At 40.3% G+C, this 142500-nt stretch overlaps 2 protein-coding genes and 1 long non-coding RNA gene across 4 annotated transcripts in view; 2 read left to right on the forward strand and 1 right to left on the reverse strand.

Annotated features, from left to right (window-relative positions):
• Positions 1-41572, forward strand: part of plppr1 (phospholipid phosphatase related 1) — a 62630-nt gene extending 21058 nt beyond the window's left edge. Inside the window, exons 3-8 of one of the 2 annotated variants that reach the window (XM_078271349.1) lie at positions 18915-19103; positions 27597-27729; positions 32991-33241; positions 34259-34435; positions 39464-39595; positions 39914-41572. In XM_078271349.1, coding sequence (XP_078127475.1) covers positions 18915-19103; positions 27597-27729; positions 32991-33241; positions 34259-34435; positions 39464-39595; positions 39914-39919 — 888 coding nt within the window. In that variant the 3' untranslated portion in view covers positions 39920-41572. The remainder of the gene's footprint in view (positions 1-18914; positions 19104-27596; positions 27730-32990; positions 33242-34258; positions 34436-39463; positions 39596-39913) is intronic. The other variant, XM_078271348.1, reaches the window with a different exon arrangement.
• A 3591-nt stretch (positions 41573-45163) lies between these two features.
• On the reverse strand, positions 45164-96479 carry grin3a (glutamate receptor, ionotropic, N-methyl-D-aspartate 3A). Its single transcript, XM_078271730.1, has 10 exons — positions 95712-96479; positions 85721-86457; positions 70347-71016; positions 68953-69336; positions 68273-68418; positions 63657-63772; positions 60608-60759; positions 55874-56035; positions 55417-55487; positions 45164-45731 (listed from the first exon to the last, which is right to left on the reverse strand). Exons 1-10 carry the CDS (start codon positions 96477-96479, stop codon positions 45164-45166), a joined length of 3774 nt encoding a protein of 1257 aa, XP_078127856.1.
• A 40040-nt stretch (positions 96480-136519) lies between these two features.
• Positions 136520-137657, forward strand: LOC144531002 (uncharacterized). The gene is made up of 3 exons (XR_013503180.1): positions 136520-136610; positions 137187-137391; positions 137533-137657. It is a non-coding gene; the product is annotated as an uncharacterized LOC144531002 (long non-coding RNA).
• The last annotated feature ends 4843 nt before the right edge of the window (positions 137658-142500 follow it).

The raw sequence follows: 142500 nt of genomic DNA on the forward strand, positions 1-142500 counted from the left end.
GAAGCAAATCAGCAATCAGCTGTTATTGGTTATTGATGAATCTCTACCAGGGTTTGGCTGTCTGAGGAGAAAATGTAAACCCCAGTAATAGCTGTTCTGTTACTTAATTAACAGGGACGGCTGTGGCTCAGTGGTAGTGGGCAAGACACTGAACCCCGAGTTGCCCCCGATGCTGCGCCATCGGAGTGTAAATGTGTGTGAGTGTTTATCTGATGAGCAGGTGGCACCTTGTACGGCAGCGTCGGCCACAGCGTATGAATGTGTGTGAATGGTGAATGGTTCCTGTACTATGTAAAAGCGCTTTGAGTAGCCGCTAAGACTAGAAAAGCGCTGTATAAAAACAGTCCATTTACATTTACATTTAATCACGTTAGTGAGTATCACTGCAGATGAAGAGGGAAATGTTCACGTGTTGTTTACAATGCTTTATAGGGTTAGGAAATGTCTCCTTTTAAATAAACATGAGTACAGTTTTACCCTTGCATCACGACTTGAATCTGTTGTTGAATCTGATGTAAACTGCAAACTGATCTGTTGTTAAAGGGACACCCCACTGATTTTACACATTAAATTGAGTTTAATTGTCACAAAGAGTATGTATAATGTATAGTGCCTTTTGTGTCTCTGTTGGGACCTCTTGAAAGTCTGAACAATAATCCGGATTATATCATCAGGGTTATTTTAGCTCAGCTTGGAAAGGCGACATATTTTAAGCAAAAAGCCAGTGTTACAAACTGGGGGCATGGAGTTTGAAAGATGTGAGTTCTTGCCAGACAGGTAGGGTCTATCGAAAGATGCATTGTGGGAAATGTAGGTGTTTTTAGGGGCTCAACCCATACTTAAGATTAAAAGTCAAGATATCTCTACCTCTGCTGCTTCAATTGTTATCGTTTTGTAAATCTATCTCTTACAAGTCTGCCAACCTTATGGAAGTGTAATGTTGCAGGAGTGCTGCTTTAATATGGTTGAAATCAAGATTGATAACAGTGTTTTTTTCTTCCCGGTATTGCCATTTATATCCCAATATGGATATACTTGCATGGAATGATGGAACTTTGTTCCATTATGCTTTACATCAGACAAAACTCTTAAAATACAACTACTTTAATTACTCATTTAAATGATTTATTACCACCAACGTAGATTGAAATGAATCATTTGTATAGCAATTCCATAAAGATTTGCAAAATATGATACAACTGAAAGTTCATAAATGAGGATATAGCACTGTCACCTAGCCCTGAGATGTTAAAGTTCAAAATTACTTGACAACAATTTTGATTTTATTACAAAATCTATCTTCAGGATCTATATAAGACACACATCCAAGCACAAGACAGAGTGAACGTCTCAATATCACCTTCTCAATATCCCAAAAATGTATCACACCATGTACAGTATATGTTCTCCATGTTGCAGCAGCAGAGTGCTCCTGAGAGAGACACTGTAATAGCCCACTGAGTAGCAAGCTTTCTTTAATTTTCACGACTCTGTTTTCACTTATTCCCCCTCGTCTTCACAGACAACTCCCAAAGGCATCCTATCCACCTCCCCGTGTCGCTCTGCCCGTCCCTGTTTTCTCTGTCTCTCCGTCTTTGATGTCTCTGTCACATCCTCGCAGCCTCATTTCCCTCTCGCCCCTCCTTTCTCCACCCAACCTGCTTCCTCCCTCAATCTCTCCCCTCATCTCTTCCTATCTCTCACATTTTTTATCCTTCTCTGTATCACTCCATCTTGGTGCCCCTCACTCTCTCCCTCCTCCTCCTTTGTTTCTTTTTCTTCTCCTCTCTTTTTTTCCGCGCTCTTTATCTCACTCCCCATGCCTGTCACGAAACCGAGCAAGGCAGAGGGACAGTGTCGTCACATGACTGAAACAAAGCGTCCTGATTGGAGCAGCTCCAGAGCCAGAGGCAGTGTAACAGAGAGGATGCATATTTATGGTGATTTGTTTACGTAACTTGTTGCTTTTGCGTTACTTAACCTCAAGAGGATCATTTGTTGATGCTGTTTGCCATTACTGTGGGAGCAACTGCGAACGACAAAACCAATTTGCCCAATTGAACCCCCCCTGGGGATCAATTAGGTGTTTCCGCTTCTGATTGTGATCTGAGATGAAAGAGGATTAAAAAAAAAAAATTAAGAATAGGATGAGAGGATTTAGATGGAGTGCAATGGGAAGATAGGACACAAGGGAGGAGAAGGAAAGACGAGATGCAGAGGATGAAGAAAGTATAATAGTGGAAAGGAAGTGAAAGGTTGCAAAAATTATGAGAAATTAATTAAAGGCAGAGCTGTGGAGGTGAGCAGTGAAGAATGAGGTTAGAATTATGTATATAACACACAGAGCCCTAGGCCTTCATTTATCCAATAGGACCAGTTAGACTTCTCAGGTTTTGTGTACAAAAATGAAAACCTTATTGAGGTTTTAAAAACAGAAACGGTATCATGCTGTAAGGAAATGAACCCGTCTTGACTATTCCCACTGTCAACGTTGGAGATGATTTCTTTCTTTTATCTTGCTCAATATCCTTCACCAGTGTGATGTAATAATGCTCTGGGCTGTCATTATTTCAAAAGCACAAAAAAAGAAATCCCCCGCAGGGAGCAGTTGTTTTTGATGTTGCTCTGTCTCTCTTTTGGCTGCACTGACGCAACATCATTTTTTAATTTGGGTGATTCTAAAAAGGGGCTTTTATCATGTTAAATTTAGTTTTATAAGCCTAATTAAACCTGATGGTTTTGATTAAGTTTTGGACAGGAAACATGCCTGCAATCTGCAAACCTGCAGTTGGATATTTTGACCTAAGGATGCTGAGGAGAAGACATGTAGATATTAATTTATGTATGGTGCAGCAAAGTCTTGTAATTGGGAGGATTATTAATCTGTGACCCACACTCATAAAAAAATGTGTATTGTTGTTGTGTCGGGACACACAGGATATCATTTAAATCAAATTTGTAAGCATCTCTGATTTGAATAATTGAATCATTGTTTTTTTTGTTTTTTACTGTTCATACTGTAAAAATCCAGCTGATGTGTTATATATGTTACTTCTTTTTTTAGCATGCTGAGGAAAAACTTTTTGTAAAGATTGACAGACAGATAGACATATCCCAAATGGCACAATATGCTGTACTTAGTAGGGGTCAGGGAAAAAATCAATACAGCTTAGTATCGCGATATTTTCTGTGGCAATATTGTATCGATACACAGACGACAAGAATAAATCTATTATTATATATGTGTTGGTCAGTTTGTCTGCTTGACAATCCCATTTTGCAGCAATAAAATTGAAGTGAGATGAACAAACAGAGAAGTTTATCTTTATAGATAAAACAGATGTTGACAAAATTTCCTTTTGGGGACATTATTTGGAAAGTTGGAAAAAAAGGTAATACATTGCAATATGTCGCAGAATATTGCAGTATGTTTAAAATCGAAATAATATCGGATCGTGATATAAGTATCGTGGTGATATGGTACCCCACCCCTTCTACTTAGCATATTAATAATCCTGGATCAAGAGATGAACGTCTTTGTTACAGCTGGGATTTTGTATATAAAGCTATTTAACACAGTCATTTGTAATGTTCTTTCAGTAAAGACTGTAAAAGACACGTTTTATGTCTTAATTTTGGGCCCGGACTCAAATTTAACAACAGACGTTTCCTCATTAAATCCTAAGCTTTTGAATACATGTCAGAAAAAAACAGAAACAAGTAGCTGTCTTCTGTCACTGAAAGTGTAGCATCAAAGTCTAAATCCGGGGAAGCCAGACTAAGATGTCCATTTCTTTCTGTCTTTTTTTCCAGTCTACTAATGCAACATGACAGTGAAATGAAAATCTAGGACTTGGTGTTAGATTTATGTAACGTTTTGCGGTTGTTTTCAGGGTGTGAGGGAGAAGATAGGCGGTGGGACTGACAGTAAAATGATTTTGTAGGGAAGGAGACGATAAGGGAAGAAATTTGGAGCGTTGAAGGGGAGGGATGTATAAAAATGTAATTAAAGAAATTGGCTATGTTGAAGGTAAATACAAACATATAAAAAAGTAATATTGCAAAGTAGTTTTGCTAGGAAAGCAAACGTACAGTAACTCAGTCTTGTGACTTATAACTGACCCTTTACATTATCAAGGTAAAGGGAGACTATGCAGTTTTTGCTAGACACTGGCCACTGTGGTAAAGGCTAAAACATAGTTTAACAGGACCACAAGTAGAATCATTTAGTCAACAGTTTGATTTAGTAATGTTAGTTATACAGCAATGTAGTTACGGTTTGCAAACATTAGCTAATATTAGCCCCCGGGCTACACGTTATTATGGAACCCACGCAATTTCTAGGCAAGACTTGCCCTTCAATAGCATTCACACGCTACTATTGGCCAGGCGTCCATGCTTACGCAAGGTAACATAACCCGATTTGTTATGGTCCTATCCTCTGGCCAATCGGCTATCCTAACCGTAACCACTCGAGGTCAGTGCCTAACCCCAACCAATCGAGCTGCTTTGTAGGGCGGGACTTGCCTAGAAGTTATGTGGGATCCGTAATAACGCCCAGGTTAATGGTCATACCAACAAAGTCATGCTAGTAGCAGCCAACCAGTTGAGTGTACCAACTTATTTCTTCTTTCAAAAGTTACATTGTCATGGTTTGAACCTAAATTAATTGATAGTAATGGAAACTTTAGGGCAGCACAGCAAGCTCATTCATTTGATCCAGGTTTAATTTGAAAATATTGATTATAACAGTTTTAATGTTGAGAAAGAGTCAGAGATCTGACTTTGACAGAGGCCTATAAGTAATTCATTTATAAATGGAGGCAGAAGGAAATTCTTGGCCTCTGAAGTAATATACTTACTACACCAAAGGCACTGAGAAATGTAGCATGTTAAAACTCAACAGAGGTCGATGTCTGCACTAAAATGCCCTGCCAGGTTCTTGGGTGAAAGAGGTGAATTTTACCCTCCAAGGGTGAAGGATAATGGTATGCTGCAGTAATGCATGCATGCGCATTTATGACTTTACAGTCTTATCAGCCTGCCCTTCACACAGCTAATGCAGTGTGACTCCAGATAGGATAGGGAGTGAATATAGTAGAGCCACACGTTATGTTTTACAGAGAAAAAAAACAACTCATTAAATAGTCACAGAATTAGCTACAGGCCTCCAGGGATTACACTGCACCACCATTGTGATTTATGTATTACTTAAATAAAAGTGTATGCACCACAGAGATAAGTCACAACATAACTCTATGTAACAACTATATAGTTACAGATGCTCCTCGGGTAGGTGTAAATCATAAAATGTCATGGAATTATACTCACTGCATGCCATTTTTCAACACAGTAATTCAGTAAAGACCTAATTTATTGATATATTTCAATATGATGCCAAGTGGCTCATGCCAGCCAGAAAGCTATTGCACACAGCAACCATGACATGGATTGGCCACTTGCCTTAGTTATGATTTAATGTCAAAACTAGTTTGGTTATGCCCCAAGTAGTCGTGGTGCAATCAATTTAAGTAGCAAACTATCTAGTAGTTACTAAGCCTTTAGTGTCAACAACCCAGTGCAGATATTTTACTTCAGTAAAAGTAGCAATGTGGAAATACTCTGTTAAGAGTAAGTCCTGCATTCAAAAAAGTATAAAAGAATCCCATAGGCTACTATAAGTATTAGCATCATCATTTATTAGTTGATTTTATTTTGTATTAATAATCTGAATCAAAACAACCAGTAGCAGCTATCAAAACACATGTAGTGTAGTTAAAGTGTAGTGTAGATAAAGACAAGAAGATAAGAGTGGGAACAGGCAGAAGAAGCTGAAATTGCTTGTTTTTCATGGCCTGGCCAGAAACAACCTGAAATCGCTGTATAAATAATAAGCCTGTCTTGGTATGTCTTTCCACTGTTCTAACAATCACCAGTCTGGTTTGAAATAAACCTTTAATTCACCCATTTACATGTGAAAATATGCTGGCTCTATACATGCTAAAAGTATTGTTTATTTAAATTTGTTTACACTCAAAATGTAAATGTGCCAGAGTTAGCAATAAATCTAATTTTCATCTCTAGTCCCTTGGCAGGTCAACACATCATCATATTACATTAATAAAAAAGAATACAAGAAAGATAGACAGCAAATTAAGAAAGAAGAGAAAAAGAGAGAGAGACAAAAAAATTTAAAATAAAATACAAAGAATAAGTACAAGTAGGGCTGGGCGATATGGAGAAAATGAAATATCACAGTATTTTTGACCAAATACGTCGATATCGATACCGCAACGATATTGTAGTGTTGACTATTGGTGCTTTCACAAAATATTTACACAATGAGATTTTTTATAAATAATCATCAGTAATGTGGATGTAATGACTAAGTGGGTAAAGGCAAATAATAGAACAGTTACAACAGTCTGGTAAGTTCAGAAAATTACATCACTTTACTGTAATGTAGCCTTTAAAACAAGGAAAAGACAACACTTATGCCATATTACGAAATCCAAAATCTAAGACAATATCAAGTCTCATATCCCGATATCGATATATAATATCGATATATTGCCCAGCTCTAAGTACAATACAAATAATGATAGTACCTAGGATGAGGTAAAGCAGCTATTGATGCTTGCTTGATTGTTTTTAATCCACCTCTTGAGTGTGATTTTAAATAATAAATAGCTGGTTCTTTCTCTGAGTTCAATAGGAAGGCAGTTCCAATAATTTGAGGCCCGTAGTGAGAAGACTGTTTGCCCAAAGTTACTACGTCTATACTATACAACACAGTACAGTATAGTAACTATACTTGACCAATTTAAAAGAGTTTTGTTCACATTAGTCACTTAGACACCAGTTTAAAAAAAACAAATCACCCGTTAACTTTTCAGGCTTTTGCTGAACCCAGGCTGGGGAACGAATACAAATGTGGTTGCTGTTGTGATTAAGCTTGAGGCAAAGCTTTGGCCTTTCATTTCTTTCAAATGCAAATACGGGGAAGGTCAAAGTAAATGAAATCACAGTAATAATGGTAGAGTACAAGTGTACTCCAGTGTACACCCCTCTTATTAATCTGTCCAAGCCCTTTTCAGATATCAGGTATTTCCTTGCTAACCTGACATTGTTAGCTATGTGATCCCACAAGGTATTACATGGCATTTTTGCATGGGCAGGAATTTACATATTTTCAGAAGAGACCTATGAATAATGTTTTAGCCAATTACGCTGCTGCAACGTGGTTTTGGAACAACATGAAATCATGAAATTATCAGATTTCTGTCTGTTTCTGTCATTTGGATGCTGTTTGCCAGAAAGCTGCTTTAAAAAGAACACTAAAAACTTCTGTTCATATGATGGGGCGGCTGTGGCTCAGGTGCAGTCCCATGTCGAAGTGTCCTTGGGCAAGACACTGAACCCTGAATTGCTCCCGATGCTGCGTCATCGGTGTGTTAATGTGTGTGAATGTTTATCTGATGAGCAGGTGGCTCCTTGTACGGCAGCCTCGGCCACAGTGTATGAATGTGTGTGGATGGTGAATGGTTCCTGTACTGTGTAAAAGCACTTTGAGTAGACTAGAAAAGTGCTATATAAATACTGTCCATTTACATACAGTCCATGTGAGTGTCTCCACTTTGCTTTTTTAAAATTAGTTTGGAGTATGGTGTGCAGCCAAGTATGATGGTTCCTCATACCAGAAGTTGTTGATGGATGTGAACTGTGTAAACATGTTCTCCACGGCAGGTACCTTTTGTAATGACAGGAGAAAGCAAAAAATATCGCTAACTAGGTTAGTGTTATTCAAAAAGTTGGTATAGAAACCGATAACACACATACACCACACACACACACACACACACACACACACACACACACACACACACACACACAGGCGCAGGCGTAGGGACACACACCTGGACATGGCATGGCATGGCCATCTGTCACAATCTGCCAACAGTTCACTCCTCTCCTCTGTAACGCAGTCACTGTGTTACCTTCACCGTCTGAACCCCATGGCCATATTGTCAAGTCTGGTTAACCTTAACCCTCCATATTTGACAGTGGACAAAATTCTTTTGCATTATGGAAACAACGGTTAGCTCTGGTTAGCTGATTTGATTGGACAGGATCTTGTCAAGATTCAGTCTAACAACTCTAGCATTTTTTACTTGTATTGTAATGTCCGACTCTGGAAAGCCATGAGGTGTTTACTGCTGCTGCAAAATTCATGTATTTGTATATACAGGTCAGCGTATAATGTAGCACATGACTAGTACTGCTATACTAGCTTAAATGTGGTGGCTTTTTATCCAAGCTTAAGGCTCGGAAACTAAGGCAACAACCATTTACTTTGAAAAGTTTCTTTTTCTTAGCCCAGAAAACCAACAACTATCAAACAAAAAGCACCCTGGCTTATTTGTTTTAACAATGAAATGCATGTAAACTAATAAATATTAGTTTCCTCATTACCATTATTCGTTTGACAGCCCTAATATATATATATATATATATATATATATTAGGGCTGTCAAACGATAACTTTTTTTTAATCGCGATTAATCGCTGAAGTTCTATAGTTAATCGCGATTAATCGCATGTTTTATCACATGATTAAAATTCTATTATTTTGCATTTCAGAACAGTTTTTAAGTACATATTAACAATCGAAAGTAATTTTTACCAGTGTATCTTGATTGGGAATCAAATGAATGTTACTTTATGAACTTGATTTTAAGATTAGTAATAATTTATTTACTGTAAACAAAAGAAAAATGTGTGAATCTGTCATTATTGCACAATTCCTCCAAGTACCTAACTAAAAAACTAAAAATCCCTATCCTTACTAGAGTCAATATAGTGTTTAGTAACTCCTAAATAATGTTGATTACTCACTGACGTCCAGTGATCACCGGTTAATGAGCATCTCATTTCTGCACAAGTCCGTGTTAACACAGCCCATCTCCACTCTTACCCGGTGACAGAGAAACAGGCTGGATAGTCCGGTACACTGTTGTTTCCACAACAACAAAAACACAGCAGTCCCTGAACTCACGTTGGGAGTTTCGTTGAAGTTGGATGTAGTCCAGTTTTGTATGAGAGGCCGTATAGGAAATAATTCATACATCTGTCTTACACACACTATCATAATCTTGCATATACACCACTATACTCATACACACACACTATTATAATCCTTTTACGTGTATGTATGAGAGGGTATAGTCGTGTATATGAGAGAGTATAGTAGTGTGTGTGTGAGAGTATAGCATTGTATGTGAGAGTATAGTAGTATATGTGAGAGAGTATAGTAGTATATGTGAGAGAGTGTAGTAGTGTATGTGACGGAATAGTAGTGTATGTGAGAGAGAAAGTATAGTTGTGTGTGAGTGATTGTATAGTTGTGTGTGAAAGAGTATAGAAGTGTGTGTGTGTGTGTGTGTGTGTGTGTGTGTGTGTGAGTATAGTTGAAAAGAAAGTTGGTTTGATCAATCAGGAAGACAGTTTTAAGGCTTGCTGCTTTGAAAGTACAGCTAGCACCAACTCAGAGGAACAAGGGACAATTAAATCAAGCAGCAGAAACCTTAAGGACAAAAACAACCTTGTTGGATGAAAAAATGTATTCTTATCTTATTTAGTTTGTTTTTTAAGGTCAGTTTTTGTTTGTGGAAGTAAATGGTAATGAGGAAAACATTGCTATCTTTTTCACTGATACACTGTTCAGAGAATTGTGAGGGAAACTGACAGTTTGGGACACGACAGTGTCATTTTGGAAAGATTAATTTCTGAGCTCAATGGTTATACTCGGACAATCTCTTTCTTGCTCTGGATTAACCAGCAGTTTGAAGAGGATGACAATCAGGGAAGCTTTGGTGTAGGCCTGAAGATCTTTGTCCGAACCCGACGGGACCTTAATTTCTATCATTTTACATGGGCTCGCGCTCCGAGTTGTGCGCGACAGTGCAGAGGCAATGCAGAACATTTTAGTTGGGAGTGACAACGCTGAAATGAATGAAGACACATTTTGAGACTTAAAACAATGTTGTTGTTCCAGAAAATGACTTTATTTTCAATGAAACAGTTATGAACAGAATTCTAGAAACTGTAGACCCACTAGCCGATGACCGTAACCATGGCATTCAATTATTTTTGGGCCTGGTGAACTCTATCAGTGAGCAAGTTCATTAGTGTCAAGGAAATTAATAAAGGTTAATAAAAGGCCAGTGACAATTTATGCTTCACAATGTTGAACAATAAAATCAAATAACAAAATGGTTTCCTTTTTAGTCAAATGATTATTCCATTTCCAATTGTTTAAACAAGATATTAATAATGTATTAGGAAATGGTGAGTTGTTGACAACGATGCCTCATCAATTTAGTCAAGTTCAACAGGCAACAGATTTTAATAATAGTAATAATAGTATGTTCAGGAGTTCTCGGATGTCATTCCTGACCAAATCCCTGAGTGTTTTTTAATGCAAAATCCATAGTTTCCTTGAAATCCTGGACTGGCAACCAAAGGCAGTTAATGCATGTGTTTGCGGTGGGTAAATGACAGCCTTGTCTGAGGGGCAGCTCATGGAGAAAATCCACTGAAGGTCGTGGGGAGAAGCCCAGGGGTGGAATTGCATTTACTCCCTGTCGCAAAGGCTAGGATACCCCCAAGTTGCAAGGGTCCCTCTTGCTCTGAAAAAGAAATACACCAAAGAACACCAAAAAATAAATGAAACCTAGCATGTAGAAAACTTTTAAAAAAGAGGGAAAGACAAAGACAGACAGAAGGGCATATGAAAAGATTTTTATTCCATAACTAGCAATAATACTTACCCTCAACATCCAGCAGGTAGTCCCTCCAAAATGCAACCATACATTCCTCTGCCCTTCTTTTGTTGCTGCCCACTGCTGACAGTCGAATTTCAAAGAGCTGTTCTAGTACATCAGCTGTGAGTGGGGACGGCTCGTGACAAAACAGCGGTCTGAAAGCATCTGGGTGCATTCCTATTGCATCAAGAACACCAAGGGTCTTCATCCCCTCCCGGAATCTGTAAAAATGTATCATGAGAAGATACAAATATCTGTTTTCAAATTGGATAAATTATCACACAGCACATGAAAGAGATGACTTACAAGACAGTTCAGTATTTTTGATTATGCAAAAAGGCCTTGTCATTGACAACTATCTAAAACGTGATGTTCTTTAAGTTATTTTATATGATACATGCAAGCCTTTATTCAGAGTGTTTGTAAGGTTGTACACTGGCTTTTAAAAAATATGTTGAAATTTTTAAGTATTCTTAACCCTTGTAAGGTGTTTGGGTCTGTGGGACCCGTTTTCAATGTTTGCTAAAAGAAAAATTATGCTATTTATTATTTCTTCTAACTCAAACTCACTGGCCTTGGCTCATTTTCTGTGAAGAACATAAAAAATAACTTATTTTCAATGACTGCAAACGGTACACCCCCCCTACACATAACTATTACATATGAGGTGTTCGGGTCTACTGGACCAGAGTGTAATTATTACAGTGTAATAATTGTAGGTGCTATGAAACTTAACTGTGTCCTCCCCCTAATTGGGCCTGCTGCGTGTGTGTTTGTGTGTGTGTGTCTGCATCTCTGTGTGTGTCTGTTTGTCTGTATGTGTGCGTGTCTGAGTGTAGGTGCTATGAAACTATGTTGTCTTTCTGCACCTGCTATTCCCACACAAAGTAACAAAATTGTTACATTTCAAGTACTTTTACCTGTTCTGATAAAGTTCTAAGAAATAAGTAAGGGATAATCACCGAGAGGCAGGGCAATAAACAATTGGATATGCCCGGCTTGTGGACGGCTTACTGCCCGAGATGAAGTCCACAAGAATGGTAGTTATAGTTCCCATTGCTGAGTTGCAATCATCTGACTGGGTGACGATGTTTAGCCTGTGTGTGTCTTTGAGTACCATGCAAAACGCTATATAAATAAAATTAATTATTATTATTATTAATAATATTAAAAAGTGCAATCCACATGTTTACATATGTTTATTACAGTGAATAATAATCTAAATACTGCTAAGTGTGGTAAAACCACATATTTGTTTTTTATATTTCTGCAATCTGCACTTTAGTTTGTGTGATTAGTTTCTGACTTTCATATGAATGTTTACACCAGGCTTGGTCAGTGCTCAATATACTACTGTGATTGAAGTAGTTAAATTAAGATTAATTCATATAAATTCACGCATCACCTAATTTCATCATCACATACAGGCCTGGCCTCCAGGAAAGAACAGTTTGTTTAATATATCTAATCTTGTGTTGTTCATACAATGATTTATTACAGATTATCTGGCCAATGCTGGGTGTCTAAGGACTTTAAAACGCATAGAAGACTAAAGATCTCTTGGTGGAGGATATTATCATGTTTCAGGTGGTTCATCGAGTCAGTGGAGCACTTCAAAAGGTTTGTGTAACTCCATTTTTTAGCAAACATAATTAATCCTTCTAAGGTGTTCATATTTTTGTTACACAGCCGATGTTCCTGGGTCTGGTGGACCCACCACATTATTAGGCTTTTAAATCAATACAGCCATAACAATTTATGTAAAAATACTTAACAGAGGTTTACTTTAGCTCAATTACCAATGATATATACATCAGCGGTAACCTTCCACAAGCCGGGCATATCAAACAGTTTATTGCCCTGCCTTGAGGTGATTATTCCGGTTATTCTACTTCTTGCTTGCCAACATAATAAAATAATTCAAATACTTTAATAATTATGCTTTTTCTTATTCATATTGCATGCTTATTAAATGTATACTCAGTTTGAGTTCATCTCCCTCAAAAAGTAATCCCCTTTAGAACTACGGTGAATAACGTTAGCTCAGCTGTAACTAATTAGTTTCTATAGCAACCACAGTCCGGGTCAGTTGTCACTGTCAGTCTATCCTTCTGGTGGCTCTTCCACTCGGTGAAAACCTCGATAGCAAAGGCAGTTGCATGATCAAGCATTTTTAAACGAAGTAGAATAAGCACCAATAATGATCAAAAATCTTGTTTCTATTTTTTTTTATACCTTTTTTATAATTGAATTTCCTTGTTTACTCACAAAAAACAAATATGATCATATGATCTCACAGGAGTAAATGGCAAATATGAACCATAAATTATGTATATATCATTGGTAATTGAGCTAAAGTAAACCTCTGTTAAGTATTTTTACATAAATTGTTATGGCTGTATTGATTTAAAAGCCTAATAATGTGGTGGGTCCACCAGACCCGGGAACATCGGCTGTGTAACAAAAATATGAACACCTTAGAAGGGTTAATTATGTTTGCTAAAAAATTGAGTTACACAAACCTTTGAAGTGCTCCACTGACTCGATGAACCACCTGAAACATGATAATATCCTCCACCAAGAGATCTTTGTCTTCTATGCGTTTCAAAGTCCTTAGACACCCAGCATTGGCCAGATAATCTGTAAACATTCATATGAAAGTCAGAAACTAATCACACAAACTAAAGTGCAGATTGCAGAAATATAAAAAACATATATGTGGCTTTACCACACTTAGTAGTATTTAGATTATTATTCACTGTAATAAACATATGTAAACATGTGGATTGCACTTTTTAATATTAATAATAATAATACATTTTATTTATATAGCGTTTTGCATGGTACTCAAAGACACACACAGATAGGCTAAACATCGTCACCCAGTCAGATGATTGCAACTCAGCTAGCTAGCCAGCCGATGCTAGAGCTTTCTCATTTAACGCTATCTTTGCTGTAACAGCCTACTCTGATGTCTCCTTACCCAAAGATAGGCAAAATCCAATAAATGCAGAACTACACTGTAATAAGCTGCGCATTGAATAGCAAATTACAATGTGTTTGAAATTGAATAACAGGAGCACAGCAATGGGAACTATAACTACCATTCTTGTGGACTTCGTCTCGGGCGGTAAGCCGTCCACAAGCCGGGCATATCAAACTGTCTATTGCCCTGCCTCTCGTTGACTATCCCTTACATATGCTTCCATAACTGCTAGCTTTTTCTCCTAGTCAAAGTCAAATGTATTTGTACAGTAAAATATCATATACTGTGGTTAATAAAAGGGCTTGACAGATACTGTGTCGTCTCCCTCATGTAACAGCAGATTTAATTCTGAAACCTGATTTCTGAAATTATTTCACACAGCTTGCTCAAACTTGCTTGATCATATTAACTAGCACTAGTGGAGATATTGCAGAGTTTTCAATGGAAAATGTCTAGCCCGTGTTGTATGTGGGTAGCAACTAGCTAGCGGTGCTAAAGTCACGACCATGCTAACCCAACATGAATTAGGATGACATTTTTTAATCAACTTATCTCTTCCTGGATTTCGACGACGATCCACCGAAATGCTGTCTCGTCTGGTAACAGGGGCCTCCGTGTTCCATTGAGCTAGCTAGAAGTAGGAGCGCTAGCGCTGGAGCCAGGTCTGACTGGATTTGCAGTTCCACACCTGAATAATCTCTGCATCTCCGAATCAGAGCTCTGTTGGACTTGATTTAATTGTTGAGATTAGACCCACAGCTTCAGTTAGCCTCTCTCTGTTCATTACAGCGCCACTTCAGCCAAACTATTATAATGACAGTGCAGGATTTTGACCATCAAATACCGCTTCTTCTTTGTCAACCAATCAGGAGCTGACTAATTAAACTCCCTTCCGTTTCAATCAAACTCTCTCACACACACTACTATTCTCTCTCACACACACACACACACACACACACACACACACACACACACACACACACACACTACTATTCTCTCTCACATACACTACTATTCTCTCTCACATACACTACTATATTCTCTCGCATAAACAACTATACATTCTCACATATTCAACTATATACTCTCTCACACACTACTATTCTCTCTCACATACACTACTATACTCTCTCACATACACTACTATACTCTCTCACATACACTACTATACTCTCACATACACTACTATATTCTCTCATACATACATGTAAAAGGATTATAGTGTGTGTGTATAAGTATAGTGCTGTATATGCAAGATTATGATAGTGTGTGTAAAACAGAAGTATGAATTACTTCCTATACGGCCTCTCATATTTTTGTCTAATGAGCGGACACTTGAAAGCAGGATTGATGGAACAGGTGGCCGGCTAGCGTTAACTTTCCACCTAGCTAGGTTATACTCCAGCCCCCATTCGCATTTCACCGCTGCTGGTCAAACTAACCTGTATGGCGGGCCACAGCAACCTCTTATTTCCGAACATTCATCTCTCCCCCGCCCCCCGAGGGCCGGTGGTCTAGCAAGCTAGGTGGTAGGTGGTAGCTCAAGCTTAACGTGCTTCAGTGATATTTTAATTCAGCTTTACACAATGTGTATATGGCTTTCGACTTGTCTACGAGCCGTCTGGGAATTTTGGAAAATAAAAAGCGCCATTCAGGATTTCATTGCTGCTGTCTTTCTCTATCATGCCTGCAGCCTGCAGCAGCAGGATGTGTTACACGGAAGTGGCAGCTTGATGATAAGTAACGGTGCTGCAAAGGGTCAAAATAGTAGCCTGTTAGGCACGATGCAAAGCCGAGTAAAGTGTAAAATAAATTAATAAATGCCGGCATGCGATTAATGCGATTAAAAAAATTTTATCGCATCGCGTCGGCCCTTAATCGCATCGCGATTAACGCGTTAACTCAGACTGATGAGTCAAAATTTTAAATATTTGGCTGTAGCATAAGGCAGGTTGTTCGCCGAAGGTCTGTAGAACGGTACAATAATGAGTGTCTGCAGGCAACAGTGAAGCATGGTGGAGGTTCCTTGCAAGTTTGGGGCTGCATTTCTGCAAATGGAGTTGGAGATTTGGTCAGGACTAATGGTGTCCTCAGTGCTGAGAAATACAGGCAGATACTTATCCATCAGGGAGGCGTATGATTGGCCCCAAATTTATTCTGCAGCAGGACAACGACCACAAACATACAGACAAGGTCATTAAGAACTATCTTCAGTGTAAAGAAGAACAAGAAGTCCTGGAAGTGATGGCATGGCCCCCACAGAGCCCTGATCTCAGCATCACCGAGTCTGTCTGGGATAACATGAAGAGACAGAAGGATTTGAGGAAGCCTACATCCACAGAAGATCTGTGGTTAGTTCTCCAAGATGGTTGGAACAACCTACCTGCCGAGTTCCTTCAAAAACTTTGTGCAAGTGTACCTAAAAGAATTGATGCTGTCTTGAAGGCAAAGGGTGGTCACACCAAATATTGATTTGGTTTTGATTCCTCTTCTGTTCATTCACTGCAGATATATATATATATATATTAGGGCTGTCAAAATAACTAAAATCAATTAATCTGAGAAAAAATAATACGTTAAAAAAATTAACGCAGATTAATCCATTCCATATTGACGTTTGCATACAGACGAAAATCTGGTGCCACTGATATGTCTGCTCTTCTCTCTGCTGCTCTGAAACAGACGTTACAGGAAACACAAACACCGCTGCACGTGACGCTAGTTAACACTATACTCGACAGCAGCTAACGTTAGCCTACCGCTAGCTAGTAGCTGGATTAAACACGATTACAATGCTGACAGCTAACGCTAAACGGTGTAAAGTTTGACTGTGTTTTACTGTAGAGGATTCAACACCGGTATGTAACAATCTGTAGCTGCCGTCGGAGAAACAACACAGCCGGTGCGTTCAATGAAACTGGTAAACTACAGCCTCGTGGTGCATTTGAAGTTATTGTAAATGTCCTTTTCCTATCTGGTTGTTGTTTTTGTCGTTCAACAGCAATTTACTAGCGAAATAAGTTATTGTTATACATTATTATTAAATCATTTAATTTTGACCATATGGCCTTAGCAATAAACAATGTCACCAACTGTTGTTTAGTACCCTTTTTTTTTACTTTTCTTTTTTTACTTTCTTAAAAAGTATCGGTTCAGGCACCATTAATTATGTATGCGATTAATTTCGATTAATTAATCACAGAGTATGTAATTAATTAGATTACATTTTTTAATCGATTGACAGCCCTAATATATATATATATATATATATATATATATATATATATATATATATATATATATATATATATATATATATTTGTGTAATGACTGTTTCGAAATGTCAACAACTTCTCAATTTAAAATTTGTCAAAAGATTTGATTTACTTGATACATAGACAACTGAAGACTGTAGTGTAAATGTGTATCTGGTACACAGAAAACTGTCTTGTCCTCATGTTAACATGCAGCTTGTCATTACTAACATACTACTGTCATGCAGTTTTATACGAATGTCACTAATTTGTTGCCCTGGTTGAATTCTGAACAACCTTATGAATCAGCTTTAAAAGGTTGTAATGTTTTTTTTTTTTTCTGATGTGTAATATGACAAAATATCAACAGTGGTCTCTGAAATGTAGTGAGTGAAAGTGGACAACTCACAGTGCACTTCCTTTATGGGGCCCAGAAATTAGTTATTTTTATAAGCTTGTTTTACATCTTTCGTTATTGTTAATGAATGTTAAAAGAAAGAGATCTTGCCTAATGGCCAGTTGTGATGTCTTTTCTAGTTTGCTGATAATGTTTAATAATTAAAATTGTCCCCGCAAGTTATGGAATATAGTTCTTGTATTATAGACCACACAACCTAAGATTTGTGCTGTCTTCCTTTTGAAGCAACAATGCTTCTGCGGTAGCATGGGGACACCTGGCGGTGGGGAGAAGTATTACAAATGGCTGGCTTAACCACATTTTATGAATTAGGAACCATTCATAACACTACTATCACTTCCACATGATGTTTTAACAAGTCAGTAATATAGAAAAGTAACGCACACCAAGGGCTACCGTGAGGTGCTGTTCACTGAAGCAGAAAAAGTATTGCACACTCTGTGTGTAATGCTTAATGTCAAAGGATAGTCAGACATGATTGCTTGTAATGTGATTACCAGTCTATGTGTAATAATCTGATACTTTATTGATTCCTATGGGATCAATAAAGCATCTTATTATTATGTTCTTTCTTCTAACATTACATTGTGATCATAGGGAGCTGAGTAGCTCTAACTACTCCAATGTTACCTCTACGTGACTAATGTCTACATTTACTTGCAGTACCTTTGCCAATCCTACTGCTTCCACTCATGGTAATGTTATAGGGCGTCTCCTCTATCTGGCAGCTTTAAAATATAGTCAAACACCTCATCACTTTTCTTTGATATAAAAACCCAGCATAGGCTAGATTGGCGGCAGTAAGGACGCATTAGTGGCTGAATGACACAATTGCAGCTGATTTTCAAAAACCGCATTAAAAAGCCTTGCCGTGCAATGTCTTACATTTTGTCTTCTAGTGTTTGTTCGTCATCACTGACTAAGGATACCATAAATAAAAAAACTAAACAAAAAATTGCCTGCAGCCGATTCTGGAAAGAGAGGGAAAAGAGGCCAGAGACAAAAGATGATGTTAGAGGGATAAAAGGATGAGGGGGTGAGGGAGGAGAGGAGGTGGGAAGTGACGCTGGTGCTGGTGGTGGGGGGCTTGTATGGGATGAGTTAGCATGACAGAGAGAGAGAGAGAGAGAGAGAGAGAGAGAGAAAAAAAGAGATGGTTTTAGAGGATTTATGCAGTTTTGTATTTAAACATGTTAGACGTCACAGCTGAGAGAGGAGGGGAGTGATGTTCAGGGATTAGCCACAAAACAACTCATTTAAGGAAATTGACTTTTTAAACACTGGAAACTGAGTCAAGGAGGCTAGCCTTCAGTGCACTGGATGTACAACTGACAAATCCCCCTTTTCCCCTTCTCGTTTTTCTTCTTCTTCTCCTCTTTTTCAACTTTCTCTACTCTCTTGCTCTATCTCGCTCCAACATGTTTTTCTTCCAGCTCGTCATCATGTCCGGCACCGTGTTGTTGTCCTACTACATGGAGTGCACGGACCTGTTCAGCGTGCACGTGCAGGGTTTCTTCTGTAATGACGCCGAGCTGATGAAGCCGTACCCCGGCGCAGAGGAGTCCAGCTTCATCCCCCCCCTAGTCCTGTACTGCGTGGTGGCTGCTGCTCCCACCGCTATAGTGAGTAAAACCCATTTTTTTTGTGTATTTCGCCACAGTGTTTAAAAACCACATGCTGGACTGTAAACGGCAATCATCAGCTGTGGATTATCCAGGCTTTAACGCTCTGAAAGCGCAACCATTTGTTCACTGCTAACAGCTTTATTTACATTTTAATAAACTAGAACCACCAAAAATGTTATTCTGAAATTGATAATAATACTATATTATAATGTTTATTTAACATTATGCTGCTAACTTAGCCTAACATGACCAACTTTTGTGACAGTGTTTGAAATGTACACAAATTACTTTGGTGCTGAATTATATATGTTTTATGTAGATAAAAAGGCCATGTATGCAGTATAGAAACGCAGCTGTGCATCTTATCTCTCTCCTCGGTAAATTCCACTTTCTCTGTCGAAATATGGGAGAAAATGTCAAAGCACACTGTCTGACTGAAGACCGTTTCCATATCTGTTTATGGGTCAGCTGAGAAGTTAGGTCCCGATTTCACAGACTGAACTTTTGGCTCCCTGTTTTGAACTTCATACAGTATCTCTTAGACTTGTTATTCGCTAGTTTCGCATCACAAAACATCATGCTGAATGCACCAGTGAAGTGTAAAGTCATGCTGTACAAGGAGCAGTGAATGTGGGCTGCATAAGAAATGTTTTCTTGGACTATGATGTGATTTCTTAAACAGTATGGCCATGCAGATTGTCAGTCATCCAGGCCACAGGGTATCTCCCAGTGCTAGAAGGCAAGTGGGATTTGTGTTGTGTCACCATTCATTCACCATTCCTTCAGTTCTGCTGAATGAAAGAGACACCCTTGCATCAGTGAGACGTCTACAGCATCAAGAGGAAATGCCTTTGACTCAGTGTCTCTAAGTTTAATGTAGCCAATGCCAGTCTGTCCTTTCACATCTGTTGTTTAGTATGTACATCAGTATGGATTAGAGACATTTGGACATAACGTTGCAGGACAACAACGGGTGAAGGTAATGACATGAATGGGCCTTTTTCACAGCAGGTATTTGTACCTGGCAGAGCAGGAGAAGCACAGGTGTGATTAATTATGTTAACGATGGCTCTGTGTCTTACACACAGAGGAGTGCAGCCCTCGTTAGTGGATTAATCACATCTGTGAAACTGCAAGCACACATTAAAATATCCGTGTGAAAAGGGTCTAAATGGTGCGTTCATGCCACCTGGGAATATCAGGGACCGCCCCCGTGATTACGTTGTTTTTCCGTCTGCCAGCGTTCACATGGTAGGGATGCGTGTTCTTCTTCTTCTGTTATATTGGCGTTTGGCATAACAACTTGTTGCATGACTGCCACCAACGGTTGGCCGTAGCCTAGAGCATCAGGTGTGTGACAACATGGAGGCCACAATAACAAAAGATTTGCTGCTGTTTTCTTATGCGAGCATACAAACAGCACATTGACAGGTGTTTGTTTGTGTTATCTGCAGGACAATGAACGGGAAAGGACACGGATAAGGTGTTGTTTTTTTATACATAGTCCTATTCATGAATAATTTGAAACATGTTATGTCTGTGTCTATGTTTCTTGGCAGAGGCGTTTTTCTTTATTGTCATTGAAATATTTTCAGTGAACCAAAGTCGCCTACATCAAACGTCAGTTGTCAACAACGCGTCACCAATTGAGAAACTCTGTTAGCAAAATCAAGCCCCAGTTTCCCACCTCTGATTCCCACAGGAAGGGACGTGAATGATGATGTTTTCACTGGGAACACCCACACACGTGTTTTTAGTTATTCTGGCTGATTAGACCTCTTCTCAGGTTGAAGGTGAGCTGAAGATTGGATGGGAATTTATTACGTCACATGTTTTATTTACCGATAAGAGTGATAAAGGTGTCATTTGTCCTGCCCTTTCAGGTGCCCTTAAACAGAGAAAACATGATGATGTGCCCTCTAGTGCACCCTTTCAATGACAAAAAACGTGATGAAGTGCCCTCTATTGTGCACATAAATGGAGAAAACATGATGATGTGCAACAAAGCTAACAGGAGGCTCAGGAAGATGTCAATCAATCAGTCCATACACACTCACACAGTCCTAGGAAGAGGTCTAATCAGCCAGAATAACCACAAACACCTGTGTGGGTGTTCAGGGTCTTTAATTTCCAAAAATATAATACTTGCGTAAGCTGTTAATTTGTAAAGCTGAGTGAAAGTTATAAATTAATTTTCAAGGGCGAGGGCTACATGTGCACTGCAGATTCAAACGCTTCATACAGGAGTAGCAGCATATAGCCACTAGATGTCACTTTAGGTCCATGCTTGTTAAACCCTTACCCGGCACCAGACCTGGCACCATACTGTATGTCTCTGGGCCCCTGGGTCAGTTCATTATTACACCTGTGTCAAATATTTTCTGAACACCTCCTGAAGAGGTGTCTGTTTAATATTATAATTCATTTCTTCACGTTTGAATCGTGCCATATGCGAAGACGAGTCAATCCCAGAATACAGATACAGTCAGTCTGTTTGAAGTGGCTGATGCTTCATGGGAGGGATCATGCAGTGCATAAATATGAACTTGTGCAGTAGTTGCAAAGGAGTCTTTAAAATAATCAATTCCATGTATCAGCTTTGGCTTTGACGTTAGTGTCATCTGGGGTTAAAAAAATAAAATAGCCTACTGTATTTTAAAGCTGTAAGTTGTTATCTGAACATACAGTAAAGGTGATTGGATGTTGAATAAAGGGTTCAAGCAGAAAATCTGTAAATTATCAGATTGCACCATGTTTGTTCTCATTGTCAGATGTGCAAGTATGCGGCAGTTGTATAATAATAGTTAGCATTTTAAGCTGGTGAACGTCGGCTGTAGTTATTTTATTCCTATTTACCTGTGTTATCCAAACCACTATAGTTCACCAACATTTAAAGACTACAGTGCCAACAGACTGTAGTTATAGTAATAGTGTATGGTGGTGAGTCCATTGGGCATTTTAACTAAAACAGCAAGATTTGTTTTGTGATCTGTGTGAGCCACTAATCAGCTAAATGCGTCTTTTCCCCCCCCCCCCCCCCCTTGTCTTTTCTTATTGTGCATTCTGTTACATTCAGTAATGTATGTTATATTCATTTTTAAATCAGTTTGTTGTATGTTAAGTATACGGAGTTGCAGCATTTAATAAATGGATTCTTAGCATTTCATAATGATATGATTTCATGACGCGCTAAAAACTGTTAAGAATATTAAAGATTGTCACGATGGAATATTAAACAGGTGAAAGTGGTCAAATGTGTCAATTACAGCCACTTGCATCACTCACCATTCTGTAGTATAATTAGCGTAGGCCTACCCTCCCTATGCATTACTATTATTTGTTACTGTATGTATACTTTACACGAGGGGGGGTGGGGGTTATGTTGTAGCAGACTTCTTTATGACCCCCTAAACCACCCACTGGACTATATCTTACTATCTTAATGTCATTATGGAATTTGATGTGTGAAACATGTCATTCCCTTTCTTGGTCAAGCGAGTAATGTTCTATTGAATACTCCACAGCAAACCTAAAATTTTGTTTAAATCTGTAGAGTGCCATAATAAGTCTTTTAGGAGTGTTCTGTATGTGTCCCACTTGTATATCGTCTTTACAAACAGACATCTTTCTTTTATTATTACAATTTCGAGAGGCACTTAATCAGGGATGATCGTAAAATATGTCTGTTTTTTTGGACACAATATATTGGACCCATATACAACATACTGTTCTGCTTCCTCTTTGTGTCTCCCTGCTTATTGTGTTTATTATCTGGGACGCTTTCGCTCTTTGCTGTCAGGCTCTAAACATTGAGTGCGGAATGCTAGTCTGAGTAAAGCCTGAATTAGTGTCACTTTTACTGAACAAGTAAAACACATCCTGTAGCTCGTAGGCCCTCCATGAAGCTAATTGGTGTGCGGACACATCAGCAGTACACACACACACACACACACACACACACTAAAATAAATTGGTTTCAAATCTGGAAGACTGCTCTGATTGGCCACCAGGAAATGTGACAGACAGTATTATTCACAGCTGATTTGGTGAGTGTGTCTGTGTGTGGTTTTGACAGACTCTTCTGCATAGATTACTTCACGAAAAGAAAAGAAAGCAAAAAAAGAAAACATACTGGAAAGTATAACCAACAACTTCAGCGTATGTCTTGGTACACCATTTTTCTTTATACAGTGTATCAATAGTGTCACGTTCTCTTGTCTCTTACACAATTAAATTGTTTGTGCGCCTTAAAACTCATTAAATCCTAATAAGGTGAATCCTTTCTTCCTTTATCCTGCTTGTCCCTGACCACACACCCCTCCTCAGTGAGTGCTGTGTCAGCTGTTCAACTTTTGTTTAGTACTGCTGGTCATTTCCCTTTCTTCTTTCTCTCTCTCATTGGATTATATGTGGCCTTATCTCTTTATCCATGTGTATGCTATCCCAAACTTTTTAATTGTGCCCTTTGAGAGTGCTGTGTCAGGTGCTAAAGTTGTGCTTCACACTGTATATCGCTCCGTCGCCACATGCGTCATAAACCAGAGAAGCAACCAATCACAATTATAATGACACGGCTGGGATGTTGGCCAATTAGCAAAGAGCCAGTAATTTATTCAGAATGTTCCACATGGCCGGAACAATGGGTGGCTGTAGAGGTTAGATGGTTTGTTTTAATGCAACGGTCGATCCTTCACCCTCAACATTAGGAAAGCATGATGTTGTTCTTGTCTGTCAAGTGTGGAAGGCTAGGGCTGCAACTAACGATTATTGTCATTGTCGATTATTTTCTCGATTAATCGATTAGTTGTTTGGTCTATAAAATGTCAGAAAATGGTGAAAAATCAGTGTTTGTTTGCTAAAGAACAAGATGAAGTCCTAAAATATCTTGTTTTGTCCACAAACCAAAGATATTCAGTTTACTGTCGCAGAGGAGAAAAAAACAAAAATATTCACATTTAAGAAGTTGGACTCAGAGAACCTTTACCTTTTCTTTACTATTTTTTTGCAAACTGGTTAATCGATTATCAAAATAGTGAGCAATTCATTTAATAGTTGACATATAATCGATTAATCTTTGCAGCTCTAGATCAAACAGAAGCAGATGGCTTCTGAGCGGTAACCACCATGACTGACTGCAGACGTTTCCCAACACACCCCAACACAAACTCCTTCTAAAGGTGGAGAGATATCAGAGAAGGACTTGTTGAAGTTGAAGAACTCAAATGCATTATTTCCATACCAATGTAGGTCCTTGATGGTTTATTCCACTCACATTTATGCACGTCTTGGTAGCAATACTGAAATAATTGGCTCATTAAGAAGTCATTAAATAAGCATTAATTGATCTTTTTTTCTCCACTTCGGGGAAGCATTACAAGCTGTAAACACAACCACTTCACATGTTTTCACCTTATATATTGAATGTGTTAATGTGAATGTGAGCAAACAGTCTCCTATTTACACGTCAAGCAGACATGGAGCAACACTGTTTTGGTCTCCATTGACTCCTGAGGGAAAGATCTGGCTCTTTAGCTGCTAAATGTTCCACTATGTTCAGCGGCTAGTCGCTAACTTTTTCTGTCAACAGTTTGATGCTGTGTTGGATGCTGGAAACGACACTGATGAGAGCAGTTAGAGTGAACCAAATCTCTAAGATTTTCATTTAAATAAATGTCTGTTAAGTCACTATTTATCGCAGAGTGATGTAACACAATGGGGATTGAGCCTATAGGCTGTTTTATGCTTCTTCGTCGACTCCACGCCGTAGCTACGGCGTCGCTCCTACGGCGTCGTGACCCTTTTGGAGTTCTGCGTCGGGGTTGCTTTGCATCGCGGTGCATTTCACCGCCATAACACTAGGGGGTGATAAGTCTGAGGTTATTTACGAGGTGTCTGCCAGCCAGTTGATGTTATGTTAGCAAGCAAACTTTAGCACAACTGCCCACAAAGTACTGCTTGCTGGCGAAGTGCTAATTTCAAAACGTTACTGACATATAGACACTTTACAAACGGATAACCCCGTCATTGTAACCAAAATATGTCTGAGTTTATTTGCAAAGCTTATGTCAGTGAACTAGCATGTTACTACTCCCCACAGTAGGCTGCTTGAAACACCGACTATCAACACACAGGACGAGTTGACCAATCACAGTCCTTGCGGTCTGCGTCGCGTCGACGCAAAGTTACACATTTTTGGAGGTGCACGTCGAGCTACGGCGGAGGGCTCGGATGGGGGTTCGCGACGACGCAGAGGGGTCTGCGGGGGTATGCTGTCGATTTGACGCAGAAGCATAAATCAGCCATATGACTGACCGATAAAAGTCCTTTCATTTGTAGTATTGCGAACTCGGTGTCTATGGCGACATTCCCGGGATGATAATTCCTTGTTGGGTTCATCGCTACACCTTCCACATAACACACAGTCCTTTGATCCATTAGTTACTCTATATAAAATTAAGGAGAGGTGTTTTTTTATTGATTGTTTTGGTCCTTTTGAGGGGATGTTTAGCCAGCTTTGTATTGTATTACATATTTCCAAAAAAAACCTTACTTAAATTAAATTACTAAGATTAGTTTTTTGTCAAATTTGAAAAGATTATCACACATAATTAACAGCTTGTAAACTGTAACAATTAAGTTTTCTGCTGCCTCAGGCTAAGTGCTTAACTATTTTTCAAAAAGCTCTACTTTTGGCATCAGTATGATGGAACAAACTGCACCATGAGTCATTTATGGTTTTCCACAGGGGACAGTTGTCACATCTAATATGTGAGTGAATAGCGTGAAACACATACAAAAAAGGTAGTCCTAAATACTGTGGGCAGTCACTGTCTGTCATTTTTATGTTACAGGTACTGAATTTTATGGACTTTCAAGGGTATTGCGAACCTGAGCTCCCATAAATCTGTTACACTATTGGGTAGGTCAGTGTTATTAAGACAGCAGATGAACCAGAAGTCTGTTCTTTTCTGTTTCATGTCAGGCAAATGACTCCTAAGAATTAGATTAGCATGTTCTTTTGTGTGTCTGTTGTTTTAACCTTTTCATTTTCTGCTCAGACACCACACAGTTTCAGCTGGATGCCAAGTTGTACCTCAGTTGTCTGACATTACATTTGGAGATAGTTGTTTCCAGTCCATTCAGTTCAGTTTTCATGACATTTGTATAAAGGAGAGTGTGGGTTACATGAGTTGAAATAAGACGATCAGTCAGCGGAAACTAACCTTTTCAGTGCGGAGACAAAAACTGAGGCAAAAAGGAAAAGTTTCAGGGAATTACTTATCAGCATTTCAAGGAACTGAATGGAAAAGAACAGATTTTAATAAAGTAACTGACTCACTGGAGATAAAGATACATCTGAGCTCCCTTCATGGCAAAACTGACCTATAGCATAGCTGTCTGTTTGAATATGCAAAGCAGTTTGTTGACTTTGATTATGTAATATACACAATGCTTGAATAGGCCCATACATCATTTTGTTTTCATTTAGATAATGACAACCCAAGATCTATGTCCTGTAGTTAATTATGTTAGTTAACTGTTCCACTTAAACTGGCCCTCCTTTTTGGCCCTGCAAAAATGCATTTTGATTTGTCACAACTACTGCTCAGCCGTGACTACATGACACAAGTTGCCTGCCTTTTAAAGTTACAGTCTGTTTGAACGCAAAGTCATATTTTGGTTATATAGCCTTTGAAGACAGATGTTTCTGGGTCAGAAGATGGCGTCTTCTGTCATGATGCATTGATGAGTTTAATTTGGTATTTGCAATGCTTTATGTCAGTGGGAAAAAAGTGTTTGAAAGATTAACTCCTTCATGCTGAAAAATCCAGACATGACTGAATCCAGGGCATAGATTTAAAACACGCATACCCTTTTATATGACTGCTGTCAGTACCTTTTTCTTCTTTGTTTTTTTTGTAGTTTTCCCAACATCACAAAATCAGCAGCTCTCGCTGCTGATGAATAGATTAGAATTACATTCACAAGAACATGTTGATGATAAAAGAAGCATTCATGAGGGATGGAAAAACAAGAGTTTTGTTACCTGTCCTGGGGCTCAAAACAAACTCTTTTATGAACACAAACACAACACACACACCAGACCAAAACCAAATATGTACACACATAAGCACTTGCTGTATGCACACACTCCCGCTCATAAACACACACATATTTTTTTTAACAGCCTGTATCACCCAAGGCAGCGGGCAATGAGTTTCATTTTGTGTGTCCAGAAGCAAGTTTTCCATTAGACCTGATGTAATGTCCACACTATAATGGACCTGAAGAAATACTGCATTAAGACACAGTGGTTTATGTACACAGGCTAGACAGGGGCAAAATGTTCCTCTGCCCTGTAATGGCATGGCTAACGATGATTTCTTTTCTTCCTTGTCTGTGTATGTGTTTCTTTCTCTTCTTCTTTCTTTCTCTTCCTATATCTGTGTCGCTCTCTGGCATTTTCGGTGTATTTGTGTGCGTGTGTAGATCTTTATCGGCGAGGTGTCCATGTACGTGATGAAATCAACGAGGGAAGCTCTCCTGGCCCAGGAGAAAACCATTGTGACAGGAGACTGTTGTTACCTCAACCCACTTATCCGCCGCGTCATACGCTTCATAGGTAAGGACTTTTTCGTGCCAAATAAGTCAAACTGCCCGACGCTCCTTCATGTGGATGGCACCAGGTAGTAGCTGACAACTCAAGACACGCATTACATCGCGCTCACACACACACACACATCAAAAATGTTCTGTGTGTCCTTTCACATGGGCGCAAAACCAAGACTTTTATTTTCAATTTTATCGTAGCACATTTCTTACATGGCAAGTGTTGTGGAATTTCCAGAAACACCATGTTGTGGTAAGATGAGACAAAAGGAAAACTTGGACGACATCAAGTTCTAGGTCACAGGTCAGGGGACGAGAATATTCGGCCGGACTCTAATAAGCAAACCTGTCCATGAATGAACATTTGTGTGTGTCTCTACAGACTAAGGGAGTCTAGGCAGCTGCATGCTAAGGGAATGTTTGGTTCCAGGACTGTCTCCTTTTGGAGGTCGGTGGAAACAGGATAAAGGGGCCTGACACACTTTAGCATACATCCCAGAGACAGATAGACTCAACTAAGTTTTAGGATAGCATCTTTTGCTTTGGGGCCATCGATATCTGGGCATAACAAACTTGACAGCTTGAGCGAGAGATATATACATCTGGCGGAGACACAGGAACCTCAGACTTGGGGACGGCACGACACGATAACACATTGTGGGTAAACTATACTGTCTGCCTTAATTTCTCCTCCTTAAAGTTCAATACATGTTTCTCTATGAGTCATCAAAGTCTCCCAAAACCAGTGATGGATCTAGAAAATGTTACATAGGGTGGCAAAGGGGTAGCGAGAGATCTTGGCAGGGTGGCAGGGGAAGACGGTACCATTTATATGGAAGGAGAACATAAACATACTATATGGTCCAGGGGTAACTGCAGGCCTCTTCCTCCCTGTCATCTTCATCTGTCTCGTCGTGATCACTCTCTGCCTCTGTCCCTCTCTCTGAATCTGCAGCCTCCTCTTCATCCCCCACAGTCAATTCTTCCTTTCCCTCTTCTCCTTCACTTATTTCTGCATCTCCTTCTGTGGTCTTCTCCTGCTCTGACATTAAGGCGCTGCTTTTGACTGTCTTCTGTTCAGTTTCAAAACTCTGGTTATCCTTGTATTACATTACACTGTAGGGCCCTGTAGCTAATAAGTAGCCTAACAAACAAAATCAGAAGATATTTATTACACTTATGCACACAACAGTTATGTTTAGACTAGCCTTCTAAATCCCATTGTATTTGTGGTTTTCCCAGTTTGACAGTAAAGGATGTCACCTGGTTTAATTTGTGCAGCCTTATTGCCGTGATATGTGAGAGGAAGTGGATTTTAACTAATCACATACAAATGATCGGCCTCAGCAAGCACTGTGTAGTGTGTTGTAACATAACGTCACCAAAATGGCGACCCTCTGTAAACGTTATGAATTCAAACATGCCAGTTTGTAATAATTTGTATTATGCTGTTCTTGTCTTTACTAAAATGTAAACTAATCAAAGGGCAGAATGCTCTTACAATTCACGAGGGAGCGATTTGACTTTTGGCTAACGTAACAGACGTGCATTTTCTGCTGCTGACTCGCCCTTTAGCATACATTACATTTATTACAAATGTAACTTTAAGTTAAACGTGTGTTTAGACTTCACCTGGGGAAAGTGACTTCACCTTCAGGGGCTCAGGGGGGGGGGGGGCAGCTCAGTCGCTCCAGTCTTTGCTGGACCTGCTGGATGCAGGGCCACCGCACCGCAGCAGACTCGCTGTGTGCGAGCCAGACTGTGTGAACGCCGCTCTGCACGTTTGATGCAGGGACGTAGCTAAGCATTTGAGGGGCAGGAGGCTAAGATTACATCTACAATTTTTATTTATTATTAATTAATATAAATAAATTGTTTGTTTCAATGTCTTAAGAAGCTTGTGGACATAGTGGCAGTTTGTTTTTACAAGCACAGTTTTTTGAACACCAAAGTTAGGGGGGGCAGCTGGGGGAGGAGGGCAAGGCCCTACAGTGGGGGGGTCAGCTGCCCCCCCCCCCCTTGCCCCCTGTAGACCCACCCCTGCCCGAAACCTTCATGTATCTTGAAGTCAAGTTGCTCCTGAACATTTCTATAACAGCAGGTTTGTATCTTATGGTATACATGGACTATTCCGGGTAAAACCCAAAAAACTGTTGTTGAATAATGTTTGGATGTGCTGGTAAAATAGTTTTAAAAAGCAGTCTGAAGGATCATTTTCCTGATTTGAATCATTTCACTCAGTTCAGTACAAAGATTCACACTCACTGACTGTGTAGTTTGTTTTGTTTTGTATTTTATAGCTAAGTGGTCACATTATTATTTAAATGCACATCCCTATGCACTCCAGTGATCACATCAGCATTCATAGTGCAGTGACATTAAGGCGCTGCTTTTGACTGTCTTCTGTTCAGTTTCATTTAGTAGAACACTATATAAACACTGCTTATAAGGTTAATAGCTCAGTAAAAAATGCAGCTGCAGCATCAGGATTGTTTCTGTGGCTTTCACAGTCTTTCAGTAAGCTTTTTTACCAGGAAGCAATGGCTGCTGTATATCATGACTAAGCTGACAGTTGAATGTGGGTGCTGTCAGTCACCTGTGAGGGGAGCTCCAATGCAAAAAGCTACCAATTCGAACAGTAACCCTGATGATTCAGAGCTTGAGGATTCTGGTATTTAGGATTAGCTTGTTCATGTTCGGAACACCTCTGGCACCATGTAGAAAGGACAAATGTATCCTACTAAGGACAAAAGAGGGTGAGCCTCCAACAGGGAATGCAAGCAAAATACCAACAAATAGGGTCATCAAGACATCAGCAACCTGTGAATAACATGATATATGATAGGATCATCCATTTCTCTGTTGTGTCAGAGACAGGTCAATGCACAGTGGAGGATGAAATGAGAAGATGAGGTTTCCAAGGATGGCAGCAGCTTCCTCTAGCCAAACATGCAAACCTGAGGTCGGCCATATTAATTCAGTTTTACATCAGCAGATTTTCATACTCCGTGTTTTGTTACTAGAAAATAAAGTACATAACGCACATGCCTGTAGCACACACCTGACACTAGAAATAGTGACCTTATGGTATCTTTGGAGCTAATATGTTTTATTTGCTGCTGCTCTGAGGAGTTGATGCTGGGAATTAGGGCAGTGGTGTAGCGTTAAATGATGATGCATGTCAAGATGATGTGTGTGTGTGTGTGTGTGTGTGCCCTTGAGTGTATTCAGTAGGCAATAGACTTGGCTTAAATGATCAATGGGCTGCAGTTAGCCAACAGTTGCAAACACCTCAGCATTGTTCGAGTGTGAATACAATGACATTATATGTTACGTTATAGGGAAATAAATACTTAATAAGCATGCACATGTATATCAATGAAAAGATATTAAGCTGTTCTGTATTCCTTCTGAGTTTACACTTTAACATCCATGCATCCATCTATCCATAATCTGTAACCGCTAATCATCAGAGGGTCGTGGGTGGCTGGAGCCAATCCCAACTGACATTGGGCAAGAGGTGGAGGTACACCAATTATTGACACTTTTGACGTTAAAAAACCCCCAAAAACAAACGTTTTTTTGTCCCTTATTTCAACGCTTTTTAAATTCATGGTCAATAAACCTAATTTTGAGTTAAAACAAAGCAGAAATTATGAATTATTTTGACTAATAGTTAAGATCAGAGGATGTTGAGTGGATCACAGACTGGTATGCCAAAGTATAGTCAGGATACTGTTTTGAAACCATTTAATAGTTTTTTTCAAATGCTATAAAATTCAATAAAACACCCAAAATGCAATGAAAGTAATCATTAATTTTTTACCTGTGAAGAACATTGTATGGGTTCCATACAACGTACATCCATGCATCCATGTTATTTTTGGGAAATTTGGTTGAAATAAACCCATATTTCTAATATAAAAACTTTTGAAAACAGGTCAAATGTGACCCGAGGACAACACAAGGGTTGATCTTAGGTAGGTAAACTTGCTGGTTGAGTCATTTTTTTTTCTTCTTTTTCTCCAGTTTAAATACAGCAAACTGACCTGACTGAACGGATTTCAGTAATTCTTCATTGAGGGCAGCCAATTGGGATCAAGTCCAGCTGTGATGCATTTACTGCAGCCTCTCTGAAACTGCATTAGCCACTGAAACAAAATTGAATTTAAACATCTTGTGTAAATCCTACATAGGCAAGGCAATATATAAAGTATTGTCTTTCTTACAGTAGGGCTGCTTTGCTTTCGCCGCTATTAAAGGTAAGGTTTGCAACCTCTCATACCTGTGTCACGCCTCATAAAGGGCTTACAAGACATCTAGCTACGACCTTTGAGTATATTTCTTTTACAGCCACTTTGCCACAAAGCTTTAGTAGAACTGGGCAAACTGACAGACTCTCTGCTATCTGTTCCAGTAAATGAGGTCGTCTGCTGGACTTTCCTGGCGTAATCAGAACTGTATTGTTCATTTTTTAAATAATATCCCTTCAACTTATAAAACACTCATCAGAAATTCATTAGGCAATTCGAATGATTTATATTTCCGTCTGCTCCCGAACAATCTCTCAAATTTGTAGGATCACTGAGGCTTTTAGTTTCCCGCTCTCTTGCTCCCTCCCTCCCGTCTCCTCTCCTCTCATCCTAATCCCCCCCTCTCTATTTCCCTCAATGATGCCCTTCACACAATTCAGCCCTCTGCAGCCCCCCCCTGGATGAGAATACAAAGCAGAGTAATTTCATGGCTAAGCAGGCCAGATAATCAGTAGTCATATTTCACAGCAAAAGAAATGCAGACGCAGACATTGGTCAGGGTTGGTGGGCTGAAAGTGTCACTGCAATCATTCATATGAGATGCTATTTTTTTCCCAGTGTGTTTATGTTTCTTTTCTCTGCCAGTGGTCCATTCTTCTTTACTTCACTATTAACTTAATTGTATTCCAATGTTTCTGTAACGTAAAATAAGACATAACAAAAATCAATACAATTTGCATGCAAACTTCCACAGTAGAATTCCTTTCAGCGAATAATGTTAACATTAGATTTTCTGGAGTTTAGCTCTGCCTAATGACAGTTGGGTGCTTAAGTGCCAGCGCTGGGAGCCAAATAGTCACAGGCCAATTTAACCCCGGATACAAGGTGATTACACCATGACGTAAGGGCGGAAGTGTGTGTTAAGCTCTTAAGGCTTTGGGTTATGTGTTTATGTGTTAATGTTGCTCTGCTGTGGGTTTTTATGTGCTATAAATTCTCATTGTGTGTCTGTGTGCCCCAGGTGTGTTTGCATTCGGTCTTTTCGCCACAGACATCTTCGTCAACGCGGGCCAGGTGGTGACGGGAGGGCTCTCGCCCTACTTCCTGTCTGTCTGCAAGCCCAACTACACCGGCACGGAGTGCCGTTTTAATCACCAGTTTATCGTCAACGGCAACATCTGTACCGGGAACCCTGTTGTTGTGGAGAACGCACGCCGGTCATTCCCATCCAAGGACGCTTCGCTGAGTGTTTACTCTGCTGTTTACCTGACGGTATACAAACTATTTTCTTAAGCACAAGCCATATGTTTTTTTTACTTTCTGTTTGCATTTGTTGTTCTGGGACATTTTCTGATTTTATTCAACACAATGTGAGCACAGTTGATTACAAATCAATGTCAAGTGTACATGTACTCATTTGGGACTGAACTTGGTGAGAACTAATTTTGGAATAATGAAGAAAACACCCAAACAATCACAGATGAATGGATCTTTTTAGCCTGGACTGATTAAAGAACACTAGAATTGTAATTTTTAAAAAAGGCTTTGAAAAGGTTTGGATTATTTGCTGTAAAAATGTGCTACATAACACATCCATATTTGATAGAGGAATTGGCATGAGGGACTTCATTTTTCTTGAAAGTGTGTAGAGGAATGTCTCACAAAAGCGGAGGCTCATGCATTTTTAGAAAATTGGCTGGAGGAACACATGAAGAATGGCTTTTTTGAAAAGCTGCGGTTTGATATCGGAGTGACGGAGGGGCTCAGCTGCTGAAAAGGGAAAGGAGAGTGAGCATAGGTGCAGATGTTATCAGCAGGAGCAAGAGGAATACAAGGACAAGTTGTTGATGAAAAGAGGATTTGATATGCACAGCTCCACGGTCTGATGTGGGAGGGGGTAAAAGTTTGAGAAGTGAGAACAATATCTGAAGGAAGAATGTGTGTTTTAAAATGCTGACAGTCTTCCCACAACTTTCCCTCACAGTAAGAGGTTCCCCTATTATGTTAATCTTTTATGCCTTGTGAAAAAAACTATTTCACTCATATGATGTAAGTTTTTGACATCTTTCTTTAACCATTTTGTTGTGCAATGGAGGCTTTGTGCTCTCATGAAATGGTACAATATTTGTGGGAACACCTCTAGTTGCTCTGCATGAGATTGCTTCTGTTCTTGTCTACTGAAAGAGAGGAACAGGGCTCTTTTTAAACCTTTAGGACACAGTAAAGAAAATATATATAGTTTTTCATGTTCGAAGTCTAATTTTATTTGCCCTCTGTCCTCCTTTCTAGATGTACATCACCAGCACCATCAAGACCAAGTCCAGTCGCCTGGCCAAGCCTGTGCTCTGTCTGGGCACACTCTGTTCGGCCTTCCTCACCGGCCTTAACCGAGTCTCAGAGTACCGAAACCACTGTTCGGACGTAGTGGCCGGATTTTTACTGGGATCAGCCGTCGCTCTGTTTCTGGTGAGGACGATGGAAGAGTGAAATGCTTGGGGAAGTGTCGGAGTGGTGATTAGAAAAGAAGAAGAGTGAAGAGATGATGATTATTCTGAGGTGGATTCTGGTCATGACTTATTTTCAAATTACAGTATAGTAATAGTCTTTTTTTTTTTTAGCTGCATTTTGGAACTGACTCAAACCAGTAATTAAATGATAAATTTAGGCTGCAGCCATTACCAAAGCCCATAACATGGTTTTGATGCCATTTTGGAAAATGATGTCCTAAAATGTTTATACACAGCAGATTTGTTAATATTCATTTGTATTGATCTTCAGTGACATCAATACACGTCTGTAGAGGCCACATGGTGTATGTGAAAGTTAGCTCTGCAGCAATGCAGTCACGCACTGTCTTCCTAAACACTAATTTGGTAAAGAATCAGTTTGTCAAGAGGTGATAGAGGGAGAGGATGTGAAACGGGATGAAGCATGGTTTATACTGAGCTTGAAGGAGGTTCAGATGCAGGTGAGTTAGGATAAAGGGGGAAAGGCAAGGATGCACTGGTTTAATGGTGGAAAGAGGAGAAGAGAAGAAAGGAGAGAAAATACTGAGGTGGCACCTGGATTTCTACTGAGATCAGCAGTCGCTCGGGTTTTGAAAGAGCTCCGTGAGGAAGGGAAGGGGAAGGCAGAAGGGTGAGAAGAAAGTTGAGGGAAACTAGTTTTAAACTAGTTTTAAATGGGGGTTGTTGTTCAGAGATGATGGATGGAACCAGTTAAAGGAACCAGATTTGATTAAGTTCTGGTGTTGTACTCTTGGCAAGGTAAAGGAATATTGTTATGTTAAAGAGATCTTGATGTGCATCATTGAAACAAATGTCATGACAAGGTATACATTGGGCAGACTGGACAAAACAAAAACAAAGGACAATGTACCTGTCCTTCGGTCTTTAATGTAAAACCAGGTCAGACTCCTGTTAAGTGTTGTCAAACAGCCTGGCCTCCCCTGAAAATTTAAATCCTTCAGTCAGCATTGAATTGTACGCTGTACAAGTGTTTAAATGCAGGGTAGTGATTACAAGTTGTTTTGGGGCTTGAAGCGGAAAAGCCCATTGAGGAGAACTGAAGGTGAAGTGAAACCCCCACAAATATAAAAAAGATGAATTTAACAGTCTCAAAGGCTTCATTACATGTTAATTGCTGCTGGGCCCGAGACTTTAAAGCAGGACGTGGTGTGTAAGAGAGGGGAGGGAGGAGGAGGAATGGAGGGAAGACTGAGGATGTATTCATAGGGAAACTCTTTAGATGTTCTGAGGCTGATGGGAATGTCATATGTTCTGCATGTATTTCGTCATAAACCAAAATATTGGTTAAACAAAATGTTGACCTGATGATGCACTAGACAGAAAGTAAAGGCACCACCAATGTTATTACAGTTCAATCTGAGGGGAACATGAATTAGATGGTAGTCCTGTTCGCTCATAACCACAAATCAGCCTTATGGTGGCATCAGACCCAGTGCTTGTTGGGATATTTCAGTGTGGACCAAAATGGTGGGCTGAGCGATTGAGAGACAGACATTGCCATTTATAGAGCCATGGCTAAACATTTTAATTTTAGTTTTGCTATGTGACAAAGTAGAAATATTTAACTTTTTATTTTTTTGCTGTAGATAATGAGTTGCAATAAATATGGAAAAAAGTGCCTGTACACCACTGCACCTTAAACTGATTGTACGCCTGGCCTGAGTATTACATGTTTGTCAAGACATAGTACTTTAGGCGTGAAAAATGATGTTAGGAATGGATGAGAGTTGGATTATAATTTACAGACAGCTCTTGTGAGGAGCGATTGAAATACTTGGGTTTTTTTCAAAGGGTGAGCATAACCAGGGCAAATTAAACCCAGAGAAGATGATGTTAATGTACGGATTACAGAGTTTTCTGGGCAAATTGTTAATTTTTAATGGGGGGGGTGGGACCCAGTTTGTTATGTTTGTTATGTTTACCCATATTGCAAACCACCCCATGAACAACTCTTTTTGTTCTGTATTTTTTTTTAAATTTAGTCCAAAGAGGTCAAAGCTCCAGCAACACTTATATTACTAGTAGGAACAGCATTATGGTAAACCGCATATCAGCTTGTGGTCTTCATCAGGGTCATCCCCCCTTAAATCGTCTACTGGTAGCCACCATACCTGCTCTTGTCTTTGTTGTTGTGTTGTGGACTTGCAAGGAAGCTAAAAGCCAGTGATGTGTTTTGGTCAACCTGCCACCTAAACTTCGTTATATCGTTGTCTGACCCCTCAATGTAATGAGAATAAAGCCACTTTGAACTTTAAAGCAGCTTGTCCTTGGACCATGAGGAGTAGGAACCACAGCAGCCCACTCTTTAGGGTATTAGCTTTCAATGATTGAGCTATAAAAATTGACATACATTGAGTTGGTGAACTCCAGGGAAAGACCGACACAAGAAAGTCAATCACCTCAGCAGCCTTTGAACCTACTCATTTCCAGCTTATCAGCAAACTGGGGGGGGGGGGGCTTCCTTTCCCCTACACATTGACCTATTGGTCCTGGTGAAGCCTATCAAGGTCTTGTCATCTGAAAAGTGAGGCCATTTGATGGACTGCTATCTGGAGTGAAATTAATTGGTACAAAGAGAGTAGAAACCAGGTATAACTCAAATCCCCGTGCTATCCGTGCTGACAGCAAGGAGATCTGAATGGACTCATCAAACAGCAACTGCCTTTGGTGTTACAAGAGGTTTGTCCTCTGCCAGCTGATTGAGGGATCAGTGTTAAGCACTTGGCAGTGGAGTTCCAGGATGATGTTGGAGACAGAGGTGTCCACTTGATCCAAGACAAAGTAGAGGCACATGCTGACCACCTGCCAGGTCTGATAGAAGCAAAGCCCTTTGGAATTTAAAATGTCTTACAAACTACACCTAACATTCAAGGCTTCTAAGGTATGTAGAATATCTATATGAAAGCAATATTTGACATATTTTTACAATATTGTTACAACACGCAGATGTGAGAACCAAAAACATAAGTTGTGTGTCAGTCAATCTGGACCAAGATTTCTTGGGACAAAAATTAGAGCCTTTGGCAAGAGAATATGCAAGTTTTATTCAAAATCTCAAATGAGATTTTTCAACATTTTCATGGCAAAAAGATTTCACTATGCTCACCTGAGACAATATATGGCAGCTTGGCTGAGCCTGTCTTAGCATGGATGAAAGGCACAAAAATGGAAAGAAAGCAGCCTTCCTCGGTCTTTCAGTTGAGTGAAAACAAGAAAGTGGAAACCATACTGAAATGAATTTGAAACAAGGAGGATAGTTGTAGATACAAAGATGTTTTTATCCAAGGTGAAGTGCTTGGTTTGGGAGTACTAGAGAAGCACTGTCCATGAACTTCCACAAACACGGAAACCTTAAGCATCCTCCAGCATTAAATCGCCTTGCTTCATTTTTCTTCTATGCCACTGCCTAAGGGCATGTTTGGCCTAAGGGCCTGTGGGGGGGGGGGGGACTCCCCTTAACCAGTCCATGCAGGAGTACAGAAATATGGCAACCTTGGTTGTGTCTCTATTGTTAAAAGACCCTAACAAAAAAATGTCTAAGAATTTTATTAACAGACATGTAAATGAAGAAACAAGGCGTCGGTTAACTGTGCTGGGCGTGATGCCACGCCACAAAGATGAACCCGCCGGAGCAGCTCCGTTCACTGCATTAAACTATGGCTGCATTTTGTAGACTCATACAATGTTTGATTGAGCTTTTACAACCCTTGTAAACTTTATATTAAAGTGATAACTGTTGCAAAGTTAAAAAAAATATGATCACATCTCCAAAAAACTTATGGGTGCTCTTACATCTAATTGGAGTCTTATATCGCAGTGGCACATGGGCCGGCAATCTGATTTAAGGTACAACTAATCTCATTTTAATATGGACATTAAGTGATGTCTTTTAACGATGGTAGGACTCTGATGCTCCATTATACTACTTATAATACTACTTTGTCTGATTAGGAAGTTAAAATGTGTCTTCAGGGACTAGATGCTTATACACACCCTTGTATTTAGGAGGTGGTGAGATTATTGGACAGCCTGCAGTGCACTGCGAGTGTTGATATTATTTGGTGTATGGAATCTCTGTCAAGGCATACATTTTAACCATGCTAGTGGCACGGCTCTAGGGTTCACACTGTCAGTCTGTCGGTCCACCGCTTCCCTCTGGACTAGAACATCTCAGCAACTATTAGATTAATTGGCAAGACTGTTTCATTCTTGGTTCCCAGACGATGAAGCCTATAAGGACTTTAGTGATCTCCTGACTTTTCCACTCATGCCACGTCAAGTTGAGTTTTGTGGGTTTGAGTGAACTGTTGAATGGATTACACTGAAATTATTTGGTACAGTCTTTTGATTTGGTCGGTGGTCTTTCAACTTTTCATTTTACCATCAGGTAAAAAGTTTTCCCCAATTCTTTGCTTTGCCCAATTCTTTCTTTTACCTTCAAGACTAATGACATTCCCATCAGCCTCAGCTTTCCTTTTTTAGTGCCAATTACCAAATGATAGCACGCTAACAAGCTTAACTAAAACAACAAGGTACGCATTATAACTACATCGGTAGGCTATGTTAGCATTGTCATTGTTAGCATGTTGATATTGGCATTTAGCTGAAAGCACTGCTGTGCCAAAGTAGACTCTTGTTATAACATTACAATGATTTATAAATGTGTATTTGGACAGGTTTTTTTTATTAAGTTTAGGAAATAATATTTTTTGAGTTTAAATGAACAACTTTAATAAACTCATGGGTTTATTAAACTTAATTTCAAATGATCTAATGTATAAACCTTACGTGGACCCAGCCTGGTTTGATGAAAAAAGTCATAATACCAGTCACAACATCAGAATGTCACTGCTGAAGCTAACTTCTCCGTTCTAAGAATGAATCCTTGATGTTTCAGTTCTATGTCGGCCTGTATCATTATTAATCTACCTTGCTATTAATGTTGAACTGTCCTCACACCTTACAGGGTATATGTGTTGTGAACAACTTCAAAGGCGTCCACAGTGCAGCAGCCAAACAGAAAACGGAAGACTACCGTGGTCTGCCTCTGATGACTTTCCCCCGTGTAGAGAGCCCTCTGGAGACCCTCAGTGCACAGGTACCTAAAAACACTTAACCTGGATTCCCAAAATCCTAATCTCTGTGATGCACATTCTCTTTCCAAATGAATTGACAGAGCTCCCTTGAGACCGTGAGCTTAATACAAAAATCAACCTTTAGAATTAAGTCTACTGTAATTTGCTGTTCCTGTAATGTGTTGTAATTTACGCTCATGTCCTGCTTCAATTAGTAATATCCTATATTTCCCAGAATTCCCATTAATCAACTAACGACAGAGTTTACAGTCACGTATTTGGTTGACCATGTGTTCTTTCTTTCTTTCTTTCTTTCTTTCTTTCTTTCTTTCTACACAAAGCAATGACACATGTTCAGAAGAACATATAGGCATGATATTTTGCACTACACCCCTGTCCTCCTTCCCAAACGCACAGAACCACACACAAAACCTCACACAGAGCACTCCTGATACTCTCTGACAATTATTTCCTCTACCTCTTCATTTCCACCCCTTTTCTCTCTCCTGTCTCCTTTTCTGTTACTCTTTTTTTTTATCTCTTTCAATCCTTATACCTCTTCCTCCATCCCTCCCTCCTCCCACGTTCATTTTCAGAACCACTCTGCATCGATGACGGAGGTCACATGACTAAGGGGGCAGCACCGGGTCACGTTTGCGTCTCCACAGCACTTCCAGACACAATGACGAGGACGCATGCCACGTGGCTCCGAATGCTTAACAAAAAACACTGCTGATATATCTGTTTAATTCACCTGAGGGACAAAATACACCATGTTTCTAATGGTTCTCATCTAGTTGGGCTATGCTCAATTCAACCTGCACACCTATCGCATCAGCGGCAAAAATATCACAAGGCAAACTTAAGCACAGATTGTTTTTCCAGATACTGGAAAACCATTTGAAACATAGGGCATTTTTCTCTCCAAGGTGCGCTGGTTTGTAGTTAGACGACGGTGTTTTGTACATTTTGTATGAGCGTGAGCTGTAGCCTATCCTGACAGTGTTAAACCTGCGCACTTCCTGTCAGCTGACTCACTGTTTTACATTACATCCTCCGTCGGGTGACTTGCCTTGTCGATCACCACATCTATTCCCCGTCAGTCTGAAAAATCTGCTATGGAAAAAATATTGATGTTGTTGTTCTGTGATGTTTGTCATTTGTACAGAAAAAAAGACTTCCTTCTTTTTATTATCTCTCTCTGTGCATTAATTGACCGTGTCAGGTCATATTTTGTAAAGATTTTTGTCAATCTGTATGACTATTATGATCCATTTGGACCTGTTTGCCTGCTGTGTAAACCTGGATATGTTTTGGTATCAGTATAGGTGTTTTGGGGAACAAACTCTCTCCCCTTTGGAGGAAACGACAAGGAAGAGTCAGTGAAGTCCTCCGAGTTAGAAAATGGGGTTTGGCACTTGCAGTGTCATGTTATCAGTCACAATGAAAAAGAAATAGATTGATTGGAATTCTCACTATGAGTTTGTGTGTTTTACCCCTGTTTCCTGATTCACTGTGATGTTAATAATAGGAATTCCTTTACAGAGATGTCCAGTGGGGCTAGCCTGGTATGGTATGGCTGCACAATTAAAAACTGAAATGCCAATGGAAGACATCCTTATGAAATACATGGAAAAAAGACGGAAAAAAAAGACAGAAATGCTCTTTGGTATGAAAGTGAGTGACTTACTGAAGGCTTGGCTAGCCCTTTGAATGGAAACCAGGCTAATGACTCCTGCTTCACATTTCCTCCTTGAGGCACCCCTCCCCCTCCCCGACCCACCAGTGTGATGCGATGTTGTGACTTCATTTCCCATTGGAAGATACGCCCAGCATGAAGAGAGAAGTCAAGATGTTTTATAGATATTCATGATTTCAATTATACTCATTATCATTGTGATTATAAACGTCTTTTACTTTAAGAACACAAAAAAAGCATTTAATTTGAAATGCTACATTTATTTTTTTTTTCTCTTTGTTTGTCCACAAATTAAATAGTCAGTGGCAAAAATGAGTTCTTCTGTCTTTTTCATTACATGTCAGAATGCTGAAATGAGATGGTACCTTTCTTTTTCTTATCATAACAAATTATGGCTAAAGACAAGGAGGATAACAGGTTTGAAATATAGAAACAATAGCCCTTTTCCTCTCCTATTTCAATTATTTTCAACAGAAATACAAAAGAACTGAGGCGGAGAGCAGAAATCCATCTTGACAGTCAGTCAGCCTTACCAAGTTACCTTGCTGGAAGAAGTGGGAAACCTGTCTGTCCTTGTGTTTGTTTGAATATTTAGAAATTTGTTTTCTTAACTTTCTTTTTGTGGTGCCTCGCACACAGCCCTCCAGTAATTATTTTGCTGAATACAAATCCCACTTCCTTTGCTGCTCACTTAAATCATGGCTCATGTACAGCCTAAAGGTATGGTCACATTATACATTATCACATTTGCCCCGCATTTAGCCCTGGAAAAAGATGTGACGTCATGCCGTAATAAATAAATATTAAGCAGAGTAAACACAAATTTAAAAAGTCTGTGAGCCGCTTGTAGTCTAGTAGTGTAATAGTGTGTTAAGAGAACCAGGGGTGTCGGACTGGGGGTGGAAAAGGGGACTGAGTACCCAGGGCCCTCACGTGAGGATGGCCCAAAAATATGCTAGAATGAATAGCTGTGGATACAGGGCACACACTACAAAACTGTGTTCTCCATTGACTAGCACTGTTCTTTCTGTGTTTCTATTGGCTGATCGTGTACATCCACACTGTCAAAGTTACACAAAGGAGGAAGTGAAATGTGACCCTACCTTTAAACATTTGACTGGTATGTGTAAACATGTAAGGGTGCAGTGGACAGTACACGGTCGAGAGAAAGATGCTTCCTAGGAGGCTCAATTCACATGAACAAAAATGTAGATGTTCATCAAATAGGTACTCAATTATGAGTTTATGATAATTGAAAGTTTCTGGGAGGACTAGAACTCCTTCAGGGTTGTTGAACAAAAAACACAGCTGACATTTATTTCATGATCTGACAAATGCTAATGTGTGCATATTGAAATGAGAAGCCTGGTGCCTCATAGTGTTGCCTCCGAGAACAAGTAAGACGGAAAACCTGATTTGGTATTTAGCAAATCTATGTTTCAAAAAGTTAATATGAATGACACATCCTGTGAGGCAGGCCTTTTATCTTCACACCACACTGTCTAACCACACAGGCTACCCAGAGAAGTGATTGAAATGAGCAAAGATATGCTAAAACACGGCTATTTTTTTTTTTCTTTTTCTGTTGATTCATCCTGTTACGACCGCAGCAACTTCAGTGCTGTTTATGTCACCGCTAAGCAAGGCATACACACACAGACACAAAGAACGCTGACGGCTCAGCCAGTGCACTCTTTTGCACTGTCAGGTATTCATTTCAGCTCTGACAGCCTGCGCTTACCCTGCAGACACACTGGCTAAATAGATAGGGACTGTTTGCGTGTGTGTGTGTGTGTGTGTGTGTGTGTGTGTGTGTGTGTGTGTGGGGGGGCAGTATTTGACCATGCTGCGTGTTTATAAAATGTCATCCTTGGCTGTTCTGAGTATGCCTTCCTGCCCAAATTCCTGTCCCCTAGCAATATAAGTGAAGAATAGTGCAACAACCAAATATCGTTTCGAGGCGGGAAGCAAAGCTCTGAGTGGGTTGGTTATGTATATAGCTGCAGGGTGTTTTTTTTTTAAACCATAATGGAATCTATTTAGATGGGAGGAAATGAGTAACTGCAGGTGGGTTTCAATGGCCAACTTGAAAAAAAGATAATATATATTCCAGCAAATAAATCCTCAATGTCTGATTGGTGTGCCCTGGAAGCCAGCCATTGTTCTGTACCTCTGGTTCCATTGACTCATCAAGAGCTAGAAAGTACCTCAGTGACAACACTGAAGAAAATTATGTAATAGTCTGTTGAAATCATCAAGACTCTAGTCTGCATTTGAGGTTTTTAGAAAACAGAGGAGTTGCTTCATACCTTCCAACGTTATGGAGGTGTAATACTTAAAAACTGGACTCAGATGTATCTATGCACAAGGCTAAAAGTCTCTTAGTGTCCTACATTCTGCTTTCTAATACATACTGGGAATTGTATATTTACGTGTAAGGTAGTTAGAAATGAAAAATATTTCAAATAAAGTAAGAAGAGATGTAAGTTTTTAATAACAGAACACATCCAAACGCAAAGAGAAGATGCAAGATAACAGAGGGACTTTCAGTGTGTTCAGTTGTGAGTGATCATCATATTCAAATAAAGATGTCAGAGTTTGACTAGTGGTCTATGGTCATGTTTACATTTACTATTCAAAAATGGGCTTGTACCAAAAACTAACTGGCAGTTCTGTGTTCGTTGTGTCAAGAGATTGCAAGAGCACCGAGGCTGGGTAAAAAGGTCCTGTTTTTGGGTCCCTGACTGAAGGCTGAAGTCTCTTGGATTTATTATCATTTAATGTACTACTTCTTCACATCCCATGTTTATAACCCCTAAGCCATTATGAAGACGTAAAACATCCGAGACCATAAGTCAATCTCTGACAAGTTAAACAATGTTTGTAGGTGCAGCAGAAACTAGAAGTGCATTGGTGAAGTGCAGGACAACATTATACATTGATCTCTAAAATTAGATTTAGTTCTATGATCCACCACAAGGTGCCAACCAGATGTTTGTGATAAATATAGGTGTCTTGCTGAAGCCTTATATCTTTTTTTTTTTGTTCTTTAATCGTAACAACTGCCCTACCCACCATCAAAAAGGGGCACAAGAAAGAAGAAAACGAATGACCTAAGCCACATCAAATGCATTGTCAAAGGCCAGAAACATTAGGCCATCAATGGTAAAATCCACCAATTACCAGCAGTTTTATTTCTTTTCTTTCCTCCTCAAACATACAAGGTTTCAGAACAAGGCCATACAGACTTAACTGGATGGGTTCACCTTCAGGTCATTTACACTCTCAATGAGTCTCAATATAAGACTCAGGTGAATTAGCCCATTAAGCTTAAATACCATTCTTTATATCAATGATCAGGCTTATCATTACAGCAAGTAAATCTGTACCCTTGAAGAGACGAGGCTTAGAGGGAAGGGATGAGAGGGACAGGAGGAAGCAGTAGAGGGAAGCAGGAATGGAAGTAAAAGGAAAAAAAAAATGAAAAAAAAATGAAGGGATCAGTGAGGTGAAGAAAATGGGGTAAGGGAGGTTACGAAGAGGAAGGTTTGCACAGCTCTTCAGTGACTGCAACAAGCTAGTGAAAACAGATTTGGTTCAGGGTCCCTGGTTCACCTTTGTCCAATGCCTCTTGTATAAGTCATTTTCACGTTCCAGAAGTCAGGAAATGTTCTACTAGAGGTACACAGCAGGATCTGATCCCTAGAGAGCGTATCAGTCCATCGTTCATAGGAACTCCTGAGCCTATTGGAGGATTCAGCTTCCAGAAATCTGTGAAGGTTCCAACTCTAAAACTCAGACAAGGATCCCTTTCCAGAACCTATACAGAAGGATTTGGAAACTAGTCCCATGTCTAACCAGGTTTCTCTGGGCAGAACAAGGGAGAAAAGCTTCAGAACTCCGGGAGCGTGTTTGTGTGTTGGTTAGTCTGCTGGTGAGACTGGCTATACTGAGCCAACTGGTTAGACCGATGCGTAGTGGGCTGACTGGGTGCAGTGTGGTTTGCTTGCTGGTTTTCTGATTGGTACTGTTCTAGCTCTCGCTTCCTCCTCATGGCTGACTGCAGCTGCTGCTTGATTAAGAGGATTTGACCCTCCAGTTCTGACAGCTCCTGAGCCAGCGGGCTCCGACCCCCACCCAGGCCGGGGCCGAAGTCGCCCACACCCAAACGTGTTATGCCCTGCCCGGAGCCCCCCTGCCCTGCCCCCAGTCCTTGGCCCAACCCCCGCCCTAACAGGTCGGAGCGACCGTTAGAGTTGGTCACTATGGGCAGGTGTTTCGCCAGTAGAGGAAGAGAATGGGGATGTGGCTGGGGAGATGGGGGTGGTGGAGAAGGAAGATCCTGGGAAGATGGGCATTCCAGGTCATTCTGCATCTCTTGTGGAAGGACCCTACGTCTGTTGCAGTGAGAGGACTCTGCAGGATTCCAACATGCTGACTGGTTGTTTCCCTCATTGCACCTTGAGATAAGACAGATACAAAGAGAAATATGAAGTTGCAATTCCGTTTTTTTTCCTCAGCCTATGTGGGAGATTGTGGCTCATCTGACTGCATGTTTGAAGACTGAATGCTACATTAAATCAGTGGCGCAGAGGGTATCTCTCTCCGCCCGACTATTGCAGCTGTGTGCAGACACACAGATGATGCTTCCGCTCTTAATTGTGGCTGCACATACACTATAATAATATGCATATTGTATGACAATGTGCAATTAAGGGAGAACCAGACTTTGATCAAGAACATTAAGTGAAGACAGATTTACCTTCACTGCTGTATGGGAAAGTTCCAGACATTATTGTTAAGAGGCTCATGTTGAGATTCTTGGAGGAATACAACAACAGTGTGAATGCTTGCCAAGACACAGTAGTATTCTTGTACTAAAGCAAGCCTGTTTCATGTGTGTCCCTGAGTGTATTGTTCTGCTATTTATTATGTAATATGTCATATTTTTTAGCTACCTTGGCTCAAGTGCTGGCAATATCGGTGTGTCAGTCAGTCGGTTGGTCCACCATTTTGTTCCGGACTGAAATATCTCAACAACTATTAGACGGAGTGCCATGGAATGTTTTACATACCTTTATGGACGTCTCATCATGAATTGTATTAACTTTGGTGATCGCTTAACTTTCCCTCTTTAGGTCAGATTGTAATTTGTGTATTACTTTGGCTTATGACCAAATACCTGCAAAAACGGATGACATTCCCGTTAGCCTGAGCTGTATTTAGTGCTAATTAGCTTATCATAGCTATCATGCTAATATGCTCACAACATTCTTCCAATGACAACTATGAGCCTGTTAGCACGTCGACATGAGCATTAACTCAAAGCATTGCTGTGTCTAAGTATAGCCTCACAAAGCTGCCATCCTGGCTGTAGATTTAGTCTAGTTTTAATCCAAATCCCATGCATTTTTCTGTCAAAGTAGTCTGAGCATTAATTTTCCACCTGGGAGTGTTATGGTCGGCCCATTATTTGATTGGTCCCTATAATGACATGGTGCAGCACATCTTTATTTAAAGTCCTTATGGTGTGACTAGCTGACTAGCTGGCCTAATGGTCACACCTAACTATTTGGTCAGAACACTGCCATTATAGTTGTGCTACAAAAGTACATCCAATAAACATTGTGCAGCTCTTGATGAGGACTGTCTACAGGCAGAGCTGCCAATAATAAACTGCATGATGCCTGGTTCCAGTCTTAACAACGTCATAATCATGTCATATATAATGCAAGTAGGCATTAATGAATGCCCCCTCCAAAACATGCAGGTATTCATGACAAAAAGAAGATATTGACTGTCAAGGCTTACTGGTAGAAATCAAATTCATGTCCAATTAATTTCCTCCGGAACCTGCACTGACCCCGCCAACTTCTGCCATCCAACCTGGAGGTGTACCCTCGTCTTCAAGCTAATGAGTACCAGTAGCAGTACCGTGGGTTGGAGGTGTCAGCTCGACACAACATCACTAATGTCATGTTTAATCACGGCTTAAACATATGTCACCTGACAAATCATTTCTCTTCGGGCAGCATTTGTCCTGCCTTCTCTTCAACCCATTCATCCTGCAAAATCATGTTTTAATTACGAAAGAAAATATATATACAAAAAATATAATCCCAAAGCTATTTCATTGGAACTTTAAAGCTACACAAACTTAAAAAACAGCCGGCTGTGGTTGTCCTTGGCCACATATCAATTCCTTTGATTGCGCTGACCAATAAAACTCATGCAACATCAAGTTACTTTGGACTATTGCCTTTGGACTACAGCTTCGCCCTTATTTTTTATTTTTATTTTTTTACACAGCATCAGCACTTGATAGCGAGAAGAATGTTGCATCTGCAATACATGATTGGATATTACACAAGGCTGGTTTCATGTTGGGTTTAAAGAAAATACCAGTGAGTGTCCTTGCTTTTATGCTTCCCCAAACCATGGGGATGTTTTGGTGGCGGCAGACCTAGCTTCTGTCCAGATAATTTATTCCAAATATGTGGTCATGAAATATTGTTGTGGAAATATTTATCTTAAAACATAATCAACTTTATGGCATTTCATTTTTTATTAAAAAAACAACACTCTGAGTTCTTATTCAAACAAATCAAACAATAAAATATTTTTACATTTTAGGGAAAAATTATATTCATAAGAATGGTAGAGTAGTAAACAGATTACTATTGGATTTCAATGGTAGAGTTATGATACAATATCATTTCAAAGAAACTTTTTACAAACATAACCGTTCAGCATTATTTAAAGCCCCTGAGATCACTCTGTGCTCTCTATCACAAATGAAAACACAATCCAGAATGACAACTCTAGTCTATATCCACGAACTTCCACTTCCGGGATTGCTCCGTTGCTGCCGGAAATTCCACCGTATGTCCTTCTTTTCGGCCGAATGTCCATTACCTTACGCTTTCTTTGTTTTGGAATTTTAAACTCCAGTGGGTTTTTGAGGACTATGGTTAACTGCTCTTCAGATCTCTGCAGGGTAAATCCAGACAGCTAGCTGGACTATCTGTCCAATCTGAGTTTTCTGTTAAACTAAAACAACCTTTGGATGTACACGTTCCACCAAAACAAGTTCCTTCCCAAGGCAATTTTGCAGAGGCACCGTTGCTTCATCCGGCACTTAGTGCCGCCCATGACGATTTTGATCGGTTTAAAGAAATGCCAATACACCACAGCATGTTTCTCTCCCATTCTGGAATGCTGTGTGGACTAGCCAGACCCTCCTCCGCAGTGCTGTGGAGGAAGGTCTGTCAAAACGAGACTATGTCACCTCTAATGTTCTCTGCAGTCATTTGATAGTTCTGACCTGCCAGAGAAAATAAATTCATTTGGTTTCCTCCCTCAAAAGGAAACGTTTGAAATCCCTTAGACCAGATCTGCAAGCCGAGAAATAATCATGATTTCATTTAAGAAATAGAGAGAATATAGATCCCCGCTCATATGAATTGAAGCCTAACTGAAGAACTCTCTGAACCAAATGTGTTTTCACCGGTGATGAAAGAAAGTGACAAGAAGAATCTAATGAGATACTCCTGACAACAAAAGAGACCTTCTGCTGAAGGATGGGGCATCAGAATATAAGAATATGAAAAGCATCTTATCTTCAAATGATACGTGCACCTTTTGACAAGAAGGTGCCTGTGCCTACGTCACGGCTGCAGTGAAAGACAGAATATTTTGTATTGTGGTCATTATCAGATCTCTTAAGCCTTAAGTTTTAATTAAGATAATCCCCCCAATTTCAGCATGTATTAGAAGCATTAGGTATTGGTGTTAGTGTGCTAGACTTTAGAGTGTAGATGTTCTTTCACTAATTATCATAGCTGCAGCCTGATGACCTCAGCCAGGTCCCTGGTAGGTGTTCCAGCATCTAGATTGAAAACAATTGCTGGCTGAGCTTTTGTCCCATTATATTAGAAATGTGGAAATGTTGGGCTTTAAAATCACTGCCTGAAATCTCAGACTTGTTTTTATGCTTTTCTTAATTATTATTATTATTTATTTTTTTTTTACATTGTTTGCTTTGCGTGCATGGGTTTTCCTTTTATTTATGAATTATCTTTTGTTTCTTTTATTCAAAAGCTCTTTGTGGCTGCTCTGAAAAATGTGACGCAAATATAGAAGATTCTTATCATTAGCAGAGCCTCTAGTTAGCATAATTTAGAAACCCTATTCATTTGTTGTTCTTCCATCCAGCCTCTAATTTGTTTTTCTTAGCATTTAGGAGTCCATGTGTCACATATGAGAGAGAAGCTCTTTCAAATTCCTTGCTATGAATGGAAATGATGATTAAGACAGAGCACACATTTCAGCGGTTAATATATAAACACCAACTCATTGTTTGCCGGGTAGAGATTCCCACAAGAAATAATGACATCAGGGTCAGAAAGAGAAGCGTTGACGAAGGGTATTTAGCAGATGAAATACAAATCATTATCTTGCACCATCTGCAATGGTTAATTTCCAAGATGGCAAAAGAAGAAGTAAACATATAAGGTTGTATCATTGTTGTGGTCCCTTTAAGTGACATCAGAGGACGTCTCCATTTTTAAGTCTAAAAACAAATGGAGCTCTTTGTTTTACATTCTGTATATGAAGAGGCCAGGAGCCTATAAACACAGCTGAAAGTCAGCCTATTTTTCTTTATCATTTACCGAGAGATTATTTCGTTTTTTTCAACTGCTGAGGGTAACCCTGTTCCTTTTCTTCAGAGACCAGATCCCTCCTTCTCCACACCATTTACAGTTTTTAGATTCCTTAACATAATTTCTAGCGGTATCTGGTCCCTCCTACTTCCAGTTTGCAGATAAATATAGATTTTTTTTCTCCATAAGCAGTGGTTTTACACGTCCTTTGCAAACTGCTGTAAAGTAGTTCCAGATTTGTTAGACACACGACAAATACTCACAACTTCCAGATACTTTTCTATCTCATGTCAACCAATGCATCTTAAGAAGACATCTCATGTTGCCCTGCAGCAGTTCTCTACGCCGCATTCTTAGGCTACATTTGCATTGCTACATTTTGGTTTAAAAATGAATAGCTTTTGCTACGATTACACCACTCATTCACACTGCCCCTAAACCGGACACATTTGAAAACACTTCTGACCCCGTTTTGGTTTGGAATCTGCGGGGTTGTGTTGCTGTCTCAACGGCAGCAAACAGAGACCATTGGCAACACCAACCAACTGATGCCAACTTTCACCGCCTGATTGGGTCTTATCGGTCATGCCGTCTCGTTTTCTGAGACCAAGCTCCTAACGTTTCCATGGCAACTACCAGTGACGGGCGGAGTTTACATGCTGCCTCCCGTTTATGCCCAGTATACAAGAATGTTCATGAGATATGAAGTTTGGGGTATGTTAGTTCGAATGGAGATTAGTTCTTCTACTGGAGCTAAAAACACTTGTGTGCAAAGAGTTCACTTTTAACTCAAAACTCAGCTTAAAAAAACTAAACGTAGCAATGTAAATGTACAGTAGCCTTAGAGTGAAATTAGAACAGAATATATTCAATTCAAACAACTTTATTTATCCCTAAAGGCCAAGTCAATTAACCACTGATCAGTATTTACATATTGTAATTTGGGTATTGTTTTATCATCAGACTATTTTCATGATCATATTATCTATTTTTACTGTAATTGAGATTGTTCTTTTTATTTCTTTTTATTTGTGCTGTAACAGAGTGTCCTCGGAAAAGTGAGCTTGCTCTCAATGGCCTCCCTGAACAAATAAAAGGTTATCATTTTCCAACCCATCTGTCAGTACAGATGTCTGTCAGCTTGTAGCACAGTGAAAAAGGCTGTCCTTCAACAAGCACGGGTGCACCAGAAATACATTCACCCTGCTAAATTGTCCTAGAGCAAGATATTGAATCCTGCAGGCTTTACAGTTTGGAATGACCTCTTGGCCACCCTGTGGAGGGTGTCAACGTTAAGGTCTTCTAGACTATAGGCGCTGATTCCATGGGTGCTTCAGAGTCAGAGTGCAACCTATTTTTTTCTGTGTGATGTGTGGTTCTCATCCAAAATAGACAGTTCAAATGAGCTGTTGATTGTCATATTGACATCAGTCTTGCATTGCCAGACCTGTGCTTGCAGTGGTGCACTATAGCAGCTGTGTACCAGAGCCACAGTGGTCTCGGATTGAGTTGGATTGTTAACAAAATATTATCGGTGGCATTTATTACTTTCCCTGTGTTTTAATGGTGTGCATTTGTAGTTAAACTTTTGATCTCCAATCCCTGTAAATATTTTGTGTGTAGGTCGTCACTGTTAAATTCCTATGAGACTGAAATACGTGCTTTTGACTACTTTTTCCAAATCTGCATAGCCAGTCATGTAGACTATGGTTATTGCAGTAGGTTTAGCTTGTGCGTGAGGCATTTGATTGTTTTGAGCCTCCACCAGCAGAAACATACATGACTGTTACTATACAGTAGATAGATGATGTTAGTGATTACACTTCTTTTAAACTGTGGTGTTGATGTGCAATACAACAATCACACAGCAGGACAGACACAGGGAAGCACAAACCCTGCCCAATTATCTCGACACAGCAGCGCTGCTCTGGTTGCCTGGAAATTGAACTCTTGAGGGTGAATGTATGTGCCCTCAGAAGTGAGGAATCAAAAGCACAATACAAACTGTTTCCTAGACAACACTGACTATATTACCTTGAGAATGACACACAGCTGGAATGGTGTACAAAACACAGAACAAATAAAAAAAAAATATAACATATATATACACGTGGAATCAAGGGCAATCAGGAAACTTAGGCCTACTAAACAAAACGGGAAATAGTAAAACAGCTAAATTGCTTTAAAATGGAAGGAAATATAATGTGAAAATGCTAACTTTAATAGTTATAACAAGTAATGTAAGTACAAACAGTGGGAGCAATGGTCCTAACTCAAATAATTTCTCTATCAAAAAGAGTATAGCAGCTGAATTGTAACTGATATTACTGATCTGCTAGAAGTGACAATTTATCGTGTTTTAGTGTCGGTTAAAGGTCTTTTCTAGAGCAACATGACCTTTCCACAGCGTTTGATACAAAATCAAAAAAATGTAATTGGACATTGTAGAGTGTTTCATGGTATTACAGACACTGCTTCTAATTCTCTCAGACACGTCTCTGATGCCTTTGGGCTTTTCTACACGCTTGTGAGTGCAGTTAGGAAATTAAATACTTCATCCTAAGTAGTCCTTTTAAGCCAATTCATTTTTTACCCATATGGTCCATTTGGTAACGCCTCCTTTTATGCTGATGAAACGCAGGTGTATATACAGCGCTTTTCTGTAAGATGTACTGTAATGGTATATCTTGGTGTATTTTCTTGTAACTGACCCCAAGCTGGAAGATTTTACAGCACAAAATCTCATACACATGAATGGGGCTCATCCTATTTCAGCACAGTGCTTGCAAAACAGACATTTCTGACAACATGAGGGTTTGGCGGGACACTGACAATATGACGGTAATAACTTCTGACTCTTAGACAACGTGCAGGCACGATGTAGAAGAGCTTGATTGAATGAGCCTAATTATGCAGCAGTAGGCAATCTATCCTCATTACCACAGGCATCCCTCACATTGCCTTGGCTCCATAATTATTACGTGTATTTAATCCCCACTTTGAGTGCTCCACCTGAGTGTCCCCTCAGTGCGTGGTGCTAAGTAAGCATAGGTGTGAGGTAGAATAGACAGCAGAATCAAAAAGAGAAATTTGCTGAGTAAAAGCCTGAGGAATGTTTTTTGTCCCCTCAAAAAGAGTAATACATTACATATTTTGCTTGCCTTAATATTGCAGATATGCTTATCTGATGGCAAAGCTCCAAAGTGAAATGGCAATTTGAGCAGTGGACAAATGTGAATAATAGGGGCTATACTATGACACACACTGTATAGTGGTGTTAAAATAACGGTCCAGATTAGTTACATAAAGCACCTATGCTATATTTGAAAAGACACTGAAATTAACCAAAAAGAAGCTTTCATGATTTACCAGATCTCTCCCTTTCTCACCCACTGAGCCAAACAATACTCGTGTGACGTCATCATGAGATTATTTCCTCAATTTCCCTTACTGATAATTAGCTTCCAACAGACAAAAATGGGTCCCTTAACTGCCATTTGGATGTTAATTGATGTCACTTATTCGCAGCCTGATCATTTGGCCAATGGGCTGTTTGGAAAATTGCCCTCTTGAAATACTTTTTCGGTGTGACCGAAGGTTACGGCACATGTGCTCATACGTGATATGGGGACTGCCAATTTCTCCGACGCTCCATTGTTCCGACCTCTCAAGAATTCCCTTTGGTCCTACAACCCACTAGTCTGACGTCCCTTTGGTGGCGAAATTACGAAACCCACTATGGTCACGCCAAGACCCACCCTACGAAGCAGCTCGATTGGTTGGGGTTAGGCCTTTGACCTCAAGTGGTTAAGGTTAGGATAGCCAATTGGGCTGTAGGACCAAAGGGAATTTTTCGGGTTATTGAGAGGTCGGAACAGTGGAGCGTCGGAGAAATGACATGGCACCATGTGATATAGTGATACCCTAGTCTGGCTATCACCAGACAAAGCTTAATCTTTTAAGATTGAACATTAGTCTGGGGAGTCTACTCTGTATTTTCTACTGCACAAGAGGCGTGATCAACGGGCATAGTTCAAATGACTCTGTACGCAATTGGATAGTCCTTCAACCAATCAGACCAATCCGGGTGACGTACTTTGCAGAGCGAGGCAGAGTGAAAGCTGGTTGGTAGTAAAAAAAAAAGAAAGGCGGTCGGTAGTAAGGCAAACACATCCTTCTTTTGTAGGAATTGTTCCAGGGCAAGTTTCTGTTCCGTTTTCAGAGAAAACTTGCCTTTGAAATCTTTTAAAACAGCAGCGACATCAACGGGTTGCTGTGCTTTGGTGGTCACCATGTTGAAGTGTCTCATTGGTTGATGTATAGCAGTGGGAATCAAACCCAGGTCTCCCACACCAAAGGAATGTGTCATATCCACTGCGCCATCACCACCCACATGTAAATGTAAATGAATGTAAACAAAAAGCTGCTTTGCCGTTGCTTCTCTATCGTCATCGTGTTAAACCCGCCAATAGCGTGCCAGGTGGATAAGCCAGTTTGTGATTGTTTCCCGCAAATGTGTAATGGAAGCAGGATAGATAAATGTACAGGTTTCCAGCCTGAGCTGCAGGGCGAAATCAAATCGCCGGCAGATCGTGATACCCCGGAATCAGCATGGCAGTTTCCTTGAATCTAAATAACTTTATTTGTTTGCGTGCTATCTGTAATGTAGTTATGTTATGGTATTTTAAGATTTGAAGTGGTGGTAAAATCAATTGCATTTCTTACAGGGTGCAGTGGTTTGATACCACTCTGTGAGGAGTAAAAATACACAATAAAACAAGCATGTTAAATACATTTTTCCCATTCACCTTTATAATGAGCATCGTCAATTTGAGTATTAAAAACCTGAGTAGAAATGCTGAAAATTCATAAAGAAAATTAATCAAGAAAACACATTTTTACGCTTGGCTGAGGAGGACAAGGGTTAGGGTTAGAAATAGGGGGTTAGTATCAATATGAGAGTTGTGATAGACTTTAGTACTGAACACAGGCATTTCAGTTTTTACTTCAGTGGTTAGGGTTAGGGTAATGATGCTAATTATTCAGTCAGACTATTATTACTTATTGGGCCCTCTTCTTCTGCAGTGGTTTAATGGCACTTGTTTGGAGAGTTAGCGCCACTGACTGTGAACAAACAGTGGTAACCAATGGTAATGGATGGAAACATAAGCTACTTACATTTTGGAGCTGCAGTAGGTCAGTGGCAAGCCTGTTACTGATGTGTCTGTACGTAACAAGTTTTAATGAGCCTGAATCCCAAGTAACAACAAAATGTGCTAAATGGGTCATAAATTATTACAACACTACTGGGCTCAGTTCATATTAAGTTCAATCCTTTAGAGATGGGATTTCTCTCAAATCAATCTCATAAAAAAACATTACATTAAGCATGAATATATTTCAGCCATGTACTTGTCTGCTGGATTTATTCGATTGAAGTGAAATTGAATTGAGCCCAGCCTTCAATGACTCAGGACAGTACCTCTTCTCGGGCTTGGTAACAGTCGGCAGTTTGTCATCAGTGAAGACTGAGTTGAGGGCCCGGTGTAATCTCTGGAAAACAAGCACCACATTAGCTATCACATGCTGAAACGATTCCGTCTGTTTCCCTGTGATAATACTGTTTTATTTAGAACATATATTTGTGTGTTTTGCATGTGTGTCCATAGGAAATAGAGAGAGCGAGAGAACTATAAGAACCAAATATATCACTAAGTACAAATTCACTGCACTCGTAAGTAGGCTAAACTTTGCTAAAGTAAAAGTACATAACATATACTTGCAATGGAGTATTTTTACATTCTGTTAAGGCTACATTCACTTACTCTAACAACATAATCAGTATACCTCTTCCAGTGATTGTAATGTGGTTGTTTGCCAACTTGTGATGAAAAGGGCACTTCACTGTGTTGTACATGTGTGTATCTGTGTGTCAGTACCTGGCTTGTGTGCAGCCAGTATTTGAAGCGCGGCTCCTTGACCCTCGGGATCACCAGCTTGTACACAATGTGTTCTGCTATTGTGGTCAGTAGAGATAAGGCCACGCCCACACAGAGCATCACAAACAGACCGGAGAAATGCTTTATCCCCATCTGCAGCGTCTGGGGGGGGACACAGGGTTAGAGAGTGAGAAAGAAGGAGACACAGAGAAGAAGAGATCTGGGATGCATATCCATCTCTTCTGACAGAGAAGGAGGAGTTGTCTGAAAAAAATCTATCCGGGAAGTACAATGATAAAAAGTCCCTCAGGTTGTGCTGCATGGTTGTAAAACAGTCAGACAACAAGACAAGCCCTTGTTTGTGTTTAATTATTGATCAAACCCTTTACCTTGAAAATCCCATGCTCTGTTTACAGTATGTGTATTATGCAAGCCACACCATACAATATATACAGGAGGTACAGGTTTAAGCTCAAAGGATGCTGTGGACTAGCCAGACCTTCCTCCGCAGCGTTGTGGAGGAAGGTCTGGCAAAGCAAGACTATTTTTAATGTAACGGGTGCAGTTTTAAACACGTAATTAACCTTGTGAAACGGAACTAGTTACGTTTAGGCAACAAAAATAGTTCAGGGATTGGCTTAGAATGAGTAACGTTAAACTACCCAAATGATGACTCAACATGATATGATTGCGTCATGGACTAAGGTCGGTAAAAGTCGGTTAATTTCAAAAAGTGACAGTTGACTTATGGTTTCACACAGGACACAAACCTTTGTCTCCTGAGTAAATGTCCTGCGTTTGATTGACCCATTCACCAGCCCAAACTGCGTCCCTACACGGAATTTGGCGCTCTTATACTAGTCTGAAAATGTTATTTTACCGTATGTTATTATTTTTCTTATGTTACATTATTAGCAATCTACTGTCTTGTGTACTTGTGTTTTATGTTTGTATTGTTATAAGACAATTAATTGAAACAATACTAGACGTTTTTAGTAGTAGGTGTGGCAGTAGATTTTGGTTGGTGTATGCAAAATTAACATTTTAACCAGATAACACTGATAGTGTGATTGTATAATTCTTTTCCGTTATTTCCCATGGAATGTGTGAACCCGTTGATGTACTGTATTCACCACAGTCAAACATTCCTATCCTGTCTCTATTACATGTTTGGCTGACCTCCCAGGAGTCATCTGCATTCTTTTCAAAATTCCATTAAAAACAGCCCGCATAGACAAAACGCTACATTGACAAATGTAATGTGCCATGTATATTGTTCCCCCCATTACTTGACTTTATAAAACCACAATCACTGCAGATGCAGTTCTAAAAGCTTTCTGCAAAAAAAAACAATGAGTGCGAGGAGACATTGCTCATGCAGGTTTGCTTTAAACTCTATTTTCACTCCTATCAGAAGTAAACAACACCATGAAGCAGTGGAAAAGTGAGATTAGTCTCCAAACTGAATAAGACACAATTATAAATTCAATAAAGTAAAAACAGCACTTTCTGTGTCCAGTACTGAATTCAGCATTGTCTTTCAAAGAAAAAAGATAGACTTTTCCAGAGAATTGGACATCTGAAATAAGTTATAACCTTCCTTTAGTTACTTCCCCTTGAAAAATACAGTTTCATTATTTACTATTTTCAGATTGTCTCATGCTGGGATATATCACACATTTCCTCCCTCACATCTTAATTGTCACTCATTGTATTCTAAATGTGTCACTATGGACAAACCTCTCCGAAATGTATCACGAGTCGGCAAGTGCGGCCATCTCCTATTGTGAGACACTTTTCCGAATTAAGCGCCCCAGGCAGTTACTGCAGATATACATTCTCATATGAATATCTTTATTGCTGAGTGTGGAACAGCTTGTGATACAGCAGCAGCTGCAATGATTGCATTATAAAGTCATGCAGGTAAAAAAAATAAAATAAAAATACATGATGGATTAAATTCGTTATTGCAGAGTATTGTGACTTGGCGAGCTAGCTGTAATGAAATTTTGGAGAATGGGAGCTGATGATTCCTGGGAATTCAAGAAATATAGACTGTTCTCACATCTCACTGCTGGGGAAGACATTTTCAACTTTGTGGGAATTAATTGGGATAGGAAAAGATAAAATGTAAGTGGTATTATCCTTTAACAGCAAGACAAGCTCACTGAGGATAAATTACATGAATCTAATCTAATACTTTGCTCCAGTAAAAAGAAGTGTAAGTTATTGTGCATCAACCCACTCCAACATTCCTCACAGCTGAGGGCGTTACTTGGATCAGCACATTTAAGCACGTAGTCTACCAAAGTTTTGGCAACACACACACACACACACACTTCCTGTCTCTTTTCACTGCACGCTACAATATAGAAAAATCATTTTTCAAAGCGATATTATAATCCAAAACTCCACTTCTATTTTAAATGTTTTTTTTATTACTTTCTTTGGTTCACTACACTCATTGATTAGTTGCATAAATTTGCTGCAAAAATCTATGAATAACGTCAATAAAGCACATAACACACTCATAATCTTCGTCCCTTTGATGGCAATTTATTTCTCGGTAATGCTAAGTTTGGCCCTCTTAATGTTAGGTAATTGAATAATATGTCATTTATTGGTTTTGATTTTATTACTTCAAATGGGATCAACTTCTTTGGGGTGACAGAGAGCTGGACGGATGCCAGAGAGTTTGGCTGACATCGCTGAATGCGTCAGATTTTTCATCTTTTCAGAATCCCAGGCTTGCTGCTGCCGGTGGTGATGTAGCAGTCATTCATCGGAATAAAAGATTGCAAAAAAAAACAACAAAAAATGCTGATCAGGACTTTACTGAGCCAGCCTGGTCAGTAATTCATATTGCTTATATCACATCAATTTCCCTCTGAGTATTGTCCAGTGTTCTATTTGACAGCACATTGTAACTGTGCAAGAACATGCTACTCAGAGTTTAGGTTGATTCAATGTAATCATACATACTTTATATCACTTATTGTACAACATTATCTTTAACATGAGAACTAGAAGTGTTTACATTATCATCACGCTGTGATTTCTGCACAGCGCCTGACTGATATATAAAATGAAACAACACACAAGTGAAGCAAAATATTGGTCAAGCAGCTTTCTCTGCTGTCACTGATGGCAGGTGGAGGCATGATGCTGCAAAATGAAAAGCACCTGGAGCAATTTAAATGTCTGCAACAGTAGATAGCATCTGTGACACGTCCAGCTGTTACACGGTGGAAAATGGTTCTCTTCGGCGACACTGAATCTGTTGCACTGCAGTGTGCTACTTCTGCTACTCGTATGAGACTCAGAAGTCATTAAATATATGTATTTAGGTGTTTAGGTAATGCTGTCATTCAAAGGCACACGCCATGAGTGCTTCTTAATTAGACATCATAATGAGCAACCGACAGGGATTTATATGCCTTTGCACACAGAAGTAGAAAAGAAGAAAGAAAAAATAAGGTAGGGACAAGAATTCCTTTTTTTGAAGACAACGTTAGTGCATTCTTGATAATAGTGAGTGTGCAGTCAGCACCAAGCTAGGAGCCACTTTTGGGGATTCCAGAGTCACAGCTGGGTGGAGAGACGGCCAGCCTGCTAAGAGAGCTAAGTGCTCGGTAATAGCAGAACAGAATGGACCACGGAGCCTGGGCTGTTTGGGACTGAAGTTATGGGGACACAGCTCGGTTAGCAGCTGGTGGGTCTGGGGCCGCCGTCTGAATTAGTAAGTAGCAATTACTGTACATGGAGGTTGTGGAGGCGGTGCGGGGAAAGTATTCTGAGAGAACAGCCAGGAAAACGGCGAGGTAAGGACTGTGACAGGAAAGCTACTTCTGTACAATGATCAGGGGCGTCGGACTGGGGGGAAAAAGGGGACTTGAGTACCCAGGGCCCTCATGTGAGGAGGGCCCAAAAAGATGCTAGAATGAATAGCTGTGGATGCGGGGAGGGGCCCATAGAAAATGCCTTTCTACGGGGCCCAGAATTTTGTGCTACGCCCCTGACAATGATGATATGTTAAGTTATGAATTCTGAATAACCAGAGAGAGAGTTTATTTAAGACAAGAAGTCCCTTTTTCTACAAGATGCTACTTGTTGCCTATTTACACATCCAGCAAAGTCTTAGCAACATTAGCATTTAGAGTGGTGATTCTGGCCATGGAACAAATATGTCCAGTTCTAACTCTCACTTTGATCTCCACTAACTCCTAGGGGGAATCTCTGGCTTTTTAGCTGCTAAATGCTCCGAATGTTCATTGGGTAGTTGCTAACTTGTCTGTCTGCTCCTTTTTTGGGGAAAACAGCTGCCTGCTGCAGCGGTAGAAGAGGATGATGAGAGTAGTGAGACAAAAACCAAACAGAAACCAATGAGCTCGAAGATGCTAAAATGCTCTGTAGAGCTGAGGGGAACTAAAGAGTTGGGGTATAATCTTCTGCAAGGTTTGTTATGAGCGACCCTTTTCCCATAGTGAATAGCCATTTGATCCATTGTTAATATAAGAATATTGAGTGCAGCTTTTAACCAGTTTTTTTTGTCTTTAATATGCTTGGCAAGAACTAAAAAAAACCAATACCAACTGAAAGATCATATTTCAGCTTTACCCATGGTTGGTGATATAACAATTTTATATGTCAAAACACAATATTTATTTAAATGTGTCCATCATACACAACAATACAACTGCTGCTGTTGTTTGTAACAGGTGGGTTTGTTCCTACCTCAGTCACAGCGAAGCTGCGCTTCCCGCAGGGCACAACCTTGTACCATTTGTCATGCAGCGTGTCCATGAAGCCATCTGACTTGTACTGACTAACAAGCTCTGAGATGTTGGAGGTGAGTGGCGAGTTCTGAGGGAGTCCAATCCCATAGCCTACCGATGTACACACACACACACACACACACACACACACACACACACACACACACACACACACACACACAACGCAATTATTCCTCTGTCACAACATGTCATGTGCTGCCATTACATGTCTTCACCAGTTTGTAGCTGTGCACACAACTAAGGAAAATAACAGCTGATCAAAAAGAAGGGAGTCTTGGTAAATGTTGCCAGTGCTTCTCAAAAAAGCACCATTGTCTCTCGAAAACAAAGCAGGTACCTAATATTGTGAGTTAATGTCAAAATTTCTTAGCATGCCGGGAAAGTGGGACAAATTCAGCAACAGAAGTACCATGCCTCGGTAGGAAGTACACTGATTGATTTGTATCGCGTCCTGAAGGCTTAAGGGTGCATTAAGTAATTAACAACAACACTGGAATCTTGGACTGTGGTGGCCTGTAATGGAAGCAACCACCATGGGAACATCTTCACAGTGGGAGGACGGAGATTGCTAAATGGACCAGAGATTAACAGCAGACAGTTAGAGGATCTAAGCTGTTGAAAGCAAGAAGATTAACTGCTGTGCAAATGTTGAGTGATATTGTTAAATTCAGGGCTGTCCTAAAATGATCATGGTCAGTTAATCTGCGGTCATGCAGAAATACCTCTTAAAATATAGTGATATTTGAAATAACATCTTTATGAACACTGTTGTGATGCCAGAAATCGTATATACAGGGTGCGATTTGTGAAAAAAGCAGAAGGGGGGGGGGGTTGTTTGGTCATGCACAACACAAAACATGCACGAATTAAATCCCCCTTTCAATACCATGGATAGTGGTAGCAAGGCATGCCAAAACACTTATTTATGAACTTCAATATGGAAAATAATCTCTAAATGAAAAAGCATAACGTGGTGTCAACATAAAATACACCGCTTTCAAGCCGGAGACTACTAATCACCCAGGAAACGCTTGTTCGTTCCTTGGGAGACAGCAGGTTTCATATTTCAGATGCTGCAAAGTTATACATTGTTTGTTGGGCTATTTCGTTATTAAATTCACTTCTGAGACTTTTTTAAGCGAGAAATCAACTATATAAAGCTCAAATATGGGCTGTTTTACGAAAATTAATGGCTAATTGCACATTTGGTAAGACGTGTCGGACTTTAGCTAGGAGCTCCACACAGTCTGACGAGAAAGCGGCAACCTCCATACCCAGGAGCTGGCTGGCTGGCTGGAGCTGGGTGGCTGCCGGCATATCTAGAGTAGCTATATTTACAGTTTGAATTTCGTCATGCCACTTATAAAACATCTACCCCAAGATCTTATAAAGCTAACAATGGTGTCGGATTTCAATTTAATGCATTTTTTTGAACATTAGGGGTTTCGTTAGCTGCGACTGTCCCTTCAATCCTATGAGTACAGATCACGGCTAGTTAGCTTCATTTTCGGCGTAATTAGAGTATATTTACAGTTTGAATTTCGTCACGCCACTTATATAACATCTACTTCAAGGTCTTATAAAGCAACAATTGCGTCCGATTTCAATTTAATGCATTTTTGTGAATTCCAGAGGAATTCTAAGAGGAGGCTAGCCAGCTCTCATTGATAGCGCTCCATCCAGCCTCTATCAATGAGACTCGCGGACAAGAGGCGTTTATTTCCCCGATTGTTTGTTTAACTAACTCAACACATTATAATTACACACATTATAAGATTAACTGGAACCTGCGGTAAGAGATTGCTGGCGTAACAAGCTCACTGACCGCGCTCTCACTCACACACACCGGCCATTTAGCAGGAAGAGGGGAGCTGCAGGCCCTGGAGCTCTGTCAGGGCAGCGGCGTTTGGTAGTCCATTAACCCAAAAAACTGTGACTTTGCGCGGGTATGGAGTGCTGTGGGCTGCCAGCCGTGACGGAGCTCCATCTACCTCACAGCAGGCTGAGGTCTGTGAAGGAAGGCAGGCCGGGTGGCGAGGCAGCAACACAGGCAGCACCGGCCGCTGAACTCCGACACACAGTCGGACAAAATTTGCAATTAGCCATCAATTTTCGTAAAACGGCCCATATTTGACCTCTACATAGTTGATTTCTCGCATAAAAAAAGTCTCAGAAGTGAATTTAGTGGTAAAATAGCAGATGAACAATGTATACAATTTCTGAGATCTACGCGACCTATTCAGAAGACTAAGCTGATCTCAGATCAGTGGTGTAGCCTATGTAAATGTTTGGGCGTGACAAAGATAGAGACTAGAGCCAAATGAGGAGGAGCCGCCGATTTGACGTCAACTAGGCGGCTCGTTGAGATTTGACCGTTTTCAGAGGCAGTTTCAAATTGTGAGATTTGCAGAGGAAAGAGGTGTCAATGGGATTTTGAGGTTCTATGTATGTCCTAGTTACCCTCTAAACTGTCATTATTCAACTATGACAAGGTAAAATCGGTTTTGCATTCAATCACCCCTTTAACGGTCATCGCCGCATGATGCTCACTTTTCCGGTTTAAATTCAACTAAATTCAAAACTTCCATGGCTCCTGAAAGGACCGTCATCTGGCGGTGCCTGTAGCCGGCAGTCACCATTGGCGGCTAAACAACTGCCGCTGGTATCCGGCATCCCAGAGCTAAATACAACTGCCGCTCAGATTTTATCATTCTATGGCACTATAGACTGTTCACGTTAAAGCGCTTTACTTAGTTTTAAATATTTCTATTTTAGGTATATAATAGCCTATGGTCTATTGGTGAAGTACATACATACATTTTGTCCCACCGGTAATAAAAATAAGTCAGGAGAGGGACAAATCCCAGGCATCCCCTCCGGCAAATCGCACCCTGTATAATATATATTTTATTATTTTTATATATTTTTTTATTTTGTTCTCCTAAATAAGCAGGATATTTGTCTTATAATAAGCTGCCATGTGTTACCTTCTATAGCAAAGGGTTTCCCGACCGTTAGTGTTTTACAGTCTGCATCTATGGAGACCTCATAGTCCAGCAGAGCTTTGTCCATGATGAATGCATCCAGCCTCTGAGGGTCAGCCCTGTAAACACACAACAGATGTACTGAAAGTGCAATGCAAGTAGCAGATGTAGCAAAAAATATCACACTTTTTTGAGTGTTGAGCTGAAATGCAATGACGAGTTCTTGATTGAAATGGTGAGAGCTCAGCTTTAATACTTAACGAACTATAAAGCATTCATCTAATTACACTTTTTTTTGTTCAACCACTCAGCCATTCCACAAAAGAAAGATGGAGTGTCGACCTAAAGTATGCCCTCGAGTGTTCTGACAATCTGATCAGTGGCATTTGAAATGTTTTTGACGGATGACTGGACAGACCAACACATGGACGGATGGACTGGGACTGATCCATAGTCACTCTTCCAAATTCATTGGGGTGACAGATGTAACCATGGCACTAAGACAAATTTTACATCTTCTGGGGTTTTTCTGGGATTTACATTTTAAAGCAACCCTCTATAAAATGTACTTTTTAAACCTCCTGATGCGCAAACTTAAATTAAACTTACTTTGTCATCTCACTCCTGCTCTGCTACCCTGAGGTTTATTTTCTCAGTTTTTGTCCTCATGTCATACCTCTGACCTCACAGAGTGTGTTTAAAGAAAAAGAGAAGTTTGTTTTTTGTCTGTTTGGTAGGTGTTGGATGAAAACTGTATATGCTTTCACTTTATTTTATGGGTAGGGTAAAGCTGAATGGATCAGTGATGGGTGGACCGACTCTTCACAGAGTTCTTCTCATTGGTTCCGTCGAGTTGATACTGATGTAAATGTATCAAACCTTTCGAGTTTCAATACTTTTTGCAAACTATGGCATTTGTTTCTCTGTGACACAGTCAATTATAGTACATGCACTTCAGCTTCTACAACACAGCTGCTCCCCGTCCCACAAAACAACTCTTCAATGCATTTACCAGTCCTCATGATGTTCATGAACACACCAAAGTCTGAAAAATGACCATCCGAGGAGCATGTGAATGCACCATTAGCAGTGACCACTACCCAGCGATAATGGCAGCGAGTGGGACAAGTCAGGGATTTGTGAGCACTGGTACGTTCGGACAGTTTGGAAGGATAACTCCATACATACCGGACACTAAAAAGAGTCGTTGAAAAATATATTTTTTTTTCATTTTTGCCCATCACTTGAAGAGAGAGAAACAACAGTGGGGGTTTCTGTTTAGTGTCCAATAAATAAATTGGTTAAAGGTCCCATGGCATGACAATTTCACTTTATGAGGTTTTTTAACATTAATATGCGTTCCCCCTGCCTGCCTATGGTCCCCCAGTGGCTAGAAATCGCGATAGGTGTAAACCAAGCCCTGGGTATCCTGCTCTGCCTTTGAGAAAATGAAAGCTCAGATGGACCAATCTGGAATCTGCTCCTTATGATGTCATAAGGAGCGAGGTTACCTCCCCTTTCTCTGCTTTGCCCGCCCAGAGAATTTGGCCCGCCCATGAGAAAGAGAGAGACATCATGGCTTGCAAACAAGCAAAGTGGCAGTTGGTCAAGGCCACAGACCCACCCTCCACCTTGCCCCCCCCCTCTCTCCTCCTCAATAGCATTTAAAGCTACAGACACAAAGATACAGAAATGGCACATCGTAAGGAAAGCTCATTGTGGGACTGGCTCTAGTGGCTGTAATTCTGCACTAAGGCTGATTTTCGGGTAGGAGACTTCAGATACAGTATTAGGGGACCACTAAGGCCTATATAAAAGCATCAAAAAAGCAGCATGTCATGGGACCTTTAAAAGTGAGGAAAAAAATTAAACTGAACACAATGCTCAGAGAATGAAGTGTTTTGCTTTGTGCTTGTGTGTATTTTACAGAGACTTTCAGAAGGCCATTTACCACACTGAAAATGGGATGTAAAGGATTCAACAAACTTCTCCCTCAACCTTATGCCAGTGGTTTTCCAATACTTTTACTGGCCAAAAGCCAGTAAAATCACTGCCTGTCTGCCAGTTTCTGCCAATTTACCCACATTCCACGCTCCAAGTGTGTTATACAGAGGTGAGATAATAATTCACAACACTTTCAGCGAGGCTTTTACAAATCAACTCACAATGTCTTTACTGACAGGTACAGCCTACTGGGATACAAATGCGGCAAAGCCCTTTCTCAAGATATTCACTTTATTTTTTTGCTTGTTATCAAGGACAGTGTTTGTAATCCTGCACTATCTTCAAGCCACAAGCTGGCTGTTCATTATTACTGGTTGAAATTGGTTGGAGCATTTGTCCTTGGTCTTTTCACCATAGCACAGTATTGATGTTATGTATTTTATTATCAGAGGACTACCTTGACTTCAACCAATTACCTAACCTGTATGTTTAAAACATGTTGCCTGCCTGCATCATTTTCCTTCAGTAACGCTTGTAAAAGTAGCTGAATCATGTATTTGCATCTGGATGGCATCAGTAAAAAACTGCACTATAGTGACAAGGCACATTTCTGTGGTGTGGCTTTACTTAATATAAGTGATGTGTGACACAGCAGTTCCATTAATGCTAAATCCCCGAGGTAGATCAGGGGAAAGTCTCCACATCATGAAGTAAGACCTGTTTTCGGTTAAAATACTCTCTAGTAAATCGTTCTGTTTCAGGTGTGAGCTTGTGTTATGCAAGACTCTATTAAAGCATATAAAAGCATTGTTCCGAGTGTCTCTGCCCCTTTAATAAGCGAGCCAAAATTGAACAAGGCAGTTGTCCGACGGCTGATAATGCATCAGTCGGTGCACTTTCTGAAAATGCTCTAATTAAATAGCAGACAGGCTGCAGTTAGCAGTTGTTGCTTGTTTCAATTGCTGTCTATGGTGAGACATGTTCATTAAACTGAAACGCGATGGATGCATAGTGTGCAGGGTTGAGAACCAACAAAAGTGGAACTAGACCTCTAAATGTCAGTACATTTCCACAAACAATGGTTTTATAGTCAACAGTGTATGGATTTTTGTATCTACTTGTCACAGGGGTGAGGGAGAGTGGCAACAGGGGACAAGCCAAATGCTTCTACTGGTGGACGAAGCAGTGGCAGAGAACTGATGAGGGAAAGTGGAAACAGGTGGGAGAGTAGGCAGGAAGGCCTAATGAGGAAAGTGGGAACAGGTGTGTAGATGGGTGGGGCAATCATGTGTTGGTGATAGGAGAGAAAGTCCGAAGGCAGGCAGCGGATGGATGGAAAATGGCATCGAAAGGACAGAGAGACAGAATGTGACACTACTATATTAATAAAATAAAAAAACATATCATGATCAAAAATAGGATCATGATCAGGATTCAAAGTAAAATACAAAATAACATTTGAAGAATTTTGAAAAATGCTTCCAGTAAAAAAATGTCTCTGTTCCAAAAAAGAGAAGAAGATGATTTTTAAAGAAATATAACCGGCTTTGAAAGTTATCAGCCGATTGCATGGGTGTTATCAGTTGTTATTATTACCATAGATATGAGGCGATTATGGCCCTTCTCTTGGCTCAGTAGGCTGTTATCATCTATTGGAAGCTGGATCACACCATCTCTGTCAATATTACGTATGTCATGTAAAACAAGGTAGTATGAAGAGCAACTCTGCATTAAGAGGTAGGTTGGGGTGGTGGATGGGTTAAACAAACACAGGATTTTCACCTGGGAGACTGGTGTTCATGTCCCATGTGAGGCAAAATTCAACATTAACTTCTTTTTTAATTAAGTAGGCTACGTAAGTTAACTTTCTTACATAACATTCCTTATTTAATGGTCTGCAATAACTTTAATCTAAACAGCACCTTCAACACTTGTTCTAAGTATAAAGGTAACAATAGCAATCCCAACATCCTGTTTTATTTGGATTACAGTAATCTTTAGTTTATTCTCCCTATAGGGCTACTCCTGTCAATGCAGTATACAGTAGAAGCATTGAACTACAATGTAAGATTTAAGTGCCCAATGCACCCACTATGTGAATATTTAACCATGCCTGGTCAATTTGGGAGTAAACCCTGAGCACAGAGTATTAAAAGTTGCATTGCATGTATGCTGTCTTGTTCCCCTGTTGTAATTTTCTAAAGATTACATTTTCCCTTGAATCCTCTAATCAGCATTTTAGAAGCTCAGTAAAAAAAAAAGAAACTGGTTTCATCCATTAAAATTGTGTCCTCTGCCTGGGCCTTGCATTCAGCTGCTTTTTCTCACTGTATTCTGTTTTGCTCCACAGGGATGCCAGTTGAATATCGAAGCAGCTTAGGATGACAGCAATGGCAGGGTAAGGAGGAGGGTGAGATCTGAATGCAAACAGGCTGGCTTGTGATGGAGAATGACCGATTTTTCTTGGAAACACAACTCACATTCCCTTCTTCTTTTTTTCCATATGTGAAAAGTTCATTTTCAGGGAATGATGAAAGGACGAGATGACTGGTTGGATAGTTTAGAGAATATCAGAGGACATATGACAGTGTACCAGGATCAGCGACGACTACCACGAATGTTCAGTGTTTGCATGATGTACTGTATGTGGAGTGTCCGGTATAAGATTGTCTCACTTGAGCTCATGTATGCCATCTGGTGTTGCCGGGACATTGTATCTTCTCATGTACTCGTGCATCTCAGGGAAACTCTTCTTGAGGTAGTCCTCTGCGCTGCTTTCTCTCACTGTGGCAAATCGGAATCCCTGAGAGGGATGGTGCAACTGCAGAAAAGAAGAAACAAAGTCATCTTACCATTAGAATGCCTTCAAAAACATTATTGCTTATTAATATTGGATTCCTGTGAAACGCCATACTGATTTCTTCATTTTTTTTCTCTTTTCTTTTCTGACTCTCAATATCCCTGCACTCTTGTGATTCAGAGAGTTGGTGAGTTGGCAAAAGTATCAATTACATTACGCCAATTGCCCTTACAAAAGTGGTTTAATAATTACATTTAGTCTAAAAGACTGCACTTTCACAAGGGCACAGGGGCAATTCTAAAATTTAGAAAAGATACCTAATCTTCCAGTCTGCGGTTATATCAAGTGTACATCAATGTAAAAAATGATAATTCCACAATAGAGATTGAACTTGAGAGAGACTAAACAACCATCTTTGCAAAGACAGACAAAAATTGGTGTAAAACGGTGTAACAGAAATACAAATGAAACCTTGTCAATTTCAAAACCAAACTTCAAACGTCAACTTTAGAAACTGCCGTTGTTTGTAGTGTTGCACTTTCATGACTTCTGTACCTTTGGGTCATGTATCCCTGACAGTTGTTCGTAGGTCTTCTCCCCGACCATGACGGCAGCTAGATTAGCAGTGTAGGTGGACAGACAGAACAGACAGAAGATGGCCCAGAGGTTCATCAGCAGGCGGCCTGTCCAGCACTTTGGCGGCTTGATGGCCACCGTTCTCCCGAAGAGAATGGCGTAGCACACGTTTAGAGCTGAGGAGAAGGAGAACACCCGGTCGCGGTTGCGTCCACGTGGCGTCATACCAAATGGGCTGAACCACTCATACAGGGTGAGGAAGATGGCGGTGACGTGGAGAGAGACAAAGATGCCAAGCCACATGGACCAGTGGAGAGGCCACATGAAGGCACCAATGGGTGCAGCTGTGTCGCGAGTACGAACCTGGGCAGAGGTGGGGACGGGAGGGGGTGACACAGGATTGGAAAACTTTCATAAATGAAATTAGTGTTTTTAAGATATTGATGTTTTTTACAGGCTTCAGTGGGGTTAGGCCTGGACAATCAAAAAACAGGTGTGGCTGGAAACCAGAGAGTATTTGTGTCTCGTATATACAGGATTACCTTTTTGTTGCATATACACCCTCCGTGTGTATATGCCACGGCTGTTTCAGTGTCGCGTAAGGTGTTTGGTTTTTTACTCATAACAAATTCAGTAAATTAGATGAATGTTATACATAGGCTTGTTTCACCAATTGGGCTAGGAACTGAAACAGTCTCACGAAACGTCACGGAAGCATAATGAAGTAGCAAATTGGGAGCAGGCTAGATACGAATAAACACAAAACAGTTCACGCAGGGATGCTACAAATTCAAAAGCCTGGCATTGACTAGACAAACATTTCTTTCATAATCCAATGGAGTACTGGTTTCAAATGGAAATCTACTGGTAAAGGGCCTGTTTGAGACACTGGTGTTGGCTGGTGTGGTAGAGAGAGATACAGATAAAGGGGGCAAATATACTGTAGATACATACATATATACAAGAAACATCTATTGTAAATAAATCAGAACATCTCCCACTGTAGTGGCATGTTAAGAGGAACGGAGGGGAGAGTGATTACCTGTCAGCCGGGGAGACTAGGTACAGTAATTGTAGTAATAGGGTCACCCACATAGCTGTACGCTCACCAGTCTAGACCCATATGGGGAATTGCATCAGAATCCAATAACGTAGAGCTTGCAGTTATAAAACACTGCCATATTGATACTGACCAGCAGCATACCAAGCAGAGAGAGTTGAGATGAGGTCATTGACAGAGCTGTGAAGCATGGGGGCCAAAGAGTAACAGGAGTAAGATATATAAAAAGTGTAAAGAAAAAAACTAAACAAGATCTGTATAAAATGAGTTAAAAAGAAGTGCAGGAGAGGAAGAGCGAGAGAGCAGTACTGACCAGTATTCCCAGGCTGGTGGAGAAGAAGGGCGAGGTGAAGTCAATGACTTGGCTTCTGGCCGAATTGATGCTAAAAGATGTCACTGCCAGGTGGGCAGCGCCACTGAGCAGATCACCCACCAATCCTGTCCAGCGACCATTCTTGAACCCCCCATACTTCCCATCGCCTACAATATAGAGGTCGAAAGTGAAGCCCATGTCCTCTGCCAGCTTCTCCAGCAGGTCAATGCAGTAACCATAACAACACTTCTTCAGGTCTGTGGGAACAGAATCGTTGCGTCCCGCAAGGTTCTGGAAAAATCCTTTCAAAACCGAAGATTCATTGGTGAGCGGGTCGAGGCACAGCTGGCCCGCGGGACACAACCCATCCCCGTCCACCTCTCGGGTGAATACAAACGGGTGCTCCACCAGCGTCACCACCCGCATGTGCAGCCGCGTGGATCGGCGCCAGTCTCCTCCACCTCCAGGTCCCTGATAGCTTGGCCAGGCCCGCTGGTCCATCAGAACGTCCCCCCTGTGCCAGCGTCCCAGGCGGGTCCAGGTTGGCTGGCCTATGGGGTCCAGCTGGAGGGACCAGATGTAGTGATGGGCCTCTGAGATGACATTCTGGCTGTGAGTGTCTCTGGATATAAAACCGGTCTGGCCCTCAAATGATGTGTTGGATAGAAATCTGAGGGGAATGAAGGGAAAGAGAAAAAAATAAATGACAGGGGGAAAGGGAGGAGAGGTTGAAGGAGGATGAGCAAGAAACAGGATAGCAGAAGAGTTAGAGGAGGAAAGATCATTTTTAGTCTTTGCATACTTTAAGTTGACCTACACACACAGTATATCAGTATAGGGTTTCCTTCCTTGCAGGTGTATCCTATAACTAAAAGAAATAGTCAATAGTCAGGAGTATGAAAAGGTGTGGTGTGCGGTTACAACCGTAGTTTGAAGTTTGAAATTGCTTTCTTGCTTATATTATAAAGAAGTTATAGGACATCAAACTGAAATGGGTTTAAGCATTCAAAGCATTGCCACTATTCTCTATGGAAAGAAAATGCATTTGACCATTGTCAGAAATAATTGCATACTGCTTCTCAACAAAACACACATTTTGATGTATGTGGAATTAGTATGATAGCTGCAATCACTACTGCAAAGGTGGGTTATATTAGGCCGAATGATACTCGATGAGGCCATCAAAACGGCAGGCCAGATGTGAATTAAAATGACTAATTAAATACTACTTTTTTAAAGTATTAAATCACTTGGCTATAGTTACTGAAAGATTGTGGTCATGAGTTAAAAAGAAAAAACATAAATGGCAAACCAACAGCAGTCTCACTCATCAAAGCCACATGCTTTGTTGACTCATCGATCTACCGCAGTCCGCTCCCTGAGAGGCTTTGCTGTGCTGTGACAACTTTCATGTCCTGACAACATCATGCTACACTACTGCGGACTTTTGAACACGTAAAAATATGTCCTTGCAGGCATTTAAACACGACCAAAAAATGACCAATGCTGCAGTTTTGCTTAAAATTCAGAGTATGGTTGACAAAATCTGAAATTTCATGACCCTCCCACTGTACTTAAGTAGAAGATCTTCTTGATTGAAATTATTTCGTCTTGTATCGATGTATACAGCATATCTTATTTATGCAGGCAGACATGTCAAGTTAACTGCAAGATGCACAGCTGCTGAAGAAGTTTTCTGCTGGCTTGCTTTTTTTTGTACAATTGCCAATAAGAAAAGCACCTTTTCAGAAACTTTAGGATTCCTGTAGCTGGGATTTACAGGCTTAAATGTACGATTATATTTTACCCTTGGATGGTTTATACAAAAATCCCAATTTAAGGGTGTAACACCAGCACCGTAGAGGTGTATTATCTAGGTGTCCTCAGTGGCTGTCTGGAGTTTGTTTGTGTGTGTGTGTGTGTGTGTGTGTGTGTGTGTGTGTGACAGGATAAGAAGACAGACCATGGGCCAGTGACTACGCCATCTCTTTTACTGAGCCATGCTACTGGCTGTCTGAGAGTGTCAGATACTGGAGCAGGCACGCACGCGCACATGCACACGCACACACACACACACACACACACACTAAAAGAAAGAAAGCAGGCATCCATCCTGTGCAATGAGATTTACACCTCTCGAAATGACTTCAGGAGGTAGTGACGTAAATGATGTGACCTTTTAGATATGTCTCTTTCGTGTCACCTTGCTCACAGTTTAAAAAATCCCTTTTCCACCACCTTGTCTACTTTCCTACATCTTTAACCGGTGGTAAGTCAACCTGACAACTCAACTAGTGTGTCTGAAGGTCAGTGTCTTCACCGCGGCTTGTAGATGTTAAGCTACTTGGGGAGTGTGTCTTTTATCTCGTACACAATGGAAGTGACATGCACCTACACATTCCTGACAGTGCACAGTCTGTAGCATGTTTAAAGTAAAATGTCACACTGACTTAAAAGGGCACATATTGTACTAGTTAATATTTCGTGTTTAGTCAAGACATCAATACGATTTCAGTGTGTATTATTGTTGGAATGTGAAGTGACAGACGGTTTCAGACTAGCAGGGTATGTCGGCAGAGTGGAGTCTTATAAGGGGAGCTGAGTTTCATGATTTTGCCTGCAGCTGAAAGCCGCATCTTAGAAAGTCAGAGATGCTCTCTTTCACTCAAAGGTCACTCCAACATTGGTCTATCCCGCTAGTGTAACAAACATGACATGCTACAACTAACACTAATAGAAATGTTAAGTGAAAAAAAGATAAGTGCTGTGAGTGTACATGTGGATTTTCTCATGGAGCTCTTTCTAAGGGATTTGATGGGCCATTTTCTGTCATGCATGAATGAGGAGCAGGCAGGGAGCAGTGAGTAGAAAACCCTGCAGAGTGGAGTGACTACACTGACTGTGGAGCAGTAATTGCTGCCACTCCACTCACATAATCAGAACTCCAGGGTACTCATTACAACCGGGCTCAATCCTTATTGGCTCCACAGACATCGATGAACTATTGATTTGCTCTAATCAGACCGGTTTGCAGTGGTCGGACTGACACACCCACATGACTGCTGTGCCTGTGATGACGTAGAATGTTTGTGAAGTCAGGTATGGTCTAGAAACCAGAACATTGCATTACCTTCACAGTCTGGAGTCAGTTATTTCCTGTTCTATAGTATTCATTTCCAGTAGTGGAATGTAACTACACATTTACATTAATGAGGTGCTTGAACTTTACTTGAGTATTACCATTTTATACTTCTACTTCGCTACAATAGGGAAATACTCTACTTTTTACTCAACTGCATCATTTTGATATTTGTTATAGTTGCTAATAACTTAACACATTTAGATTTAAAGAAATGCAATAGATTTATTAAATATGATGCATTGTTTTAGATGAAACTATGCAAATGTTGGTAAAATCACTCACAAACGACATTTTTCTGCAATATGTACTCTTGATGCGCAATATGTCATTTTTTTGTTGCTAGGGATCTCTCAATCAAAACAACAACAAAAGACGGAGCAATGGCATCATTGCAGTCAGTTTCTTACAGTTAGGATTCCTGCAGTTTTCCTCATTCAGGAGGTTTTTACATCCTGCCAAATTATCCGCAGAGGTCTCCTCCTCTCCAAAACAAACAGACAGGGTGAAATAAACCGGTAAAAAAACTTAGTTTTATGTTAAAAATCAGTGTTTCTCCATTGATTTGTGGCACATCGGGGGAGAATCTGGAGCCAAGCTGCCGCTAACCTTTGCTCAGCTGGTCAATGACTTAAATCCTTCATCCAGTTAAAATATATAGTTGAAACCGACCAAGATCTATAAAGTCTATTGTACAAATAGTGGCTGACAACTGAATAAAAAGTCAATTTATGACTTCTGGCAGACAACCAGACTCATACACAAAGGAGATATGACACCATTGACAGGCGACAGACTTCTCTGGGTTTTAACATTGTTGGAAACATTTGGGATACTGTAAGTACACAACTCAATACAATATATAACATAGGTCTAGTCGTTTTTAGACATTTGAATGTGGAAAAGTTACATATTAGATCTTTAAGTTAATTAATACTTATGTGCTTGTACTTAAATCAAATGTTTAATAAAGGACAACATACAGGAGTATTTTTACAGTCTGGTCGTGCTGCTTTTACTTCGGTAAAGGATCTGAATACTTCCTTCGCTCCTGGTGTGGTATGGTGCGTGGCGGAGGACGGAACAAAACCGGAATGCAGCACAGACGTGCCCAGTGGAGAATCGGGGTTATGGTCTTCAAGTTCTTAAGTCAAAAAGCTTTTTGTCCAGCAAGCTGATGACTCATGCAAGGACGGTTGCATGTTGGATATATTGTCAGGGGTTTCTTGTCAGGGTTGATGACTGTCAAACAAGACATTGACTTGTAACTACATCTGCTACAGCACCTCATACTCTCTAAATAAAAACAACACTTTACATTTTTATACAAGACGACATGATTCATTTCTCCCCCATGAATGGAGAAAATGGTGGCGAGTGACGTCTGAGTGAATCACATCTATTACACAGCGACACTAACTCAATGTCATGTCTGCCTCGTGTTCTTTTCTCATGAATCACCCAACAAAAGATTCAACAAAAGATTTTGAGCTTAAAGCAGGGTATAACCATAAAAGTTGCATTTATGTTCAGGTCACTGGACATGTAAAAGGGGGAGTGAGCTAAAAAGCAAGCTGAGGAAAATGGATGGAAGTAAACTCAAATTTTCCTATCGTATATGGCTTGCAAAATATAAATCAACAACATTAAAGATATAAAAAATATACAGAAATAAGCAAATGCTGCTGCCTTTTTAACAGCATAAAAAGTGTCTGCCAAAGGGCATCCCGCCGAAACCAATTCTTCCTGAAGCAAACTTATTACTTACATTGATTCAGAATATGTAACCCTCAAAGGGAACATTTCTTATATAGCTTTTTCTATCTTTATAGCTCAGCTGGCAGACAAATCAGGATTGGCTTTAGTGGACATGCATCACTTTAAAATGATTTTTATCACGAAAGATTGTCTTTGTTGAGAAAAAAAAGAATAAGAGAAGCTTATGACATTTATTCTGGCTATATCTTATCTGTTAATACAGGACTTTTGCCCCCTGGAGTTTATCTGTGTCTGCATCTCCAGGGATTATTTACAGTATTTACATGATATTGTATTTTGCTTGTTATTTTTCCACTCTGTGTCTCTCTTTCTTTTACTGCACCCTGCTTTTTTTCTCTTCCCCTGCTTTGTTATCATATCTTTTGCCACCTACCCAGTAATTCTCCTCTCTCAGCTTCTCAGTCTGTTGGACAATCCTTATCAGTGCCTCTCATAGGCTTATACACACTATAAATAGGCTGCAGATACTTTGGAAAAGCACTGTGTTGTTCTTCTCCCTTTCAATAGGAGCATAACTATACTATACACACATCACTTGTAGGTGTAAGTCTACCACCATGCACACTGATATTTATCTGGCAAAATGTTATTACATAATGGTTACCACAATTTAAACATTTGTCATTATCTAGGATGATTTGGGGATTTTTTTTCAGGTGTATATATGTCAGAATTAGAACGAAAAAATACACAATAAATCCAATTAACCACTATGAAACTTGAAAGGCTTGGATTTCTATCTCCATATTCCTTTACTATGGAAGCTGGTCCTGAAGGCTACACTTAGAGTGTAGGCTAACGTTGGCGGCTTATGCTCTATGGCAGCGGTCATCAACTACATTTTTCCAAGGGCCAGAATGTTTCTAAGCAGACTAGGAGGCAGTTCACTGAGGAGTGATGGTTAAAGTCTGTGAATACGTGCATACTACATGGTAGTGGAAAATGCTTACAGAAAGAAATGGCTGATGTCAGGTAATGGTGAATGATGAATGGACAGATAAGCAGGCTATGCATTCGTCATGTACGCCCCATTTGCAATGAAACGATGCCGTTGCAAAATAATACAACCAGCATCATCATCAACAATGAAGAACGCGAACATAACGATCGCGTCATTCACGTGCATATTAAGTAGCCACATGTATCTGTTTTGGTCTTATAATACATCCACAGGTTTACCGCTCCAGCGGAGAGGATGGCTCGTTCAGCCAGCAGTTAAATTTATAAGAATTTGTCCAAATTTCAAGATTCTTAGCAAACTACGATAAACAGTTAGACTACAGACAGACAGCTTTTGTTTTAGCTTGTTTGTAAAAGTTCGCTATTTGCAGAGTAGAGCTGTGTTCGCATAAAAACAGCGCAGTGGACAAGAGTGGACTGAGCAGACAGAGCAGATTGAAATATCACTTTCTACATGTTTATGCCGGTCTACACAGGTGAGTGCATTGATAAGTATTGACTTTTTACTCACAAAGGTTTTATTGTAGCCTGCTTACAGTAACGAGACTAGCGTGAGTTGATATGCCCCAGCGGCCATTGGTAATACTCTTTGTATGTTTTAACGCACACACATCTCGGCTCAGCTGTGTGTGTGGAGCGCAGGCATCGTTGTGCAGAATCCCGGCATGTGAATAGAGATGCAAATACAGGGGCTGGGTTTGTGCTCCACTTGTGTAATGTTACCTGCTGTAAATGCTTGAAATGCTAAATAACAGAACGCATTTTTTCCACTTCACATTTTCTGAATTCATGATTATTATGCGGGCCAGACTAAACGCTTTAGGATGTGGCCCGCGGGGCTCTTTTGGATATGGTATAACTTTAAACTCCAGCAATCACAGCCACATTCGTTATCAGGCTTAATATTTTTAGGTTCACCAAAGACAAGTGAAACATACAGTACTACAGTGTGCCACTACCCATGCAATGAACCCTTTTACAAGATGGAATAAGCACAGTACACCAGAAGTATCCATAGAGCACCTGTATGTGAACACCACAGAAACCCAGCAGCTACTCCATTGTCTTCGATTGAAACATGCTGTTCAAAAATACGTACAATAAAACTCTCTCTCTAAACCTCTGTCTTGCTTGATCAAAAATGATCTTAAATATCTAAGCAGCTTACAGAATTAATTAGAATGAAATGAACAATGCAATGTTTTTTTTTAATTTCCATGTCTAGATGTCGTCATCAACTAGTGAGGATGAAGACATTTTTCCCTGGAACATAAAGCTACAAATAAACGACACAAACATACAAAATGCTCGCCTAGGAATACACCAAATCTTTGTTGTTGTTTTATTAAAAAGATTACGTCACTTTATCACATAATATTCACAGTCTGTGTGAAAGTACTTATGACAAAAACAACTGTAAAAGAAAATATATTGACGTGCAAATTACTTGACTACAAAAAAAAACCCGACCCTGGTGTGTAAAGGCCTTTATCCTCAATTTTGTAATATATAAATATATATTATATATATTATATATATATATATATATATATATATATATATTATATATATATATTATATATATATATATATATATATATATGTATAGCCATGAAGTGCATATTTAACTTGTTTTCAAAAAAGACAGCTGGACACATTAAAATGTCACCTAGAGGCAGTGTTTTCAACCTACTCATGATGCTAACTTTAGCTTAGCTCAACTATAAATGAGACGTCTTCTTTTGTCTACCCTCCTTTGAGGAGCATAAAAACCTAATTTAGATCCCTGTTAGATTTTTATATTCCTAACATAAAAGTGATTTTGACATTTACTTTGAAAGGCAGGACATTTTTGCCTGAAAAAAAAAGTCTTAGAAAGAGTCTTTGCTAAACAGGACACAGAGATCCTGTAAATGTGCCATCGCTGTGCAGCACAAAACGTATACTCCAGTGTCCCTTATGGGCTATTTTATGAATAGAATGGTACAATGATTTTCCCCATAGGACCAACTGAATGAATGACAAAAAAGGGCAGCTCTCAGAGTGCTCACTTAATGGAACCAAATGATAAATAAATATAAAATGTGGCCATCAGGATGAGGATGGTACAACCTGATGGAAGCCTGAGAAAGCAAATGGAGAGAGGAATGAAAGTAATAATAAACTAATGAATTAGCGAAGCAGAAAAGCAAGAAATAAGTGATTGACCCTGCTCAAAATAAATAGAGATGAATTAATCATCTGATTTCTCCTAATGGAATCCTAATCTTTCTACATTATTAGATTAGTTTTGCTTTATTTTTCATACCATGTCAGCATATTTAGTCTATGAATATTCTAATCATGCAGAAGAAAATTGATCTCGGGACATTTTACATTTTTGGTCAGAAGTAAAAAATTGGCAGGATTCCTCTAAAACACGTTCCATTCTAAAAATCAAACTTCCCCTCAGGCCCCTTTTACACAGCAGCCAAACATGACACATCAACTGGCTGATCAGCTCTCACTTCCCTGAAGCAATTTCCCTAAAACTGAGCAAATTGAAATTGGGAAATTGCAATTAGCAATTTCAGTTGAGAGTTCTTGCATACACACATACATTTGTTTTCCCCAAACATTTCAAATATTAAATGATTACATATTTAAAGAAAAATCACACTGAAAGTAAAATGCATTTAGACTTATTTTGAATGTTATTGAGGCTACACCCAAATCATTTTAATACCGGCAGAAAAAGCATGTAATGTTGGTGAGTTCAACTTCTGCAGTGAGCTCTGAAGGGGACATTTTATGTTTTACTCCTACATTAGGATTTGCCACATACTTTATGGAGAAAAAAAAAAAAAAGTAGAGCCCACCTACTTTGTGTTAACTACTTAATAATTTATACTTTTTATAGATTCCCAATGGGGAAATTACAATTTACACTCTGTTGTTATTATAAACTGCACACAAACAGGTCCTTTTACATGCACTAAGCAGTTCAGTGCCTTGCTCAAGGGGCACCTTAGCAGTGCCAAGGAGGTGAACTGGCACCTCTCAAGCTACCAGTCCACCTCCGTATTTCGGTCCATACGGGGACTTGATCCAGCGACCCTCTGGTTCCCAACCCAACTCCCTACGGACTGAGCTACTGCCACCATACAGTGGTTCTTGTTCACATTCCGTATCATCTTTTTCATTAAGTCTGAAACGCCAGGAGCTGTTAACAACATGGCCTGGTGCATCTTGATGAATGAGGAACACACAATTATTTAACCTCTAATTACTATCTGATTCTATATGAAATGTCCCACTTAACTCCTCATTCATTACATATTAATCATCCATGCGGAAGTCCCTAATCTGACACCTGCTCACCTGTTTTATTGCATAGCTTGGAGGAAAACATCTGGGTAAATATCTGGCCAAATGTTCATCTTATTCAGGTGTTTGCTCTTCAACTTGTCATTTATCTTTGTGCAGTGCGGATGAGGATTAGGTTGTACAAATTAATTAGGCCATCATCTTGATTGCTTTATTATTTTTTTGTGGCTACTTATCTTTTTAGCTTTTAGCATCTTTTGTGGCATTCAAGATTTTACTTTCTTAATGTGTTTTACTTATGTGTTTTATCACCATACAAATGGAATAAAATAAAACTTAAACATTTTCAAGCAGCTGTTAACTGTGTGGATTTTTCTGGAAATGGTTTGGCATCTAGCCGGTGGTTTCTACAATGCATCACCTGCCCTAATCCTCTACATACAGTTATCTGATGACAAACACCTCTATACATCATCAGCTATTTCCCCCTGTGAATGGTTTATTGCGTGGCCAGCAACTCTGCTGCAACCATAAGTCCATAATAATCATGCAATAGATTTCCTGAAGGGTTTCAAAGTCCAGCTCGAGAACCGCCAAAGCTTCTCTGTTGCTCATCTGTCACACACTCTCTGGCTTCAACACTATTGACAACATTTCCCTTCCAGGTCAGCCTATGCACCAAGCACCTGGTGCCACAGCCACAACACCGAACCGAAGGGAGTCCCATCACTGCAACAGAAATGTCTAAAATGACTGAAAGTGACAGCAGGTTTTTCAAGGGTGTAACATGTTGGTCTTAAGATAGTCTCACTTTGCCAGACCTTCCTCCACAGCGCTGCGGAGGAGGGTCTAGCTAGTCCAAACAGCATTCTGGGATGGGAGAAAAATGTGCCGTGGTTTATTGGCATTTCTTTAAACCGATCACAATTGTCTTGGGCGCCGGACAGAGCCATGGTGCCTCTGCAAAATAGCCTCGGGAAGGAACTTGTTTTGGTGGAACATGTGTACGTTCAAAAGTTGTTTTAGTTTAACAGAAAACTCAGATTGGACAGATAGTCTAGCTAGCTGTCTGGATTTACCCTGCAGAGATCTGAGGAACTGTTAACCATAGTCCTAGAGCTGGGCAATATATCAATATTATATCGATATCGTGATATCAGACTAGATATCGTCTTAGATTTTGGATATCGTAATATGGCATAAGTGTTGTCTTTTCCTGGTTTTAAAGGCTGCATTACAGTAAAGTGATGTCATTTTCTGAATTTACCAGACTGTTGTAACTGTTCTATTACTTGCCTTTACCCACTAAGTCATTACATCCACATTACTGATGATTATTTATCAAAAATCACATTGTGTAAATATTTTGTGAAAGCACCAATAGTCAACACTACAATATCGTTGCGGTATCGATATCGAGGTATTTGGTCAAAAATGTGATTTTTTTCCATATCGCCCAGCCCGACATAGTCCTCATAAATCGACTGGAGTTTAAAATTCCAACACAAAGAAAACGTTGGGTAATGAGTGAAAAGAGTGAAATCTGGTGGAAATTTCATCAGGAAGTGGAACATCGCAGATATAGACTAGTCTCAAGATAAATCTTAGATGATTAACTTGGTAGGAAAGAACAAACTATCTGTAAAGAAATGGATAATTTAAGGATACATTGTTCTTTGGCGAGCTGTTGACAACTTGCACACACATACTGTATATCCTGTGAAAAGAGGTCACAACTAAACATTGCTTAATTTTTTTAGACCAAAACCTTGGGAACCACTGATGCCGAAAAGGACCAGCAAACTCTTAACAGAATAGTTTAAATGTTTATCATGATCATCCAAATTGATTTAAAAAAAAAATGTAATGCCAGTGCTTTTTAAAGACACCAATCTAGAAAAAATAGTGTTTTTAAGATAAGTGATTAAATAGGGGGTGACATAAGAAAATCCCTTGGTTGAATAAAGGTTTGCACACATGAAAGTGCACGACAACTTTTGGAACAACATACATGTGTCCTATATCTGCTGTAACACAGGAAAACAACACCACATTAAGGAACCATTTCGGGCTTTTTTATAATACAGAGGTGAAATAGGGCATTTTAATACCCCTTCATTATACAACTTAAAAACAATCGAAACAGGCGAACTAACATCAGTAGTATATATGTCAATGCACTGTGTTTATGAAAAACTGGATTTTACAGTTTTTTTCAACTGCTTACACACAAAATCTTTTCATGTCACACGATTTTTGAAACCTCTCACTCAAAGTGCAAAATTAGACAACAAATCTCCAAAACCATCAGCTATTTCTCAGCCTTTCACTCAGTTTTCAATCGCATAAAACACTTTTTTACACTACACACAATTCTCTACCTAAAACACAAAAATGTAACAGGGAGTGACTTGCTTTCCGTTTCTAAACACAACCAATCAAAATGCTACACTTATTTACCAGGACACACACACTCCTCACATGTGCAAACACATTATGTCATAACTGAACACTAACCAACCACTACTTTAGTATAGGCCTATACAGAGGTCAAAGGTCAGATTAACTGTTTTGAACAATGGATGCCAACAATAGACAGAGAGCAAGGGGAGGAGGAGGGACAGAGAGGGGGCGACAACGAGGAGGAGGAAGAGGAGGAGAGCCATCTCTGATGAGATCAGGGCCACACTTATTCATCATGTGATCAACCACGGATTGACTACGAGAAAAGCCTCTTGAGCTTTACAATGGTGTCCATACTGCATGCAACTCTCTAATGACTATTTCAGCATTACAAATCAATCAGACTTTGTTTGTGCATACATACAATCATGCTACTGTATACAACACTGTGCTACTCTTACAAACGTAATGTTTTGCCCAATAAATATTTTCTGTTTTACTGTAACATTGCATTGTTGTTTACAGTGCACTTTTCAACCCCTCTCAGCAGATAACTGTCACTCTAGAACATTGTAAATGTAGATATAGGCCTATGAAAGACAAGAGAGCTTTAGATTTAGAACAGTGTGTACATGATATATCCAAAAATGTATTTTTGTTTGCCATTTGATGCAAATGCTTCATTTTGAGATGTGTTTATGACATTTTGAATGCAGTGTTTCATTTTGAAGGAGATGTGAGGCATTTTGCATTTTGTGTGTGCAGTTTTGGGAATTGTGTGTAGAGTTTTGAAAAAAGGAGACATAGTTTTGAAAACGTGTGTAAGCAGTTGGAAAAAAACTGTAAGGTTAAATATTGTATAAAAAAGTACAATCATATGCAGGTATTTATAACCTCTCTTAAATCTCATCCTGTGCCTTCTATCTGTTATTGTCCTAACTCATTCATATCCCCAGATCCCTAGCTGAACTCAGACTTAATAAAAATAGCGTTATTATAGAATGATATCAAACTTTAATGTATCCAAGCACTTCTCCGGTGTCTACATGTCAGCCCTGAAGCAACATACGTCAACATTGCTTTCAAAATAGATAAAGTCTGACTTTCAGCAACTTCCATGTGCAAATATCAGCTTCTTCCTCTGCAGAACTTCCGTCAACTACAACCTTTCACCACACCCTTAATTCGTTTATATATCTCACTGTCCCTCAGGGAGTCTGCAGGCCCTTGAGCATTCTGTCATCGTGTGGAATATCATGACTTAAAGGGACAATTCTGCTCTATCTATCTAAATGAGGGATATGTTGTGGAAAAAGCCTGCAGTTCTTTCCAATGTTCTCTTTGTCTCTGGGGCTCAGTCGGCCACAGCTGCAAAATCTGCTCTACTTCCAGACACCAGTTACATCACTGATGTCCGGAAGAACTACAGCTACTTCAGCTTTGGTAGCTGGGGGCGCAATGCCGTTAACAAACTTCCCTGATCGCAGGGCAATTTCGGGGCGTTTTTTGTTGGCCTCTGAAGGAGTGACAGTCGCCAACGAGGAGCCGGGCCAGCAGAGAGAGACCACTGGGGGAATACATCATGTGGAGTAGATACTACGTGAATTATAATTATATCTTTGAGTCACTCCCCTCTGGCAGGAGAGAACAGTTTTTTCCCTTCCGCCACTAGCCTTATGAACAAGGCCCGGAACCCACCCTGACACTCTCCACACTCCACCTCTGGTTCTACATGCCACCGTACTTACTCTGCTGTACTGCTCTTTTTTAGTTTAGACATGCACCTACAACACCAAGACAAATTCCTTGTATGTGTAAAAAACCTACTTGGCAATAAAGCTTTTCTGATTCCGATTCTGATTCTGACAAGGAATAAATGAACTATTTCTTCAATGGACTGCATTTACCATCAGTACTGATTGGACATCCACATTTAAGGTGCCGGATTTTCCCTTTAATGAAGCAGTCATGGCATTTGCTTAGTAAAAAACAATAGACAAGGCTTGGAGTAATGTCAAAAAACAACCTATGGCTATATAGAGACAACAAAAACACTGGTTTCCAGCTTCTTGGTAAGTACAAAAAACACTTAAAAAAAACTATAAAGCTCTTTGCACCCACAGGTCGGCTGCATTTAACATCTGTGATACAACTGAAAAAAAAGACACAGGTGACAGGTCAGCGTATCTGATTAGCTAAACTAGGCTGCCTCCACGATCAGATTCAAGATCGTTTTAAAAAAGAAAAGGAAAAGGAAACCAATAAAATTGTTAGACTGCACAACAATAGGTAATAGATGATGATCACAACCTTGATTGAATTTATCTCCAATCTTTACAACCAAGAGAGACATATATAAATTGGACTGTGAAGGCAATGGGGCAGTCCAAACGATCTCACGGTATAACAAAAACTGAATTACAAAAGAAGGAATAACATTTCTGAGAGAATACTGCCTTTTTTCTGTCTTTGCAGGTTACATACAAACAGCGGGTCACAGTATCATATATTGCTATCTGATACTAATTTTCCTGAGCCAGGCATATGGCTGACTTTTCCAAATCTCAGGTGTGTGAAACAGCTTGGATTAGACCCACTATACATGGGAAGTTAAATCTCTTAAAGTGAATCTCCTGCCTTCACAGGGTCAATGACAGGGCTCTTATAATCCTGCTAAAAGGTCCTGTAACACGTTCTTCGTTCTGTGATACATAAAACAATGGCGGACTAATCAACACTTAGTACATCTTAAAATGAACCAAAGAAATGTAAGTACAACCAGAAATCTCCTCCAGGCTCTACAAGCTCATCACGTTTCAATAATTCCCTCCCCTGGGCCGATCATCCTGCTGATTCAGGTGTTTCGAGGAGAATCTCGGTCGGAAAGGTCACACTCTTATGTAAATGATATGGTGTGTGATCACACACTCTCCATCACTCATATCTTACTGTAGCACTATAAAGTAGAGTGGCCCAGCTGCAGATTGTGGCTAAATACAATTCATTACACCTTATCATTTTACCACGCTGCAGCAGTTATTGGGTGTATGTAGTGTGTGCTCAAATAAGCTGTTTCTGTAGAAGATTCCAGTCTGACATTGCAGCTGGGCTGTGACCAAACAACTGCACTATGTGAGAGAAGTACATTCTCTCACAACGAAAGGATTATAGAGGAGACAAAGTAGAAACAGGAAGCTGAATCACATACGTAAACAGCACCATGGAGGGGGGAGAGAATGAGGATTGTTGATTGTTGCTGAATGCGGCAGGCATTCGTTTGTTTTTTTAGCAAAATGGTTATAAGAAACCCCTGTATGCTCCAGAGACAACTTCCCACAGCAGACAGGCAAAGTTAGCTAGTAGCTTGCATAAATATTTTCCTCAGGATTTGGCTAAAAAGACTTACACGTGCCAGGTTGCCCAGGAACATAACTCCAAATGAATGCTAATGTCTCTCTGTGTCTGCTGGATGTGAACATAGGCAACTGTTTGCTAACAAGTTTGCAATATCAACAGCCTATTTCTGCTGACTCCAAGTGGCCAGGTTTAAATTGCAGATAGATCTTTAAACCATACGGAAATTAGTGGAAACTAAAAGATGCCTGGAAGACAGACAAAGTGCATCCACATTTCTTAAACACAACAGCATGGTTTGCAAAATGGCTAACTGTGAAGCATCATCAACATCATAAAATCGTTACATTGTCACATTACTTATGTCATTGCATTTCATTTTCTGAAAATGTGTGGGTGCAATCAGGACTTAAGTGTCCACGTGATTCCCTACCTTGACAAGTATTCCCCCGAGCTGCCGTTGCTCTGTTGTACATCCATACAGTTAGTAGTCCCAGGAATGAGTGCCAGGGCAGGATTCACTTGGGCTGCACTGCCCACCGCCCGCGCGACCAGCTCCACTGAGTCATGGACATAGTGATCCAGAGAAGGGGAACCCATGACGCCGTGTGCAAGTAGCCCCAGGGGCAACCCCTCTGTTCTCAGCTCCACCACATTCTGGCTGTCCCCCAAAACCCAGTGAAACTCTGGGAGCGCCATCCGACTGGCCAGCGTCCACAGACGCCGCACCTCGCGGATCTCGCACCCAAAGGTCACCACTGCCCTTGTGGATGAAGGTTCCCTCAGGGCATCCAGCTGCCGCATGAGAGCTTGCTGCTGGTCCGATTTAACGGCAGAGGTGGACGAAGTAGCGGAGGGAGAGAAGTAAGGCAAAGACGACGATGAGGATGACGACGCCTCTGCTCCTGTTGCGACACCTGAGGCCACTCCTGAGTGTGATGATGAAGAAGAAAGCGGTGACGAGGTTGAGGCGGTAGATGTCAGGTTGACAAGAGTGCCCAGGTGGAAGCGGGTGTTGTTCTTAATGAGGAGCAGGAAGTCGCTAATGTCCCACTCCTGACAGAGCAGAATACTGAAGTCCCACCAGCCATTCATCATCAGCAAGGTAGAGAGGAGACGGGACGGTGGGGCCTCCACGGTCCGCATCGCCAGTTGGAAATGGAGAGGATTCTGTGGGGAGATTGGAAAAAGGGGAATGGGTGAATGAGCAAGTCATTTTGACAAAAGAAGGGAATTAGTGTAAAAGGGATGGAAGCGATATGAGGAAAGAGCATATGGAATGGGATAGAGATGAAGGACAGTTAAACAAATAAACAGGAAATGTGATAAACAAGTAGTGATGGGGAGGACAAAGGGTTGGCGAGGGTCAATTGGATTTCATAGAGGCCAGAGAGATAGGAGAAAAAAACATTACATTAGAGGATGGTTCTTGGAATAAAGGTTAGAGGGAGGCAAAATAGGGACAATGGAAGGATAGTGGAGGAGAAGGTTAGGTGCAACATTCCGGAAGAAAAGTGTGACAATAGGAAGATGGGGCACCAGGAAGGAGAAATAGATGTAGTAGAGCGGAGAAGAGAAAAAAAAAGGAAGAAAAAAAAAGACAGAAAGGTTATAAATCCAACAGCAGAATTACTTTCTATCTTAGAATTCAATTTGTTCCTAGAGAACAAACACAGCCTGCTATATCAAATGCATTTCAGCCTCCACTTACCTGCTCCCATGAATATAATTTGTCACATCATAAGAAGTACACTACATCTATCGTTTTCTATTTGTATTTTAAGCAACACCTAAAACCTGAAGAAACTCAATGGGGCCTTTCACATACTGTACTTGGTCATTTCCACCTTTTTTGAATTCACTTTTTAATTCACCACTGATTTGCAATTCATGAGTTCATCAGATGATTGATGAGGCCTGGGCAGATTAATGGGTATGAGCACGGCAACGGTGTGTGATTCCCACCTGGACCAGGAATGATAAGAGATGTGGTCTCATAGTGGTGTCAGGTGCTGTGATGAAAACCATCCACCGAATGACTAAATACTCAAGGAAGATACTCTAATGAGAAGCTTTATTATGCTCTGTTTTATATACAAAAATGTATTTCTGCAATAGCTTCGCCAAAGATATAAATGGGATGAATGTTTGTTTCTGTTTTTCATTATATTCTGGTCTGAGTATATAATGTTGGAATTCTGACGTAAACAGGAACTCAAATATAGTTTGTATTATGTAAGAGGCTTGGTACTTGCTTGCCTTGTAGTTTGGGAAATGGTCTTGCTGGCTCGATGGTGTTTTAAGCGCCCAATGTCGACTTCAAGGCAGCATTGCGACCATCGACTTCAAGGCACCTAACCCTAACCATTGCCTAATCCTAGTGCCGACGTTGGGGGCTTAAAACAAGAAACACCATCTGGCTGTTTTAAATTGTCATTCATCGCCTTTAGAAGAGAACAACAATAGAGTATATCCTGTTAAAGGGCCATGAAATTACATGTATTAGCCAATTAACCCCAGTTTGTTATTCTCTATATTACTATTGACCATATTCCAAATTAAATAGTACTTTTTTAGATTAATTTCCGACCTTCCACGCTACATCTGGTTTCACTTCATTTCAGTATGTTAAATCACCTTTGGGAGTCTCTAAATGTGCTTGAGATATCTAATCCATAGTGAAAAGTCCATGACCTTTATTTATTTATTTGGGTCACAGTTAATGCTATCTTTATGTGAGGTAAAAAGCGCTCAATGGTGTTTGAAGCCCCCAACGTCAACTTCAAGGCAGTGCTGCGACCATTGACTTCAAGGCACCTAACCCTAACCATAACCCTAACCCAAACCTAACCCTAACCCTAACCATTGCCTGATCCTAGTGCCTTCCAGGCAGCGCTGACTGGAAGACAACGTTGGAGCCTTAAAACACCGTAAAAAGCAGGGATCAATTTCAGAAGTCTCCTTAGTTGCTGCATCGATAACTATGTTATCAAAGGATCAACCCAGGAGACAAATGATAAGCAAAGGTTGACACCGAAAATGTGATCATGTGCAGAACCCCATGGCAATAATGTAACCTAACACTATTGCAAAGTGTAATTCTTATTACTTTTTATATTAACCATGGAGGAAATGAGGAACCCAGCGAACATTATGTTGACTCTGTCTGATGTTTTAGTCATCTTGATGCACGCTGCTCTTTTACCGGTCAACCTTGATGCTAGAATGTCAGCGAAGCAGTCTCAACCTAGCGTGAGCATGAGCAGCGGTGGTGGGCGGGGCCATGCCAGATCCACAATTTCTCAAAGAGGGAGAAAGACTAGATGTGCTCCCAGCGCCTTTTCAGAGTTTTTATTTTTTACTTTTATGTGGGAAAACCATGTTAAAGGTGCTGTAGGTAGGATTGCCAAGATCCAGGACTTAGCCAAAACATTTTAACATCAACAACTTCTCAGTCCCTCCCCCCTTTCTGCTAAAGCCCAAAACGGTCTCCTAAGCCCCTCCCCCCACAAGGGAGAATGAATGCGTGATGAATGCAGTTAGACTGGCATCACACCAGAGGAGCCAGATTTATTTTTTTTTAAATTACCTGCTTCATGTAGTTCTACTGGAACATAGGGTCAGTTTCAGCAAATATGACAGAAAGTTAGTTTTATAAGTCTTACCTACTGCAACTTTTATAGTAAATATTAACCATAACAGTGTATTTCTTTACATACTTTAAAGTAATGTAATGGTCTGGTGACCAAGTCAAGCACTCGTTTAACTGAAAGAGATGTCTGCAAGGTTGGACATTAATCTTAAAAAATATTGTTTTCTATGTGAAATGGTTGACAGTAATGTAAAATATGGATGATTTGTAGGTTATTGGACTCCACTGACTCCCTCAGTGCCTCTATGATCATAACCAGTGCAAACCCACTTTACTCTACACATACTGTGCACTGCTCCTACAGCATTATAGTAAGCCAGAAGATCAGAGCTGATGCATTTCAAAGTTGACACAGTCATCCCTGTAATATTGAGCTGCCAGATCTGCTTCAGTGCACTCTGGCATACTGTACCCAACAAACCAGCCACCCAGGCAATCAGTCTGTCATGCACTTGCTTGCACTCGCGCACAGAACCACACTTAAAAGGCCTCTCAGCGACTCTGTTTAATTGACTTTATAACTTTTCCACAAGCTTTGCACTAAAAGTCCATTAGATTAATCTACTGGTTAATTTCACTTATCCCATTATTCACTCTACCCAATTGGCATGCAAATAAGATAATCATTATTCATCTGCTTATTGCATACACACGGATGGATTATTGCTGCAACAAAAGCAGCAACAAAAGCAGTACTATGTGTTTTGGAGGCCTTGTTTCAGGAAAATAAATGCTAATGCAGTCCACAGGGCATCATACTTTCACCTCCTCTCATCCCCCAGGAGGATTGGAGGATTTATTCTCAGCTGCGGCACTTTTGCACTCTGATCACCATAAATCTGTAACCTCGTCTTTGTTCCTCATGTAAATAAACAACAGGAAATTTGCTAGGAAGTGCGGCTGCCTGCTCTCTTATGTAAGTACAGAGATCTGGTGCTTTCGACGCACTGGGAAATCCCAGCTTTGTTGTCCCTGTGCTCTCTTTTATCACCCTTCTCTCTTCAGAAATCAGTTTTTTTTCTGTGACTTCCCTAGCCAAAAATAGTGAGAGTTTTTATGTGAAAAAAAACTTGCAAGCCTTGCTGTATGGTAAAACTGCAAGGACTGGCAGAACCATGAGCCAGTAGACAAATCAAATAAACTAGTAATGAATTGGTATTGATCTTTCCTTGATTAGATGATACATTGTGGGGAAAGTGTGAAAACGGATTAAAATGGGTTTCTGATACTTTTCTGTTTTCAAGATTGCAGAAGTTTTCTTTAATAAACATATAGAACACTGTCCCGTCCTTGCAATTATTTACAAAAAACTGATGATTTAGCAAAAAAAACGGTATCTTTTCAAATTTTAGCGGTCTCAACTTCAACAGAAGTCCATGCACCTACCTACCCATGGCTCCTATCCTTTCATCCTACTTGCCTCCTTATGTCACTGCCAGCTATATGTATGAAGAGACAATTAGAAACGCCAATAACTCTCTCAGCAAAGCCCTATCATTCATCTACTAATTACTCCTAATCTAAACATTCTAATCAGTATAATCTACACATTTACCAGCATCTAACTAAAAAGAAAATCCCAGGCTTACTTTGTGTAATTGTGCACACAAGTGTTTTCTTTTATTTCCTCAGTAAAAACATGCATTCCATAAATACCACCCTTCCATAACAGAGCCCCTTGGACTAAACTCACTGTCGAGTATATGAGAAGTATGTGATAGCTAACATATTTACACACTCCTAAAACACAGATTTTGGACAAAATTATCATTAAATAGGACTTTACTTAGCGGTAAGTCGTTATTGAAAACACTGCAAAGACAGATGGGTCAAGTTAAGTTGCATACCAAGTAGAAGTATCATCAATACCTATGATTGTTGGTAAGTTTGAATGTGTGGTTGTTGTCCATTTCCATCAGTGCAGCTGTTCTGACGATCGATTCAGACAATTTTGGGTTGTCAGTGATTCAGAGCTCACAAATTAAAAGGGTGATTATGATAGTTCAGAACAGAAAAATACTCTGCACTTCCATAAAATGAGACAGGTGCGTCGGAGCGCGACGAGTAAGTCAAAAGTTGCAAGGAAACTGCACACTGTCTATCTTGCGATGGTTAATTTAATAGCTGGCAACATTTCAGTGCTACACCTATTTTGCCTGATGAAGGTCTAGTACCGAAATGTTGCCAGCTATTTAATTCTTTGTTGCAAGTTATACAGTGTGCAGGAGTTTCTTTGACACTTTTTGATTAAGATAGTTGACATTGACAAATTCTGCTAAGTGGCATTAAATATAACCCAATTGTGAGACTGTTAGTAACTGTGATGAAGTAGTTCCAAAAGCCAATGACATATTTACACTTTGTTGACTCATTTCTGTGCACATTGTGCAGCAATTGGCTTCATTCTGTCCTGCTTAAAACATGTTCAGACTGCCATATAGTTACACTAATGAAGTTTCTAGTTAAACCTGTAAACACTAAGTCCAGTCCAGTACAGCACCACTAACTACAGACCTACAAATTGCCATACGTATAATCAACACCTGTTTGATACTGTCAGCAAAAGCTGAACAAAACAAGTTTAGCAAAGTCACAATTAGATTGTACAGATCAGAATCAGAATCATTTATTTGTCATTGTAAAACATTGTAAAAACATTGTCACAACAAAATTTCTTCTGGTGCCTAGAAGTATACATTCATACGCACACGCCATACCCTTCCACAAACCATACCCTCACATACACATAATGGGACAGGTGCTTCTAGTGCATAGTAGTATACATTCATACACTTACTCACACCGTACTCTCACACCAAATATCAAATAAGATCACAGTACTGGAAAAGTGCAAATGCAGTGCAAAACAGGCAAGATAATTATTTAGCATGATAAAGTCCAATTTCTAAAATTGAATGTTTAGAGTTGTGATGGCTGTGGAGAAAATGCTGTCTCTGAACCTGGATGTGCGGGTTCTGACAGACCTGTAACACCTTCCTGAGGGGAGTAACTGAAAGTGTTCGTGGCCTGGGTGAGAGGAGTCCTTGATTATATTTTTTGCTCTGCTGAGGTAGCGGGATGAGGCGATGCTGTCCAGTGTGGGCAGCGAGCAGCCAATGATACAGATGGTACAGATTTATCTAATGAACCGGTAACATGGTGTAAACATCTGTAATTTACATTGCACATATTCCACATATAGTCCTGTGCATATGCCCTTCGACATATGGGAATATCTGCAACATATTTTAATTTTGATGCAAAGAGCATACTTTTGTACATAATTGGATTAAGTAGCAAACAATATTTTCATTTATGCGTTACCTGTCTGTGAAGATGCTGTATCTTAATTTCACACAAGTTCTAGTGTTGTGGGCCAGCACGGGATACATTTCCACATTAACACTAGGTCCTCTTATCAGTGACAACTGGTCTTTAATCTCAGGAAGTTTCATTTCCCTGGGACTTTCCCAGTCCCTGGTCTTTTATATGCTAAATTATCAAACTTTGCTGCTTCCAAAGCCTCTCACCACCTATTCCCAACCCAACTAGTCCCTTTACTCTGAGGTCACTTTATATGTTGGTCCATAAGCTCAATTTTCTCATGCAGTCTCATCATTTTGACACTTACATAACATACTGTAATGAGGGCAGGATCCAATATCAAAGGTTGCTCACTGGTTCAGCATATCATACACGTTTTAACAGTTAACTTTGTTTAACCTAAACTATAAGCTTTGTTAGTAAAGAAATAAGGCAAAGGTCAGACATGGTCACCAAATAAACCCTAATGAGATCCTCTCAAAACATTCAAAATGTTTCACAATTTGAAAACTGTGTTTCTGTTTTAGCCAAACTAGATTGAGTCAGAGGGGAGTTAAGCCATCTCTCAGAAGTCACACATGAGTTCAGCACAATCTGTTTGTTTGACTGTCTATTGCCAAGTGCATCTTTCTGCCTGTTCATCCATCCAACTATCCATCTACCCATCCATCAATTATTGTAATCATTCTTTGTTGGTTTGTCTGCTCTAGCTATACCTAATATTTCATTTTTAAGAACCAGTTTGGACTTCAAACACCTGCTTACAACAAAAAAATCCTTGTGCACAGAGCAGGAAGATATTACCCTATAAAACACACACACACACACACACACACACACACACACACACACACACACACACACACACACACACACACACACACACACACACACACACACACACACACACACACACATTGCTATAGCTCAGTAGGTGGCGAGTGTCCCAGAACCCTTCAGTCTAACTAATGATACGGATGTGTGTGTGTGTGTGTAAAACAATGATACTCTTTGCCCCTCCCAGGAAGGTTGTGCGTGGAAAGTCAAAAACACACACACTCTAACTGCTAGTCAGTACTCATTGATATGCAATGACTGCCCTTTTAGTGCCACCTCACTGAAGAGATTTACAGTGTATAGTTTAACTACATAATGTGTGTGTGTGTGTGTGTGTGTGTGTGTCTAGTTGTACTGTAATTGTGAGAGAGATTTCTAACTGTACACAAAAACAAATACACACACACACACACTCACACACAAATACAGGCGCACACACACACACACACACAAACACACACACACACACACACACACACACACACACACACACACACACACACACACACACACACACACACACACACAAACAAAACTCTCAGCAGGTGTCCTCTCCAGAGACCCCGGGGATTAATTTAGAGTGTTTACACTTTTAACAAATGTTCTCCCTCTTTCATTCCAGCTGCAAACTCTACAGATAATCTTCAATTAGATTATTGGACAAAACAGTCACATTTCAGTTCAAGAAATTCACTCAGCTCACTTTATGTCTTCTACCAACAGTCAAGTTGATTTTCATCAAACATGAAGACGATTTTTCCCTAACCTAAACCAAGTAGCTATAGTTGACTAACCTTAACCATAAAGCCACAAGGGAGACGGATCAGAAAATGTTATATCATTTTGGAACGGTTATCGAAGGCACTGACAAAAACCTATTTTTTTTTCTTTCTTTTTTTTTCGGGTGCTCTATATGTAGATCTTGTTTCTTACAAATACCTAAAATCTCCAAATTTTCACAACTAATATACCCAACCCTACCAAGTCCTAAACGAGTTAATTTAAAAAGAAAATGTCATGTCACCATGTGTCAAAAAGTGATGCTTACCTTTACATGTATTGTTGATTGCTCTTGATTAAAATTAAACACAGTAGTAAAAAATACATTGCCATTGGTTTAAAAAAAATATAATGCCACTGCAGACTGTTCCTATTATGATGTTTTCCTGCCAAGTGGGTATATTGTTTAGTAAAAAGAACTGTACATTTACTAGTCTAGCCAAAGCTACAGTGAAGTCTTTTAGACTACATGTTTAGAGAACAGGTGGGAAAGAACAATTTAGATTTTGTAGTGCAGTGAAATGCCTCTAAATGCCATCTGTGCACTATTCACTGTGTATTCACTGGAACAGGCCAAATGCCAAACGTGTTATCCAACTTGCTCTCGCTATCGGTGTCTCTGCAAATGTGGGTTTTTCTTGTACAGACATACAGTAAAAGTCGGACAGAATCTAGTCAGACATTTTACCTTAGGTTGATGGTGCTTCTCCCTGCAAGCATGGGACATTGAAAGTCTTCTGATTCAGGTCTCAACATAAAGGTGTGAATATATGTGTTTCTGATAACTATGGATGGAGAAATCATTTCTTTTTTGTAAGGAAATGACTCGGATGAATAACGTAGATGTCAACACAACTTGACGTTAGAGTTACAATTCCAACAGTATACTGTCTCCACGGTGGTAAACCTCTGCTTGTGGAATGCTGAACGCCAACAAAGTGTGCATATATACCTCAGGGCATGTGCTACTGGGTGTACCTTGTGTATAAAAGAAGAGAGAATGTGCTCTCCTTCCTTTCTGCAAAGAGACACTCTCTGCTTCTTGTAGATTTCAGCACCATGGACAGAGCCTGCATGTGCTCCTTAATTTGGTCTCAGTTTGAAGCGACTGCAGCTTTTCTCAGACTCCCCGAGTTGATGCTTTTTGTGAAAATCAAGAACATCATCTTGTGTCACAAATTGTGTCTCTATTTTATCTAAAATTTGAGCCATTTAACCAGGACTGGTGAAATCAATACTGAACAAGAAAGGGAAAAAATGAAAATGTTCTGACCTTCATCTGAATATATGTCCAATAGGAGGAGGAGAGGGAAAAGACCTTCAGCAAGCAGATGAATTGTTTTCCCCATTCTGCCTCTGTCTAATAGGTGGGCCACTGATGGTATTCAGGTCGTATGAATCCACATTAAGACCTTTTACTCACGTCTTAAAATTGAGATGAATATATTCATGTGTAACTTAAAGTGCTTTGTTTTCATACTGCTGGACTGGACTGACTTGTCACAGTCAGCCTGTGCTTTTCTTTATATAACATATGCTACACATGTACAGTCACATCCCTCTGCATCTGTATGCCTGGAGTGCAGTAATCAACAGTTAACAGCAGTTGAGATGTTTCTTAGTAATAACTTTGGTAACACGTCACTTGAAGGTATCATAAGAGTGACATGACACTGCCATGAACACATGAATCCTAACTCTAACCCTAACCATAACTTGTCATGACAAAAACGTTTATGACTTGTTTATAATGTTTATGACACGTTCGTGACAGTGTCATGTCACTCTTATGTAGATACCTTCAAGGAAAGTGTAACCATAACTTTTTTACCTCACTGTGGCGCGTAAACTCCCTCTGCACAACGCTGACTACTGGCACCCGAAGCGCAAGCGAGACGAACTCCAAGTTGACGAACTCGTCCCGGTTCCGTGGAAAGGAGATCATGGCGGAAACCCCCTGCACGACCACGGTGTGACACACGCTCTCCACGAAGGACAGCGGGTCTTCGCTTTCGGGGCTGCCCGCAGAGGAGGAGGAGAACGCGGGCAGCTCGCCGAGTCCGGACCCAACGGCCATGACAAGCTCCAGGGATAAATTGTATGGCAACAATCCGGCCCGGTTGAGAGCCTCGACCGCGAGGAGGACCGAGTCTCGGGGTGCAAACACGCGGTTCTCCCTCGAGCTGTTCTCCTCTCGCTGTCGTGCCTGGCTCTTACTCCTGCTGGATCCCCGCTGGCTACTAACGGCGCCTCTAGACCTGAGGCTTCCATATCCAGGCGCACCGGCACTTGTTTTAACCTGCTTTACCAACTCCATCCGCCGCTCTCCGCTCCCTATCAAACCTCGATCGGTGTCCCAGTCCTCAGCACCGCTGTCGGCATGGGCAGGAAGCAAGCGAGGCTGAACGTGCAGAGCCCCGACCCGAACCGTGTGGCCGATGCGTTTAAGCACCTGGCACGGCTGCGGGTGAGAGTGAGCGCACGGCGTGAAGAAGACTAGAGCGCACAAGAGTAAACATAATGGTAGCGAGACCCCGGTGCCTGCTCGAGCTGCCGGGCCATTCATCCTCATCATCATCATCACCACCGTCTTCATCATCCGCGCTCCACAGCTGCACCGGATGCCCCGTCCAACCACAGAACGGCGGAACACCGGGGCCGCTCCGTTGATCCCCCTCCTGGCCCCCTGCGTGTGGCCCTGGCGCGCCGCTCAGACCAGCTGCAGCCCCAACTCCAGCTCCGGCTCCAGCTCGCGGCAAAGTTGTGCGTTTCTCCACGGACACGGACAACAGGCTGCTGAGGCGCGAGATTAGGCACGAGCCGCGCACAAGCAGAAAATGATCCCTAAAAGTGCTGTTTTTCATCTCAAAAGATTTTCATCATTCAAGCCTTTTGGTTATTGAACAGGTCGTGAAATCAAACGGTAATTTGTTTCATATATTCCAGCGGCAGAAAAAAAAATGAAGCAGAGTGTGTAGGCAAGCCCAGGGGAGGAAATGTCGAGATAAAAAGAAAAGCTTAATGCTCATCAAACATATTCCAAAACAATGAAATCCACCACTGGAAACATCAGATGGCTTCGAATGAAAATGATCCCATTTTTATCCAGAGCGCAGGAAACAACTCTCCGGTACTCGAGATAAAAAAAAAGAAATCTTCCCCCCCCCCCCCATTTGTTAAACAACCAAGCAGAAGCTTTCCAGAGCGCGCGCTGTGCTTGGCTTTAGTCAACCTCTGTACCGGCACTTGTCCAGGCGACACCTCCTGCACGAGAGCGCGGTCTTCTGCGCCTGCACGTTCCAATGAGATTAAACAACTCCTCACTTTAGCCCCCACCCCATCCCCTTCAACAGCGGCAGGGGGAGGGGGAGTGTGTGTGTGTGTGTGGTGGTGGTGGTGGAGTAGGTTATGAATGAATAAGTTACATAAGGCAAAAAAAGACACAACCAAATAAATAAACACATGGGGGTAAATATACAGATAGATAGATAGATTAAAGACACATTAAAGAAACAAAAACTATTGTAAGGAAAAGGAAAAAGGCGACATGACAAAGGTCGGTTGGAGGGGGAGCCTGCAGATACCATGCATCAGATCAAATCATTTTAACCCGAGCTTTAGCTGTATGTAGCAGTCATCTAAACAGCAACACTGCAATAAATACCAGAATGTGTGAAGCTGTCTTAGAGGTGTTGATTCAGATGTATGGTATTTTTTGCATACATAGTGGATTTACTGTTTGTGAAAGTATAATATGATGCCTGCAACTCTACTGTTCAGTTCATGACAAGGTTTATGAAACCAGGGTCAATCTCACGTGTTAAACTGTGTTTTTTTCGTTTTTTTTTAACACGTGCGCCCAGATTTTGTTAACAGCAGAAAATCTCATCCTGCAAATGCCAAAATGTCCCCTCAGCTCTGCTCACACACGTCACAATATAGTTTCAAAGTAATCAGCGCTGCGCTGGGAGGAAACCGCATGATTTAGGGGCGTTAACAGTGAGCATGTGTACAGAAAGTGGCAGGTTTTAAAAGCAGCAGAAGCTCATCTGTTATGTATAATCCAAACATGTAAAAAAAATGTAGATATGGCCTGCAGTGTGTGTGTGTGTGCGTACGTGCATATCAGTGCATGTGCTCAGCCAATTTAAACAAAACCAGACAGCCACCTGCTCTTAATAGCATTGTTTTTATTTAATCCTATCTAAGTACACCCAATTAGCTCATTAACAGCTGCTGAAGGAGGGGATGTTGAACTGATGTGCCTCATGTTGCTGTCAGAGGTCACCATTGACCCAATCAGCAGCCTCAGTTTAAATAGCGTCCCAGATTAATGATAGGTTAATGGTCTGATCTAGATTAATGATTGGCTAATGGTCTGTCTTGAAATGAGAGGCATGCCTACCGGCGTATTGGAAGATCAATGGCCCTGATCGATCGGATACAGCATGACCTCAAAGAAGGGGACTGGAAGGAAAAGGGAGAGAGACAGAGATGATAGATTTTGACAGGAGAGGAGGAAGAGGAGGAGGAAGTGATGACCAGAGGGGACTGGGGGAGAAGGAGGAGGAAGCGAGGCAGAGGTGATGGAGAGGGAAGAGGAGCATAGGTGGTAAAGATGGAAATGGGGGGGATTGATGGGAGGAGAAAAGATTGAGGAGAGTGAGGAGAGGAGAGAGAGGAGGAGCAGATGTCGAGGTGAGGGGAAGAGAAGTGTATGCCGTTATGACGGGAGAAGAGGAAAGAGAAGAGCAAGGCTGAGGAATGAGAGGCGATACGAGCGGCTGCTTCAGCTGCAACCTCTTCTAAGAATCGAGGGTATTACACATACAAGAGAAAGATATGTTATTGAAGAAGAAGAAAACAACAGAGGGAGGACAAAAAAGGGAGAAAATTGCATTGAGTGAAAGATTCAAGGTGAGATTTAAAAGTGAATCTTTGAAAGAGCTGTCTGAAAAAGCAATTCCTTTCATTTTTTTTTTTTGCTATCACATTTTGCACTGCCAGAACGGAATATCAGGCAGCCGTACAGTATGCTGCAAAGGACTTTCTGAAAGGCGTCAGAGTTAGGGTGTTAATTCTAATTCCAGCTCTTGATGAAAACACAGTTTAATCACACAAATGGTGAAGATTACCTCCGCCATTTGAATTGAGCTCAGTGGAGAAAGTTCCCAATTCATGTTTTTCCACCATCCTATCTGAGCTAGTTTCCCCACGGGCCTCTCATGGGACATTTTAGGGACTAAATTAACATTTATAAGGGGACTGAAGGGGAGGGATTTTTAAGTTTTGTTTCTGCTGAAGGGAGAGTAGCCTGAATTTTTGGGAGAGCCGTTTCATTTCAGCCTTCCCTTGTGAGATGTACTGTACTAAAAAGAAATCAAAAAAATTATATCATACTGTATATCCCTCATTACAATCTAGTATATATTAGCAATCTAGATAATACAACCAATATATCAGATTTCTTTTAAAACTAGGGATGCTCCAAATCCAGATTTTTGGGGTTCGGCCGAATACCGAATCCACTGGTTAAGATTCTGCAAAATCTGAAACCGAATACCGAATCCTACTCCCATCCTCAGTCCTTAACACAGTACACACTAATGAAATAAACAACGTCCACAGCAGTGTATTTTTCATTTTATTTTATTTTAACTGTAAAAAAACGAATATACATATATAGAGTATATATATATGACTATATATATATAATATATATATATATATATATGCCGTACCTGAAGTTGCTGCATTTTGGCTGCTGTCTGTAGATTCCTTCATGCACAACTCGTATTTTTTCGGATGTTTCATACGCAAATGTTTTAACAGCGGCGATGTTGTGTATTGTTTAGGGTCCTCGCCACCACGAGACAAATCGCCATTGCAAATTAAACATGAGGCTGGACTTGAATCGCCTTCTTTTGACTGAAAGTACTGCCAAACAACACTTTTTCTGCTCACCAGTTCCATTTTCACTTTCTCACGGCCTACTGCATTGAACGGTCCGCCAACGTAAATACCTTCCCGTAATCAACGGCGGCGTCATTACGTCGACCAGCGTAGCGCGCGTATTGCAAGCAAAGGGGTTAGGTGGAAAAAAATTCTAAGGTTCGGTAGAAACCGAACCCCGTCAAAAAGCCCAATATCTGTCCGAATCCGAACCTGAATCCTGGATTCGGTGCATCCCTGTTTAAAACACAATACATGCGGACGCTATTAGTTAGTAGTGATTGAGTGTTATTTCTGGCATGGAACATGTAATTGTTTCACTATACATCTTCACTGTGTTCTTCATTTTAACAGTCAGAGAGTTGCAGATGATATATAGAAGTTAAAAGTAAATTTTGCTGCCTGTAATTCAAGTTTAGCATCACACATTGCCAACTACTACTACTACTGATCAGTGATTCTAAAGTGAAATTAAAGATGACAACGCATGTTTGCAGTTTGGAACGTTACTAATATGATCAGTTCTCTTGAACACACACTTAATCGTTCATTCTTCCACAGTTAGTTCCACATGTAGAGACTTGTGTACATATATTACTTCTTGTAAAACTAAACCAGCTGTGCGTCAAACAGGAGCTTGCTGGTGGTGCGAGCGCCTCGCACACAGCTGCCTCCCTTTCTCCTTCAGAATCAGTGAGCAGTGGATATGCAGCGTTGGGAAGGATACTTTCAAAACGTATTCCGTTACAGAGTACAGAATACATGCCCAAAAATGTAATTTGTAACGTATTCCGTTACATTACTCAATCTGAGTAACATATTCTGAATACTTGGATTACTTCCACACTGAATTGCATTTTATAAGTAGGAATGCGGCCATCACATACAGCTTACTAAACAGGCCTATTCTGGTGTGTTCTTCTGTTCCAACTGGCTGAATGTGTACCTAAACAAGCAGGTAGATTTTTGTATTTGTAGTCCCGAACTGCATACTACAAGCTACCATGAGCTAATTTTAGCTAACGTTAGCTAACATGTCAAACGGGGCTAGTCTTTCAACGGCTCTGGGGCTAGTAAATCAGCACATAGGAGAATGTAAAGTCGCACGTCAACTATAAAATAGCAAGGTGACCAGTAAAACTACAGCAGACGACTACCCTTGGCTAATTAAACAAAATAACTTACTTTGAGATGCTTCTTCAGGTTGGAGGTGGAGTAATTTGGACGCTGAAAGGAAGTTGGTTGCTGGCAAGCAGAGGTTGCACTGCAGTGCACAGTTATATTTCGTTCTCCCTTCTCTTTCTTTAATGTGAAATGCTGTTTGAATTTCCAAGATAGAAATGCATTCCTGCCCTGGCTCTGTTGTGTCGGTTCCGGCTCCATCTTTACCTCTATCAGTGATCACGCAAATAGCTAATTTTTTCGTTTTCATATTGGGGCTTCTGGGAAATGCATAGAGTTGTGAGAGTGAATAAACTCGTGAAACAGAGAAGTATCGTCATGTAATCCATTGATTTCAACAACGTAACTGTATTCTAAATACCAACTATTTAAATTGTAACTGTAACGGAATACAGTTACTCATAATTTGTATTCTGAATACGTAACGCCAGTACATGTATTCCGTTACTCCCCAACACTGTGGATATGAGACATTTTCCTACAGTAATACACTTGTGTTTTATTTTTTGTGTTGTGATCTCTGGCTCAGCTGTCTTTTCCTTCAGTCCCTTGGGAAAATACATGCCATTGTCTCCGAGAAACATTAGCTTTGAGACTTAAGATTTTTTTGTATTTTTACATAAAAGTCAGTGAAACCAAAACTTAAAAACATACATTAAAATGTTTTTTTTTTTCCAGCACTGCCTTTGTCTTTATTAGGCTACTTTTTTGTTTTCCCTCCTTGGCTGCCAGTCTGTCTGTCCTTCCACTTTCGATTTCTTTATCTAACTTCCTGTTTGCCTGTCTTTGCTCTGCAGCCTTCCTCCTGTCTTCCTGCATGCAGGCTCATCTGATTTCACATGCCATGTCCTCTCGCCTGGTTGGAACACATATAAGTCCGCACTCTCTTTTGTCCCTGTCTGAAAAGCCGTGTGACCCCTTGTCAGATTGCATATATATCGACATTCTTTGGTTGTCTGATTTTCCGACCATTTCCTTCACCTGTCTCTCTTCTTTCCCTGTCAACATTGCGTAACTGTCTGCTGCTCTGTCGCTCTGCCTCCCTGCCCGCCTGTCTCTCAGTTAGTCTGCTTGCAGTATAGTGATGCTGCAGACGTCTCTGACCCTTACACCTGCCAACCGAATTCCTCCATGGTCCAGTTCCCTCTCCAGCAGCGGGGCTTATTGGCAGATGAAACCTGAAGGCTCACACACACAAAGAAATCAAGGTTAGCGCACCTATTAGACACACCTGATCACACGGGCCTAAATGCACCAACACGCAGCACAGACAACGCCTGCCATGCATACAGGTACATTGATGTACTTGAACAAATAGAGGCCGCTGTGTTGTGAGAGGCTGAAACAGGCATCTGCAGAGATTAAAAGCTGGTAACACTTCATAATTAATGGTAGATTAATTATCATGAAAAATAATGCATAAAATATGCAATAAAAATGTCAAGACATTTCTGTTGTTCAGACACTTAGAAGATACTTAAAATTCATAAATATCCTACTTGGGTGAGCATTGTCCTCAGGCATTACTGTTTAAGTGCCGTATGTTGTTGTGAATAAAGCAACTATAAAAATACATCTACAGTATACTGTATTTGTGTCAATGTAGTGACCTCAGTATCATTTTGCCAACCCATTCCTTTAATTCTTAATACATTTATGTTATGCCACCATTAATCATATCTATGTATCAATGTTAAAGATGGACCAGGTTCAGCACTTTATTTGAAGTGCCACAGACATTATGAAGTTATGAAGAAGTCATGTTTAGTTAATGCATTAATTAACGTATTGTTCCTGCATTAAGTCATGAGAAACTATTAATCCTTGTACGTTACTGATAGTTCATGAAGTACTACATGAATGAATGCATGCTTTTTCATGATAATTCATGTACCAGTAATTATAAAGTGTTACCGAAAAGCTTGTAATCAAAAAAGTAAATTTACGTTATTTACACATTTAAAGAATTACAAATTATATGGAAGGCTGTGTGACTTGGACAGAGGTACAAATGGATCATAATTAGTGTGTCTGACTTTGCACCTTGGGCATAAATGAACAACAATCTGCCCTTGTCAAATGACTGACACGCATAACTGTTTGTTTTACCTTGGTTTGGCGTTGAAGCCTTAATAAAGTCGAGCCAGCATGTGCAAATGCCTGATTTTAAATATTTAATCCCACAGCCTCGAGCTGCTGCCGTAACTTTTGAAGTGACTTTTTGCTATGTAAAGTTTTTTTTCCCCTCACCAAATATCACTGTTGTTCAGAGGAGTTTTCTTTTTATTTACAGGTATCTCATCAAAAAGGACTTTTCTTTTCTTCTACGTGTGTCTCGTCACAAGTGTCTTGCAATGCATCATACACACAAACTTTGTTTTTTTGCCGTTTTCTTACCTCTTGAGTCTTAAGTGAAGGGATTTAGTCAAGCGAGTCAGTTGGTGTCCAAATGCAAAACAAAAAAGGATTTCTGTTCTCAGAAAAATCAATGATTAGGCATGCGTTGAGTGATGAAGTACTGTATGTTCAGTGTGAATCAGACTTTTATAATACATACCAATAAACAATTTCAAGACTTGGATTTTTTACCCTTTCACTTGCAAACAACTTTCTCAGAAAACAAACAAGAAAACAGAATGAAAAAAAGAAATGAAAGACTGATACGCTTGCAATCAATCAGTGGCCTGCGGTGTGACATAACATTTTACAGCACTGCTCTGTCAAGGTCAAGTGTTTGGGCCAAAAAACATGAAATAAAGTACTAGCTAATCCATATGTTTTATTATTATTATTATTATTATTATTATTATTATTATTATTATTATTATTCATTCTCTAGAGCTTAATCTGGTATGGTGTGCTACTTTTACCGATGAAGTGACAATTATTTTTTCACACATCCAGTAGTCTCACTTTGCCAGACCATCCACACGCAACGGAGCGGAGGAGGCTCTTGATAGGTCACACAGCATTCTGGGATGGGAGAAAAACATGCTCGGGTTTATTGGCATTTCTTTAAACCAATCACAATCGTCATGGGTGGCGCTAAGCTCCGCACGGAGCCCCTGTAAAATAGTTGTGCGAGAGAAAACTCAGATTGGACAGATAGTCTAGCTAGCTGTCTGGATTTACCCTGCAGAGATCTGAGGAGCAGTTAACCATAGTACTCATGAAATCCACTGGAGTTTAAAATTCCAACACGAAGAAAGCGGAAGGAAACGGACATTGGCGAAAATACATGCATCTGGCGGAATTTCCTGCGGCACCGGAGCAATCCCAGAAGTAGAACGTCAAGGATATAGACTACACGTCAAGTAACTAAGGAGTTCATTCAACATGTTAGAATGCACAGAGTGTATTACACCTCATGCAGCATCTGTCATGAATAAAAACCTGAGTGAAAGCGGTTCTAAGGGGAGAACAATTTACATTCAGATCTTAAATAATAGCTACTTATGTGGGGGGGACCACATGAGAATTGTTGTATGGAAACCAAATTGATGTCAGTGCTTCTGTATGGGTTATGACTCCAAGATTCCAGAGAAAGAGCAGGAGAGTGAAAGGGCCAAAGTCTGTTTTTTTTTTTTTTTTAACTACATGTGCTGTTTTCTAATGTAATCAGCATTAAACTACAACAGTCCTTCACTCCAAAGACTTATTTTATCTCACAGACAGGCACTTTCTGTCAATCCCCCTTTGGACCATTGCCCCAGATTACAAAACCCAGATTCAGCAGAGGAGATCAATACCCTTGTTTCAGCCGGCCACCCAAAGGACAGCACGGTGCCACGCAGTCCAGGAGTCGTGGAGTGCTGAGTCCTGTTGGGCTATCTCCTCTGCCTGGTCTTATTTTTTTTATTCCCCCTACATTTTCCATTGCCTATACCTTAACTCTCTTCCCCATTTTTCCCAATTTTCATCTGCGTATTTTAGAGCCTGTCATTTAGTCTATTGAAAACAGCACTAACGGAACAAAGACATGCGAGGCATGGCAAATACAACAGCCAAAATATTGGAAACTGAACATTGCCTCAGAAACTCATGTCGCAACTGATATGAAATTTTAAATTCAATGAATAGTCAATTTGACAGAAAATGGCAACAAATCCCTGTTTGGCCATGATCCCTAAATTGAGAGACCACAAATATTCCAAGGTATGATAAGATAATTCTCAAGTGCCAAAAAAACAGTGAACAGATATAAATGGTGGTATTTTCAGCACCTTTTAAAAAACATCCCTTTCAGCAGGCAGACGTTTGAGGGAAGCTAAAAGATAGCTGGAAGTGGTTTAAATCTCTCTGATTGGATGATGATAAGGGGCACTTCTCAGATTGTTGCAGAATCAAAGTGGTAGATTCGGGAAAGAGAAAAATGAGCCCAGTTATTCATTTCCTCACATCCATTTACTCCGCAAGGATGTTAGAGTGCCTGAGTGGAGTCAAAGATTGTCTGTGAAAGTAGAATGAAGTCCTGGCAGGGCATTTCTGCTGCGACCCATTTCTTGCCCCCTATCCCTAAAGTCTGCCCTTTCTGATTTTGCAGCACCTTTAGATACAAAACTTTGCTTAATCAAGGAGCTGCACAATGCACTTTGTACTTAAACTGGAATTATGCTTCTCTGGGCTGTATGTAGGCGAACGTGCAAGGGCTCAGACATGGCATGTCGACATGGCTGTATGTTATATAGAAGAATGTATGCTTCAATTCATTTTTTTTTACTCAGTAGTTCTATTGTCACACACACACACACACACACACACACACACACACACACACACACACACACAGACACCCCTGTATACATGCATTAATGTATGGAGAGATGCCAGTGTGAGGGACAACCTCATATGCCTCAGGTAGTGCGCAGGAGGCTAACTGGCAACTTTCCAGCAGCTACCATGCTCTGAACCGGCGTTCCCAAGGCAACATTTGTATGTTTATTTAAAATTTAAAAAGGATGCCCATTTTACTTTTTCATGGCATCAGTATCAACATTTTGCTGCACAAATCCAAAAGAGGAGTGAAGACAGTTTTTTATTGCAGCAACAAGTGACTGTTTCAGAGTAAGAACCTGTTTTGTGTCCTTAAGGTTCCCCTTATGCCACGGTTAATCTGCCATGTTTTAACAACTTGGAAAAACTATTTGACTCGATTCAAGTAAAGCGTTCAAAATCTGCAGTCTCATCCGAAAACACCACGTCGTGATCCATACTGTGTTAGGTAATTGCTTCTGCAAACATCAGCAATACATAATCAATACCTCTCAGTCATCTCAGTAAGATGCTTATTACACCAGCTCATGTGCATTTTCATTTTTCCGGCAGGTGCCACCAGCAGAGACAAGATAATACTAATATTGACACAGACCAGAAGCCATCATCAGTGCGATGCTAATCTCATGCTGACGTTAGCTTCATGCCAATCACTAGCATGTCACTATCTATTAGAAAAAGGGCAAAGCTTTCTATAGGAACAGAATACTAATATTGGCAACAAAACGCACATAATAATATGATGACCAAAATGGTAACACGCTGTAATGCTACAGTATATGGTAAGAGAACATTTGGGCCATGCCTGTCTGAGAAATTGTCTAACCTAATCTCACTTTTGCGCAATATGTTATGTTATAGAACATTGTTATAAAGGCTGCATAAATACAATGAAATATTTTAAAAGTAAAATGTATGTAAATGTTCTTGCACACCACTAAGGCTTAGTGAGGGATTCATAAGACCAAAAACTTTGTGGACTGAGAAGCAAAGCAAAAAATCCCACACACTGTTGATCACTTGAATTAACGTTATTATATTTCACTAGACCTGTATCTGGTAAAAAACTGTATATAGTTTAGTGGTGTGCGATACTACAAAAATTGGTATCGATCCGATACCGAGTAAATACAGGGCCAGTATCGCTGATACCGATACTATACGGATACGTTTAATAATTAAGGTGGATGCATCATCAAATAGCTAAATCTGAATGAATTTTCATGACCTTTAAGTGGTTTTGTGATTTTTCCTTTGGTTAAAGTTAAAACCCAGGATGTACTTGTATTAATTTATTGTGTTATCACTGTATCTTACAGCCTTTTTACAAATTTTACAGCTTGCCGTTCATTTTTGGGATGAAAATATAGCCACACAGCGCTCCTCTTCCTCTCTCTTCCTCTCTCCTCTTCCTCTCTTCCTCTGCTCTTCTGCTCCGTCTCTGTGCTGCTTGTGTGTGTGTGTGTGTGTGCTGCTGGCCACCGCCGGGCCTGGCTGCTTGCTTGCTTGTTTGCCTGGCGATTAATATCAATACCAACGTTGGTATTGATATTATAGATATTTGGATCGAGCCGCCCACCACTAGAATAAACAGCCTATTTATATGTTTCTCTCTTTGAGTAAGTCAAAATCTCTACATTCACGTGCTCTGCTTCACATTTGCTGCAAAACTTTGAAGAATTCCAGCACTTGAATGTTCATACATTTTGTATGAAATGAGATGCAGGACTGGGAATCATATGTGTAGCAATGGAAGGAGATAAACATCATTATTTTGCAAAGTAGGTGCATGGAGAGGGAAATAAGGCCTCTCAGAGCACGGTGTATCCCAGACGTGATGTTACCTAGCAAAGATGATGGATTGCGTGTCATGACAGATGGTTGTACTGGAGAGATGGGATGTGAGCCAGCACCGTGCTCAGCTTGAAATGTCCAAACATACTGTTAAACATGAGGAACATTAAAAATATCATAAAGTAATTATGTGTTTTAATTCATGTTGAAATTGTTTTGGTGTCCCTATATAATATTCATGACCACAAAGCAACCATGTACGCCAAGACAGAATTAATGGTCATTGCAAAATAAACTGCCTCAATATATCAGGACAGTTAGAGACGTTTTTTTAAGGCAAATGTGAAAGCAAAGAATAACTATTGAAAAGAATAACCTACTATCCTTAAAAAGATTATTTTTTTTTTGTTCTAAAGAGTATGCTTGGGAGTCCTCTGACAGATATGGGAAGGTCAGTATATCATTGGCAATACGCAGAAGGGTCAAACCTGTCTGAAAAGAAGTGTCAGAATGCAGATCACAACGCTGATGGGTTTGGTAACATTATGGCTGAAAGGTGTGTACGGGCATAGGGCTGGATCATGGCCTAGAGATATGCAGGTGTCAATCCCCTCGCAGTACTGCCAGAGGAGGGGATCTACGAAGCGGATGACAGAGCTGACTCCAGCTGCAGCATTCTGTAACTATTTTGAAATATATTTAATGTCACTTCCATCCCTCTGAGAGATGGGGCCTCAACATTATGTGATAACATAGGTGTCACCTTAAAGGTGCCATATCATGCTCATTTTCAGGTTCATACTCATATTTTGGTTTGGTTTCTACTAGAACATGTTACATGTTTTAATGTTCATAAAACATATATTTTTTTTATACTGTCTGTCTGAATATACCTGTGTTCACCCTCTGTCTGAAATGCTACATTTTAATGCCTGTCTCTTTAAGCCCTAAGTCTGCTTTGATTGGTCAGCGTTTCCGGGTCATCTGCATCTGAGCTCTCAGAGTCTCCAGGGAATGACAGTAACGGCACTGTAGCATCACTTTTTACCTAAATATAGTATAGTTGTGACATCACAACAGTACAGAAGTCCTGACGGCTCGTTTAAAGGCACCGTTTCTGAATACGGGGTGTGTGCATTTATCCGTGGATTGAGCATTTTACTTTCACAGTGTTTATAAAGCACCTCTACCTGCTTTTTAATAAAAAAAGACATGAAAATCTCACCTTTTACAATATGGGTCCTTTAAGGCCCCTGACATTTATTTTGTGCTTTTTAGTAGACAGACACATATGTAGCTCAGCGTAAATTCTTTCAGGGAGACTTCAATAACTTTATCACTTCTCTCCTAAACTGATCAGCTGTTTTCGAGGGAGTCACTTTTCAGTTAAACCAATCAGAATCGGCCATGTATTTCACAAGCCAATTACAGCATGACATCCATGTTTTAAATCTCTTTTCTCCTCTGCGGTTGTCAGTTGTCATTTCAAGAAGAGTACGACGCTCCTCCTCCCCTTCTACCTCCAGGCATCCTTACCCACGGCACTCTCGGTCTTCTTCCGGCTGACCGCTCCCTTCGACTCCTTTGATCCGGTCTTCGTGCCCCTTTATCGCACCACCAGTGTCTAGACTCCATCGGGGGATATGTCTGGGTTTTTCTAACCCTTTAAAACATATATATTTTATACGATAGAGTCTAATCTCCAAAGTCTATGTACAATTCATATTTTGCATGTGTAACTTACAAATAAATCTTGCATATCTGCAACCAAGTCTCTCCTGATTGAATTATAATTAGCCCAATTACCACAACAACTATGCCATACTGTGATGCTGAAGCCTTTGGGCCATCGCAGAGTCTGAGACCCCACGGCAGTTGCTCACTTGGCCTACTTTGCCTATTTTTCCCACTTGGTAATCTAACTATGTTTATATAAAAAAGAAAACAAAGGAATATATTCAGTGTTCTTTTAAGTTTGTAAATTGTCATTACAATATTAGTGGAATTTTATATTGGGCCACTATGTAATAAACATTGCTAATATTATGATACGATTGTTCCTAGAAAGCAAAATAAAGAACGTTACACAATGTTTTCTTTAGATTCAAAAATATTTTATTCCCAGATGGTAACTTACTATACTTGTGTGTGAAGGTCTGATAAGATTTGACAGATGTTATGGCATATGCACAAGTGTCTGTGTTATTGGCACTCCCATATGCTCCACCAGCACTATCACTGTGTTTATACGCGATGTGAGCGGTTGCACGTGACCAGCACACATTTCCTTACTGTTTTCTGTCGACAATGAAAGAATGTTTATCCAGACAGATTGTTATTGACAATACGCATTACACCATCAGATAAAACCAACACAGCTGTCTGAGAATGTGGACCCATAACCAGAAATATTTAATTGGTGGGTAAACTCTGAGAGTAAACCACATGACTAGTGTAGGACATTTATAGAAAGGCTTAAGACGTATGCTGTACCAGGGATAAAATGGCAGTCTTTTGCACTTGCATTAAGCATGTTTTAGGAGCTGTGTAGCAAAACACTAATGACCCTGGTTCCTGACAATCTGTTGTCAGCCCCTAAACCACATCTTCGACACATGCTTTTTTTAGCAGCCAAAAACTCTGCATTGCCAAAAAAGTACTCTGCACAATATGCGCTGCATAGCAACTGCACCTCTGCCTTTAAATCCAGAGAAGCAAAGTCGATTTTCTACCCCAATTCCTCATCATTACTGAGTCATTTTCACTAAAAATAGATGCAAAACCTGAGTGAGCATAATTACACACACAAACAAACAGTCATTAGACACAATCCCTGATCAATAGATTTGAGAGCATTTTGCCACCTCACCCCCACTGTGTTATTGTGTTTTCTCCACCACCTGTGTGAATGACTCGGAGCTCCAAATCAAGTCAGTCAGGCACATGTTTAACAGAAAATAGATTGTTTTTGTCCCACAGACTGGAAACAGCCAAAAGATAAGGTAAACAACAGGAAGGACGATAAGCTGCATGTAAGCTGTGAAAGCTGCCAAATTACTTTATTCTAATGAGGCAAATGTGGGTGTAGCATGCCACATGAACGACAAACCATAGAGTCAAACTGTAATTCAGAGTCAGATACATCAGGAACTATCTATCATACTGTTAATACTGCAAAGAAAAACACTATATTCAAGCAATTAACTCTTAAAGTTTTTGGCTCACAATAACTGATATAACAACATGATTACTAACAATAATGGGCATACTCATTTGCATATTGTTTTGGATGACTTTGCTTATAGGAAAATATACCAAAATTGACCTTGTTAGCATGGCAAACTGATAATGAAATTAATCAAATTAATTAAACCATTTTCACCAGGAACAGTTGTTGAGGGGGTAAAACCACTGGTATTGTTCTTCAACCCAAATATCATCCTCAATGACATGTGGATGAGGGGTCATTTAATAGTCAAAGGAGCATGGAAAGGATGAAACACACCGAAAAAAAAAAGAAAAAAAAAACTCTCACCGTAGTTGTAAGCCAAACCTATCACACAGTGAGTTCACCAAGTCACTGAAATGTGAATATTATTACTTATTAATATAAAGTATAACATGTAGAGCTCCTGTATGATCCTGTGGCTGTTGGTGACCTAACACAAGACCATCACTATATGTCCTCTCTTCAGTTATAGCACTTTCTAATCAAAGGAACATAAACTAAAAGAATGGCTGTCAATGAAGAAAATACAGGAGAATATTGTGATGCAAAGCAATTCTGCTGCGTAAGAGTGCATATTATCACTGACATTCCAAGCAGTTGATTCATCTCAATTCATTCATAGAGTTTGCTTGGGGAATCTGCTAACTAATGAAATAAAAAGTTTGACTCAAGTGACTCAAAAAAGAAAAAGTTTTTTCTTTGAGAACTTTAGAGAGAAGTTCATGGAATTTAACCAACAGCTGTCTGTAACCAAAACTGTTCTCTAAAAGCTTTCTGGGCTTTCAAAGAAGAAGAAGAAGAAAAAAACTTAGCTACTTAGCTGCAATGTGATAAGCCCGTTGATCACACAGGTTGTCATGGTGACACCTGACCGGTCTCTCTCTGTAGCCTTAAACTCTCTTCAAACACACATGACTCTCCTCCTTCCCCTATGCCACGTAGATCTTTGCAGACCATGGCTGCATCTCATAACCCTCATTTAGCTCCTCGACTCCTCGGTCCTCGGCTGAACCAGAAGTTGTTCTGTCCCTCCTCGGTGAAGGCTGTCTCAAAGCTCTTATTTTCTGCCCCGAGGACTGAGGGATCATCGAGGAGCTGTAGGCGAGGATACACGAGAGCAGCCTTCCCGGAAGCTGTGCAGCTGAAGGAGTTGCTAACGCCGCCCACACAGCTGACAAATTCATGCGACGCTTCAGAGCAAAGGCTGTCTCATCTCTCTAAAACACATTTGCTCGTTGCCTCTCTCCTCCCATGATTTCCTCGCGTCTCTCCTGTGCCTCCTCGGTGGGAGGGACTAAGATGCTAAGAAGGGAGGCAAGTGGAGGACTCGAGGGGGCAATTTAAGAGTTATGAGATGCAACCCATATGATTCCTCGTGGCCAATGGCGGATCTCAAACCACAATTTTCAATAGTATATGGAAAGTCAAGACATTGTACGGATAAGCAGAGGAAGTGGGAGACGGCAGGGACGGTGGTCATACAGACCAGGGCAGAGCCATGCACACACGTTTTCACCCAGGGGCACTCACTCATACATAAAGCCAGTAAAACAGTGTGGCGATGCCCATCCAGTGGCACACTGCAATCTTAGTGCCAAGCATCAGTTTGTCTCGCAGAGTCCACCGCTCGCCTGCTCAGAGCAGGTCAACATCTCATCGCACTTGTGTTCCATAATATTTTGGTCACTTTATTTTGTGAAGTTACTGCCATATAAAAGTCTCGAAAATCACACAAACACCCTTCTTTGTTCAAATGTTATTCTAAGATTTTTAACCAGCTGACATGCGATCACCAGGATCACGTTTATGTTACATTATGACAACAGATATGGTGTCAAATGAAATTTGAATTTCATTTGAAGAACAATTTCAGAAGTTAAAAAAATAGAGCACATCTTTACTTACTTTCATATGTATGGCACTGAGGTGGTCTTTTAACTGCATCTGGTTATTTTGTGGCATTGTGATGACAAATGTAATCACACAATTATGCACGGAAAACATGACCACACAGTAGGATCTTGGGGCAAATGTTTATCATCCATGAAGACACCAACGGTCTCACACTTAGCCAGTGCAACCAAGTGGATTAGTCAGCCATAACCTCAACTTCACCCAACTGTAATTCTCCATGTGAAGAGAAGCAGACACTTTACAAATGGAAGTACATGTCCACAGCACACATACAAGTGGACAAGAGACACTTGAGCTGCTTGATATCACACCATAATCCTGATATACTGCACTGAATGTCCCCAGTTATGAGAATGGAAAAATAATGAATACGAATGTCAAGTTGTCCTCACACAGTCTATAACTTAAAACAATTAGCAGTTACAGTAGTACTACTAACACAATTGTTGTAATTAATATTTAAAATTATATAAAAAGCTGCTCCAGAATCTAATCAGTTCACCAACTCTATTAGAGGAGCATGTGCTGTCAGACAGTCTTATAATGTTCTTTAGATATTGGGATGAATATTAATTTCCTTTATGAAGCCAACAGATAGTGCAGAGATGCATGTGGTATAACTAACCTAAGCAGTTGCTTAAATCATAGGTGTGTAATGTAGGCTCACTGTATTCCGGACACTTCCGACAGCTCACGGTATTCTGGACACTTGGCTTTTTTCCTGCAAACTCTATAAATGAATACTTAATTTTATGGGCAATATATACATATATGTCATCCTTGTCTCCTTCTCTTTCGACTCCGACCAACCTCCAGTTTCCAGAGCCAATCGTCAACGTGAGTTTCCAAAGTGCGCCTATGGGCGTTCAGAAAATGGCAAGGGGAGGGTTTTCGGCCAGGACGACAGGCAGAAGGAAAAGACTTAAGATCGCAAAGTACTGGTTGAAAGCATGATAACCCTCCATCAAAATCACAGAAATGTTCTAAAGGCCTCTTTAAATATTTATGAGTTCATTTTTGCAAATATTTTTACTTTTTGAAAGGGATATACACATTTACAGAGGCATTTTGTCCGACTAGAAATTCCCAGCCGTCCGGAATACCGTGAGCTCTCACAGTAATCGGGACCCCGTGTCTTCTGACAGTTTTTTCAATGATTTGCCCAAAATCTTCTAAATGATTTGCCCAAAATGTGTCAAGCAAACTTGCCTACTAGCATGTGTGTAAGCCCTGCCGCCAGAGACAGGTAAACCAACCAGGCTTATCTTTCCACGCATTGATATTTTATGGGACTTTTACTGTGCTTATTGTGTCTAAAGTGTCTGGAATACAGTGAGTCTACGTTACAGTAAATGCATCAGTGCTGCTGGGTAAGTTATACTGTCTGCATGCAGCTTCCTAACATCTCTGGCAAGTGATTTTGGCTGGAAATAGACAAACACAATGCCAGTAAGCAGGTCAGAGTGTGCAATGTTCAGTGAAGAAAAGCCTATCGGCTTGTCTCTCTGTGAAATCAGCTAAATAATTCAATAATATTTTGGACCCTCTTCTTTTCGAAGAGGCACTGGAGTCAGCATTTAGTTCATTTCTCAAACTTTTCTCTAATTTCCTGTTTTGTAGAAGAAGGGGGATTACTGGCTCGGCAGGGGGGCTGCTCCACCAAGGTATTACACCACAAACTGGCCTGAAACGATCTGCCACTCTCTCACTGCTGCTTTTTTTTTTTTTAATCCTCGTTCCCTATCTTTGTGTGTCACTCTGGCTGTCTGTCTTTGCCCATGTTTGAAATGTATGCTGCCATTTCTCTTTTACTACCCATTACTATGTTATACCGTATACCCTTCCCTCATCATAAATCCCCCCCTCCTTCATCCTCGCACTGTTTACACCTCCCTCTTTCGCTCTACTCTTCTTCTCTGATTTGGTTATGTGAGTGCCCTTTTGCCATTTCCCATTCATTTCCCATTCATCCATCCATCTATCCACCCACAGTGAAGAACAGATCGTACAGTAGCAGAGAAGGAGGAGAAAGGAGGGGTCATTTTCTGTCTCCACTCTGTCACTATTTGATTGCCTCACTGTGTCTATTTTGGTAATACAGTCATCACAAACTTACAGGGACTTAATGAGGCAGCAATTAACCACCAGCCAGAGATTGTGTGTGTGTGTGTGTGTGTGTGTGTGTGTGTGTGTGTGTGTGTGTGTGTGTGGGTGTGTGTGTGTGTGTGTTTGTGTGCGGAATTAGCTGATTTTATTCTGTGTCTTTCTGAACTGTGTGTATTTGTGTCCACATTTGCATTTGTAACACTCTAATAAGTGTTTCTCTGCAGTGTTTCTTATGTGTTGTATAGTTGCATGTAAGGACGTGTGTGTGTCTGATCAGTTTATCCTCCTAGTGATGGTGCTCATCCATCATCAACACACAGCTTGTGTCTGTTAAATGATATGAGCTAATTTCTAAGAATGTCAAAAATCATCACAGAAATAAAATGCTAATAACATTCTGAACTCGTGCAAAATGTGATCTGTGAGTTTTTAAAAATGAGAATCCATGTGAAATGTATGTACAGTATTTGAACACGTTTATACATGCTTTATCTAGACTGAGGAAGAAGTTTAACAAACAAAGGCATCATACTGTACTCTGGAAATCCAGAGTTCTCGCGAAAGCACAATTTGAGTTTCCTCAGCGAGTCACTCTGGCAATTAGTAATGATGCTCATTACCCATGCCCTTAGAGCCGAGCTGCACCAATCACATCGGTGTATCTGATATAGGTGGGCCAGAGGCGAGCTAAACAGATGACGACAGTGCTGCGACATCGAAGTCCGGAATCAGTCAGTAAACATTGGTCGTAGTGTTATCCAATTGTGTGCAGTGATATTTTCAAATGCATGCTTGGTGCTGCCCCTTGAGTTGGGCCATTTTCATTACTCATAGCTAGACCCTTAATCTTTCGGATTTGGGTCTGGATTTCCAGGCTCCCGGGAAAAAAAATGGATCCCGGACCAGCCCCCAAAATAGTTATGTGCCTTTCATGTCTAGGGGCAGAGACACCAACAATTAAGAAAACCAAGGGAAATAAGTAAAAGGTTCAAGGATAAATCAAATAATTTATTGTTAAACTAACACAACTTAAATTGGTATCCTAAAAAGACGAATATTTTCCACAAAATGTAAATTAAAGAGAAAAGTTGTAAACACGCCAATAAACTCAATAAACAATAGCTTCACAACTCTGAAGCAACAGCTTCCGCACAGCCCTTTGGAACACGCTGGCCCACTGGCTCTCTCTGCTCGATCTCTCTGTGTCACTCGTTCGGCTTCTATTGAAGCTCTCTCCAACGGACAGTAGCTGTGTTCAAAACCGTTCCCTCATTCCCTAACTCACTAAATAGGGTTTATTAAATAGTGAACTATATAGGGAATGACCAAACGAAAATATCACTCACTGAAAATATCTTTGCGTCAGTAGATGCGCCCAGCCTGTTCTCATGAACCATTTGTTCAGAAAGTTACGGAAAGTTATGCACTGTAATTCATAAGTGTATTTTCATAACGTAGGGAGGTGGTCGGGGTGGGTGGATGGATGGATGGATGGATGGGTGGGTGGGTGTTAAAACACTGGACTTTTGAGCCAGGGAGCTGAGTTCGCTTCCCGGTGGAAAACTATAGACTTTCACCCAGGAAATGTGTGTTCCTTAGGAGTGTTTTAATCCAAACCACAATCTTTTTCCTAATCTTAACTAGTCGTTTTGGTGTCTAATCTTAACTTTCGCTGCGGCAAAACGATCATATTTTGTGGAATAAATTTTACCGTGATATCCGCGTAAACGAGCGGCAGCTCTGTAACCAGCTCAAAGTCACCTATTTTCAGCTAAATACATCTACTAACTGCTGCTTATACGACCGAGCTGTGACTGTGCGCCGTAGCCCATATCGCGAAGCTCCGTAGCGGCTTAAACAACTAGTAACTGCTGCTCGACGTCATGGAGATCGTAGCCAGCCGGCGTCACGTGGCCACCCGGTGACACGTGACCAGCCCGTGGTCTCCTAATTTCGTAGAATATCATACGTTTTGGTGTGCATACATTTTCGTACGATATCAAATGGACCCATTCATGAGAATGAGTTGATGCGCCACTTATTTGTATGACAAAGGCAGGCACCTTTTTTACATTACTTTTAAATATTAGGGTGCATGTGTAAAGTTTACAGCATCATCTGCATACATCTGGACATTAACATTTTTACATGCCTCTGGCAGGTCATTTGTATACAGTGTAAACAGGATTGGACCAAGTATGGAGCCTTGGGGGACTCCTACTGGACATTCACACAGTGGGGACTTTGAATCATTAATACAAACACAATGCTTTCTACTGGACAGGTATGATTTTATCCAGTTGAGAGCTTGCTCATAGAAATTAAAATATGTTTATTTAGATAAAAGAACTTTGTGATTAACAGTATCAAAAGCTTGCTTTAGGTCTAGGAAGACAGCACCAACATATTAACTCTTATATAAGTATCCTTTAACCTTTTCCAAAAACAAACAGTTGGCTGTTTCTGTTGAGTGATGGGCCCTGAACCCAAATTGCATAGGGTGGAGTGAATTATTGCTTTTATTGAGATGTTGAATCAGTAGTTTAGCCACATGAAATAAGTCCAGTAAATTGTGAAATATAGGTTTTAGTAAATGCAGAAAAATACAGAATAATCTCCATAAGAGTGCCAGTGAGATGCATGTAGTTATTCACCATGCACATTTTTTACATGAAGACCAACATTTAAAATTGTGGGCAAGGTTGTCGGTATTCCACCGTATGTCCCTCTTTTTGTCTGTCTGTCACCTTCCACTTTCTTTGTGTTGGCATTCTAAACTCCGGTCGATTTATGAGGACTATGGTTAACTGCTCCTCAGATCTCTACATGGTAAATTGAGACAGCTAGATAGACTATCTGTCCAATCTGAGTTTTCTGTTGCACGACTTAAACAACTTTTGAATGTACACGTTGCACCAAAACAAGTTCCTTCCCGAGGCTATTTTGCAGAGGCACAGTCATTGTGTCTGGGGCTTAGCGCCGCCCAAGATGATTGTGATTGGTTTAAAGAAATGCCAATAAACCACAGCATGTTTTTTTTTCCTATCCCGTAATGCTGTGTGGACTTGCCAGACCCTCCTCCGCAGCACTATGGAGGAAGGTCTGGCAATGCGAGACTAGTTTATAGCTAACCCATACTGCTAGCTCACGCTAAGCCAAGGAGGACAACATTGTTTACATCTCGCGCTGTTATGAGCATGAGCCTCTCGTCCATGAGTACGCTTCCTTTTTCGCGGCTGTGCGGTTGGTGAGTGTAGATCGGTAGAAAGAAAATAGATCCTACATGAAAGTGCTTACAACTAGGTCTGTGTAGTATCTTAAATAACCAGGCAGACATTTCTACAGCCGATATCTCCAACACTGGGCAACTCACACCAAAACTATCTAGATTGATAAATAGCACTGCAGGTAAAAGGAAAAACATTTTTTATTTTTTATTTTGGGGTGAACTGTTCCTTTAATGTGGGTGAATCTGTGGCAGAATGTGTCCAGTCTGTATTGATGGTAAGGATCTTCCATTGTGTTTAACTGACTTCCTCTGTACTTTACTTGACATTGGTCGCCTTTCTGTCTCTTAATATGATAGAATGATATTCTACGGTGAGTGCAGTATACAGTGTAACTTAATATATTAACATGTACACTGTTTCTTTCTTACTCTACTGTATATGGCTCTCTCCCTTCCAGTTTCTCTCAGTCACACTCCCTCTTCTATTAAATTTGCTTTGGAAGCCTGTTGAGCCATAACATAAAAGACAACCCTCAGAGAGCTCAAGCAGCAATGAAAATATTCAGATAAGGTCCCAGCTCTTTTTTTTACTCTGTGGAACTGTATTCCGCTCTCAGTTCTGAGCTAAATGAACCTTGCTGGGTCCTTGATGTGGCATTAAGGGGTTTTAAGTTTAGATTTCTTAATACGCAAGCCTTGGACCCAGTCAACCCATTACCCTTTCTAATTTGCAGTCAGTTGTCACTTCTTGCTCTGTGCGTATCGCATTCCAGTAAGTAAAAAAACTGTTTGGAGTTATTACCATTACTCATATTCAAGTACATGTTTTTGAGTCTTACATCAGGAAAACAATAATGGCAGAAGAAGTTATGCTGAAAAAGTCCTTAAAAAATTCAAAACATTTTTGTGCCCATTGACTCACCTTGACTTCCCAAGGTCCGTTTCAGGAACTTCACTTAGCAACTCAGTTTGGTCCAGCCAATTCTCCAATGAATTGCATGAATTTATGTGCAGCTACACTGTGTTAATCCAGGTAAATGACACCTTGACTAAGTTTTTTTACTGATCCAAAGTAGCATAAAATAAAAACATTCAAAAAACAGCTATATGGGCTGTAAATGGACTGTATGTGCACCTTTTTCAATTCGTAGATCCTGTTTGGAAGAACATTAAAGGGTCATGAAAAGTTAAAACATGCTGAATGGCTCACTGGGTTTATAATGCTGCTGTGGCTGGTGAGTCAATTCACTCAATTAACTAGGAACGATTCATTAAGTAAATGGTCAATGTGGAGATTCACAGATGTCAAATCGTTATACAGTCGTTCATTAGCACAGTATCTACTCTGTTCTTAAGTGACTTCTAAGTAAAAATATATTTTTTTCTAAATGTGCAGATGAGCTGGAGTCAAAATAACTATGCTAATATGCTCCTTTCAATATGTTCTACATGTCTTGTTCCTTGTTTTTCAATCTGTGACAGTCTATTGAGATAACATAGCATGGATATACATTGGTATCCTTTTACAAAGACTGTAGCATTGCCTATTAACATTTTTCATTTTAACTGTTCCTTTATACTTCAAGTTATGTGTCCCTTAAGGCAACTCATACCCTGCTTTATTTTTATTGAAATGTTGGATCATGGTTTTGTATTTGTGTCAGTTGTTCAGAAGTTTCCGTTCCTCCTGCAACTTTTTTTTTTTTATCTTATCAGTGTCTGTCACAAATATCATCTGGTTTCTTTCTTTTGTCTCAATCTCTCTCTCTCACTTTCTTTTATCTCTCCCTTCTAAGGGATAAAACAGCGAAGTCCCAGTGAAAGGAGATAATGGGGCAACACCAGCTACTTCATGTAAGACTTTAATACACACACGGTTACACACACCACTTTGTGAGAGTACCATTAGCTCTCTGTCAACCAGTGCCTTTGACATAAATGAGAGAAATGGAACAGATAATGACACAGTCGATAAGACAAAGAAACAGAGAAGTCTGAGACAAAAGATAATAAGGAAAGAAAAATGAACGTGGCTTCAGAGAGACAGAGAGAGAGGTAAACGAAGTGGAGGTTTGCTGCTTCCCTCATCTGGATGCATGTCCAGCCAGCAGGTTTTGGCTGAGGTCTCTCATTCAATGCAAATGGGGTTTCCACCATACTGCCTGTTACTCTACTGCTACATTACAGTATATCTGGTGAGGCTGGTGCGCCCTGATAATGCCACACTTCTCTTCTGCTCACTTGCTTTTATTGTTTAATTTCATGACACGCATGCTGCTCTGTGAGTTCTTTCTGTGTTCTTTTACCTTTTCATCCTCTGTCTGGCATTCATTTCTGTGTTTGAGTGTCAAAATATCTTCTTCTCTCACTTGCTCACCCCAATTCTCTCCATTATTCAGCTGCCATCATGGGAATGGATGGAGCCCCTCTGCTTTTCAAAAGGAGAGTTTATGAAGCTTTATCAAAATATATCGCAAAAGTTGACATCTTGACTTCTTTTTTTGCGGATGCCTTTAGCCAAACTGCTTTTAAGTACCTTTTAGCACTGATTGGCACAGTATGAGTTAAACCTTTAACCCTGAAAGTGCAATTTTCTGATCATTGGACCACCACTACTCACCAAAATGACAGCTTTTGCAGTATTTAAGCTCAAATAAAAGTCACATTCAAACCAGACTACATTAAAATGTTCAGTTTTTTTGTATTGCTAAATATGTTATGTGCTAAAATGCATTTACTCAACATTCAATAATAGGTCAAATGCAACTCACCACCCTAAATGCAAGCTGGTGACCATTTATTATTTACAGAACTTCTTCCCCACATTTTCTAATGGTGAGTCTTCTTACTGAATTAGGAAGTCTGAAAGCTTCTTCTCTCCTGAAATGTAATGACAAGGGCAAATGTTTCTGTACTATTGATAAGCTACACACCAGTTAACCCTTGTGTTGTCTTCCTTTCAACCTTGAAAAAAAAAACAACATTTTTTTGACGTTTGTTTTTGCTTTTTCCAACGTTTTAAATTTTTTAATTTTTCTTCTACACATTTTCAGCGCTTATTTCTACGTCCCATATTTTCTGATATAAAACAAAAATTTAAAACGGGTCAATGTGACCCGAAGTCAGCACAAGGGTTAAAATACACTTAGCCACCTTGGGAAAGACACACACACACACACACACACACACACACACACACACACACACACACACACACACACACGGCTTTATTTGCATAGCACATTTCAGCAACAGGGCAATTCAAAGTGCTTTACATAAAACATTTAAGAGCAGTTAAAAACAATATAAAATCAGATAATACAAGATTTTATGACGCTAGTGTGGGACAATGTATAAGCCGTTGCTAGATACTTGTAATCCACCCGCAATCGGTCTCACTGGACTTACTTTTTAATTCTCATTATATGCTAACATAGATGTCATACAGTTCCAATTTTCAACAATGTAACTTCAGTAACAGTTAAAAATATAAAAAAAAAAACAGATACAATACGAGAATAAAAGTTACAGTCCCATATAAGAAGTGAACAATTATTTTAAGAAAGGCAGCATCAAAAAGAAAGGTCTTCAGCCTTGATTTAAAAGAACAGAGTTGCGGCGGACCTGCAGTTTTCTGGGAGTTTGCTCCAGATATGTGGAGGATAAAAACTAAACACTGCTTCCCCCTGTTTAGTTCTGACTCTGGAGACAGAAAGCAGACCTGTCCCAGATGACCTGAGAGGTCTGGGTGGTTCATAATGTAGCAGCAGATCATAAATTATTACAGAAAGTATTTTGGCCACACACACACACACACACACGTTTCACTATCTTTGTGGGGACCCGTCATTGACATAATGCATTCCCTAGCCCCTTACCCTAACCTTAACCATCACAACTAAATGCCTAACCTTAACCCTTACCCTCACCTTAACCATAACCTAATTCTAACCCTAATCATAAAACCAAGTCTTAACCCTCAAACAGCCCTTTAAAGTTGTGGGGTCCAGCATTTTGGCCCCACAAAGCTCGGGACCCCACAAGTATACTGGACTCCCAGTTTTTGGAACACACGAATATAGTTAAACAAGAACACACACACACACACACACACACACACACACACACACACAAGAATTAAAACTGTCACACAATAATTAAAACTGTCGATCTACATTTCAGGACTCTGACAAAATTAACTGATGCTGAGTCATTAAAAGATGTCTACACACCGAGACAGATAGGAAGACATCCATTGTGGCTTGAAGGCCCACAAGTTCCCAGAAAACTTCCCATTGAAACATAAAGGTGTGTGTGTGTGTGTGTGTGTGTGTGTGAGAGAGAGAGAGAGATGGTCAGGAAGGTGAATGTCATCTCATTATACTCATGTGCTTATTTTTTTCTGATGACAGGCTCAGCAAACTGCATTATAGAGTTGAGAGATAAATTGACATTTTATCTAGTGGTTTATTCCCCCAAGATGGACCAGAGGCAAACACATAAACCAGGAAGTTCAATAAACAACTTGAGGCTGGAGGCAAAAAAAAAAAAAAAAAAAAAACTAATCTTGGACTAGAGACCAGTGACTGGCCTTTTACCCTCTTAGCCTCAGTATCTGTAAGGGTGAGACTGATCCAAGCTTTCAAAGCATAGACAAACAAAGCATACATTTAGGATTCCTCTATTGATACCATAATTTATCTCGAGGAATGCAGGCACATATATGAGTGCACCAACCTTAGCACAACGTAGTTTACTGCGGAACAGATTCACACTTCCTTTCACAACTTGACAGTGATCAGCCACTCACGGCATAGAGATGCACACCTGTTTCCACTATCACTTAATGACCAGATGATCTACACCTGTGTCACAGAAAACTATCTACTGTAGGTGACAATACATATTGAGCTGCTTGTTTGAAGCATTAACCCTCCCCCAAATTAGCGGCACATAAAAAAAACCATTGGCAAAACATACAATGATAAATCTTGCTCAACATTGTTAAGCAAGAGTTAATCTGAAAGCCAATGTGCAGTTCACCTTACACACCCCAATGCTCTAACGTTTAACTCCCATTGTTTCTTTCAAATAAGTAGTCTAGATTAATGGAGCTAAATTGGACTTGTTTAAATGTGGCCTTATGTTCACATTAAGCAATCTGTAAAGCTGTGTGCAAAGCCAAAACAATGTTCTAACTAATGGACAGATTAAAAACAAGAAAGTAAACTGCAGTGCAAAAGACGTTTTGCTTCCTATAGTGACATTTTATACGTTCTTATGTGTTTGTACAAAATTACACTTTCACAGTCAGCTAAGACATAGTATTTATTGTTGTGTCAAACATGCATCCTATTCAACAATGTACTTGGATTATATGACCAGAATGAGAAGTTGCCTTTGTACCAAAATAAAGTGACGCATGCTTTTTGCATACATGGCAAATACCATTTTTTTTTTTCATGTTCTTGATTGATCTATCATTGGTATGCGTAGCAGAGAAAATGTCTATTCATGTGATGAGTACTAAAAATGGCATCCAGCCAGCACTGCACATCAATAGGAAGAAAAGTAAACAATTTCCTTATAGAAAAGAAAAAAACATATAATATTATAGTGTAAAAGGCCTGCTGATGTTGTATTTAAGCTGTCCTTAACTCCGTTCCTGTTTTATATTAACAGAATTGAATTACTGTAATTTGAAGGGGTTGCCAATCCTGTGGTGGGAATCAAAATGTGTTTTACAGTATTGCTTTCTTGACCTTGGCAATACAATTTCTCGAAGTTTGTCTCATTGAAATTCACTGGCAGCTAATTCACTAACATTAACTAACCTGACCATTTGTTTATGAGCGATGAACGATGACAGGAGTAGCTGTGACATTATTTGACAAAAAGTTCTGTTTTTACTTTTGCATCAGCTTAAGGATGAAGCTTGGCTGGCTGCTAACTTTACCGTGGCTCAGGGCAGTGTGTCCGTTTAAGCAGAAACATTGTGTGTTGTACTGAAAACGGCCAAAACACCAGGATAGGCTGACCTAGGTCAACTGGGTGGTGCTAGCACACAACTGCCTGAAACTAACCGTAAAAACTTTCATAGTTTGTGACAGTTTTTATGTTTAGACTTGGTTGATGACAGAAACTGCAAACGTTTAATGATCAAACATATCTTCCTTGTCAATACTCTCTCAATGGTTTATGTTTATTAGCTGCTTATTTTAGCTATAGGCTATAGCCTATATGGCTTGGCTAGCTTTTACTTAAAGATGCAGTAGGTAAGACTTATAAAACAAACTTTGTAAATATTTGCTGAAACTGACCCTATGTTCCAGTAGAACTACATTAAGCAGGTAATTAAAAAAAAAAAAACCCAGCTCCTCACACACCACCTACAGCCTGTAGTGTGATTAGCAAAAATCCACCGCTCCCTGTTCAGATTCACCAATCAGGGCCGGGGGGGGGGGTGTGTCTAACTGTGTGTCAATCACTGCGCATGCACACACATTCATTCTCCCTCATGGGGGGAGGGGCTTAGGAGACTGTTTGACCTTTAGCAGAAAGGGTGGGAGGGACTGAGAAGTTGTTGATGTTCAAATTCTTTGGCTAAATCCTGGATCTTCACAATCCTACCTTCAGCACCTTTAACAGAGGCCGGAGGGCCTTTATACAGAACGAAGACAACCCTGATGGCCAACAGCCATCATTATCCTACAACTCTGACAACTGTCAAGAATATGCAATCTTGACAGCCTGCTGGCAGCCCAGAGCATCACAAACAGAAGTAGTTGTCACTGCCACTCAGAAAAAGCTGTCATCTGTGAATGTAATGTCTAAGGAGTGGATTTGTTTGACATAAGCAGCACATACATGGCAGCAGGTGAAGTCTTTCCAAACACATCAGCAATGTCAAAACAGCCACATGCAAATAAGATGCACTCAGACTCCAAGGGCACTACCTGAGCACTCTGCGTATTAAAGCTTTAGTGCAAACTTTGATATTAATGAACGTCCGTTACATTCAAGCCATTGCCAAATGAGTTGCTTCAAAGCTAAGACTATCAGCTCCATACAACTCTTTGTATTTCTCAGTATGGCTATGTTCAGAAGATTGTGTCGTCTGGTGACTTCCGCACGCAGAAACTCAAGTGAAGATAATTACCTCTTCTGAAGAGTCATTCGTGTTTTTTATAATCCTCCCTGTCCTCCTTGGCTACTAGCAACTGCATGGAGGAGGAGTGGGGGCTGTGCGCAATCACGGAAGGCTTGTATCATGTGGACGTGCCAACAATTTTGTTGTCATAACTTAGAATTCCTTATGGGGCCGACAGAAACTACGCAAAAATCGTGTTCGTTGGGGACTGTTTGTTATTTATTTCAGGGGCCACCAGAGGAGTTTTAGGACCTTTAGTCAAAATAAACCTTACCCTCCCTTCATCAGCAATTCATTTTGGATGACCCAACAATTTATTTATGCCTTCTGTACTGGTTTGCGCTTGGCAAAGACATGCAGATAGTCATTGTTTCTTTACAGCTATGACATACGTGACTAAACCTCTGCATTCTCATCTTACGCATCACACTCCTCTGTTATGGTGTGGTGGCCATTTCAGTAGATTTACTCACCAACATTGCTGTGGAAACACAATAAGCATGGAAACTAACACACTTCCACATTACTGCATTACTTCAAACACTAAGTTACTCATCTAGTAAACTAGTATTCACATAAAATAAAACAATTAAACATTGAGACCATTCAGCAAAGCACACTGGGTAATTCAACACTGGTTGCTATGGACTCATCTAGGCTTCTTCAGTCATTGTACAGGTGCTGGTCATATAATTAGAATATCATGAAAAAGTTGATTTATGTCAGTAATTCCATTTAAAAAGTGAAATTTGTATATTATATTCATTCATCACACAGAGTGATATTTCAAATGTTCATTTCTTTTAATTGTGATGATTATAACTGACAACTAATGAAAATCCCAAATTCAGAATCTCCGAAAAGAAGAATATTACTTAAGACCAATACAAAAAAGGATTTTTAGAAATGTTGGCCAACTGAAAAGTATGAACATGAAAAGTATGACCATGTACAGCACTCAATACTTAGTTGCGGCTCCTTTTGCCTGAATTACTGCAGCAATGCGGCGTGGCATGGAGTCGATCAGTCTGTGGCACTGCTCAGGTGTTATGAGAGCCCAGGTTGCTCTGATAGTGGCCTTCAGCTCTTCTGCATTGTTGGGTCTGGTGCATCGCATCATCCTCTTCGCAATACCCCATAGATTTTCTATAGGGTTAAGGTCAGGCGAGTTTGCTGGCCAATTAAGAACAGGGATACCATGGTCCTTAAACCAGGTACTGGTAGCTTTGGCACTGTGTGCAGGTGCCAAGTCCTGTTGGAAAATGAAATCTGCATCTCCATAAAGTTGGTCAGCAGCAGGAAGTCATGAAGTGCTCTAAAACTTCCTGGTAGACGGCTGCGTTGACCCTGGACCTCAGAAAACACAGTGGACCAACACCAGCAGATGACATGGCACCCCAAACCATCACTGACTGTGGAAACGTTACACTGGACTTGGATTCTGTGCCTCTCCTCTCTTCCTCCAGACTCTGGGACCTTGATTTCCAAAGGAAATGCTAAATTTACTTTCATCAGAGAACATAACTTTGGACCACTCAGCAGCAGTCCAGTCCTTTTTGTCTTTAGCCCAGGCGAGACACTTCTGACGCTGTGTCTTGTTCAAGAGTGGCTTGACACAAGGAATGCGACAGCTGAAACCCATGTCTTGCATACGTCTGTGCGTGGTGGTTCTTGAAGCACTGACTCCAGCTGCAGTCCACTCTTTGTGAATCCCCCCCACATTTTTTAATGGGTTTTGTTTCACAATTCTCTCCAGGGTGCGGTTATCCCTATTGCTTGTACACTTTTCTACCACATCTTTTCCTTCCCTTCGCCTCTCTATTAATGTGCTTGGACACAGAGCTCTGAACAGCCAGCCTCTTTAGCAATGACCTTTTGTGTCTTGCCCTCCTTGTGCAAGGTGTCAATGGTCGTCTTTTGGACAGCTGTCAAGTCAGCAGTCTTCCCCATGATTGTGTAGCCTACAGAACTAGACTGAGAGACCATTTAAAGGCCTTTGCAGCTGTTTTGAGTTAATTAGCTGATTAGAGTGTGTCACCAGGTGTCTTCAATATTGAACCTTGTCACAATATTCTAATTTTTTGAGATACTGAATTTGGGGTTTTCATTAGTTGTCAGTCATAATCATCAAAATTAGAAGAAATAAACACTTGGAATATATCAGTCTGTGTGGAATGAATGTATACATTATACAAGTTTCACTTTTTGAATGGAATTACTGAAATAAATCAACTTTTTCAGGATATTCTAATTATATGACCAGCACCTGTATAAGTAAACCTGCCAAAGCTGAACATTATCCAAAACTCCATTTCTCAGACGAGCGTCAATTTGGGAGCTTGCATGCTACCACTCCTTCCTTCTCAAATGCCTTGAAAAGGCTGTTTATATATATATATATATATATATATCTGGCCTCAGTTGTAGTAATATTCTATTTACATTTAGGCTAACATCTTGAAGATACAGACGAATCATTTTGGTGTAGCCTAAGTACATTTTCCTAAGCACCATTGTGCTGACCAGCCTATCCAGGACCCCCATTGTTCCCAGCAAGTAGGGAAATGTTAAATGAGGAATAGTTAGAGGAACACGTTCCTTAATCTGCTAGAGATTGATAGTTGAGACACGCTGTACCTTAAGATCTGGACCTACAGATCCAACCGCCCACTCTTTAGCCTTAAAGGAAAAATGTGCCAACTTTTATGTGGATGTCCAAATGTAGTCCTCAGTGCTATACATGTATTGACCTAAACCGAAAAGCTGAGCTGCAAAAATTAGTTTTTCTTCCTGCATCCTTGCATCATGACACTGATGTTGTTGGAGGCAAAGAAGAACTACAGGCTAGCCAGGGCAGTCAGGGGATGTCCTTGTTCTCTTCGCTTGTATTGCAAACTAGCTACGTTTCCAACAGCGAAACTGGCAAAGCATGAACACCGTGGTGCCTTCGCTGAAATTGCCCTCCAATGCTAACAGAATTGGAATCATTCTGCTGCAATGAATTACAGCGTGATCAGTTTTTGTTGGGTGCTATTGCTGACGCCAACTCCGAGAGGGCCCGTGTACGTTACTATGCATGAAAGTTTTACTCCTCACTTGGACAGAGACCTTCAGGATTCCAAAGATAAACTGGACAAGACAACCAAGACCAGCAGGGCCGAGAAGGCAGATGATGGGTGAGTAATTTTGAAACTTGATATAAAAGTTTATCCATGTTACGGTCTTGCTGTGAAATAAATAATAAAATATATTTAAATTTATTTATTGAATAGCATTATAATAGCCAGCTGAATGTATCACCCTCCAAGAAAATCTATATTGAAAACTTGAGAACAGTGTTCTCTTTTACAATGCTTGCTGCCCCTTTATCCGACCTGGATATGATTTGATTTGCTACGGCCTGTCCGAACGAGTTTGAGTTCCTTTATGTTGGTCGTAACTCGGTTTCCATTGAGTGCTGTGCTTTTGTTTGGGAGTGCTGGGTAATTTACTGCTCTTCAAGTTGATGGTGCATTTTATTTAAGCATCCATAAACTGCAGTAAAACTCACTATGATAAGAGGCCAGAAAAATGTTACAGCACTTCAACAGAGCAATAAGAAGATAATAATAATAATAAATTTTATGTAATTTCATTTTTTTGCCTTTCATGACACCCAAGGTCACTTCACAAACAAAAAAGGTCGTTAAAATTAAAGTCATCTCATAAAAATTAAAAGTTAGTCAGTCAGTCCATAAGCCAAATAGAATTATAAGATGAAAGAAGAGGTTGAGAGATGATTGGAGGAGAACAGAGGAGCAATGGCACTAAAGATAGATACTCTCTGATTCCTCATCTGATGAGGAGGAGGGCCATAAGATGGAGCGATAAAACAGGACAGAGAAGAAAAAGAGGGATGAAAAGCAGATAAACAGATAAATGAAAGATCAAAGAAAGGGGTTGAAAGAAAAAGGAGAGGCTGTATCATTGAATGATAAAAATCAACTTGAATGTTTAACAATTTTTTTTAATGTAACTTTAGTTTTGAATGAAATCCCTTAGCCATGTCGGCACTGTATCCCAGATGTATAAATAAAATCAACTAAAAATCATCCAATTCTTTTAGTGCTAAAGATGCTTCAAGCTTTGTAAACGTGGTATTTATTTGTTTTACTTGAATCATATTTACATTATTACCGAGTTCTCAGGTAATAGATGATAATACATTTTTAGATCAGAATTCCCTAGTAGAGATTTACATAACATCCGTACATTACTTATTGCGTGTTGTTGTTCTTCAACAACCTCCAAACCATGCGACCACATGCGTCGCTTGTTGCTATCCGTTTTGTCGCTTGTTCCAACCCTCTAAAACAATTTCGTCCTCATACTGAAACATTACAGCCTTTGTTTTAAACTCATTAACATTGTGAAACAGTCACAGTTGGTAACTTATAGGCAAAGTACTTGGTTACGTTTATGGTTTGGGTTAAAATCAGTACATACTTAAATTACATAATTACTATAAACGGTTTACAATATGGATGTAGTCTTCGTGACGTCAACCTATCCCTGACATCATAGGTTTCTCGAGCCAAACACCCCCCCAGAAGCTTTTATCACTTTGTCGAACATTGGGCGAGTTAGTGCTATCAGCCGAATGGCTTAGTGCAGGCGCTAATGGAATCAAAGGTGTATCTTGTAAGTTATCCCACTAATAATGCCCGGAATGGTACCAAACTTCTACAGTAGTACAAATAGGTTATGCACTCATAAAATGAGGCATTGGAAAGTTTGTAAGTACACCAGGAGTTTATTTAAATAACACTTGCCTGATGGCTTCTACTCTCTGCTGCTACTGCTACTGCTGCGTCGACGTCACTTCTGTGATTTGGGAAAAACCCATAAAAGTCCTGGCAGAAACCGATACATAAGGATGTCAACGCCCACTTCCAGGAATGCACTAATATTTTGTTGGTAGTACCAGTTTGCAACAATTATTAGTTAACACTAAGTTGTAAACACTTTGGAAAAAAATATTAAAAACTTTGGATATACCAAAAAACTTTTTCAGCAACACTGGGTGATCGCGCGAGATCCCGCACAGAGCACGACATCTATTGCGGAAGAGACTACCGGTAAAGTAGTGAAGAAGGAGCATGAAGCAAGAGAACAGCAGAAGAGATCAACGAAATGGCACAGTTTGAGGTTAGCATCGAACGCGACGATGAGTGGCTCAATTTCGAAGGTCGCCCGTACCTATTTGAGCCTGAATACACGGACGAGGAGCTACAACTAATGGAGGAGAATCGGAGAGCTGCAGAAGAGGTGGCAGAGATCGCAGAGGTCCCAGACACACCAAACATATGTGCAGGGGACTGGTGGTCTAGCTGTGGACAATGTCATCCCATGGCTACAGAGGAGGAGTGTTTGTGTTGTCGGGAGTCGGACGTGTTTCGCCAAGGCCTGGAGAACTCTGAGGCATGCTGTCTTACAGCAATGGATGACTTTCCGGCACTAATAAACCCTGCTGTTGTACAGACATTTTTTAATGTGCCCAAAATCAACTGGAAGAGAAAACCTGTTCCAGAGGGACCTGACGGCCAATTATCTGCAAAGTAAGTAGACCACTACTTATTTTCCTCAGTGCCTCAAATCAAATTGTGTTATGAGTCAGCTGCTCTTCCCCGTCATGTTTGTTTGTTCTCTCCCCTTTTCCCTGTGTGTGTCTGTCTGTCTTGTTTTTGTCTCGATCTGGAAGTGGCAAGAGGCGTGACTATGAGGAAGTAAGTCAAGGGGCGTGACCTTTGCTTGATTCCTAGTGATACTATTGTTCCTAGTACTCCTGCTAACATTTGTTCCTGTGTCTAGATCCCGCTCTAGACCTGCTGCTTTCTCTGCCGTTACCTGCTGAGCTGCCAGCTCCACCCCGCTCTGTCCTCGTCTTCCACTACTGGATTCCTCGGTGAGTCGGCGTGGACTCTCCTCGGCCTGCCCACCTCGAGTCTCTGTCCAGCCTTGGATTCTCCGCTGCCTGTCTGCTTCGAGCTTCGGACCTGACCTGGAGCAATTCTGCCCTGACTCTGCATTCATTGTTCCTCGAAGTACAGACTGTTCATTAAAACTGTAAATCTGAGTTTGTGTGGTTGTCTGTGTTTTGGGTCGGAACCGTGAGCGTAACAAATTGTGTGACTCGCCCAAATTACTAAATATAAGTATTTCAAATATCATCCAGTCATCAATCAATTTCTATGGAGTGTTGAATTCACTAGCTTTTCCTTTACACTTGTGAGTTTTGCAAAGGAGTTTTACAGGTTTTTCCCAAATCACGGAAGTGACGTCGACGCAGTGGTAGCAGCAGATAGTAGAAGCCATCAGGCAAGTGTTATTTAAATAAACTTCTGGTGTACTTACAAACTTTCCAATGTCTTGTTTCACGAGTGCAGAACCTATTTGTACTACTGTAGAAGTTTGGTACCATTCCGGGCATTATTAGTGGGGTAATTTACGAGATACACCTTTGGTTCCATTAGCGCCTGCACTAAGCCATTCGGCTGATAGCGCTAACTAGCCCAATGTTTGACCAAGGGGGTTGTTTGGGTTCAGGTCATTGTGCAAAGGACCCTAGGGTGAAATTACTCTGAACCATCCCCTTAAATACAGCGTCACATGACTTCCTGCTTTGCTCCCGTCATAATTACTATGCCACTAGAGGGTACTATCTAACAATAAAACAAATATGGGTCGTAATTGGTGCTTGTACAAACAACCTTTGGGATAATTTTTTGGGGAGAACATTCTCTTGTTATTTGGCATAAAATAACATCTCCATACATTCCACCAGTGTCGAAGGCCATGATCAATAATAGGTAAAATATTCAAAATATTTTAAACGGAAAGCGTATGTTATGATCCTTTGAATGTGTTGTTGCCTTGTTGTATTTTATATGTCTGACCTACAAATGTGTCATGCAGTTCCATCAAACATTCAAAAATTTATTTTTGAATGAGATGAGGGATAAATGTTATTTTTAGATTTGTTATAATAGTGGAGGACACTTTTAGGACAGTTATTTTGACTAACTCACTTATCTGAAGGCCTGGAGTGGCAGTAGTTTACCAATTCAGAGCCAGCAGCTATAGGTTCCGTATTTCAAAGCACATTGGCTCATTTGATTCCATGTCACTGCTAAGCCAATTTACCGTAGCTGATCCACTTTTACATTTTATTCAAATGAACAATTGATGCATGCATGACCCATCTGTGGATAGTAGCACTTTCATTTAACTCGGGAGCTCAGTCTCACTCTACTATTGACAGTTGCAACAAAAAAGTTTCTTGTTTTGCCTAATCACATTTATGGGAAGCATCCAGGGTTCAAAAATACCTTTTTTTTCGTCCACCAGCCAAATGGCCAGTGAATGTTAAAATTGTACCTGCCACTCAATGGATTACAATTGGGTTTTTTTGGCTGGTGAGTAAAGCAAATCTACCAGCCACTTGCATATTTTACCAGCTGGGGCATAGTGCTAATTTTGAATCCTGGTAACATCAGTCTGGAACTGCTTTACGGTTCTTGATCAATGGGGGACATACAGTAATGTTTGTGAATATTGTGACAAAACAGATTTCCAAGATGGACCAATACCATTCTGGTAGAAATCACTCACACACCAAGATGTTTTGCAGGTGTGTATGATGCAACAAGCTTGTTTCACCAGGCTCATGTGTTCCTAATTACCATTCACACACCTGAGGGTTCTGCTGTTGATATTATCACTCTGATAGTAGTCAGACAGAAACACTAGTGATAAAATACAATAGAATATTCTACCTGTTGCAACCCAAGAAAACCAAAAGTATCACAAACACTCATGGTCCATTTTTACAGCCAGTGATTAAACATCTTCACGTTCTCAATTTCACTGAGGTAAAGTTCCACCTGGTGAAACCTCTGCTCTGTGGGCTGCTCCCTCACTGCAGAGTAGGTGAATAAATGTCAGCTGTGTAAATGAAATGCATTGCATCAGGCTGTAGAAAGGAAAGAGTAGAATTGCCACCATCCCTGTTCACCAAGCCAGCCATCTGTTCCAAATGGCACAGTGTGCCGGCATATTAAATCTGAGACAACTTTACCCCCCCTCGAGAGTGGTTAACCTGTTTAATAAACCCACCAGCTCCTGTACAGCCCCACAGTGCCCTACTGGGACTCTGATGCAAAACAAACTGTTTGCCTTCCTACTGTTTATATGCACTATACCATTACTTTGCCCATTTCTACAGTCTGGTACTGCTTCCTGTGCAATGTTTACACCACAACCTCTAATCTAAAACCTTCCACACTGCGGGATATTGTTCACACCTCCTGCTACAATCTTTAGACCTTACAGTGACTATGTTTACATGCACATAATATTCCGGTTTTTGCCCTTATTCTGAAAAAGACAATATCACGACTAAGCTGTTTACATGGCTAATGAAAGTGAATATTCCACTAATATTCACGTTGACATGTTGCAGTGCAAAATATGTTTTTTTTTGTTTAAGTTAAGACTTGTTGGACCGTGCAAACACAGCGTCCCTCTTTCATTCCTTCAACCAGCTTATTGAAAAGGTCGGCGTAGCGATATGTGTGCATATCCAAAAACCTGTTGATATCCAAGTCTTTGATGCTGTTTAAAAGTAGCCGTGTTTCTCCTTCTTATCAGGTCTGCTTCCTTGCAAACTGTTGGCTGCTTGGTTTGTGTACAGCAACATAGCAACGCACAGAGCTGACCATAAGCTGTAAACAGGGCGTAAACTGCAGTAAAAACCCTGATTGAGACGCATATTCCGAAAGCACTGTATACGTACATGATACCCCTGTGCCACATCAATATAACTTAGACAGACAGGCCCGAGTGCAGAGCTCACTCATGCACGTCCTTCCACTCCACCATTTTGTGATTGTTTCTGGCGGGAGACAATCGAATAGGACTTTCTGACCATATTTCATGCCTTTGCTCTGTCGTTGTTCAAATACTAGAAACAGCTATTAATGTGTTGCTCTGAGCAAAGAAAATACAACACATCTTCTTTGTAGCATCCATGCAACATATACACAGGCAAAGTCAAACCTAGAAGACAACCAATAAGAAAACTTAAACTTTAAAATATTGTGAATATCCTTTTTGCAATAACAAGACCGCTAATTAACTCAAAAGTGTTGAATGTGGCTGTCTTCTTAAATACATCATCATGAAGAGTTTTCAAAACGGGCATATATCATAATTTGCATCTAAATCAAGCAAAACCAGCTGTGTGGGCCTTCTGTGTTGTCAAGGTAGTAACATTGACTCTTGTATTCACATTACAAATAAGACAGTGACCTAGTATTCTTGCAACCCTGCATAACATAGATAACATGCTCCCACAGGTTGCATCCGATTTGAATTTCTAACCTTGTAATAAGCTATTACGTAGCCTCCATGCCACAAAAAAATGTATCTACATATATTTCATTGGTTTCAAAACTATCATTATACAATGAGTTACAGGAATTTTATATATATAACTAAAATTATAACAAAAACAATTTCAAACAGCAGTGGTAATAGATAGGAGAAAATGAAATGAGTAGCCAAGATTATGTAAAATCTGTTAACCATTAAAAATAAAAATTTTAAATTATTTCACAAGTGGCATTTTGGAGCCAAACGTGGTTTTTTATTGTGATAACTTACACCAACCATTTTTCACTAAAGCTGTCCTCAGTTTAAGCAAATCTGTGGTATTGCACACATTTGTTAGTCCGAACACATCCTCCTTGTGGAACCGTCTCTTCCTCTTATCTTAACACATGTAACAAATTGTTCTTGGCACAACAGATGTTTCAACATCAATAGTTATACAGTAGTAGTAGTCTACTAAGTCCTTTAGTCTAAAATAGTCTAAAGGAACAATATCACAATGGTAGTGACATTGGACTGCTGTAAATATGGTGATGCTGTCAGGATCTCTATCTGTTGACACAACGGCTGAAAGCGCAAGACATTGTTTTTTTTCTTCCATCTGAATTGGTGGTCAAAAAAAACCGGCAGTCGCAGCTGTTACATTCCTCCCAGATAACACGCTATACATGTCAGCTGGAGATTGCTCTGACAGTGCTGACCATATCCTGCACTAGTAGGCGTGAACAGGGCCATCAGAACCTTTTATGTAATAGACTTTTTCTCAGCACACATTGTCATAGTAGGAAAAGCAGGTGTTACAACATTAAATGAGACCTATTATATACTTGTTTTCAGTTTCATACTTGTATTTTGTGTTTCTATAAGAACATGTTTACATGATTTAATTTAAAAAAAAATGTTCCTCATACTGCCCATGGCTGCTGCACCCGTATTTACTCCCTGTCTCTGTTAGATAGCCTGTCTCTTTAACCTCCTGGACCAGATGATATAGATAACTGGTGTGGTATGACATCATATCAAGCTGAGACTGTGTGAAATCTAAGGTTTTAGCTCACAGGGACTTATTTTAAACATGTTTACTTCATTATTTGGAGCTTTGGCCACTTTAATATGAACATCCAGCATTCTAACATTAAAGATATGACAGAAAATACAGAAAAGCACAACACATTCTTGCTCCCATCTCATAAAATACGGTTGCTTGGTCAGGTGCCTTTGTCATTGTTATTGATGCTATAAAAGTCTCCTTTAGCGTCATATAACATGCTTTAACTAAACGTGCTTGGTCAGGACTATTGGTGTCCGGGGGGACGGTTGAGTTTAGGGAAAGGTCGTGGGTGGGCTTACGCTTCCGTGACATGCGGCAATAACGGGATGGTTAAAGACACACGCGGGACACAAACCCCGGTCTCCTGGGTGAAAGTCCTGTGTTTACCCCATCCACCACACTACTGTTGATGGAAGCATCATGGGTCTCCTTTAATGATGGCTCTGTTCTAACCAAGTGTCCCAGTAGGCCTCTTATCACTCTCCATTTACTATACAGTTAACTGTTCCCTATTGAGTAAACTATTAAGTGTTTATTGGGAATAGTGAATAGAGAATGAGTGATCGAGGGAGGGATTCCGGACACAGCCTTTGATGACAAAATCTTATTGTGTCCATGATGATGATGTGTGACTAACAACTACCTTACTGACTTGTTACATGTGAGTGTCTGACTAAATGGCTTGTCATATTCAATGTAATGCATAGCCTATAGGAGATACAAGTTTTTTTTCCTGTGTTTGTGCATGTCAACACCTGAGTGCAGTGATAACCTTGTAATTTCACAACCCAGACAGATCCTAATCCTATGAGACATGCCACTCCCCATGTCCTTCCTCTGTCTTTCACCGTCTTATCTCTGCCACATCCCGTCTCCTTTCTCTTCCTCCCCCCGTCATCATTTTCACACCTGGAATGTCCCGTAAGTTGACAATTACAACACTGTTGTGACGCTGCCTTCACTGGGGTCTTTGTCTGCTTTTTTCTGTCTCTCTCCGTTGTCTCTGTTCCTTGGCATATTTCTGTCTTGCTGTGTTTCTGTCTACACCTTTTTCTTCCTCAGCCTGCACTCCAGAGTGGCTGTCTCTCTTTCCTTTTGTACCCCCTCCCCCGACCAACTGTACCTCTGACCCATTTTTAACTCTTACTGCACCTTTCTGTCCTTCTCACTTTCAACTTTTTCATGTTATTGTTTTGAAGGTTTCCTTTCATTGCTTTCCTTTCGCTTGCTGCTGCAGACATCCCCTACTGAGACCATACAACATGGCCGCAGCTGGGGATAGCCAAACACTTTGCTGAGAGAATATCTACTACAGTATTTTGATTCATTTTTTGTTGTTGTTTTTTTTGTCATCAGGTTTTCATAGTATAGCAAATGCTTACATGAGGGCTTTTAGTTAAGTCACTGAAAGAAATGAGATATGTTCCAGAAGCACAGTGCAGTTACACTGTTGGCCTTACTGTATGATGTAAAAACTACCTTTTTTCTGCTCTTTAGTGGTATGGGAGGTTATGCAGGGACAGCCCAAAAACCGGGAGTCCAGTATAGCTTTGTGGGGCCAAAATGCTGGACCCAACAACTGTATTCTGTCCTGGAGTCTGTTTTTCTGAGTTTCCTGAACGCACCCTGTTTGGTTGTCTGGCGATGAAGCAAGGCGGGAGATCTCTCAACTACCCACACCTGCATCTCATCAGCACACCTGGTACTGATCATCACCTCTCCACTTTTTAAGCTCTGACCTGACATCTGTTCCCTGCCAGATCGTTAGCCATGAACAGCATGTTGTGCCTGCGTATCAGCCTCAATTTACTAATAGTTAGTTTTGCTGTTCCTCTGTCTGCAGTTACTCTCCCGGGATATTCACTCCATCTCTGCCTGGTCATCTGTTGCTTCAGAAACAACATTGGATCTGCTCATTCCCTCCCGCCTACTCACCTCCACTGCCTGCTCCGTCACCTGGATTCTCCTGCTTCCACATTTAAGTCTCTTAATAAATACTCACCTTTATTCTACTCACCTTGTCCTGGTCTGCTTCTGGGTTCCGCTCTAGTGAAACGTGACAAGTTTATAGGGCTGTTTTAGGATTAGGGATAGAATTAGGTTATGGTTAGGGTGAGGGTAAGGGTTAAGGTTAGGTGTGATGGTGAGGATAAGGGGCTAGGGAATACATTATGTCATTGGCAGGTCCCCACAAAGTGTGTGTGTGTGTGTGTGTGTATAGTTGGCAAGACTGTAGTCAGTGTCAGCTTTTATTGAAAAGCATGCAGTGTGGAGAAAGCACTGCTTTTAGTAGCTCTTATTAAGTGTGGATATAAAACACTTTCTTGAGTGGTTGATGTGTTTGGTCTTTTGATAGCCATGGCTGTAGAAAATATAGCTGTGTGCTGTGAAAGTAAGAGAAAGCTTTTTTGCATGTGCATTTAAGATTTAAACGGATTAAAGGGTATGCAAATTATTGCCAAATCTATTTGAATTAAATTTGAATGGAAGGAGGAGAGAGATAGCCCTGCAGGTTCCAATCCCAGAACTTAATCCTACTGTTTCAGTAATGCAGACAGTACAACTAGTAAAACACTAATACAGATAAAAGTAAGAAAAGAAATACTGTTATTTCATGTGGAAGTTGTAGGAACAAGTTAATGAGCAGGAGAGTTATCGGTCAAGAAATGGTCATGCAGTTTCATGAGTTCACCTCCCATCACTGCAATTAACATTTGCATTTTTAATTTAGCATAACCATGCTGTTTCCTTAATTTATGCAATAGTTTTAGTAGCCTAACCCTAAGCATGTTTTATTTGTCATAATCATGAGCTTTCCTTTACCTAAACCATAATAGTGTTGCCATCTGCAAATATTGTAAAAAGCAAGAATTATAGAAATATTGGCATTGGCAAAAAGAAGAAAAATAGAAAAGAAACAAGCGAGTGAACCTATTGCGGGGTTTTGCAGAATCGTGTAATGTCAACATTTCTGTCTGGGGAAAGGGTTGGTTGACCAATAACAAAAGAAAGTTCTGACATTTGGAGAGATAGAAAACCAGACAGTCCAGAATTAAGCATGATATCAAGTTTGCTGTTCTGAACAATCCAATGTTGTGTACATGTAACTCTCTACCAGTTTTTTTTATTTATTTTTTTATCTATTCATTAAAGTTGGCATGGTTTGCAGTCAGTGTTTACTTAGTGAGTTGGGTGGAGAAAATTGCAACTGTTCTAACCCCTCGAGAGGTGCTGAGAATAGAATCATTTGAAAAAAACATAATGGCCACATTTCAAATTAATGCCCATCTTAACATCATATGGGTCAGTAGACATGCTTTATTTAGAACTCACAAAGTTTGATGTGATGAATTTTTAAAAAGCGGGGGCTTAAGTAACACGAAGAAGATTAACATTGGAAAGTTTTAAAACTATCTATATATACACACATGGGGTCATCGTGTTGTTTTTCCATGCTGCCATTTTACATTTTGACATTTCATGTTATTTAACCAATCAGATCTTGAGCCATCAATGTCATTCCACGGCTGCTGTTTCCGGACGCCGTCTCCATCCCACAGTCTCTGCTGTCTTCTCACCAGCCCCAGCGTCTAGACTCCACTGGGGAAATGTGTCATAATGCTGCAAATTTCACAATGCCATCTAGTTACCAGGTTCTACACTCTCTTCTGTTAATTTCAGCAATGCAAAAAAAAACCTGCTTATCATCGTTGAAATCAATATAGTCTGTGGAAATGTTTCACTTCCCTCTCTGTTAAAAATTCATCTACCATGTCCAATAAGTGAGATCCTAATAACACCGAGCTCAACTTCACGCTTCATTACCAGAATATCAACTCTGATATATCCCTAATGCAAAAGGCTCCCTGGTATACCTTAATGCTGAGCCCATTTTTACAGATATGAAGCAACGTAGAAGTAGGCAATCTTTATGGTAAATTGTCTCGAGGGGGAACATGCAGTACGCTTGACATATCTTACTATTAGCTTTCATATTAATCTGCATCAAAAACTAAAGGATCTGACAAGTGTTACATGCGATTACATCAGAGGACAGTCAGCATGGGTGTAAATTCAAGTAATAGACCTACATCTTGCATGTTTCTCCCTCCATCTTTCTATGTCGAACATGCAAGCACATACATGGTACGTGGTGTAGAGATTATAAGTCAGTAGTTTATGTTGTAGTAAAAGCTATTTCTTGCATGTGCATTTGAACATCTATGCGAGTTACCGAGTATGCAAGTGTGATTGTGTGTTTCCTGTCTGTCTGAGTGTGTGTGTGTGTGTGTGTGTGTGTGTGTGTGTGTGCGCGCGCATTTTCCAGCATGTGTCATTGTGTGTGTTCAAGGATGGTAGCCGATTGGGGACAGGAGGCCAGAGGGAGGAAGCTGTTTAATGTCATCACCATGTGTCCTTTCTAGTTACCCTTGGCTCTAATCCATGGTGAGACGCTGTCTCAGTCCCTCATTAGTTACTGGTAACTCTCTTTAGTGTAATGTCGACTTCCGGAGGCAAGGTTGACTCGTGGACGGAATATCAATGTGAACAGACATGTGGGTAAGGTAGATTGTCATGAATATTACAGTCACATGAATAAGAACACAATGACTATGGTAATGTGAGTTCCGTATCTGTGTGTGATCCAGTGGGACATCCAAGTCTCAAAAATACACTCTGTGTCTCGTTGCACACTAAATATTATTGTAGGCTATATGATTCTACCAGAAAACCTAATTCTTTTTTTTCTGGTTTTGTGAGGTGAATGGGGGGCATTGGGGCCTCTTTTTAGAAAGTGATGCATTCTAATTGAATGGTTGAGCCCCAACAAACTGAGGTTACTGACCTTACATTTTATGAGGTCATAAACCACCCCTGAAAACTGGTGTTGTTTTGTACAGGAGGGCTGTGTAATCAGGCTCAAGTCAGGTGGGATTTGACCCCCCCCCAACCCACCAGATGCAAGCTTTTCTATCAGCAGAATAGAGGTGTTAGGTCACCTATGCCCAATACAGTTCACACATGCTATTGTATGCAGGCAAACCTAGAGGCATGCATGCACAGGTAGAAGGAAAGGCTGATAGAAATCAAGATGCTTGTGTTTGTGGAATATGTTATGCTATGTGCTATATTTTGTAACCTTTTTTTAATCATAAGAGAGAACCAGTCATATTATAAGCATTGCTTTCCCTTTTTTCTGATATGCATGGAAAACAGACCAGCCCATAGGGTAGTACAGATCAAGTGCAATAACCTTGTGCCGGCAAAGGAACCATTTCACTGCAAGCTGATTTTTTTTCTGCTTCTGTGGCTTTTCATGGCATTACCTGTGCCAAAATATGTGGGGAGTATACGAAAAAGGAGTGTCAATGAAAAATAAAATGCAATCTAAGTGCAAGTACAATTGGAATCCAAAAATATACTTGAGCCCTGCTCTATTCAGACCCTCTAATCCAAAAGGGCTGCATCCTGTCTATCTCTTACAGCTTTAGTTGGCCAAAGTGTACAAATATGGACTGTTGTAAAACCACATAACTTTCTTTGATTTAATTTCCTGTGTCTCTTAAATAGATATTTTAAGTTCACTTGCAATCTTTTAAAAATACAACACACACTACTGAATACTGCCACACATAAATATAAAAGGTACTCTACTCAGAAGGTTGTTCCCCTTTGCTGCATAATATGCAATTATTCCTACATAAAGGTACTTGGTGTTCATATATAATTTTGCAACAATGCTTTTTAGAGAAGGTCCCTATTTGGTAGTTTCTTGTATGCGTGCACACGGGTGATGCGATAAACAGTCCTGCTGATGGTTTCCCCCTCTTTTATTGATTGGCAGTTGGTGGCGGTAAAGTACAGACAAACATACAGTGACAAATTCATGCAAAATCAGCCCTGCAATTTGTTATGAGGAAGGCAAAAACATTTAAAAGATTAAGTAGACCTCAAGGATATACCTTCAATGTGTTTTGGTGAGAAACAGTGGATGTAAACACAACTTTTTTTGTTTACAAAAAAACTCCACAGGGTACCTTTAATGTGCTGTATCCATCTGGTTCCCTCATAAGGGAATCTGTGCTGAACTATCCTCTACATTACAAATCTGTCGGTCCGCCACAGCAAGGTGGTGTGTACTGCATTAAAAAGGCTTGAGAGGAGATGATCTGATTGGCCTTGATTGATGCCAGCTGCTATCACACCCACTGATAATTGAATCCTCTTAATCCAACCACTTTTACAACAGTGCTGCAGGTGCTCTGGTCATGGAAATCTGTTGGTCACACACAAGAGAGCAAGTGCCCCCTCCTGCACTTTGAGTGATAAACACAGTCTGTGCAGAGAATACAAGTCATACAACAAGTATATGGAGACAAACTTGGCCACGCCATGAGGGCAGATTGGAATGCCATTTAGAGGAAAGCTGGTATCAAAGGAAAAGCAACATTTTTAAAATCAAACTCAGAGGCTAATTAATGACTGTGCTGTGACTAAAGTCATCATCATCTGGCACACTTACAGTATCTCCTTACCAACATACTGTACACTAAAGCCCAGTTCAGACCAAAGATTTGCAACGAGACGAGTTGAAAGTTGCAACTACTTGCAACGCGCCAGTCTGCAGCGTTCTAAAAGCTGCCAGTTCACACCAATGCGACGAGACGAAACGGTGTATCATCTCCATAGCAATGACTTCCGTCCTAACTTCTGACTTCAAGGCTATTTGAAGCTAAGTATATCATTTGTTGCGTCTAAATATGAATGTGGCTTATGTTAGTGATAGTGAGATGCTTGCTACAGTTACATT

This window comes from Sander vitreus, chromosome 16, assembly GCF_031162955.1.
Source record: "Sander vitreus isolate 19-12246 chromosome 16, sanVit1, whole genome shotgun sequence".
Taxonomy (NCBI): domain Eukaryota; kingdom Metazoa; phylum Chordata; class Actinopteri; order Perciformes; family Percidae; genus Sander; species Sander vitreus.

Bases quoted from the DNA above. Each gene is read 5' to 3' on its own strand.
- grin3a (XM_078271730.1), bottom strand. From the start codon at position 96,479: ATGATGAAGACGGTGGTGATGATGATGATGAGGATGAATGGCCCGGCA. The intron at 69,337-70,346 runs GTCAGTACTGCT...ACCTCTGCCCAG, and splicing joins CCACCAGCCTGGGAATACTG to GTTCGTACTCGCGACACAGC. The intron at 63,773-68,272 runs GTGAGACAATCT...GTGTGTTTACAG, and splicing joins GATGGCATACATGAGCTCAA to GGCTGACCCTCAGAGGCTGG.